We start from the raw sequence: 144179 nt of genomic DNA on the forward strand, positions 1-144179 counted from the left end.
AAGTTATGGTTCTTGCAGGACCACTTCACCCACCATTGAAACAGAGACTCTTCTGATTAACAGCAGAGAGGAGAACAAGATGGACAGATTCATACAATTTGATGACCTCAGCGATTAATTATTTATCGAGCTTTTAATTTTGCATCTATCATTCTAGCTCTGTCTCCCCTGACTTCCCAGAGTAGCTGTCTGGGGAGGTAAAGCATCAACAGATACCTTTAGAGCAGGGAGGTCTGCAGCTTTGTGTCGAAGGCAGGTSAGCTGTGCTGTGTGTTAACCCCTGAAACTCCAGCTGCAGCTCCGCAGAGCTTCTAAGCATCTGCTTTGCCCTTGGGTATTTCAAGTTCTCAGAACCGCTTAGTTTTGAGCCCAAAGATCTAGGTTCCCCCAGGACTGTGAGCTATAGGGCAGATGATGGTGTTAATCCTTCCTGGCCCTGGAGTTAGTACGTGTACAAGTCTCTGTTTTCTCTCCTTCTTCAGGGCTGTGGAGAGAGAAGGATTGCTTAGCAGTCCCGTAACACTTGCAGCTCAGCATGAAAACTCTGCTCTCATTGGACCTGATGCTTCAGGGCTTCCAGCGGATGTCTGCAGGTATCAGGAAGGCAGTTTTTCGAAATGCATAAGCAGCTGCGTATGTTTTGGTTTGGTTTGTCTTTTTTCTCCTTTTTCTTGAAAGGTCAAGGATGGCCAGAACTGTGAGAAGGACACTGAGGTTTAGGATAATGTGGTGCTAGCAAGCATCAGCTCTCATGGAAGTGACTGTTTTCTTCCTTGGCTGTGTCATTTTGCTCATAAATTCGGGATCGCTATATCTGTGATCCAGAAGGAGATGTGCTATGAGGTATTTGGGGGTTTTCTTCTTCCCCTGTAGCCAAGGACATTTATGCTCCTCTGGACTTCTGCACCCTTGATCTTTTCCAGAGCCTCAAGGGTAGGCAGCTTGAGCTCTGGGACTTACACACCAAAAGAGATGCCTGGTCTCCTGAAACACTGTCAYGCTTGCAGTTACTGACTTTTATAGAAGTCACCAGGGAAATATGCAGGAAATGAGAAAAGGTGATCTAGTGCTCCCTTCCAGCCCCCAGCTCCCTGCAGCTACGCAAGAGCCTTCAGCATCGTGCCCAGTGGAGTGCGCAGAGCAGCAATCTGGGACCGAGGAGGCCCAGTCTCTCTTCTTCATCCACTGAACGCACCAGGCACGTCTCTCMCTCCAACTCTGCAATGGTGCCCGGTTGTATAATGGAAGCAAGAACGGTCATTCATCTTTTTAGGGCAAAAAGCCCTAATCATTAAGGATTCTCTCATTAGTCAGTCAGATATTCCCACTAGGTAATTGGGAGGAAAGGTTAGGATTGTTCCTAAAAAGCTCTGTGATGTGAGAAATGAAACGGTGAATAAGGTGCTTTCTGTAGTAAAAAAAAAAAAATAATAATAATAAAAAAAATTCTTTCCTCTGTAGCTGGACAAGAGAAGTGTTGAAATCTGGTTCTTACACACTCCATTCCTGAAGGGATCCTGCATTACATCACGATGCATCCGAGTAGAAAAGTAAGATCCATAAGCTGAACTCTTCCCACAGGTGGCTTCAGGCTGGCTTAGATCAGGCCTGTTTCTGTCCATTCCAGGAACAACACTTTGGGGCCCACCAGCCAGGGAAAAAAAAAAACGTCAAATCAACCAAACTTCTTACCACACGCTTTCTTTTCCCCTTCTCAGAGTTGCAGGTTTTTATTGATGAACTGGGCTCATTTACTCCGAAGATCCACTCTTCTCTTTAGTTCATTTGGTACTGTGGAGAGAACTGATGGGAATCGCCACAATAAAATTTTAATTAAATGCCAAGCAGTAATTTGCAGTGAATAAAATGTGGTACCTGCAGTATGCTGTTGACATCTGTTCACAGACCCGGAGGGCCATTAGTGACTTTCAGAAGCCAGAGAAAAACACAGGTCCACTTACCTTGTTTTTTATTCTTTCAGTCTGTGGCAGAGAGACCTATTATGTTGAATATTTTATAGCGGTGCATTGTTGCCATCCTTCCTGTGAGTCATTTTTCCACAAGAAGCCCATGCTCGCTATGTTATTTAACCCCTTTAGAGTGTTTTAAGGGTGATTGTAAATCTTCGGCAGCCCTGGTCTTTTATACGCTGCGTTCGCGCTGCTGCATTGCTGCACGATTCCAGGAAGCAAAAGCTTCTTCACTATTCAGCCATCTGGGCGCTTGGGGGAAGGTGCGCAGCAGTCCGGAGAGTGGCACTGATGTCCCAATCACCTGTAGGCTCAGGCCCAACTTTTAAGTTGTGAAAAGTTGCTTTCCGTGGAGGTTTCCCCCCGCGCCTGAGTCTATTGGAAGATGAGAAGGTCTGCCTGCGTCCTAAAAAGGAGCATTTCCAACCGGGTAGCATGAGGAGTTTTGCCCAGTCTTGTCAGAGATGTTTCAAAGGGTGGAATGACTCTTGGCGGAGAGTTTTCGTAATGTTTGTTGATCTCTTTCTTCTCATCTGTTTTGCCCCGTTCCATGAAGTTGTATGTGCCTATGTGTGTACCTTTGAACTTTCATTTTTGAAGTTCTTGCAGACGGCTGTGTCCCCTAAAACCATCTTCGGTGGCTCTTTTATATGATATATTTAGCTCTTTTCAGGTTTTAGGGTTTCTTTTAAAAAATGACACGCTTTTTGGAGGAGGGAAATTCCTCACTTTCTCTAGGTTCCTGACATTAAGGAACCTGGAACCAACTCCAATTTTATGTCGTTATACTGATTTTTCAGCAGAGCTCCTGCTGTGCAGCCTCGTAGGTTTGAGGCCAAAAATACATGCAAGTTTCATTTAAATAACTGTAGTGGAAACTTTCTATGGAAAGAAGATACCCAAAAAAAGCCCCTGAAAGAACAAAGTAATTGCCTTACAGAATGACTTCCTTTTGCTGCATTGTTTTCCGTTTGCATCAGCCGTTTGTCTCCTTTGGGCTGTGCAATTGTGGTTCTTTGGTGTGTCATCCAGCAAAAGTACAGCAGAATTTCTGTGCACAGAAGAGAATTGCTACTTTTTCTCTGTTATAAGGCAAAAAAAAAAAAAAACACCCAACTGCACTCTGTACAAATTGGGTCTGTGACATGAATGGAATTTTAAAATTACAATTAGTCCTGAAAGCTTTGCTCAAGGGTTATACTTTTGTGTAGTCCTTCAGAGCCCTTCAGATAAAGAATGTGAGTGTTAGCACAGAAATTGCTAATATGTGGGAGCTTCTTGACCAATGAGATGAAAATATTGTGGCATTTCGGCATCTACAATGCGGAGATGTGTTTTTGTTTCAAATGCCTTTTCTGAACTGTTGACCACGTTGTGGCAAATGCAGCTCATTTTGTTACACGGGTGCTGCATCAAGCTGTTAATGCTTGAAACCCCCAACGAGGTTCTGGTTTCTCTTCTGGACCTCAGCGTGATTGCAGTGACTCTGCCGGTGAACTGCAGAACTTGTGATCTCTCCTGGCATTACTCATGTGGCAGGGAGTTTAACGTTAGCTTTCTTGCATTCGTTCTTAGGTGGAGCCTGGATATTCATACTTTGCAGGCTGGAAAGTGAAACATTCATTTGGGTCTGTTGGGAAGATTAAGCAAAGTTTTTTAGTTTAATGAGCCACCTTACTTTTTACTTGAAAGAGCTACCTATATGATGCTTTCTGCTCCAAAATGGAGTTGTGTTCTGCAGTGAGATTCGGTTTTCTTTTTAACACTGTTTTCTATCACTGGTGATGTCCTGAGCCTCACAAAATGATAGTTCAATCCCAGTTCATAGCCTCACTCCATTCCTTTAGTTCAGCAGAATATTTTTACTCTGCAAAAGTGTCAAAAAGTTAAAATGCCTAAACTTGCCATGCCTGTGACTGTGTTTACTTCCATTTGTCCTTAATTATTTCTGAAGGCAATGGTCATCCTTTGTTATGTCTCGAAAAAATTCTAAAATACCATGCTGAAGTAAAATAAAACCAACAAGCACCAGAAATGTGCCACATGAATAACTGTTGTTGTTGTCGTTGATACGCTGTTGATACGGTTGTGTGAAAGGTGAATGAATAGCTACAGAAAATGCCATAGACACTATGTCATGCTTGACAGCAGAAGATTTCTTCTGAGAACATTGTATTTTAAATGTGTATACAAACCTCGGGAAGCGGGGGGCCTGCTGATTTCCCGAGGGTCTTCAAGTAAAGACATAACCGTGTTTGTGATAACATAGCAAATAGCTGCAGTATCTAGACTGGGAGGGAGTTTTATGGATTTCTGCCAGGCCGGAAAGGCTGGAGCTGTCTGTCGGAGGAGGCACTGCTTGTCCCCTACAGGGAGATGACTAACAGGACTGCATCCCACCCTTTCATACCACCTCTTCATTGGAAACGCTTGATTTGAACTTGCAGTGGCCTGCTGAGCAAATTCCCAGAAGATGACAAAGACAAGACCTTCTGGTCTTCTTGGTCATACAAAAAACTTCCTGCAAGTTTGTAGTTTCGTAGTGAGCATCCTTCTGAGACTATGCAGATGGATTTATATTTGAAGGGGGATGCAGATGAATTTTCTTCTTGGCTATTTATTGCTAATTTCAGGGCTCCATAGTCTGCTGGACTTGTTTTTCCTTTTTATACTTGTTTGTGGCTTGCAATATCTTTTGCTGAAAATGCATCTCCGGCACCTCAGACTGCAGCTTCAGGCTTTTGCATGGCTTCTTGCCTCCCTTTTAGGAACAGGACAAATAAAAGGCGATGATGGATTTATAATAGCTGCATGGAAAACAAAGAACCAACTTGGGGAGATTGTCCGAGTTCCCCAAAGCAAGAGATTTTTGCTAAGTGGCAAACTGGCTTCCCTTGACAGCTCCAAATCCCCATGGGTTAARGGTGTAGGAACAACCTGGCAGTGTGGCCGGTCATTCATTATATGGAGTTTACTTTAATTCCATACAGGATGACAAGAAAGTCTTGGTTTGACATGATCTTAATCTTGATATTGATGTTAATTAATCCTGATTCATTGTTAGACGAGTATGAAGCCAGGCAGGAAATGAGTAAAAAGCATTACTGGGGGGGGCGGGGGGGGGGAATCTCTGATTTCACACTACAGGGTGTGGGGAGGGGAAGCTTTGAAGATGCTCTGTTCTTGCTGCAGTGTAATATATTAACACTTTTGTTTTTGGCTCATGAAGTACTCTTTTCCCCTCACCCGTAGAAGCATCGGATGTAATTAAATTCAGAAGCAATGGTCCTTTCCAGCTCTTTCCTGTCAGCAGGGTGAAATAGCATATAAATGGTGGATTATTTTTTTTTTCCATTTAAATTCTTAGTAGGTGCATAGTCTCTACAGAAAATCAGTTACTTAATGCTACGTTACCTCCTGAGTACCTTGCATTGCTAGCATTTAGTTTCTGCCGCTGAATCGAGACCCTGCATGCTTTCAGTTTCTCATTCAGCTGGCTGCGTCTTGACCCGCAAGTCTGTTTGGGATGCAGCACTGGCAAGGGGGAAGACGGGAAGAAATCCTGTCGACAGCATTGCAGAAATTCACTTTTTTGTCAGAATGCAGAGTTACATGGTATGCTGTCCCCCTTTGCAGAGCCATTGCAAAGGAGACTTGCCAGACATCTCCATGCTAGACTATTTTTTGTGGTTTACAAAGTTGTTTGCATCCCGAAATTGAGATTTTTTTCTTTCATCTAAAGGGTTTTGCAAGCTTTTATTCAGTAAGAAAGGAAAAGAAGCGAGTCTCTTCCGGTTGGTGTACAAAGGCATCTGCCAAGGGGATAGCTGGAGCTGCCTGGCATTTCTGACAGTGCCACYGTCTTCCAGAAATGAGTAGTGAAAAGTTATAAGAGCCCAGACCCTCCTCAGGCTTAGCAAGGACACTTTGGCTGGGATGCGAATTTTTAATTTGCGTTCACACTGCTTTCACAGTATCATTGCCTGGAGATAGAAAGCATGCAGCCTTGTTAGAGAGGGTGATAACAGCTACTTTATCTCAAGTGTCTGGACTGCTGCTATTTCTTTTTTTCCTTTTTTCTTTTTAATCTGATACTCTCTGTTGAAAACCCAGATGGGGCAGATGCCTCCCAGTTAAGATTGATGCAGCTTATCGGTAGAAATCTGTCTGCTGTTTCATAGGATTCTCTCAAACTAAATTGGGATAAAGGCTGGAGCTTCGGCTTGTCTAAGATGGTGTGAAAGGAAATCTGTTTAAATGTTTATGCATCAGCAAGGCCAGCTTTTATTCCGATGGCATTTCAGTGGTTTTGGCGATTAGAGATGTCCTGGAGAAACCTCGGTGGTAGGGGAGTGATGTGACAGCAATGGGGATATGCTCTTCCAAAGCCGACGCAGTTCCCAGCTAGCATCAGGGTGTGTTTCTGAAATGCTCCGTCTCTTTATTTTTAACTTCCCTTTTAAAATGAAAATTCATTTCTGTTGCAAGCATCTGTAATGCCTGTTCTAGCACTGAATTTCCCTTGCTCATCTACAGAGAGGTAGGGCCTAGAGCAAAAAATGGCAGGGAGGGCTTGAGGGGGCTGTAAGGTAGCAGCAGCTGAAACGAGCCCCTTTTGTCTCTTGAAATCAGTTGGTGAAGCTCTTTTGCACAGACCTGAGGCTCGCAGAGGGAGGTTTTGTGGTTTAGTGGGAAGGCTGGACCAAGCTGGTCCCCAGCCACTTGAAGGAAGTTGCAAGACCCTTTGCCAGACTAGGTGAGGTGCCCTGTTAAGCCTCTGCTGAGGCTGTCAACAACATGCCAGCTCGAGAGTGTATTATTATAAATTTATTTTTGTACTCAATGAAAATTTGCTAAAAATATTTGCACTCGCTCATCAGCCATCAAACTTCCCGCATGCTCCGTGACTGCAGAAAAACTTCTGCCGTTCAGCCCCATCGTTATTCAGTGCAGGTTACTTTTAATGAGAAATTAGTGCTCTGATCATTTATGTTGCAATCCTTCACCTGTGAAAGAATATTTTGCATGCCATGGGGGAAGGCAGATTTGTTTAAAAATAAAACTGGTTTGATATCCTGTTATGTACTGCTGCAAGCAGGGCATTCACAAATATTCAAGTGAGACCTCTGTTTTCATATTTCTGTAGGTAGAAAGGTTGTTCTGAGATTGCACCACTGGACAGGACTCCTCTTTTAGTATGTGGCAGATGCTGTGTATGACATGGGCACATGACTTGGTATCTTCAAATCTCTGTTTCTTCTCTGTAATATTAGCATAATACTACTTATCTCCCTTGTCTGGTTTGTGTAGATAGACAGACGTTTGGGAAGACGGGTTGTCTGTGTGAAACACGTTATGGATGAGGCCATGACCTCAACTGAGGCACTATCATAATACAGCTGATTAATAATAGTTGAGATACGTAGGTACTTCTCAAGCTTCTCAAGTTGGTTCAGCTGGGTGGTCGTTGGTAGTGGGCTGGTTTATCCTTTGAAATAAAGAACATAAAGACTTAAGGTAGTCCGAGATCCTCCAAGCCCTTTCCTGATGGGTGGTAGGCTAACTTTTCTGAAGCAAGCAATGCGGAGCCCACAGCTGTCCTTGAATTTCTATTTCAGTTCTTTCCTTACAGTCAGAAAGTTTTTCCTAGTGTCTAACCTATGTCCCCCTTAGTGGAATTTAAGGCCATGGCTACTCAGGCTATTCTTGACAGGCCAAGAAGATGGCTTGTTCCTTTCTGTTTTGGTCCTCTTTGTGTTTGAACACCATTATGATGCCTCCTTTTAGTCTTTACTCCTTTAGACCAGATGAACCTTTATCTTTCAGTCTTTTCTGTGCTTTCTAGATCTCTGATCATTCTTGCTGTTCTTCTGGGGACTTTCTCTACATCTTTATTGAGTACAGCGTCCAATATCAGGACTTTAGCAGTGATACATATGGAGAAAGTTCCATTTCTGAGTCTGATGAGCAACACTCCTCTATATTTATATTGTACTATGATGTTTGGTATTATTGCAGCTACACGACAGTGTTCAACTCCTGTTTGTGATCCACTGTAATCCTGAGAATCTTCTCCTAAAAAAGACCCTATCACCTTGCAAGTTATTTCCCTTGTGACTGTGCAATTGGTTATTCATACGTTAGTACTGTTCACCTGTCATTCCTGAATTGTCTTTGTCTTTTTCTTTTTCCAGACCATTTCTACAATTTATCAAGATCATTTTGAATCCTAATCCTGGCCTCTGAAGTACTTGCCGCCTGTCCCAGCCTGGTATCAGCAGCAATTTTAGTAAGCATACTATGTTCCATCATTCAAATCAATCACGAAAATACTGAAAAGAAATGTGACTCCCTGCGATGATCAGWTTGTGCCGAAAGCCAGAGATTTTATTAGCCTTATTGAAGTTTTGTAATCAGAAATGCAGTTATTTGCCATAGTGTTGTCTAACCAGTCAGTGGAAATACAGATTACGTGCAGGACCTGGAATTTGAAAGAATAGAAGCYATGCAGTGTTAGAAAACCAGCAAGTGGACTTTTCCCTTGTTACAATTTTCTTTTTTCTTCCCTTCCAATAGAAAACCCACCATCCATTAACACCTCGTAGTTGCCCTTTTATTCAGCAGATATTTGATGGTTAAAAAGAACCTCGGTATTTGGGGCTGAGGTCCGGAGGGAAAGAAACCAAACCCAATTTGTTTCATGACTTATAAACTGAAAAGGTGGTTGTGAGTGAGGGTGGGAACATGTTTGACTTGGTGGGGGTTTGCAGCAGTTATGTGTCGAAGTAGAAGGCCTATGTCCTCTGCTTGGATTTTTGCCCTTTGGCTCGGACGGTGTCTTGAAATGTCAGTGGAATATCACATACGTTCATTCTGGTGGAGATGGCGAAGGGGGTAGTATGCCAAGATTTATGTATTTCCGTGGGGTCTGATAAATGAAGCTTTATGGACCAAACTTTTTATAACGCAAAGGGGCAGAGCCAGGTACTGCCCGCAGAGGCCAAAAATATAGTTCACAACCCCTGTTTATGTCCCTATAACTCAGTGTTTAACAAATAAGAAATAAAAACAAAACCGGGGGAGGGATCCCAAAGGTAATCAGTTGCAAATGAGCTCAAACAAGAACTCGTTTCTTGTTTCTCTGTCAAGAAGAGCATAAAGCAGGGTTTTGTTGTTAGCTGCGCCTAAATGTATACGTGTTTGTCAGAATAGCTCTTGGTTTCAAACTTCACCTCTTCCATGACATCGGCTGTTTCTGGAAATTTCATCGTAAGCAGGAAAAATAATTCATACCTGCCTTTCATCAGCCTTTATAGACGTGATGATGAATTAGGATTTCCAGCTCCCTGTGTCATAGGGTCAGTAATACTATTCACGTATTAAAAGGAGGGAAACTGAGGCACAGTGAAGGCCAGCACTTGCAGGTGCTCATAGGGTGAGCCCAGACAAGACRTGCTGGCTGCTACTCCCGTGTCCTGTGATCTCTGTGTCTTTCCCAAAGTTACAAGAACTTGAGGAGCGATGAAGTTCTGTGAACAAAGACATGTAATTTGCTATTTTTCAAGGACTCTAGCTACATAAAACTGATTTACTATGGGAGGAAAAAAGCCTCAACTATCCCTGTAGAGAGTACATAATGTGAATGATTTTGTAGTTATTCGTTGCACTTCACCGAATGGGTGAAATCTCTTCTGGCCATAATTGTTTGGATATAATTGGATGTGCTGTCTAGTATGTTAGTGTTAAAAGCAGGTACACAAAGGGATTTTTCTTCTGGAGGAAGAAAAAGGAGAAAAAAAAGCTTACTTTACCAGTGAATGATTCTCGATGTTGCAATAATCCTAATAAGTCTAATTATGATTAATTCATCTCTCCGGCTTTTGTTTACATGAAATAAAGACAACCTGGCTAAAGCATTTTGTTTAAAACCTTTTAGAGTTTCAGTAATATTTTTGACTTGTTTCACATGGTGTGTTGTATAAACCTATGACTGGTTGGGCTTTTAGGGAGAATCATATGCATCCAGTGTGTAGAGCCAGCCATTAGTTTTCCATCTCTTACACTTTTTTTGCCAGTAGATCCCCCTCTTGTCCCCTTTCCCATGTTGTCCATCTGTAGGTGGTCCAGCTACACCTGTGCAAATGTCTTCAAACATGTTTCTTCTCTTCTTGCAGCTTCTTTCTTGACAGTTGTACACAATCCCTCTTCTGGCAGCAGCATAGTTCTGCTCCTGATCTTCTGGTATGTCCAAAAAAGCCACATCTATGTAGTAACCTTGCCACTTCCCAACCATGACTCCCTGTTCCCTCTGGAGCAATCCTGCTGTAATTTTCCACTCGTGTGTCTCACCAAAAGCCATATCTTTTCTCACTTGCGTATGTCACTTGCTTTTCCTGTCTCTTTTTTACTGCTTCTTTCTTTTGCTGTTTTCCATTTCTGTAAAGCTGTTTAGATTTTTCAAAAAACAAAACTGTGTGGCATTCCATATGCGCTTGCCCATATGTATCTGCTTATAGCGAAGGCTGCAGAACAGCATCCATCAAATGAGGTAACTTTCCATCAGATTCATTCCTTTATTCTCATTTCATATTTATTCACTACTCTTAAGTGAACTTTCTTGGAAAGCTTCAATCAAAATATTAAGATGCTTTTGACTTATATAAGAGCGAAAGACCAGAAGATTTTTTCCTATTAAAACAGCTGTGTTGACAATATGACCAATACTCTGTCTTTTCATCAGTTAACCTGGAAGCTTTGATGTCGCAGAACAACAGGCAGTAATCACGTACACTGGAAAAGGCTTCTCTGCAAAGTCGATTCCTAATCACTTTCAAATGTCTTGTGCCTCCTGTTCTGCCTTTCATTTTAATTCAGTTTATCTTTTCTTACCTGGCTTCACAGCGCTATGAACCTCTGGCATTTCGGAGATATATAGCCTTTGGATTTGATCTTGCTGGGTTTCAACACTGTCTTCATCTATGAATTTACCACTATGCTTTAATGAAAGGCCAAAAAGCATGAGAGTGCCCAAAGTGAATACAGCTTGGCCAAGTATTTGCTCTTGGCAGGGAGATTTTTTGATCAACAACAGTTTTTGATGGACGTCTTGGGAAAAGATGCCCTATCACCTCCTTGTTGGACTTGTCTGGAAACTATTTCAGGAAAAGGGTACTTCCATAGTGATGCCATGCATGCTACTCTCCATGTCTCTTTTTCCTCTTTATTTTCAGTTGCTTTACTGGCACAGCAGGGTATACGTGTGTTGCCAGATCAATATACGTCCTCAAGCCTTTGCTCCAAGACCTGGTTTCACAGTGGCAGAGGGATTTCAAGGGTCCACATTGCATCAGGGTCYGTTTCAGATGCAGGGTTGTCTGTCATAAACCAAATCTCTTTCCACGCAGCTTTTTCTTTTCACTTTTTAGTGGTCAATATACTRTTTGCAAAATCCTCACTGTCTCATCCCTTTACATTCCCTTCTGCAAGCCCTGGCATCTTATTACGTTGGCAGCGAAATGTTAAGACCATTTTCGAACTTCCTCCCCTCCTATATTCAGTGTTGTTGTTTTTTTTTTTTTTTTCCATTTGCTGGTTAGCTTAAATCCTGGTGCAGAAAGCAGAGTGCTTCTCCGCACAGGAGTGTGTGTCACTGCTCTTATGTCATCCCTTACTAAATTAGAGAGGCGATGTTTTTAACAAGGTAACAAACACTCTATTTTAAGCTGCTTCTAAAAATAAATTCCCACACAAGTTGGTGTTGTGGCAACAATGTTTTATATTTTAATTGAGGCTGTTTTCTTAGTATGATTCATAGAAAGAAAATGRGCTTTACTAGTTTTACCCTGGGGTGAAGCAACGCGGGTGAGTTGCTGATCATATATGAAGGTTTACATGGTTGTGAGGACTTTTCCGATTGGCTCTACTGTTGCAGGAATTTCCCCTAAGACTGAAGTGTCGCATTAAACACTGGACAAACTCTTTTTCTCGGAGGTGTCTAGTAGCTAATATAACACGTTCTTTATATGTACGGTGTCCCACAATGCTTTGGAGAGTTAATACCATCATGACATTGAATGAGAAATAATAGCTAAGGGAAGTAATGAGGAAAGAGATGGTGTTTCTTTGCGAAATAAGGCAGAGATTTCAAATTTGTTGCATGTGCCCAGAGCTACAGGGAAGAAGTTATTCCCCCAAGAGCCTGAGTTATTTGGTGAGGTGGAGGAAAGCACTGCAGAAGTATCTAGAGAGAAGAAGACTCTGCCTTCCCTCACTCATCTCAACATCTTGTGGGGAGCAGCTCCCCTGCTGTAGCTCCTGGCATGTGGGACAAGTTCGTTCTCATTTTAACGCCAAGCAGAACAAATCGTCTCACTGCTGAGCTACTTCTGCCCGGCCTCCTTTTGTCCTGCCAACCATGTGAGCGGTTCACAAAGAAAAACTTTTGCCTCTTGCCCRAGGCTAAGATGTGTCATCTCCTGGGGGTAAGAGCTGTTGTCTTYGTTGTGCGTCTCTGTGCTGTACAATGGGGCTCTGACCATTGCTCGGGGGATCTGAGGTGCTGCTGTAGTACCTCACCGGTAAGAGGAATAGTTTAGCGTTGCAACGTACATGTGTGAGAGGATGAGTGGCCAAGAATAGGAAGCTTGACAAGGGTTGGAGGTTCGGGGTACTTGGACTTGATTTGGGGTCAACCGTGAGGTAGGGAGAAAGGGACTAAAGAATTGAAGGACCAGAAATGGCTCAAGTCCCCTGAGTAGACTATTCAAATAACTATCAATAACTGTGATTCTCTTATGTTTGTGAGAATGGCAGCATCTCAAGGTTGATGTCTTGAAGTCAGGTGTCTTTGAAAGGCTAAATACCTTGAGAACTGTGATCTACCAGCTTTGGGACAGCAGTACTGAGCAAATAATCCTCAACCTGAAGGCAATGTCATCATTTGCTCTTCCTGTAAATTTGGAGTAGGGCAGCAGCAGCCTCAGCTGTATGTGCTTGTGGTCTGTGTCAGCAGGTCGCACAGGCAGTAGGTTGTCCAGCGGCCAGGGGATTGGGACCGTGAGCTTAGGGGCTTTAGGGAATAAAAGAGAAAATATTGCTTATTCACACGCATGTGTACGCACACACACACACACTACGGTCATCTCTGATTGTGGAAGGTGTAAGATTGCCATAACTCCACCTAGAAAACTTGCTCTTGCGCTGCCAGTGTTGCATCCAGCACCAATGAAACATCTCTTTCTGGGCCCCATGATTGAAGCCAGGTGCTACTTGTCTTCTTTCTCTTGCAAGGGCAGGCCAGTGCCTTCGGTCCTCTTCCTGGGACGCCCTGGCAAAGGGAGACGCAACCTGAAGAAGGTCTGTTTGCAGGGACAACTGAGAAGCCCAGTTGAGGTTCACGGTCACGTTATATCAGACTCAGTGTACACAACAGAAGAGCTTGCCCCACAGAAATTACATACCTGGTCAAGCAGTGTTAGTCCTGAAAACTTTTATCTTCTGTAGGAGGACTTTTCTGCTCTTCCTGAGCTCTACTGCAGTGCAGCTGTATTACAGAAAGTTAATACCTGACAAGAAGAAACGGAGTTGTTACTTAAACAGATGACTGTACTGGTTTCCCTCTACGCCATGTAGGGTCTAAAAGCCCTGGCCGATGTCTCACCACTAAACAACAGAAAAGCGGGTCAAAAAACCCGAAAGTTTATGGTTCAGGTACATAAATCCATGTTCTGATCCTGCTCTCCCTGAGGTCAAAGCCCCTCCTGGTGTCGGAGTGAGTGGGATTGGGTGCTAGTGTGTGATCTTCCAGCTCCTCTCTCAGCCTTTCAGGTCTTGACAGTACCTTTTAGACCTCTTTTTCTGCTAGAGTTCATGTGCTGGAATTAATCTGCAGCATGTTGCACTGAAGTAGATGGTGATCCTCTTGCCTTCCTGGAAAAGGTAACGAAGCTTCGCCACACAATTCCAGGGAAAGATCACAGCATGGGAAGTGGGAGGAAAATATCATTGCTTATTTACAGTGTGGTTCTTAGAATAGAAAAAAGAGAAGCTTATCGTGATAAAAGAAGGCAAAACAGAAGGTTTGGGCTCAGCTCTGATAGCAGCTTGTCATGTGAGACATCTTCAGGATTCTGTGTTTTCAGCTGTAATATGGGAATAATACATCTCTATTTCTGGGAGGTTGTCGAGGATTCATTAGTGTTTGCAGACTGCCTTGGGATCCTGGGATGAGAGATGTTGCTCCGTAAATTTGTGAAATCCTGCACTGGTAGTTGGGATAGGAGCAGAGGGTCTAATTAGGCCTAATTCTGATCTTACTTACTGTCTACTTCAGGAAAGGCTGCCTTAAAGATAGCAGTCATCCCGGTGTAAAAACAGTTAAAGGAGATCAGAATTGTTATCAAGGCGTAAGTGTGCAAAGCAGGATATTTGCTGAGGCTGAGTGGAGGCGTATTGTTTTTACTTACAAGGATAGAGGCTTTTTAACCTGGTGTTTCCTTCATTTGTCTTCATTTAAAAAAAAAAGACAATGGGAGTGAAAACAAGATACCCCAGCAAAAAAAAAAACAAAAACCTTCAACTTTTGATTAAATCTGCCCAGCGCCTCGTGCGGTCCTTTCAGATGCATTTGCTCCATGCGTTGTCTCGCAGTGAACGGAACGAGATCATCTGCAGAGCGTCAGGGAGACGGCAAAGCTGGTGAGCAGGCGTGATAATAAAATTAGCGAAGAAGAAGAAGAAGAAGAAGAAGGAGCTCGGGTCTCACCTGGGCGCGCTGAAACTAAGAGTTTTGACTAGCTCCCTGGCATGCTGGGGACATAAACAGCAATATTGCTGCAGCTAGGTGGGGGGCTTCGGAGGTGCTGAGGCTGGGGGAAGTCCTGCTCCTGCTGCCAAAGAGTTAATCGCAGCATAATCGTCTCATTCTCTTTGGGAGAGGAGTTTCTCGGTGGCAGCCTGCAGGGCCATTGGGTGAGACGCGTGATTGTGTGTTCTGGCAACCACGTTGCAATGTGAAATAAACACCCTTTCGCATAATAGCGTTCATTGAGCATTGTGCCTGGGAACGCATCATGACACATGTCAGCCTAGGGCCGGGTAAGTTCCCTCCTTTTGCAGCTCAGCAAAATATTGATACAGCGTCTTCTAGCAAAGCGGGTCCTCCTTGCCGCGGGGTGGACCAGCTCCGGAGCTGGTCTTAGGGCCRACCCTGCTCTGAGTAACTCTTAAAATAGCGAGCGCAACTCGGCTCCGTTCAATCTGTCAGCCAGATGGAGCAGCTACCAAATTTGCTTCCCTGTTAGGTTTAGGTTTTAAATTGCTGTAATAGCCCTGCAGATTTATTGTTGCTTTAAGTAACTGGAACACAGCTTTAAAAACAACAGCCCGGATACCGGTCCTCAAGCTGTGCATTAGGGAGCTAACAGGGAAACTGCAAAGGCTGGTGGTTACAGTGCATTGAACTTTTAGTCCCAGGTACTCTGCACTCTGGTTATTAAGCCCTGCAGTTGCTAAGAAAAAATCTTTTTTCTTGATTGCACTATTTAAGAACAGCGTTTTTAAAATCTCAGTGCTACAGAAAAAAAAAAAATACAAATTTTGCCTTTGCTGGAAAGACAGAYGTTCTGTAATGTCACCTGGTTTGCAAAGAATAGAAATCTCTCTTTTTTTTTCCCTTTGACCTTCAACATGTATGGCCTCAGTGACCAGAGAAAATTATTATGGTTTCTGGCTCCTGAGCGTTGCTGCTCATGAGATGCTGTTCCACAGTGTCACAGTCAGCCTCTGCAGACCGCAAAACCAGTTGCAGCTAGAAAGTTTGTGTTAAATGTAAAGAAGGCTGATTGAAAAGAAAGTATGTTTCCAAGAATTCTCTCTGTTCTGGTTTGCATTATTTCTAAAATTTAAAATGTGTTTCTCTTACCCCAAATAGTTTTCAAATAGTAATTGTAAGTGGGGAATTACAACATATATGAGTGGTTTTAAGGAGGACTCTCAAAGGTTGGTTCTTGGTCTTGTGACAGTCAGTGGATTTCTTGATGAACAGCACAACCAAAAAAAGTTTCTGCTAATTAAATACACAGCTAGATGTGTATTTATGTGTAGATGTGTAGAAGATAAAGCTAGAAATAAGGAGCAGAATCTTAGCAGAGAGGTAATCAGTCATTGGAACATCTTAAGTGGGAACTGGTTCATCTCCTGTCATTTATAGCCTTTAAATCAAGACTGTTTTTTCTTTTCATAAGAGATGTGGAAGCTCAAGGACAAGTTATAAGCTTGCTGCAGAGAAATCTGAGAAGTTCTGCAACCTGTGTTAAGCAGGAGGTTAGACTAAATGTTTATCATGTTGTCTTCTGGTCTTAAAATCAGAGGCTCTCTGAAGACTACATGAGATTATGATATCAAATTCTGAAAAACCTTTTAATCTCCCTTGAAATGCTTGTTCCAAAAAAGCAAGGGCCTCAACTATGCTACATTCTTTTTCTTGAAATTCTCCGTCAGTAATGCTTCATAAATGTGAGCATGAATGTTGTTTGCTGTTTAGTCTAGGACTAAGAATAGGAATTTCCAAGGCAAAGGCTGGACTTACTGCACACCACTTCATTGCTCTTAAGACCTGGCATCACAAAATAGCTGATGGAGCTTCCGCAAGTCTTAGTATTTGGTTTGTGAGCTGTGCAGAACCTCACTGTGAAAACAAACAAACTCTTGTGCAATTATCATGCACTTCATGTATTTTTAATTTAACACTTTTGCATCCAGGTGCAAACTCCCCCCTTTCTTGGAATATTTTTATTTTTTTCTGGGACCCTCCTCTTAAACCTCAGGTTTGGTTCTAAGAATGCCACTTACTTTTGATGTAGGAAAGAACAATATCTTCCAAACTGACTTTAGGGAAAAACAACAACAACAAAAAAAAMCAAAACAACCGGAAAACAAACACATTTCTCTATTTTGGCTGTCTAGTTAGATTGCTACTTGTTTGCCCGAGCATCCTCTCTGTAACCCGAGCAGGGCCATATTTACGGCTCTCCTCCCCCTTGGTTCTGCTGCTCATGAGTGAATACAGAAGACTCAAAGAGGAAAATTCTATAATGCAGTGAAACACTTTTTTTCCATTTCCCAGAAAACCAAGGTCATAATTTCAGATTCCTCAGAAGAGGGTTCCTAGCCAGATGACTAGTTAATTGCTTGATTTTTCTTCAGCTTTGGACCCTGTAGGTTTTGGGTGAGCAGCTCTGGTAGGTGGCGGGGCTTTGTGAAGTCTGGCAGATGATTCAGCACCTTTCCAAGTTAGCTCGGGTCAGTCCAGCTGCGTCTACACTGTTCTTGCAGCACCACCTTCTGGCCTGCTCCACCACGCTTTGGACAAGTGGCAGTCATTGAAGACAGTGATGCAGCCCGTGCATTTGGAGATGTGCGTAAAGGTGCTCCTTAGTAGTTGCAGCATGGAAGCTGAGGGTTGAAACATCCTGATGGCTTGTGGCCATCTGCTGAGGTAATGGATGAGTTAAGTGAAATCTCTGCAGCCTTCACGCCCTGTTGCTCTGCAGGGTTTCCAAGCCTTTGGGGTACTGCACTGCGTTCGGGGTGCTGCACGTTGCATGCTGGTAAGTCAGTGTGCGCACAAGCTGTAGGACCACATCCTGTCTCCTGCTGCGGGACACACCCCAAACACCCAACAGCCGGTGATTACAACCGAAAGGAAGCTCGCTGATAGAATTACTGATCTCGCGCCACGACCTGCAGAGCAAGGGGCAAGCAGCAGAGAAAGCAGCTGACCAAAGTACAAGCTCTAGCAGTGACCTGCCCATTTATACCACGTTGGGGGCACTTCTTTCCTGCTGTACCTCATTTTCTCACCCCGGTCAGCAAGAGTTGCTCGTTTCTTTTAATGACTTATTCTTTGCAAAAGTTTTAGCAGGATTAACCTGCAAAAGAGCTGGTGTGTCCTAAAGCTTGTCTGGTTGTTTCCAGCTGTATCAACTGGTCTATTTAAAGATATGATCTCTTCCTACAGCCCTGGAGTTGCTGTTTTGCATTAACGAGAAGATCCCTAAGTTCTCCTCCTTGACAAGATGTGACTGTAGCCGTCTGTTCAGGGGCACAGAGAAACCTCTTCCAGCACCTTTTCTGAACCTGTCCCCCACTGCTTTATACTTGTACTGACATAACTGTCCTGTTYGGCTGCTGAGCAGACAAAAGACAGCCTCTGCTATCTGCTGCCTAGAGCCAGTTTGTAGTGTCTGTAGAGACAGCAGCCATAAAACAGACCTACACCAGTAAATGAAGGTCTGCTTCATTCCTGTCAAGGCCTGCAGCTATTCTTTTTTGCCTGCTAATGCTCAGGCATAAAGCAGGAATGCTGGCCCCTTAATAGGCCTTTTTTTTTTTYCCCCCCCAACCTTTCCTAAAGAAGCTGGAGGCAATTTCAGACTTGCCTCCTCTACAAACATTGTTTTGCACGTTGAGGGGAAGGTAGAGACAGAAGTCTTATTATACCATTTGGTGCTTCTGTACAGGATAGTTTTAATAGGCAGTCGTCTGTTCATGGAACCGGCAAAAATAGATTGCTATGAATAATTGAAGTGCTTTTTACGTGAAGGTGGAGGTAGTTGTGGATAAGTCTTCAGTGGCCGTCTGAAGAGTTGCTGATTAGGGGTTTAGTGCTGTGCTCTGCAGATGGTATTTTGTAAGAAATTGTTGGTACCCTTGAAAATGTCGCTAGAGCCTATTGTGAATCCAAATGGGAGGATTACTAGATCTAAACATGGGGTTTCAGCCCTGTGATTGACTTCTCGTGTTGTTTCTTACATTGATACGGCGTGGTCAGGAAGAGAGATGAACGCTGGGTGAAGATCCCTTTTGCCAACAGACATGGACTTACTCTTTTTAAGGATTTTTTTAAGCAGCTGCTTGATTGAAAGTTTAGGTGTGTGGCTGGTAGYGATCTTTGACCAGAGAATTTCCTTCTTACATTAAAATAGTGAGAGTTTTTCTGATCTGTTAGCAGCTTAATCAGGAGGAGTTTTCATCTTAAGTAAGGTTTTTGCAGATATTCTTCTTTCTGGGCTTTACAAAGCAGGAGGCTTTTTGGATTAGCAGGTGAGGCACACTGGTAATTCCTGGATCTAGATTCTCTGCAGGTTTAAGATCTGTTATTTTAATTTCCTAGAAAAAGGCAACCTGTTTAAAAAAAAAAGGCGGTGGCGGGGGAAGAAAAGGACTGACAGCCAACCAACCAGGTTAGAAGTGTTATTGAAAATCTCTGTCCATTTTTCTTGCCAAAGACATTTTAATTCTTTTAAAAATATCACCAAATAAACATGTTGAAGCCTTAGTGGTTTCTGTTGAGCCCTGTGCTAAGCAGCGGGAGTATGATCTCAGATTTCCTGGATGTCCGTACACACAGATATATCCACCTTCTTTGTTAGAGATGCAGGACCAGATTTTGAAAAATATTTAGGTGCCTTGAAATCTTTAGTATTTGACCTGCATATCGTTTCTTCAATGTCATTCCAAATCGGATCCCTGATGAGCTCACTTGTGGAGCTCTCAGAGATATTTTAAAGGTGTCTGGTCACCAGTGTGAGTTCATTTCTAATTAAACAGAAGCCTACACTTTATTTCATTAGAAGCATAATAATAAATCTACAGATAATTGGCTGATTCTTAATTCAGTAGCTATTAGAAGCAAATTCCATAAAGTCTGTTAGAATTAGAAAGTGGAGCTTTGTGTCACTGAAGTAATCAGGTTCTCCTGATCTACATTAARATGTCATTTTGCTTATGGCTCTGATGTGTTAAAATAATTTATCCAGTCTATGTATATGATAGCAGCATAGTACCTCTACTGCAACGTTGCCAGAAGATTAGGCAATRCCTAACATCCATTTCACTTTGATTTGGGGTAGGTTCTCTAACCTCCCAGCTGATTTTGATGCAAATATAATGATATGGGCACTCTCAATTCATCTGTTCCATCTGCAGGTACCTTCACCAGAGGTATTTAAGTGGCCAATTAAGTACTCATAAAAGTCACAAAAATTGCRTTCCCTCTCATGCGTATCTGGCCATCTCCTCAGGAAAGGTGCACCTCCATTTATAAGGAACTGCCTTACAGAAAGGAGCTGGTGGATGTAGCAAACACAGATGTCACGCATTAGCCTTTCCTGTGACATGGTCAGGTGGCCTGAAATGAAAGTCACAAAAGCTATTCCTCATTGTTTTGAAAGAAGATGTCTGATTTTTGTGTGCGTGTGTCTCATTAGAGTGCTCTTTCACTTGACTGCTGTTTTGCAGCCAAGCTAGCCTCTGACTGGCAGAAACATGCTGTTAAATTCAAGTGTTTTTGCACATTTAGTTGGCAGCGGGGTGAGGCTGCAAGTCTTGTAAAGCAGAGTCTTCTGTGGTGGAACAGGGTGGATTCTCCTGCTCTTCTGGTTCTCCAGATTCGCGTGTGATATACAGTGGTCAGACTAGATGTTCTGGTGGACTCCTATGCCTTTGAGCTCCAAGTCTGCATCCTGAAGTGTGTTGCCGTTTGGAGCTCTCACACCTTTACAGAGATAAGGGAAATGAAAGTGTAAGCAAGCACCATTGCCTGAAGTAGCCTAGAGTTCAGAGCAAGGAAAAGAACAAAGTAGCACCAGGGTTCTTGGTTGATTTTCTAAAACTACAGTCAACATCCCAAAATCCTGGGCACAATTTCTCCTTGAAAATTGACTTTTAATGCTAAGCATGCCTATTATATCTATGGAATAGGCACAGGCCTCTGGGTCTTCATTTTGCTAAATGAATTGTTCTTTGTCCTGCCAGATTGTTATACGCTCGATCTGTTTGGCCTGCAGAGGTGGAGAGCAGCTTCCCCATCCGCATGCACCTCAGCTCTCTGATAGAGCTGTAATGGCCTGTTGGAAGCAATGGATGCAGAGTGAATATATTCAGTCTAACTGCATCCCRGTCTAGGAGTTGGGGTATGTGATGGGGAATTTTTGGTTGATATTTAATCCAATCTAGTTCTAAAAGAATGGAAACTCTGCAGTGTAGAGGTGATTCTGTCTTGGGTGGTGAAGACAGGGAAAATTCTGCTCTGTGTTTTCTCTCGTTCCCCCAGTGAGTGCTGGTGCTGTAGGTTCTTGGAGGAATGGGTTTGTTAGGACAAAAACAGGAATTGGTGGACACACTTCTGAGGGGGTCCCTACATAAATATTTGCATTCATGTACAAGAAGTACCTGTTAATAAGAGACCAATCACCTGGAAATTAACCAAAACACATTCTGTTTCTCATTAAACGCTGCTTCATTTCACTTGCATAAGGTGTATTTTTGTATGTGCATACAGGGGAGTTTTGTAGAACTTGTGATGACAAGGAAGAAAACACTGTCCAGACTTGATTCTTTTCTTCCTACAAAGTTAATAACATTCCCTCCAAATTCAGTCATGTTTTTTTTCTTTCTTTCCTGTTAAACAAACGTATATCTTGATTTAAAATTATTTCTCCTTTTTGTGACTTGGCTTGGCCTTGACTGTCAGTGTGAGAACACTAAAACGTGACAATTCCCTCCTGAACCTCCATCCCAAGTGCTGTTGTTCTGAAGAACACCAGAGTCTTCCAACAGTGACGTGTCTCCACATACCCACACCCCCACACTTGCTGCTATCTGCAAATATCCAAACAGCCTTTAATTTGGAATCACTACTGTGCATGTATTTTTTGTGTGTTCGTGTATGTCTGTAGTATATATATTATCCTTCCAAAGTGAGGTTTGATGCCTTTTGCTGGGGAGTAGAAATTGTATGAGAAGGACCATCTATTGCTGCTTGTTCTGCATTCATCTGGTGGGTAGACCTGCTTCGATCTTCAGAGCTGTCAATCCATGACATTTCAGCAGCTCCAAATTGGCTTAGGAAATATTTATCTTGCAAAAAGTTTGGTTAATTAAACTGACTCTTCTACTGATTCCCCTGCTGAGTAACGAAAACACAGTGAAGTCTTTATCGAGGAAGCTTTTCAAGGCAAGGGTGGCATTGGGGACGGGCAGGCACTTGCTCTCTGTATGTAACACTGATTTTTATTCCCCGTTTCTGTTATGTGACAAAATATAGATAAATTTCAGTGTGTGCTCCTAACGAGTCAGGACTGTTTCTGTAAATAGAAGGTTGCCGGCTTGGTGATAGGATCAGAATCTCTGTTTTTGCCTGAAGGGAATAAAAGGACCATTTTCTTCTCTTTTTGGCTTTCTTTTCATTCAGGACAGGAAAAACCCCATTGTCTTTAGTACTGAATCAGTGGGGGAAGTTTCCTTGCTGAATTATTTCCACTGAGATTCCAGGCTTTCTTCACTGACACTTAAACAAAAATCTTTCAGCATCTCCTCTTTGTGTTTGGTTAAATAAGATACAGGCTGGCACAATGCGGTGTTGTGTATTGATGCTATCTCCAGAAAGTAACATGCTACTTTGGAAGAGCTCTCTACAGAATATTTTTTCTTGTCAGCGGCTGTGCAAAGATGCGGTAATTCTCTCATCTACATCCTGCCTTTTCATCATCCTTATACAGAGAATTAATAATGTATTTCTATACCATATTCACTCCTTACTGGAAATTAAAGCACTTACTTAGGAACTTGCTTAACACATGGTAAAGTGCATAGCACATCACTTTCCAATGCTGAAATGCTGTGAACTGAGAGATGGCAGCTGTGTGAGAGCGTGCAGCAACCTTGCACCATGGTCCAGGGCAGAAAGGAAAGAAAAACCTTCTGTCCAACAGCCTGCAGGAACCTCAGGCTGTGGTTGCCCAAGAAAGGGCTTATGGGATCTTTAATGACCGGCCTTTTGATTTCAATCAAAAGATTTCAATCAAAAACTTCCATCAATCTGACAACCTAGGGGCATGGGTTTAGCTCATCCTCGTAGGTAGGGCAACTCTCTGCTGGATGGGCTCCGCCTGGATTTCCCTGCAGGTCTCCTGGCAAAACTCGACTTCCGATACCGGTGTAGCCAGGGAGGTCTAATGAGGCCATGATTAGAGCAATGCATACGATTCACGGCAGCAGGGGTTATCCGCCTCCTAGGATCTGGGGAAGTGAGGCAAAAATATGAGCTGAATTTCTCCTGGGTGAAGAAGACAGTTGTTGCAGTTATGCACATCGAATAACTCACTCTGGGTAGCGTGGAAGTAACAGGACTTCTGGGTGGCATGAGAAGTTGGCCTGCTCCAGTTAAACACTGGGATCTCCTACCAGAGTTACAGAAGTGATAACAAGCTACTGCAACATAAAAATCAAATCCTTTGGCTCTGCTCTGGTATTTGTGTTCATAGGGTTGTAACTCTATGCCTTTGCTGGAAGGCAGTAGCACGCAACCTTTCCTGAAGCCTTTTATTGTACCGTAAGCGTCCAAGGAAGGTTGCTGTCTGCTTCCCATCGCAAGGGACATTTTGCATGTCTCTCCAGAAGCACGGGCTCTGCGCAGCATCCTGCGCATGCTGGCACGGCAGGAGAGGGACCAAGCCCCCTCCAAACCATTTCTTCTGCGTGTCTGAATTTCCCTGGGGAACAGAGGCTACTGGCCAGTTTTCCTGCCTAGGAAGCAGTACCTGGCTCCCCGGCTGCTGGTTGAGTACTCAGGTGGTAGGACATTTGGTACATTTGCTCTATTTTGCTGAGGGATTTGCCCTATTTTACTGACTTTTTTTTTATTATTTAGGTTTTGTTTGTTTGTTTATTTGTTTGTTTGATTTGAATTAAGAAATGAAAGGTCCCTTCCCAGATGCCTTGACCTGGCAGTTTACTGGGTAGAAGTAACTGCTTTCTGCTCTCTTGATGCATGATCACTGCCTGGAAATTTTCAGGACTTTCCCTCCACACCCCACCCCTGTGCTTTCCTCCTCTCTCCTCCCCTCTGCACTCTTAGCCCCTCAAAGTGCCGCTCTCTGGATGGTGGCTTAGCAAGGGAGGCCTGTGGGATTCAAGGATGATCAACCCAGTCTCGGTCCCATCTCAGCATGATGTTTTCCAACAGCAGTACCTTCACAGCTGGAGTTGAACGTGGAAGTTTGTGGCACCTACCAGATCCTCCTCCTCTTCGCTCAAGGGGAAAAGTACTCAGCAAGCTCGGAGGGGGGGAAGCTTTCCATGTTGTCCGTGGAAACTTTCCGCTGAGCGTGCGTTAGATTTGCTGAAGCTGTGGGGGAATGCTGTGGTGAGCAGCCCAGTCAGTCGTCTCTGCAAGGAGCTCTAGAGATTGCGGCCTGCATGCTTTTGGCTTACTTCGATATTGTACATGTCTAATGTGATACTCTAGATTTTCCTGGCTGCCTTTCAAACGCCTCTCACCTTTAGCAGTGACTGGCATTTAAACTCTGGAAGGATGCAGCCTTTTCTGCATTCCAAGAGTTTGCTAAAACCCTGTAAATTTACTCTTTTTTTTTTTTTTCAGAGAGGGGAATGAGAAAAAAACATCAATATTTAGCAATTTTTGTGATTGAGTATGGGCTAGTCGAAACAAAGAATGATCATTAGAATTGGGCAGTTAGTAATATATTGCAGAAAGAAACCTGCCACCCATTGGTGAATTATATTACAGGTCCCCCTCTATACCATCCAAACAGGATGCGAGCTGTTACATCTGCCAGCTGCAGAGCTTTGGCTCTAGCAGTAGCTGCTCCCACTTCCAGCTCTGGTGGTTTCTGATTTAATTTCTCGTGTGTTGGCCAAAAGCGGTTGTCATAGTACCTTCATATTCTAATAGCAGTAGATTGCAGAAAAGAATGCAAACATGTCCTTCTGATGCAGCAAAAAATGAGAATGGGCAGAATTGGTTGGATCACTAGGCAGATCATCATGTTGCCTTCAGAATTTAGATCAGAATGTAAATTTGCCACTTCTGAACTGTTTTCCTCGTAGGCCGGAAGGAGAATGCCCGGTCTTGCAGACCTAATACGTATCTGAAGGGCGGTAGACTGAAACGCCTATGCAATCTTGCGCGACACTGACTTCACCAGGAAAAAGTGTTTAGGTCACTGGAGAAAAGAGCATGCGTTTGCATGTATGCACGTGACTGCATCGAAAAGACGGTAAAGCAAAACCAGTGCAACATTCGCAGTTGCAGTTCAGTCGGTTAAAGCAATAAGCGTCATGTCGTGCGTTGTTGCACAGTTTCAGATATATCTAGATACACACAGAGGCGCAAATGCATTCAGGAGTGGATGCTTCATTTCCCCATTTTGCTTAGTCAGACATACCTGTATGAAGTGAGGGTGCCTTGCTGTGAGCTTGGAATACTGTAATTTTGCACTGGAATAAATGATAATGCAATTCGTAGCCATTGGAGACCTCCCAATGAATGATGCTGTTTGTATAGAGACTTTTTTGGTAGCACTTCTTCCTTTCATTTCTATGTTCAGAGAAAACTGGAAGCATTTTGTAATGTCAGCTTGAAAGATCGCTTTATCATTTTAGTGAGGTTATACAATAATCTTGGAGGCTGTTTTAATTTTATTTTGCTTAAGTTTTATTGCATTTTACTTAATTGCTTCTGCTTTATTGTTAATGAGACAAAAAGCAGTTTGTTTAATAGCTTGCAGACTAAAATTATCAAGGAGCAGAGATGGAATTTGAATTTTAAATCTTTCTTTTTATTGTTTTCATTGTCTTCAAAATCCTCATTTGTTTGCATTCAGTCCTACAAACCTTCTGTGTCCTGGAGGAAACCTCACTGACCCTTCTGTGTCCTGCAGGTACATGCTTAGAGCAAACTCATCTGCATGCTAGCTGCAGAAGGATGAAGTCTCCGAAGGGCAGGATGGTACATTGCCCATACTCTCACTTGGTCAAACCAGTGCCATGTTGTTTGAACACCCCTGAATTCCTTTATTTCTGATCGCCTCTGCAGTCAGCCACCAGCAGCCTTCTCTTTTTGTATTTATGATGTATGCCAAGATTCCTCATTTTCCATTTTGTGGAATGGCTTAAACTCCTGCAGTAACTGACTGTCAGAAAATCAAAGGCTGAGTAAAACAATACAGCTAACAAGCCCGTGACACTTGTTGCCTTTTTTTTTTTTTTARTTTATTTGCTCTTTAATGAAGCCTGAGGAGAATGCTGCTCCCAGGAAGCCTGTGAAATGCAGAATAAACTGAGAAGGAAATTAGCTATATGAATTCAGCTGGTGAACATCATGCAAGAAGCTAGGACATGCAGGCTTGTGTCTGGTGTTAGTTCTGCTGCTGAGAGCTGTGGAAGACTAAACCAGATATTGCTGTCTTTGATCTGAAAACAGCACGTTTGCAACCCTTTCACAGAGCTTCCTCTATATCCTTATGAAGCAAACCCATATAGGACTTACATTGTCTGGCATGGATTCTAAGTCACGTGTGACAAAATTGGTGTGTACAAACCACTGGAGAATATTCTGCAAGGAATCCAAATTTATCTCATTATTACACTCAGTCATAATTTCCTTGCTGCTGCTGCTGGCTCTCTTCTGTCATTCAGTTCTGTACTGCTCTGTTTTTATAGTGATTAACCGACCATCTAATTCACTAGCCTCAGGCTTGCCTGTCTTATGCTGGGTAGTCCCTTACTCCATTAGTTGTCCTGAAATCAATAAGAGAAAGAGGTGCAGAATCTTAGTGCCTTATGGACCGCATTGTCCAGATGTATGAGCAGGAGCCAGGACCACTGAAAATTACGGTGCAGTGTTGCATGGTAAAAACAAAAACTTGGGGAAGAACTTGTTTACATTTTTGTTGTTGATTTGATGTCCATGTTTTGCATTTTCTACTCAAATCAGTGCTGTGTTAGTGAGATATTAATTTCAGCTCTCAAATGCAGATGATATACTCTGCCTGCAGCATGGTCAGGTTCTGGGTATGGTATCTATTTGCATGGGACTTAATGAGACCTGTGCAGTGAGACCAGACTCCTACGCATGCAAAACAGCAACTTCTGGACATGTGCAGAAAGTTGGCTGCATCTTGCTGCAGGTCTCCAGATCAACCAGGCTGCAAGCATGCAATGGGTCTGGTTTGGACCCTCTCTGTCCTAGGAGCTACCTATAGGTCTTTTCAAACTGGAGCCCTGTGCCATAAGACAGCTTTGAACGCTGATGTTTGAAAGTTGGCCTGTTATCTGTTTCTTAACCTTTTGGCAGCTTGACCGCCATTAGGGTTCATCTGTCTTTATTCAACTTCCCATAATGTACTTTCTTCTGTTCCTTCCCACCTCCTTGAATTTATCAGGCAGTGCAAGAAATCAGTTCTTCCAGGCGGGAGAATCAGCATAATGACCAGTTGTAGATAGAAACATTCACCCTCCAACTCTGGAGCAATTGAGGCTACATTTATACTGGCAAATAAAAGGAGCCAGGAATTTCAACTGTCTCACCCTAATGCCAGTGGGGTGGAAGGACCTTCCCCCACATAGGTGTTTAGGTTTTGTGGGGGCTCAGCAGAGAGGTGAGCATCACCTTAAAGCAGGATTCTGCTCCTTACGCAGTGAAACTCTCTGGGACACTTACCAGATCTGCCTGGGGTTTGTCTATCATCTCCATTATGCACTGGTTGGTTGGGTTCTGTGCAAGGCAAATTGGAGAAGTGAGCAACCAGGGAGCAGTGACTTGCTCGGGGGAGACACTCAGCAAGACTATTCAAATATGAATATGTGCATCCACAGAAGAAAGGCGAGGTTCATCAATAAGTCAGGGGAGGGTCAAGGGAAACCATTTTCAGCTGATCTGTACAAAGCTTACTGGCCATGAGACCAGGGACTGTGGTATTGACTAAAACCTCATTCCCCACTGATTCACCCTGCAATTATGAGATTGAGAAGAATCATAAACTCCATCTGAACTGTAGTTGTCCTCTTTTTTTCCACTCCTGTGGTTTGAAACTATGTAGAAACGTTTTGGAAGGTTTCTCAATACATGAGTTTAACCATAAGTCTCAGCAGGGGGAACGTATTATTGGGGAAAGGCAATTACTGCTTTAGCTGTATGCAAGACACATTACCTTGGAAAGAATCACCATCTTGCCAATAGCTGGCTTCCCACTCTTGGTTTGGCAGGTCTGGAGTGTTCAATTCAGATGAATTGTGAAAGAATCATTAGGCAGCAGTAGTTTCAAAATATTAGTTTACTAATGACTTTTTGCACCAATGAGTGCATGAGAAGTGAAAGCAGCAGAGATTTTTACAATCCTCTGGAGGAGACGCTACAGCGGTGCGAATAATCCCACTTCACAGTCACAAGCATTGAATGGTTCTTGAGGGTCGTCTTAAAAATTGTGAGAGAACTTGGTTTTCTTGAGTTTTGTTTGTGAGAAAGCAAGATTAGTTTCATTATGAATGTAAAAAATCCCTTCTGGAGTATAAGAGTGGTATATTGGCCTGCCCTTACTGTCTGCAGGAGTCTGACTTCAAATCCCAGTCGAGCTTAATGATGGAAATGACATTACTAAAATCTCCTGCTCCCAAGCGTGTGTTTGTCTACAGTCAAACGGAGCAGCCTCGAGCTGGTTCAGGCAGCGTGCATGAGGCTCTGGGAGAGCGTGTGGAAGTGCTAGGTCTGCCTTAAAACTACAGATCAGATTTGAATTGGATGGGGCAGAGCTGTGTATCGGTCTTTAAGACAGGAGAAAACTGCCATATCCTACATTGTATGAGTGTGACCAGGAGAAAGGGAACTCTGAGCCGGTGCTTTCCATATCTGTGTTTGCGGAGAAGAGCCTCCCTCCAGGGCCAGTTTTCTGGTGGTGATGCTCACCAGGCTGCAAAGGGCTTGTTGCTTTTTTTTCTTCTAATTTCAGTCGTTACGTTTCTTGGAATATTTAGCTCTAAAAATAGGCAGATTTTGCAATAATTGCTCCGTTTCAACTCAAACACTTCTCTGGAAAAACTGTTTTGGGTTATGAAAATAGATTAACCATTTGCGCGTGCCTTGCTGGCGAAATGCAAAGTTACTTTCGTTTGTCCGCTTTCCTCGTGGTGCAGATGCTGGTGCCCTTTGCTGCCTGGAAAAGTGAGAAGGGAAGTTACTGAAACCATGTGGAATATAAGCAAGAATGAATAAATATAGCAACAAATCCTAGACTTTTTAATGAGCAGAGAAAGCTTCCTGGATATCTTTCCTTCTGTTCCTAGTTATATGGATCCCTGTTTATCTCTGTAGGTCGTTCCCTCCCCGTAGTATCCGAGGGCCTCACAGACATTAATGGATGACTCACAACACATCTGTGAAATAAGGAAGTATCCCCATTTTAGAAACGGGGACTAATGCAGACCGTAGATGATATGACTTGCCCGGTTTCACACAGGAAATGTGTAACTGAGGCGGGAATTGAACCCAAGTCACTTGAGTTCAGTGCTGGATTGCATCCTCCCCTTTGTAAGTCCAAAGCAACTCGGCAGATGTTGCGCGTGCGAAATTGATTTAAGAATCGGACATATGAATCATGGTTGCAGACGTCTGAGTCGCTTTAAAACACATAAGGCTACAGCTTTTTTTTCTTTTCTTTTTTTTTTTAATTCTTAAGAAAGAAGACCATAAATGTCCCTTTTTTATTTTCTAACAATCAGCCATCATTGAGAAAGAATAAAACTCGCAGTGTGCAGCTGCCCCTGGATAAAAGGGAGATTTGGAAAGAACGTTTCAGCAAGGCAGCAATTTGAATGCAAAGAGCAGGTCAGGCAGCGGTGAAGTTCAGATGCGTCGAGCGAGCCGACTTCCCCCGAGTAACATGTCGAGAAGCCGCCTGCTGTGCTGAGCTTCCTGCTTGCGTGCGYTGTCGCGGGTGCTTCCCTGGGATAACGATCCCTGTACCTTTGTAATCGTRCACTCCATCTTCACGCGCCCGCTCTGACAGAGCCCCGTGCAGCTCTTGCATGTCTGGAGCCTCTTCCCACACAGCTCCCATCCCTTCTCCTCCCTGCTCCGTCTTCCCGTGCTGCAGCCTCTCCTTCCTTTGGCAGAGGACCACGCGGCATGTGGCCGTGGTAAGTACGACATGGGAAGCCCGTGAATTAGCTGGAAGCACGGTTAGAGGGGTGGGGGCCTGAGGATGGAGACGAACAGCCTTAGCTATCTTCTCGCTTCATATGGATGCACTCGTTTTCTCCACTAGTCAGAGGAGCACAGAGTGATCTTTTGCTTCTCCAAGTGTTGCTGTGAGCAAAGCAGGACATATTCTTTGTCTGTTGCTACTTTTTCCGTCAACTGCATTTGTTCAGGGTAGCAGCATCTCCCGTAGAGCTTGGGGTGAGGCGAGTTGGTAGCTGGCATGAAGGGCCCCATCCCCTCCGGCTGGAAAGGGTGCACTGCTTGCTCCACGTTCGCTGTGCTTGCTTGCTCAGGAGGACTTAGGTTTCCATCTGGCAGCGAGTGCTGGAGAGCAGAGAGTCCTTCCTTCTCCAGCAAAAGCAGATGCTGGAAAGAGGAGGGAAGCGTTGCCTGTTCGTGTCCCTTTGGGAAAGAGTGGAGGAGGATTAAAAACCCCACAGCTTCTTACCGCATTCAGCCTGGAAACCTGCTCTCTCGTAATCCTCATGATGTCATTTCTGGCAGTGGTTTGGGAAATTTCTTCCCCGGTTAGACATCAGAAGAACAGGGGGCGGCCTGAGGACTCTCTGTCCACAGCAGGCACTGTGAACATGAGGAAGTCGTATGGCCTAAAGATGGGCAGGGGATGTTAGGAGCTTCTGCAGAGTTTGTCAGCATTAACTCATGCTGTTCATACCTTTCTCTCTGCAGCCTTGCCCACGGGCCCTCAACAAGTTTGTAAGCTGCTCATCACAGGCCTTTGTCTTCTGTGATGTGTGGCACTGAGCACATTGGTGGGACTCGCAGATAAATATATTGTGGCTTGGGGATATGGCTGATTCTGAATCCAAACAGTTCATTGATACCAGGTACAAGCACAAAATGCCTGTGTAACTTTGTGGTCTCTTGGTATGTGGAGTTCAGCGATGAGTCTGTCCAACTAATGGATCTTAAACTGCAGAGGACAACTCTGAGTGCTGGGCTGAAAGTGGGAGCAGGACTCAGGGTTTACTCCTCTCTCCACCATCACACAGAGCTGCAGAGTGAAGGTCTCATTTGTTTCTTCTCTGTCTTTGACTCGTGTCTCTCAAGTTCCTGGCTGTAGAATGGTTCAGTCCAAGCCACGAAGAAGAAATATGCCACACTGATGAAAGGCCTGGGACACTGAGATGTGGGCTCCAGCTCCCTTAAGGGCAAGAGACTCAAATCTTCCATTTCATCATGTGGCTAAGTGCTACACTGTTGTGCAGTGCGGTGGGCACCTCTTCCATCATGGATGTTGTATTCATAACACAGGGTGGAGGCACCAGTTGATATTAGGTAACAACGAGACTTAAGCTGGTCTGAATTATTGTCTGAGACCTGGCTGGATTTTAAGAGATCAAGCCCTGAGGGAGGTGGAATTTCAGCCCTCTCCCAGTCAAACAAGTCCTCGTTGTGCCAAGGTTTGTGGTGGCTGCAAAATGGAGTTTGACGCTTTGCCAAGCTTATTTCCACTTTGGGCCTAGGATTTGGGAAGGGCCAGGGATGCTTTCCAGCACTGCAGTGCCATCCACCCCCCGCTCTGCTCTTCCCAAGCTTACAGCTTCTGAGARTCTGGATATCAAAACTAGAATGCAAAGCTCGGGGTGGAAAAACAGCCTTTTTCCCATGGCTATAATTGGGCACACTCCTCTGGTGAGAGGCTGTCACTTGCCTAAATCTTTAGTTTCCAAAATAATTCTCATTTAGATGTTTGTACGTCCCCATCTGCCTGGACAGAATTGGTGTTCGTGTGCAGATGCGTGCATGTCCCTTGGGACGGCCTGGCGCACGTCCAAGGGTTTCTGTGGTCTAAAGAAGCAGGCTTCATGGAGCCAGCGTTGCCATGAGGGGGTGGCACTGGGGCTGGGGTGTGAACACAGCTGCACTGCATTTTCAGGGGGAGGAAGAGGATGGGGAGGTGGAGATCTGAATAGCATGGTCAGGTCTGTTGTGGCAGGGGGTCAGGGGAATAAGTAAGGAGCAATCCACAGAGATGGATGCAGTGGGTCAAAAAAACAAGGAGACAACAAGCTTGGGCTGAAGGCAGGGAGGAGGAAGAGGTGACAGGAGTGCAGCTCATTTAAAACTTTGGAAACATCTGGTCTAGGGCAACACAAGCCCTAAAGGCAGAGAGTGTCTTGCAGCCACCAGTTGTGGAAGGAGTTGCTGTCTCTGAACACCAGGCCCCTTGAAGTTTTTGCAAATTTGGCTCTAATCCTGAGAGACCTGAAACCACTTTTGAAATTATTGACTAGGGTTTCTATGACATTGAAATTGTGTACTGGAGGTGGCTTCACTAAGCAAAATGTGTTAATATCTTCTTTCAGTTGTCCAGAAACACTGTGACCATGTAGGAGAGGGAGAGGTGTGTTTAGTTCTGTTTCTGCCTCCGTTATTATTCTGTAAGATGAGTGCTGCTGGCAGGTTTGAACTCTATTGCACAGAGTGGGTTGCACTGCCACCGCTGAACGGAGAATTTGGTGGTGAGGATGTAGACTTAGAGGAACTCTACATTTTCCCATGAAATCTCAATGCTTGTATGTGTGAAGGGAATGTTTTTTTCTTTGCATGTAAAGTATACTCAGAACTTGCATGGTCCATACTCAGGGTCATTTTTCGGAGTAGATCTTCGCTTGGGACCTTGCTTTCCTTTGTCTAAGCCTGAGCCACGGAACAGTACATGTGCAGATCAATGCATTTCTGTCAGTGGCTTTGTAAAAGATGAGTATGGAGGAACTGAACAGTAGAAAACTGATTCACTTTACTTAGAGCTAAAGATGGTCTGAAAGCAAAACTTAGGACTAAATACCAGCTTTGAAGGGAGAGCTGTAGCTGCTGTGTGCTGATCTGAATAGTCAATATCTGAGCAGAGCTGAAATCCTATCTGAGTGCGGAGCTGTCGGCTCATCTTGTGTTGCATCTGCCCAGTGCTCAGCGAGGCCGTGATTTCCCCTGCAGCCTCCTACAGGGAGGAGGAATACCCCACGGTGATGCATTTTCTATGAGCGTGCATGTCGCCATCAGACAAACTTGCTGAAGGAGGTTAATGCAGTCACCGAGGGCTTCTCCAGCTGTTGGGACTGAGTTTGTGTACTGTTTCGGTTACTAAGCAATCCACTCCATCAGGGCACCTGATGCAAGTCCGGTGTGTTCACTGCTGAGGTGGCATTTTAATATATACGCGTTATGATCCCAATGTGCTGTTTCTTTTACAGACTGAACTAAATCCTGGGCARACAAAAGAGACACACCATCAAAATCACAGGATATCAAGTCCACTGTAAGTACTCTCTGTTTTCCCTTAGTGAGTTATCCTGGATGTGTGCGCTGCCCTTTGCAATGGACTGGACCTGGGAACAGGACTTGCTTTTCTGTTTGTTTGGTTACTTTGTTTTTTCTTAGCTATATTTGAGAAATGTTTCCCTGACAAGTCCTACCAACGCTGCAGCAGCAGCATTTTATATTACTGAGTCTCGTTACAGGAGGTAATGACAGGAGATCTCCTAGTGCTGCTCGCTCTTTGCACAGTAAATCCCCGTGTCATAAATCACTTTTAAAGCCTAAGGTAGTATCTGCCCTGTCATTCAAAACTATGGTCAGTATCTAGTTGTGAAGAACGTGACATTCAGGTAGCAGAATGCCCTGTCATCCTACCTCCGTGTGCTTTGCTCATAACCTCTTTGCTTTTATAAGACGTTACCTTGCAGAGTTTCCTAAGAACCAAGGAACTTCGTGAGCAGCTGAATAAAGGGAGTCTGGTTCCCTATAGATTGGTTCATCTGTAGTCTAAAGGGGTAAATGCTAAATGTAGATTTTTTTCTGTGAACAGAACATTGGTAGGGGCTGTCCCTCACATGGCTGCCAATAAGGGGGGGGGACCTGTACTTTTCCTTCAGTAGAGCAGAAATAGGAACTTGTGCTTTGCCTGGTTCACTCATTTTCACAAGACTTGTAGAATTCTAAAGATATTTAACATATCTCGCCATTGGTCAAATTTGGCTGAAACTGGCCAAATGGCTTAAGAGCTATCATGGGGAACAAACAGGTGGATTTTGCATGTAGCACACCAGACGTTCCCACATAAACCTGGCATCCTTAAAAAGCAGGGTAAAATTCAGTGTATAGAAGAAAATGCTGCCTGTTATGGTTGGAATAGCATAGAAAAAGGAGAGTTTCTGTTGGAATAGCTTCACACTAATCACACTGGATCTTGATCTAGCTGAAACAGGACCTAACAGAAGAGAAAATCCTTCCATCTGTTTGAGCATTGCTAACAGCAGAGTTTTGCCACCAAGAGGGTTTTAAGGAACCACTGTAATTAGATGTTTCAGTGTACTGCAAACAAAAGGCAAGCAATATAATGCCAAGCATTGCAGTTTTCCACATGTCACTTAAAAGGAATGAATTCTGGAGGCCAACCATAACTTAGACAAAAGCCCAATTCCTTTAAATGTCCTTTCARTGAAGTTCCCACCTGGAGCTGAGGGGCAGATGTGCGGTGCAGTCTGCAGCATTTCTCTTCTTGCTTATGGGGGGGGGTCTCAATTCCAAATCAATTGACAAACAGCTTGTTTGGGTGCATGGCTATGTATATGTGGTGGTAGTCCCAGCCATGGAGGGGCCAACCTGAGGCTTGACACTGGTCAGAACTGCCTTAAACCTTTTTGGAAAACTTTGGTGAGGTTTAGGAGTTGGAGAGGCTGTGCGCCCAGGCCTCTTCACAGGAATTGGTTTCGACCAGAACAAGGTAATTCAAAATCATCAACAAAACTATCTAAAAGAACATTTCTAAGCATTTTATTTTAGGCTTTAGGGTACAATTCTAGTTGCATTAAAATCAGAGAGAACTTTGCCATTGATTTCATTCACCAGGGTGGCAGTCTTTGTTTCTGTCATTGCAAATGAAGCAGAAATTTTCAATTCATGTTTGTTGCATTGCATTTCAAGTAAAACCCTAAGACATGATGTCTGAATAGAAATAATAGCTGGAATTCCTGGGTTTAGTGCCTATATTTTGGATTTGGTCACAGACAATGTTAGCGGCTGGAATCCATATGCCATAAAATCCTTTTTTTTTTTTTTTTAAGATCTGCTGAATCTGTGCCAATGCCATGCACTGTCTGGCTGTGGTGCTGTGCAGTAGCTACTGTTGTGTGTATCATTGTAGAGAACGCAGTGCAGAATACATGCTAAATAAAAGTTTGCATTGATAAGCAAAAACAGTAGAGGCATAACACAGATGACAGAGAGGGAACTGCTCAGGGCAGGAAGAGACAGAGATGAAAGTAAAAGTGAAAGACATTCCTTTTCTAAGAAGAAGTAGGAGAATTAGGAAAGTTGGATGAAAATAAAAAGGCTAAAGTCTGGAGACAGAGTTTGACTGGGGGGAACAGAATAAAAACTGGAAAGCAAATGAGGAAGAAAGAAATCAGAGTAGATTTTGCCATCCACTTTGGTCCCGTCACATTTTGCAGAAGGAGCCAGCAGGAAGGTGTCTTCAGCTAAAGGAGCTCTGTGAATGGTTTACCTATACCAGCCCTGTCTTCTCTGCTCACTGGAGGGACACGTCAGGCAAAAAAAGAGCAGCAGGGAAGAAAGCCTCTTCTCATCCGGTAGGGCAGCTCCCAAGCTACTCGAAGTTATATTGGAGCTGGGCAGAGTGGAGTTAGGGATCTACAACCAGTTCTTTGGAAGCTCTTGTTCCCTGGCTTTACTCATGTCTGCAAGTTCACAGGGGAGAAAGCCTCCTACAATTTTTAGCTGAAGGGACTTGTTTTTTTCTACTTCTTTATTTTGCACTGTTGAATCTTCCTTGGAGACCTATAAATCTGAAGTAATGGTTTTGGGCTAGGAGAATTATTTTTTGCCATTACCGTTCCAGGGGCCCTTTCCAGTAATGAAAGAAACACGTAGAAAGTAGCCTGAATTGTCCTGGAATGGCCGTGTTCACTGCTGTAGGCAGCAGGTGCGATTGTTTGTTGATCAGTTCTTTAAATGTTAACTTTTGTGCAGAGTTCCTACCAAAATCAGCTGGGGCCCATGTGTTYGTCAGAGGAGGATGATGATAGTCTGAACATTTGGAATGATACTGAATCATTTCAAAAAGCTTCCTCACAACCCTAATTATTATACACTTAGGAGTGGATATGGAGACTATAGGAGAAAGCAGAGTATTAACATATTTTTCAGGCATTCTTTAGTTGGCAGTTCTTAAATGTGAGGGTTTGAGCTTGTGGGAGGCAGTGTTCACTTTGCAATAGCTGAAAAAGTCTCTGCTTAAATCAACTTCTACCAAGCTAATGTGCTCTGTGCATCATAAGAGGGGCAAAGAACACCATCTTAGGCAAAAGTCAACATAATAGATCAGCTCCACAACTGTGTTTAATCTTTAGTAGCTTTTGACATAGAGATGATATAGAGTATTATCCAAAACCGAGCCCTCGCTCTCACACTGATTCAGTTCACTGGGACCTGGATGGTCTGTAACAACTTGCGTTCCCCTTTCACTCCTGTCCATGCATGACAAATGTGAATGTGATGAGAGGTTACTCAATGGAATGAAAGAACGTTCTGGTTTTCACAACCTTTTGCCATGAAAACACTGCTGAGGGGCAGTGGTGCCAGAGCACACTGCTCTAAGTCTAGATCAGACCAAACTTGGTGTTAGTCAGCCTTCAGGAGCCAACACGCTCTAAAAAGGGGTTTCAAAATGTGACTAATTGCTCCTCAAAGCAATAAGCCCATAAACATGAGACACCTTTCTTAGCAAGTCTGTGCAAGTGCAGGTGCTCTGTAGGCCCTGCGAAGATGCGAAGCTCRTGCTGGGGTGGAGCAAAACTCATATTTGGGGAAAAGAAAAGGAAAATGTTAGGGTAGGACTGCTCTTCTGTGCATTTACCTATGATGTGGGTGTCACAGCTGTCCAAGTAAGCCATTATTCTAATCAATAAAAGGTGGTATCTCAGGGCAATTGATCCCACTGAGCTGAGACCTTAATATGGGATGTATTGGCCCTAAGTGAGACCTGCCTTTCTCAGTGATTATATGTGAAGTTGTGCATATATACTTTAACCCTGACTTTTGAATGTCTAAGGTTAGGTAAAATGAATCCTATCCCAAGAATAGACAGTTTTTAACCCCTTTTGTAAATTCTGCCTGGTCATGATGTATCCCTAAGGTGGTAYCGTGTGTTTACACTCTGCTAAAATAAACTAAATTACCTTGCACTCCAYGTGTTCTTTGTTTCTTGTTGAATGGGGAGCACCCACAGGGTTGTAGGAATGAGTGAAGAATGGGTGATCCTAGGAGGACTTCATACTGAACACAACTGGCCTCTTCTGCTGGTTCTTTGCTGTTATTCCTTGGGATGAATTTGGGCTGTTGGGCAGCTGAGATCTGAGAAGCATGGGGTGAAGTCTGCTGTGCTTCCCTGTTTTGCCTGGTTTGCACTTCGGCCCSATCCACGTGTCCTACTCCTGAACTGGGCAGGATCAAAGCAGTAGGGCTAAGTTCCCATAGCAGAGCCAATGCAATTCTGTTATAGCAATGTGCTTCATCCTAAAGCAGGTAATAGCTTCACAAGGGAGGAAGATACTTCTTTCTACCTCACTATAAATTATACATATCAATTTACTTTACTTAAAAAGCACTGTCCTTATTTTTCTTCAAAATTCTCCATCCATTTTCTATTCCAACTCTTGGTGATGCTTTCATTTTTCAGAGTATACCTCCCCAAGTGTCTCATTAATAGCTTTATCTCCTGACAAGTATGGGTTTAGTAGAGCTTCCTARTCAAATTCATTGTAAAAAGGGTTCCCCTTTATAGAGAGTCGATTTTGACATTCCACCTATAGTGCATGCTATAGAGGTTAGACTTGCATCATTGTTCATTAGCAAAAGGCAGGAAATTAAAGAGGCAAAGTTTCAGTAAAAGAGTTTGTATGCTTTTTCTTTACCTGCTATTGTTGAAAATGACACAAAAGATTGTTGCAAGCTCAAGAAAAGATTTTACATAGAAAAGATTTGTTCTTTATTTGTCAGTGAAAGTGTGTGTTGTATTAAGCAGTGCTTTGCATATAGTAGTCTGTTTGGAAGGGAAATATAGTTATAAAAATTGTAAAACCATAAATGTTTACAGAATATTAGAAGGAATTCAAGTTTGAAACCATTTTAATACATTTTTCAAAACTGATTGTGTTTCAACTTACTGTCTTTGGGTACCATTAGAATGCCAGGTATGTGTGCATTAAACCCAGTGTAAGTCCCTGAGTTTTGACTTAGTACAATTTATGTTTGCATTACAATTAAAAATAATGTCTCATAATTGGTAGACATTTGATCAATTATTCAGAATTTCTTTTGTGCAAAATGTTATGTTCCTCTATAAAAGTAGCAGTGTTTAATTACTTAAATACAAATGCTGAAGTAATTTTTTTTTGTGTGTTTGTTTTGTCTTGGTTGATGTAATTGCAGAAATGTGGGAAATACTTTTCCAAGGCCTTTGAACTCAAAAGTGGAACAGAAGGAAGACACAGGGGGACATACACCGTTCAGTGTTATTTTCCTTGCACAGGAAAAAAAAGATCGTTATGAGATGAGCACTAAAGTTTCAAGCTTTCAAAGGTTTGCATAACAAACAAGAGACACATTGTGGGTTGCATCTTGACTTTGAAGGCTTGCCACTGTCAACTGAAATAAAATGGCAAGGTTTAAAGCCTTAACCAAGTTCACAAGGAAAATATTTGGACTAAAAGTTTTGGAAAGTTTTCTCTCTTTGAAGTAGTTTGTCATGTGTTACCAATGTGAACTTTATTGACCTTGAAACATTTTTTTTTTTTGAATCAAATAGCAACTAGTGACACTTTAGTAAAATCTTAAATCAACAACCATCCCCTGGCGGCTCCGGCTTCGTAGCAAATGCAGGCAGAACAGGGAATCTACAGAAGAGACCTTTATTATTCGTAAATGAAGCCTGCCAAAACCTTCCCAAAATAGCATTCAAAGACCCCTTTAAGGTCATGGATCCTGAACAAAGCCAGAAGAGCACAAAAAAGGCTGAGGAAAGTCCAAGAAAGAGACTTCCCAAAGGAGAGGCTTTCCAAGCCAGTATTTCATCTGCAGCTACGTATCAGGGCAGCTCTGCTTCTTCACAAGGACCCCCTCTCCGAGATATCATATCGCAGCAGCACTTTTCTGGCTCTTTGCCGATTCCAAGAGAGGAATCTCAGGAGAAGACTGGACATCAGAAGCAACCTAAGCCTTCCTCTTTTGAACATCCACCCCACGTTTCACAGCTTCAGCAACACGCACTGTCACCAGCATTTATGTCTCCTGGGAAACCAGAGCATGTCCTTGAAGGGCCCACATGGCAGCTAGTTGATCCAGTAAGACCAGGTCCCTCTGGCTCCTTTTCATCACCTGGGCTTCATTCTCATCACAGCCAGCTCTTACCTTCCCATTCACCAATCATTCCTGGAGAGGACATGCCGTCCATTCAAAAGGTCTATATCCCTCGCCCTTCGCAGGTTTCCTTAAAGCAAGCTGAGGAAGTGCACAAGAAGGAAAAGAAACCTCAGAAGCCGGGCAAATATATTTGCCAGTACTGCAGCAGGCCTTGTGCAAAGCCAAGTGTGCTCCAAAAACATATCAGGTCACACACAGGTGAGAGGCCATACCCTTGCATTCCATGTGGCTTTTCTTTTAAGACTAAGAGCAATTTGTATAAGCATAGGAAATCTCATGCTCATAGAATAAAAGCTGGGCTGGCCTCAGGAATTGGAGCGGAGATGTATCCGTCTAGCTTGGAAATGGAAAGGATCGGAGGGGAGGACTTTGAAGAGCCAACAGAAGGAGAAAGCACAGATTCAGAGGAGGAAACAAGTGCAATGTCAGGCCATTCAGTAGAGCTCTCACCCAGGCAAAAGCACAGCCTGTTATCCAGTAGTTTGAGTGCAGGAAGCCAAGGCTCCAGCCACGACCGCTGTTCATTGTCTCATTCCAGTATGTCTCAGTCTCTTGAGGACAGCACCCAGTTTGTGGAGCCATCATCAGACCATGCTTTGAGCCATAAATCTGAAGATACTCATACTATAAAACAGAAGCTTGCACTCCGCTTAAGTGAACGCAAGAAGGTCATAGATGAACAAGCTTTCCTGAGCCCTGGGAGCAAAGGGAGTACCGAATCAGGCTACTTCTCAAGATCAGAAAGTGCAGAGCAGCAGATCAGCCCACCAAATACTAATGCAAAATCTTATGCAGAAATTATTTTTGGGAAATGTGGTAGAATTGGGCAAAGGACTGCAATGTTAGGTACAAACACAACCCAGGGGGTTCCGCACCTGTCTACTGAAGAGAAACCTAGTATAGTACCGTTATCTGTGCCTAGAACACAGGTTATTGAACACATCACTAAGCTAATTACAATTAATGAAGCTGTTGTAGATACCAGTGAAATAGATAGTGTTAAGCCTAGAAGAAGCTCTTTATCTAGACGTAGCAGCATCGAATCTCCAAAGTCTGGTGTATATAGAGAACCGTTTCAGTTTGACATCAAGTCTGGTTCCAGTAGCCAGTTGGATGCGTCAAAAGTGTTGACATCACATGGTGAAAAAATTAAGCCCGAACAATCATTGTTGTCACTTCAGCAATCCCACAGTGCCACAGAGACAGTGCCTCTCCTAAGAAGCCACTCAATGCCTTCTGCTGCATGCACTATAAGCTCCCCACATACCTTTAGAGGTAGCTATTCATTTGATGATCACATCATGGAGCCTGAAGTCTTAAGCCGCAGTCAAGTGTTTTCTTCCCATCCTCGAATGCTAAAACGACAACCAGCTATTGAGCTACCTTTGGGAGTAGAATATGTCTCAGAGGAGGTTAGCTCTGTGAACAAAGAAACTGTTTCCAAACCTCCCGAGGAGCCTGAAACCAAGGAAAGCGATCTTACCAAAAAGTCTCGGAAGGGTCCGAAAGTTAAAGGGTTCATGTATGAGTGTAACATATGTGGTGCTCGGTATAAGAAAAGGGATAATTATGAAGCCCATAAGAAATATTACTGTTCAGAACTGCAGCTCTCAAAGCCTCGTTCTTCCAGTTCCCATACCTCCTCAGAGACTGAGAAAAGTGTTGCGGAGCCTGACACGTGGCCCCAGATGATGCATTACAAGCTAGGGAGCAGTTTGGAGCTTACCCCCTTACGCAAAAGGCGAAAAGAAAAGAGTCTTGGTGATGATGAAGACCCTCCGGCTTTTGAATTGTCTGACACTCCCTCCTCCAGTACTGGGCCAGGGACTCAGTTTGCAAACCCAGCATCATCTGATGTTGCTTTAAACTTAACCTGTGAATCCATTAAGTCACCAGCAGATCCAGGTAAATCCGCACCTTCTGATGTTAGTGCCAGCTTTCATTCCAGGAATACCAAACCGACTTCAAGTACAGAGAGCAAAGAGAGAAGAACAACTTCAAAGGAGATCTCTGTCATCCAGCATACGAGTTCCTTTGAGAAGTCTGACTCTATAGAACAGGTGAGCAGCTTAGAGGGAGAAGAGAAACCCCTGTCACAGTACTCATCTCAGCCAAAAACACAGCAAAGCCGGCCACCTCATTCCCTGCAGCCCAAACTGGTACGCCAACCCAACATCCAGGTCCCAGAGATTCTGGTCACTGAAGAGCCTGACAGACCAGAAACAGAGCCGGAGCCTCCTCCGAAAGAGCCAGAAAAAACGGAGGAATTTCAGTGGCCACAGAGAAGCCAAACCCTTTCTCAGCTCCCTGCAGAGAAACTCCCACCAAAAAAGAAGAGGCTGCGGCTAGCAGAAATGGCTCAGTCCTCTGGAGAGTCCAGTTTTGAATCAGTCTCTCTCACTAGAAGCCCAAGTCAGGAAAGCAGCATATCCCATGGCTCCAGCCATTCTGTGTCATTTGATCGTGAAGAACACAGTAAGTCAGAGTCAACCAGTCAGCCCTCTGAATCCCACACAAAGCCTCTTGGTGTTGGCTCACATATGTTGATGGTACCAAGCCACCACCATCATTCCAGGGAAATGCGAAGATCTGCTTCTGAGCAGACACCAAATGTGTCCCATTCTTCCCAGATGTCAGAGACCCGCAGTAAGTCATTTGACTATGGGAGCTTGTCATCTACTCCTGCCTCAACACCTGGTCCATCAACCTCCTCAGCTCCACAGGAGAGAAGAAAATGCTTTCTAGTTAGGCAAGCATCTCTCACTAGACATCCAGAGCATGAGCCAGACTTGGCCCCAAAAGGTCGTCAAGAGACAGAAGATCCAATTCCTTCTTCTTCAAGTAAATCTCCTGCTACAAGTTTGCCCCATCAGCCAACATCTTCATCCTCTTTGCCCTCTCACAGTACTTACCCAGCTGATAAGAGTCAGCCCAAAGACAGCCCTCAGCCAGCATATACGCAGCCGTACACAGAAGCTCTGCAAGTCTTTCATCATCCTGTACCACAACTAACACTGCATGAAAAGCAGTACATGTCCCCACAAGTTTCTATCTTTCCCTACCCGCATCTCCTGCCGCAGCCAGGGCAGTCTGCCGAGCTTTTTGCTGCACACACTATGTCTGACATCCTCTCTGCTCAATTCACCATGCCTCAGATTCCTCCCTCTATATTTCAGACCCCACCACTTCCTCTCCAACAAACGCTCATCCACCCAGGTCAGCTTCATGTTACTACTCCATTAATGTCTCACCCTGCCGATGTGCCATTCAGGCAGCATCCTTCATTCTTACCGGTGCATTACCCTGGCTCCTCACCAATCCCTTCTGCCTTTTTTCTGCCTCTTCAGTCTCAGTTTGCTCTCCAGTTGCCAGGTGAAGCTGGTGGACATTTACCACAGATCAAATCCAGTTTATTCCCAGCAGCAGGAACCTCCAGTCTTTCCCCATGCACAGAATATGGCTCAGACAGTAGGTTGCATCCTCTGACCTGCACAGCAAGCCCTTCAGTGTCCGTATCCACATCTCAGCTGGTTGTTCCTACACGGTCAGAACCAGTGGTGTCGCTTGTTGTCCCTGTTCGCATACAGACGAATATGCCATCCTATGGGAGTGCAATGTACACAACACTTTCCCAGATTCTGGTCACTCAATCCCAGTGCAGTTCCTCTTCTATTGTTCTCCCGAAATTTGATGATCACCAGTCCAAGGGTACTCTGGTCTGTAGTGCTGATGTTCATGGACTAGGTTTTGATCTGGCACAGATGATCACAGAAGATCAAAGAAGTATTTTCCAGAGCCCCTATCTGAGAGTGCCCTTACCCTTACCAGAACGAAAAGGCTATATGCCACTCACTTCCCCATCAGACAGCGTCCTCGGATTGGAAGGAGGCCCATCAACAGTTGGTGGAAGCAAACGGATGCTCTCTCCAGCTGGTAGTTTGGAGCTGACAATGGAAACACAACAGCAGAAAAGAGTGAAAGAGGAGGAAGTGTCTGAAGCAGAAGAGAAGTTGGAAGTGGTGAAGCCACCCAGTGCAATAGAGGAAGGGAAAAAGCAGGATAAATCTCACTTTCTTGCAGAAAGCCAAGGCAGGGTTGAAGTTGAAACACCACCTAGTTTGTCCTTAGACCAGACAGAGCCAAAGGAAATCCCAAGTACTTTGCAGCAAGCTGTGTCCCATTCAGGTTCTTCAAGTTTTGAGACACTGGAAGAGTATAAGCAGCCAGCTGGCAAGCAGTTCCTCAGCAAGGCACCTTTGCAAACCGTGAAGAAAGAAGACCCCAAAGAGCTGGTGGAGCCCTCTCCACCAAAGCCTCCAAGCCCTGCACCTCAGTCTGAGGTTACTCACAGTGCAATGAAGTCTCGAGAAGGTACAGATATGAAGAAGGTACTTCAATTCCCCAGTCTCCACACAACCACTAATGTCAGTTGGTGCTATTTAAACTACATAAAGCCAAATCACATCCAGCAAGCCGATCAACGGTCCTCAGTGTATGCCAGCTGGTGTATTAGCTTGTATAATCCTAACCTTCCCGGTATATCCACTAAGGCAGCCCTATCCCTCCTGAGGTCCAAGCAGAAGGTGAGCAAGGAAACCTACACCATGGCTACAGCTCCGCGTCCAGATGCAGGCAGGCTTGTCCCGTCCAGCTCCCGGAAGCCGAAAATGACAGAGGTAATGCAGTCATATACTTTTCTCCTTATCTGTTTGGATACTTGGGAATTGGGGGATGAGGGAAGGGGAATTACAATTGTTCATTTAAAAGGAGTTTATTCATCCCTTTCTTAGTTTGGTAAACACTTGTTCTCAATGAAACTTTTAGAATGAAGAAGCTAAACTGCACTATAATCCAAAAGAAAGGCAAGCCTGCTCTGAGGCAGTATGCCGTATTTCTGTTCTCCAGCTTCTGCTTGCCTTGTAATCCAAAGGGCATGTAGGAATCACCACTACACTGTGAAATACCACTTTCTGAGAACAAAGGATTAGACTTGATTTGCATTTGTGTCTTGATATTTCAAATAGCTTTGCAACTTTTTTATAAAGGCTCTCATAACTCCCTACATTTTGCATGTTATAAATGAAAAAGGATTGCCTTGGGGAAATTGGGGATTCTGTGTGGTTGTGCATCTACTGATTTCACATTAATGAACATGAAAAAGCATACTTTAAAGTATTTAAAAATATTAAAGGGAGATTTACCAGTGTATTTAGGCCCCCAAGAAGTGTATGGGCATGCAGTGACATTTATAAAAGTGCCTCAGTCGGTTAGGCATGGAGTGTTGCTGAAACACCCATGTTGTTTAGTCCATTTGGTTAATGTCCTTAGGCATCTACCTGCCTTTCTAGATATCTAAGAATATTTTATTCCTGGTACTTAGAGTTAAGAGGAGCAAGGCAAACAGCTTCCCACAGCCAGAGCTCTCCAAAGTCATCGGCCACAAGGGCATAGAAGTCTGTAAGGCACTGGTGGTAACAGCCTAGTGTTTTTCACCTCCTTTTGAGTCCAGATTTTTCCCCTCTCGGTTAATGCTAAACCATACAGATCCCTTTAATCCACAGATCCCTTTAATCCACGTCATGTTCATGTAGATTAGCAAACAGAATTGCTCTAAAGATTTTGCAACTTGATATTCATCTCAAGTCAATTTATATTGATGGATTATTCATTTTATTTCTGAATCATGAAATGAACTCTGAATATTAAATTTATCATAATCGCTGCTGCAGCTGCTGCTTRTACATAAGTCTTAAAATACACATTAGAGTCACCATTATTCAATAAGTCTTTATTTCTATTCAGCATTTCCATCATTCTCCCGCAGAAATCCCAAAGACAGACTTTCTAGGGATCTGGGGACAGATAATTACCTGTGCAGTGCAATAACCACACTAATGCTTGATATTTATGCACTCTTTTTCAAAGGATTTTATCTGTAAGGTGTTGTACCATCCTTGGTCTCTTTCTCTAATGGAAGTGCCTGTGCTCCTCTGAACTTCGCTCTGTGGCATGGCACTGAAAGGCATAAAAAGCAGTGCATTTCAGAAATGTGGGAGAATGAACCGTTAAGGCTGATTTAAAATATTTAGTAACCCTGAAGTCAAAGGTTAAGCTTTAGACAGGAATGGTTTAGCCCTTAGATATGCTTCACAGCATGCATTAACTTAAAAGACTCAAAAACCTTTTAGACAAAACCCTACAAAGTGACTGATGGTGAAAATTAAGGTTTTTATGGTACAGTTTGCAAAAGTAAGAGTTTGTCCTGATATACCTGCAAAATTCACCTAGGCAATGGTGTAGCCTAATTTTAATATTAATACCTGCTGCCTAAAGGAGTGGGTTTTGCAGAAATTATGTTAATTTCAAAGGAGATAAATTGACCTCATGCCAAGTAGAGAAATAATTTTTAATTAGATGATCAGTGGGAGTGAAATTCTCAGTTTAGTCTTTAAAATACATGACTGGCAAAGAATAGGAAGTTGTGTTACTGGTTACTCAGGAAGATGTGATTAACAGGAGCTGCATAGCAGTAGCATCAATCAGAGGGTTGAAAGTTCAACCTTCAGTTAACTCCGTTCTAGTTGTTTTCCTTAAATATTTTCTTCTTTATGTAACTCTAAGCTGTCAGTAAACACGACAGAAAATGTAAAACAGCTCTAATATTTCATGCAATTATGCATGCAGCAAGCTACCAGCAAGCGGTACCAAGTATATGCTGTCTGAGTACTTGACTTGATTTTTAAATTATTAGTGAGATTTACTGAGCAGATCAATTCTGAAGTGACTGTAGGCTGCAGTGTGCCTACAGAGATGGTTAATTACACTGTATTGGGCTTGCACTGTTTGTAAATTATAGGAGATTGTAGGGGGTAATAGTGACTGTATGATTTTGGCCCTCTCCAGTGCCTTTCATCTGTATGTGTTTTGTGCTTTCAGAAGCGGCAATAAAATAAACCTAGTGCTACATCTAGAAAGTCATTGTTTTGTACTCTTCAGTAAATAAGGAACTGAAATGGGAACGTTATCACTAGCATTTTTATGAATGTATAGATAACATCGGAAGGTGAAGTCAAAATGCCTAAGGTTTAATTTTCAGAGGCGCTCAGCGTGTCTCCTGCCACTGATTTCCTCCAAGCACAGAATCCTCTGTGCCCAAAGACACCGGCACGAGACTGTCTGCTGTTAAATTGTTATAATGGTCCCTGGCATAATTCTGGCCTGGGGTGATTATCCCTCTCCCAAACAATTCCTGGGCATGCTTAGGGAGGTAATACAGGCTAGGGGCCACCCCAGCAGACTGTTTGGCAGGGTGTAAGGAGCTGATAGTGTGGATGTGGAATAATCTGTGCAAGTCGGCCCCAAGGGTAGGGAAAAGTCCCAGGCACGTATAAYGTCCTAGCAGAAGTGCTCTAAGCTGAGCTCCTGACGTTACTGGTCTCAGTGCCACAAAGCTGCTTTTCAGTGGGTCCATCCTTCCTTTTGCTGCAAATCTCATGGCAGTTTCAGCACTGTGCTGTTGTGGAGGCTGGGTTACATCCCACTGAATTTCATGTCTGAGTTTGAGCTAGTCTCTCCTGGCTTCCTTTATAGCCACAGGAGACACCTCTCTGGTGATTCATCCCACCTTAAGATAAGTGTCTAAGGTAGGGCAGATGAATCATCCTCGAGAGCTGCCACTCTCTTTCCAGTGACTGTAAAGAGTCAAGGGTGACTAGCTCTGATTTAGACTTCTACCAGTTAGATGGCTACATTCAGGTTGAAATCCCTCTCATAACCCTGTTCTCACAACGACCCTCAAACTTCTTCCACAAATTATCTATGAAATGCGGATATGGGTGATTCATTTGAACTTCAAAGGCACATGTCTTGTTTGCTCCTGCACTTATGTAAAAAGTAACCTGGGTGAAAGGCAATTTACTTTTGTCTTTCAAAGCTTTGGAGATTCCTGTTATTTGCACTGTTAGGTYGTAGCAGGGCAATGTCCCAAGATTTCATTCTAGGTGTGCGGAGCTTCCCTTGCACCACACAGAGRTAAAGAGGCAATTCTAATGTTTAGGTCCATATGCTGTAAAAATAACATTAGGCATGCTAGATGGCATGTCAGTRCATGATTTAAGCCTGAGTCTAAATGAAGTGCAGCAGCTTTAACAAAGGGAAAAGCAAATTTCACCCTTGGAACATTTGGGGAGGTGGRGGACTATTTTCTCTCATTGGCTTTGTGGTTTTCTACGTACTGCACCCGTGGCAGCATAGTTTTGGTGAAAGGAAAGCACCCGGGAGCTTAGACTGTCAAGTGATTTATATCAAGTTTAAATAGCTGAAATCCAAATTTCTGTGTGGGCATGTGTGTGTGGGGAAATCCACAAGTTGAAGTTAAATATATGAATTCTAGAGATGTCTCTTCTCCAGAATTTTGTAGATGCATATATTAAAGAGACAACAGGGAATTTGGGAACAGAGACCCTTGGCTCTGCCACATATTCAGAGTGACCCCAGCCAAGATATTTCTCTCTATGCCTCAGTTTTTCAGTTGGCAAGGGATGGATAAGATTTAGCCACTGTACTGCAGGAGGTGATTTAAACACATTCCCTACTTGTAAGCAGTCACTCAAAATATGACATAACCAACAGGGCTTAAAATCCTGAAGTGGAGGCCCTATTTGTTAAGAGAACGTCCTAATTACTGTGCTTAGAGCCTGTTATCAGGAGCAGCAAGCGTGGTAGGTTGCTGGCTCTTTCTGAGGCTGCCGGCAGTGTTTGGTCTATGTCTTTCGTAGAGTGATTTTGTATGTAATCAATGACTGTTTTGCTCTTTTGGGGAGATAGGTTCATTTGCCTTCGCTCCTTTCTAATGAAGGTCGAAAAGATATAACTAGAGCTGAGAAGGAAGAGGATAAAAGAGGAAAATCAGAAGAAGAGGCTCTTGTAACCAAAAGAGGGGAGCCAGTCAGGATCAAGATCTTTGAAGGAGGGTAAGTGTCTTGTTTTATTTCTCTTTTTGTATCACAGCCAGTTGTATGGGAGTTATTGATAACAATGATGGCAAGTCAGTGAAGGTGTCATGTGGAGGTGAGCAGGAGAAGGCCAGATATAGTTGGATTTCAGCTTACTTTCTGCCTCTACCTTAAATAAACCTGACCCTCAAGATCAGTATATGCTCCAGAACTGCATTCAGTTCCTTTTCTGAGTTGTCTTCAAGTTAGCAAGCGCCGGTATCTTCTCTCAGCAAGTGGTTGAGGGAAGACGGCTGAAGAGCAAAAATACTTCCTGCAGCTGTCTCTGATGTAACAGGAGCGTACTCCACGTCTTCTAAATCTTTCCAGAGCCTTCTCCTGAAAATGAAGTTCCTAATGTTTGTTACCATTCTGATGGAGGAATTGGGAAGATCTTTTCTGATACTGGGGCTTTAGGTGGGGGAGAAAGGATGGCTTGCATTTATATGATTTTAATCCCACCCAACCAAAGTGGGTCAAACCAGAATGGATGCAAGATATAAATTTGTGGTGTATCATAGTCTTAGATCCAGGTAATTCAGCGTGCTCTTCTGTAATTCAGCACTGATCTAATATTACTGTTTTATCTTTTCAAAAATTAAGAATCAGTTAACAAGCAGCATGTTTATGAGATACAATTAAGGTTCATACTTCAAGATCATCCTTCCCATGTATTGCAGAGGGGCATAAAGAGACTTGAGAGATTCCTAGCAGGATTCATCAGTTCTGCTCCTTGTCATTGGGTAGTCTTGTTTTTTGTGTGTTAGAAAAAGGCTTTAATTAGTCAGTGGTTGTGGTTTTCCTCCCTGCTGTTACCTTTTGAAGATTGCATTTATTTTAAAATATTTCATTAACAGAGGATCAAACTATCTAACCAAAAGAGTAAAATAGTGCTTTATGAAAGGAAACCTGCTTGTTTGTTCAGAACAGCTCACCTCTCACCTAGACGTATGCATCCTTGTGTGCAGCTCAGATTTAGACACATGTCAGCAGTGAGTGGTGAATGCAAAGAGAAGAAAGCTAGACCAATAAACRAAGAACCTTTCCCCGTCACATTCTCATCAGTGGCAACCTATAATGGTTAGGACCTAACGTGATTTAGGGAGCAAGCTAGGGCATGGCAAGACAGCAACAGACTGAAAAATGTGATGGGTTAGAAACATTGTCATCATTCTCCTGTAGCAGCTAAGGCCCACATGACTGAGCGTTGGATTTTATTGCCTTAAAATCTCACAAGAAGCCTCTGTTTCCCTGGGTTGGGTTCTCCCACAACTGCGAACATTTCGGAGAGACTCCTGGACTCCTTCCTAGATGTGATTGAGCAGGTTCACAATTAATGTGAATGAAAATCCCCCTGCCCCTCTCAGAGCCGCTCTGCCGAGGTTCTTTGGAGAGGGATGCGGAGGTGCTCGGTGCTGGCTGCTCCCTGGCTGCCCTCCGCTGGGGCTTGTTTCTGAAGAGCCGTGTCTCTGCGCCCTTGCGCTTGCAGGGGGAGGCTGTCTGCAGTCTCCAGGCTGAGCAAAACAGATTCAGAGCCACATTTTCTAAACTACAGACACAAAATAAAGCAACTTTTCCAATATGTTCTGTGTAACCCAGCATCAGGGAACATATTAGTCATCCTGAACGTATGCTATGTTTTATTTTAAAGTTCCTGTAGCGCTGACTTAAGACAGTCGTCCTTCTGGATGTGAGACAGAATATAGTAGCTGTTTAATGCCAAGCATAGACACTAATGTAACACACCAGATCATAAAATAAAATTTTATATCTAAATTACGTGGCATACACACTGCTAAGAGGTCAGACAGGGCAGGATGCTCTTCAGAGGTGCTCTGTGAGTACCTGGTTGTTAGTGCCTAATGCCCGTGGAGTTTCTGGCGTTGAATCATTTAGCCTCAGCAGCCTGTGTCTTCGAAGATATTTTCTTGCAATGAAGGAGCAAGCCTGCAGATGAATCCACAGGGTGCCCAGTGCTTTACCAAGGATACTATATGGATCAGACCCCTTTTGTGGCTGTCTCCTGAAACTATTTTACAAAAATGTACATCCATTCTCAAGATGTTATTTCACTGGTTTTTGTTTTTTTTTCTCCATTAAGATTCTCTCCTTGTCTCATTCCTTCCCTTATTCATTGGTTTCATACAGTCTGCTGCTGGCTGGACCCATCCTTCCGGTGGGATCCAGTTGCTTTCAGATCTTTTGGAGCCATCTCATGATTTGATGCCTCAGCCAAGGAGAGTGATTATAAAGAAATTCATGGTGCTTCTGCAAAAGCTGGACTTGCTGCACCTCTTTTAGCTCCATCTTCCTCTCAGGTTTTATTTCTTTAGAGCTCTTCTCTTTCTCACTGTCACTTTCAGTGTTTGGTTTTCCCTCTATACAACTGCATCTTCTGGCTCCCTTGGTCCCTTTTCTGCCATTCCTCCATGATCATGTTGCTTATAGCACTGCCAGAGCAGCTCTGCGTATTTTCCCTGCTACTGTCCAGCCTGCCGGCTAGAATCATATTACTTGGCTTTCAAGGAAGATTAGAAAAGCCAGATTTCATGCTTTTATCATACCCACTATCCATTTTTAAGGAACAAGGTGATGAGCCTGCCAGAGGCTCTAGGAACCATGCTGGACAACTTGGCTTCCCTTGCAGTGTCACTCTTGTTTTTAAAACATCTCCTCCCCAGCTCTGAAACTGGATATCTGCTTTGTTTATGTTTACCCACAGGGAAGTGTTTTGAAAACAGGAATTTGCAGAGTCCATGAGCCAGGGTAAAGCTGGGATTCAGCTCCCACTTTCTGTTGGTCTTTTGGAGTGCCCTTTACTCCTTTTGAAGGCTACATTCATGACTTCAGGGTTCAGGATCAAGGCTCAGTAATGCCATGCATGGGGTATGCTTGGGCTCAGTTTCTTCCCTCATCACCTCTTCCAAGAAGGACGTCAGCTGGGCACCTTGGTGCCATCTCGGGATGGGGAATAGTTACCACTGGCACTGTCATGGGGAACTGTGGAGTGGAGGTGTTCAGCTCCCATTGAATTCCCTAGTGATTTCAGCTCCTACTTTTCGTGGCTTCCTGTGAAGGAAAGTCTCTGTAGTTCCTTTTTGTCACGGTTCAGGTTTCATGAGGACCGCAGGAGGAACTTCTGTGGTTCTGCCTTGACTTCTCCACAGTTAAATGTAAACTTGATCCCCAGAGTTTTCTGTTGGGGTCTTGCTAAAGAACAATTTCTGCTTAAAGAGGTTATTTCATGTGTAATTTTAGCACTGTTTTTCTACACGTAGTCATGAAATCTCACAAGACTGGATATAATTCCACTTAGTCAGCATTTGTCCTGCGCATACAAGCGTACCCCATGCACTTGACTTTAGAGGAAATGGGAGTTGTTTAGCATCCCACACACAGAGACCGAAAGCTGCACTGTCTCTTTAGGATGTGTCTGGGAGAATCATACCATTAAGCAGCCAGGTCAGAGTTTGTACTCCTTAAGGACCTAATAAAAATATCCATTGGCCTTTTCCTGAGGGATATTGTGGTGATTCCGAACAGTGAAAATGATCTTTGAAGGTCAAACTAGCCAGCACTTCTTCAGGAGAAGTGCTGTGATGCCTCAGTGGCTCTGTGTCACCTTTGTCAATATGCTTTGGTACTTTGGAGGCGCTGGGCCCATTCTGAAATCTTACATCATGCAACTGTAGAATGGTATCGACCTGATTTGAAAGTGAGGTCTGTGATGGTATCATGATCTTGTCAGGGAAATGTTGCCTGTTTACTGTGCATTAGCGTTTCCATGATGAAATCTGATATTAGTAGGGGTATCTATAGTCAATATATGTTCTTCTGTTTCATGGCCAAACTCTCAGTGCTTTTATGGGGCTTATCAGTTGGCTTATTGCACTGGTTCATTGCAGCTAGTAGGGAAAGCAGTACCAAGATGTGGCAGGTTAAAGACCGCTAACATTAATTGACATCTTTCTGCAGAAGTGTCACATAAAATGAATTGTTAGTAAGAGGGAAGGCAAAGGTGCTCTCAATGGAAAACTGTTCCACTTTTTTTCCCTCTTTAGGGAAAAACCTAATGGCTGCAACCTTATGGTTGCAGACCCAAGTCTCCTTCCATTCACACTTTTAGAAGTATCTCCCCTTCACAGCATCACATCATCCACACACTGGGCTGAAGAAGAACCCACCTTGCTCTAGTGTGGTGTATCTTTTATTGTTAAGGAAGATGCTCATAGCGCTCTTGTGGACAAGGCTGTTCCAGGCATGAATTTGGCCTGACTCARTCAAGGATCCAGGTCCTTCAGTCATTGTCCTCACCAATAAGAAACAGATGGTTGCAGGTTCTCTAGCCACAGGGTCTTCTAAGCCAGGSTCATGAATCCCCACGTTAAATCACTGCTTCCTTGAGCAGGGCAGTCCCACTGGGTGAATTCCTAGCTTGCAGTCCCTTCTGTCTAGTACAGTATAAATAACTGGGGATTGTATGGGATTTGGCTTTTRTGTTCCCTAGAAAGCCCCAGGGTTGGAGGGAGAGAGGCTATCATGTAGCACTGCCCTCTGCCTCCWTGCTATGGGATTGTTTATGGGATTACCGCAAGGCAGGAAGACAGTGGAGTCATACATCTGCTTCACTTAACCTGTATGGTGAGAGCCTTTCCCTCATGTTGAAGGAAAACAGAGAAGCCTTGGGCCTCTTTTGTCAGACTCTAACATGACTGCTAATTAGCAGTCATGCTAAATTAGCAATTTGGGGGATCCAGTAGCTCTATCCAAATGTCCTTCCCCCAGCTCTCCTCCCAGTTCTGACTGCTGTGGACTCACTGGGATCTGTGGTCAGCTTCTGCTGGGTGATCTCACTCCATTTCTATGACCGGCCACAGCAACTGTAGCTCCCACCACTAGCTGACACACACCTAATGGAAAATCCCTGGCACAACAATGCGAGAGTTTTATTACCCTAGAGAAAGCCTCTCTGTTAAATAAGCAAAGTTTCTCAGCATGCAACTCCAAAGCTCTGTACTGAGCCCGCTTCATTCAGGGGATTTCCTTTGCTGCTTAGATGAGTTCTAAGAATTCACCATGTTTATTTTGAAAGTAGTAATTTATCCCAAAGACACTAGCTTGAACACACATCAGCAGTAAAGGAGGAATCTGAGCAACTGATGTCCGTGACATACCCAACCGCCATGTGAGCAAACTGCTGGCGCTCATTCATTTGCTTGTAAGTCTTAGAAGCAATCTCACTTCAYAGCCCTGGGACAGTGCCTCAAATGGGTACACATCTCTGTGAAGTAAGGCTGATGTTAAATGGTAATGTTTTATACAGCCAATATTTATATATTATGTGTACATATATATATATATTTATATATTTTTATATATATACTTTATATATATTTTTTATAGCCAGACTGATCACTCCCCATTAATTTGAGGACCTTCTGGGTATGTGTATATATATATATWTTTTTATATGTTTATATATATACTTTATATGTATTTTGTATATTTTGATCACTCGCCCTTAATTTGAGGATCTTGTGGGCTTTGGTTGCTGCATTTTCCCAGTCTTCAGATGTGTTGAAAGCATTGCTGTGCTCCATTTAGGCAGCACCATGTCTGCACAGCACTTCTGAAAATCTGGTCCTACATCTGTCAAGCTGCTATGCAAAACATGCTTTTAAAGTGCCAAACATCAGCTTGTGTGCAGATATTTATCGCGCTTCTGTGAAAGATGTGCACAAGCTGATGTTTGGGATTTTTTAATCTGTTTTTCAGATAGGACTTTACAAGAAGTATGGAAAGAAGAGGTTTCATGTCACTGCCTTTGAGACTAGAAGGGACCTCTCTATTGCCTAGGCAGGTTTAAAAACGCTTAACCAACTTGTGTTGGGAGGGGATGAGAAAAGGGTAGGGAAAAGTCATGTCAGGTAAAATGCTGGCAGCAGTTTGGGGATCCTCACGGAAGTAGCTGGCCTCCTTTTCCCTTTAAGAAGCTGGCTTTCCGTGAGTCTATATCCATGTGGTTTGGGTATAGCCCAAAGGGTCATGATGGTAACGCTCCCCAGGATCCGGCCTCGTGGGAAATTGGGGCTGCACCCGACAGCACGTGCCGTATGGGGGGAGGGATAAGCCTTACTTCTCATGCCCGCTAAAAGAACATAAGGTCTCTGTTAAGCACCATACGTTTACACTCCTCTTTTTTTTTTCATAGCACAAGCAAAGCACATTTTCTGCTTAAAAAGCTAACGGTCCAAAGAAGACGAGACACAGGGTGGCAATTTTAAGGACGGATTTGTGAATTATACCAGTGCTGACAAGTTGAAAGGAGAGATTGTTTGAAGAGATGGGGGTGCAGGCAGTGGGAAAGGCTGCTTGAAAGATTATATTCAGGAATAGCAGCACAGAAAAATAGTGACTAGATAAAAAGTATTTTGAAAACGAAAAAAACTGCATGCCTTTTGCTTTGAAAATCCTTGCTTTTTTACTTTAAAATATCTTTAAAAGCTAAAATGGAAACAGTGATTGAAGAAAAGGTTCCATCTGACCTGAAACAAATGCTTTTATTCCACAATATGTCTTCACGAAAATTTGGATTTTTTTCTTCCTTTTTAATTTTGGGTTTACTTAAAAAAAAAAAAAAACAACACATTTCTCCCTGATAACTCTAGGAGTTGCCAAGAAAGTGAAAAATCAGTTGTTTAATCAGTTGTTTGTAGAAGTCTGTTCAGGAAATCTTTTCTTGGATCAGGAGCAGCAAGGTAGACGGCAGGAAACAGAATGAAAGAGGAGGAAAGTGAGAAGTTTGGACGAGCAGACAGAGGAGGTGCGGAGAGAAACAAAGCAAAGATGTAACTTGTTCGACTCGAGCTCCGGACATCTCGGTGTATGTGTCTGCTCGATGTATGCAGCTGACTAGATGCGTTAGATAAGAGTCGGTGCGTCTGGGAGAGCTCACAGATTCCCTTTCGGAGCGAAAGTGTGGGATGGCTCTGTAACAGCGCCAATTACTGAACCTGCCACTCAGCAGATGGTGCCGCATGCCAAGAGCTCTTGTATAAGTAACCTTGTATAATATAGAAGTAACCTCAGGTTATTAACTTTAAAGCAGGTTATTAATTTCTGTCGAGAGCAGCTTCTGGTTGTATAACCAATACTGAAGCTTCGTGCGAGAGGCAACTGTTGTAACTTGCTGCCAGAGCTCAGAGCTTGACCCCTGGATTTTCGTGATGGTCCTTGCACCCCGGGATTGGATAGCCCGCGAATACTTCTCATGGGCCAGCGGAATCGGCATCCTTTACGTTTGATCTGCTCTTCACTACCTCCCTCGTTTTCCCCTTTTGGATGTGAGTGCACAAAGCAGCACTAAATCCTGCATATATTTTGGTCAGCTAAAAATGGACCCGCTCTCAGTCATCTCCCTTGCCCTGATACCGCTGGATGATAAATTTAGGGGAGCGCACAGACCCCCGTACTGTTCGCGCGTCGGGTTCCCGGCGCCACCTCCACCTTGGCGTCGAAATGCAGAATGTCCCCGTGTGCCTACAGCTCGGAGCGCTAAAGACGGCTTTCCTTTAATACCAGCTGTGTTTTTGCTGAGCAGTTCCTGAACATACTGTTCCCTGGCCTCCTAAACGTATTCTAGAGACAGAGGATGGTAGCGGTTAGAGCAGATAACTGTGACTCGGGAATCGCGGATTGCATACCCATCCTCTACCCATGACTCACCGCGATCTTGGATAAATCATTCTTCTTTCTGTGCTTCGATTTCCTTGTTTGTGAGAGGGGACTCACAAGCTCACCTGCTGCAGAGCTTGATTCGATTATGTCTTTAAAATGTCTTCATATTCTTGTTAATGTTTTACCCCGTTTCCTGCCCTGAATATCTCGTCACTTCACTTGATAGATTGGATGCATTCTGTGTTTTAGTCCTGCTTTCCCAGGAAATTAGACAAACACAGAAGGATTTGGCCGAGGTTATTGTGGTTTTCTTTATTATTTTTTTCCTAAATTATTTGTGTCTGTACAGCCAGCCCACTTTCTTGACACATCCTTCTGGCAGGCGCTCATAATGCAGCTTGCTGTTAATTTTCTCCAGCCAATTATTAAAAAAATGTTTTCTGCAGTTTTCTGTCTGACCTTGTGTGGGATGCTCACCTTTCTGCAGGGATTTCTCTCATCCTGAGTAAAGATCACTATAAGCATCCTTGCGGGCCTGCCCGTAGGGTTCCCCAGTGTGATGAGTTACAGTGGGGCAGAGGCTGAATGTGCTCCTTATCTGGAAGAAGACAGTGCTCTTCCTAAAGAGACCATTCCCTAAAGAGTTTTGCCAGCCTCTCATTCAGTTGTTCATGACATTTTGTCTTCTCTGTGTTACACAGAGACACAGCTTTCCTTGCATAGGTGCCTGGGGTACCTGGAAAGGGCAAGCCTGCCTTGCTGACGTTGTGCTGTACCTTAGTTGGGGAACGGCAAATGCTCCAGCTTCCAGAGCTCTCAGTCTCTTATTGAAGCACTAAATGAGTTAAAAGTCTACTAATAAAACAATTGCATATGTTCTAGCAATTACTTGGCTTATAGCACCTTGAACATTCAAGGTTCAGTCTGGCCAGATGAGGATGAGCAGCCCTTACTGTGTCAGGTTCAGCGAGACTGGCAACCAAATGGGTTCCTAGGCTGGGATGTAGCACAATTTTCCTTCTTTCCTTCCTTCCTTCTTCAGTGGTAAGATCAGTTGAGCTCACTGCAAGCAAAAAGGCAGAAAGAAAGCGCTGTCATGTTCGGGGCATCACTTCCCTGTCCTGCTAGAGACTTGTGTGACCTTGGAGAGTCATCTTGCTTCTGTTTCTCGGTTCCTCCCTTTGCAAAATGGGGACAAAGGCRAGGATGGTAGTAGTGGGTGTTTCTCTGTTAGACCTGATGGCTCTCCATGGGGCTGGTTAAACCCTTGCACGTGCCTGAAATGTTGCCTCTTTCTCAGACCTATGTGTAACTTCACCTCATTTCTGGGCCTGGGATTTGCCTGGGAAACACTGCGCGCTCTGCTCTAGAGTCGTTCTCCATAGTGAGGACACAAAGTGCACGGCATCTGAGCGATGGAGAAGCTAAACAAGGGGAAGAAGACCCTGTAGTCCCAGGTGGGGAGAGTGTGAGGTTGTAACCGGTGCATTGGTATGCATTTTGTACTGAAGAGCTACTAAGCAAAATGGATAAACAGCATTAAGGACAGAGGGTGCCAGAGAGTTTTTTCAAGTCTAGGGCTATTGACAGAGCAGCACGATGCATGGGAGATCAGAGAAATCATGACATCCCAGAGCAGGGAAAGGGACACACAAAGGCATTTCACAGTGCCTTGATCATACAGGTAAGGGAAAGCCAGGGGAAAGGAAGAGTGTGATTTGATCACACAGATAATTTCGGCAGCTAGACTGGAATGAGGTAGAAATTGGTTAGAAGGCAAGAGATTGTAATTATCCAAGCAGGAGAGGGCCAGGCTGAGAGATCTGAGCTCTCACAACAAAGAGGAAGGGTGAGATACTTGTGTGGGATGAAAGGAAAAATGGTAAAAGTTGGTGCCAGCAAAGAAGCAAAGAGAAAAAGAGAGGTTCGAAGGTGGTCTCAGGATAGGGAAAATAATGTAGGAATGGACCCATGCAGGTACCAAATTAATAGGACTCATGTGCATGTGTGTTTCCAAGGTTGTATATGCTCTCAGTTTCATAAGAATCAGCATTTTTTGCAGTTCAACAAAAGGCAAGACGAACACTTTCTTTAGTCAGAGCTTTGAAAAATGGTAATRTGAAAGAATCTGTGTGAAATACTAAAGTAAGTCCGTGATCACCTAGGCTGTTTTTCTGCATCTCAGATTCACAGGCATGATGCATAATGTCTTGTTCTGAGCCGCTGTTTGATATGGGCCAAATGTCTGGAATAATAAGGTCTGCACTTCAGCAGACTACTTACAGGCTTGTGGCAAACCAAGATTATAGGGCTTTCACTTTATTGATTCAGTGACACAATCTCTGCAATTAATTCAGTGGAAAATTTGAGAAGGTAAACGTTTTTACCAGGTTTACTTAGGATTAGCCAGCTCTTAACATCTGCACATCTAGGCAGCCTGTCCTATACAGAAATGTAATTTATAGGAGCCCTTTAATAGATTCCAAGTACTGTGCAATCAATTAGAAACCTGATGTCCAAATAGACAGACCCAGACCTGACTGCCTATTACTCAATCCATATTCCACTAGGTAAATGGCAGGAAGATGACTGAGAATATAATTCTGAACTGACTTTTTGGGACTTCCTTTTTCTTCTCTTTGTAATGATGAAAACATTATTTTTGAGGAGACCGATCTCTTCTCAAGGCAGATGTTAATCTGATCCCTGGGTTTTTTTTAATCTTTTTTTTTTTAATCTTACAAAATGTAGTAGTTGATTTTCAATTCACTTTAATATTAAGTACTGTGAGAGAAACCTGGTGAGGACAGATGGGATGTGAAACTGTAGGGAACACTCAGCATGCTGGAAATAGTAGAGGCTTGAGAGTAAAATGTGCCTAAATCCTGTTTTCAAAAAATAACACATTATGCATTTAGGAGCATAAATTCCATGAAAGTCACTGACTAGGGATTTCACCTAGAGATGGAGCATGTGCCTGAGACTGGGAATTAAGAACCCACCAAAGATTTGGATTCCAAAGTATTTTTGGAAAGTGTTACTTTTTTACTTAATTTCAAAGGTGTACTCATACCCTACAGCTGGAGAAGAGGGAAGCGAGCACACTGGTTGTACTGATGGTATGACTGCCTGTAAGTAGTTGAGTAAAGCCCCTTAACCTTCTGAAGGAGTGGGAATCGTGAGAGCCAGACGCTGTATTTAGAAAAGGCCTTTCAGTTCTTCCTGGTTTGGTACTGGAAGGAGAGCAGCTTAGCCCATGTGCTTTGTCACGATACAACCTGTGATATAACTGGATCTTCGATGGCTACAAATATCATGACAAAGGGCTTAAATTGTCAGTGGCACTGAATGGGAGTCAGCAGAGAAACTGAAGGCAATGTCCTGGTGCTCTTGCAGGTGAGGAGCTAGACTGTGTTGAAGATCTGCAATAGTTTTAACATCATTATACCAGTGTTCTCAAACTGACACAACCCTCCAGAAGGGACTGAAGGAAAACAGAGATGGAGGCTACTTGTTTCATTTATCTGTTCCCAATTTTATATATACATATATATATATACCTATATATATATAAACACATATATTCCTCTAAACAACTGAGTCAGGTGGAACACCTTGGAAGGAAGGTGGGTTCATTCCTTCTCTTGGGAAGCCACCTGGCTTGCTTGAGGGGGGAGGGCTGCGAGGGATATGGCAGGGAGCAGATGGAGAGAAGAGCAGCTGGACCAGGGGGAATGAGCAGAGTCTGCTGCTGCTCAGAAAGCCAGCGAGTTGCTGGAGGCAAAGCTCCAACTGCAAGGATGTGGTGGGCAGAGCTGCATGTAAACTTTTTTTTTCTTAATATTTGGTTTTCCCAATTACTTTGAATTTTCACTGTTTAAAAGCTATGCTTTTAGTTTTTATTAYGATAAAGCCTTCTTGCTTGCATTTTAGTTTTAGCTTTTCAGTCTTTTTTGGAGAGGAGTTCACTAGGGAAGTGGTCCAGGCAGATGCACCTCAAGCTTGATCCCTTGATCCCTGGATCATAAAGTGCTATAAGGAGGCTATCAGCCCAGCTCAGTTTCTTCAGGATTAAGGAGTGGGARAAAGCTGTAATTACTCACTGCAAGTCATTCTCCTGTCCTGAACAACAGAGGTCTACCATCAATTAAAGGTAGTTATCAGTTCTCTAGGTAGCATAAATGGTTGCAGTCAGTAATTACAGTCAGTTCTAACTTTTCTGTTCTGGAAGAAATGAACTGCTGCCAGTCACACAGTTACACAAAACCGATTGAGCAAAAAAGGAGGGTGGGGTGGCCTGTCACAATTTAAAAACATGTGAGAAATTCTAGCCTCTGTGTTGAAAAATATGAACCTAGACTGGCTGTAACTGGATGCATCTTCATGTGTAGAACTTCAGGCAAAAGGTAATGTGTCCTAAAAAGATATTTTTGCAACTCTGCTTTGCTGTTTGTTTAGGTCTTGAGATAAGACTGAAGAAAAGAACTGAAATCATTTTCATGTTTTGGAAGCAGGGGGACTCCAATAGGAGATTACAGTCAGGGTCTTGGCTGATTCTCCTGATGATATTCACATGGGATCTTCTGTGCATGACAGTTGGTTTTTTGGAAGTTCATGCATTTCTGCATAGCTTAGCTTAACTCCTCACCTCTCTAAATGTTATTCAAGATGTGGTATGACAAACATGGGGGAATAATCAGATGTATATAGCCCAGTTTCTGTAAACCTTTCTGTTTGGTGCTTTGGCTTCTTGTAGACACTGGACATGATTGAACTGGTTTGTGTAACTCTCAGTTGTATTAGCAACACAGTAGCGGCGCTTTCAAAGAGCAAATATTTCTTGCAGATGTTTTAGATCAGTAGTTAAACCAGTGGTTTTCAATGTTTGCAAATTTCTTGCCATTCTTATTTAAACAAACTGTTTATTGGCAGAATTATGTGGTTTTCAAGGTTGCGAGAAACTGAGCACTTACGCCTCTCTTCTGAGATTCAACTGCGTCGTTTCCAGTCCCCTTTGAAGACCAAAGAGTGCTTCCAAGCCTTGGGTTATCTGTGAAGCATTTTTCTCAAGTGCCAGAGCAGCCCTGTGCCCGCAAGCTGCTTTAGATAAAATAATAACCTTCCCCAGATGTGAACTGAGTGAAGACCTTCAGTACTAAAAATACAGTCCTCTACTTGAGTGGTAGGAAAGCTCCTGTGGGGTGAAGAATTAGGAGGCCATAGGTAATTGGAATCGGTCACTGGGGAGAGACACCGTTACCTGCACAAGGTCCCTGTGTTGGTGTCACAGGGACATTAGAAATAGTGTTGCTGGGGAAATGCAGTATATAAACAAGAGGCTTGGAGAGTTTAGGCTAACGAAGATTTATCAGATTTTCACCAGAACTGATAAAAGCTAAGTAACGTTGGGTATGTGCTTACTTAGGCGGTGTACATCGTGGCTTYGACAAGAGAACAGAGAGGAGTGATATTTTGCATAGCTCTGGAATTGTCTTGGTTTGTGGCTATTTTCCTTCCTTTCCATTGGGGATTAATGCTGAGAACTGCCGTGAGACCTCTTATGTATGCGTTATGTGTGAATGTGGGATCACAGGACAACTAAAGGATAATTAGTCTGTTTACCCACGTGGTCAATGACTTTGAGTTTTAAAGATGAAACATGTTAGTTTTGCTGCAAAGTATCATTAATAATAATTATTTATTATGAATTCAGCTCTTTTTATGTTGAATATTGAGTTAAACTGGTTAAACTGAAAGCTGAGATCATCACACAAAGTAGGGCTTAATCTTCAGAGGTGCTGAGTAATGGGCAGAACTCACTGCAGTCAGTAAGAACTGTGAGTATTTGTGTCTTTGCAGATTGTACCTTTATGTGGATGTCACTATATAGGTTTACTAAGCTCGCTGGCAGCATCCAAGAAGGAGAATTGTGGCCTTACTGYATGCTTGCACCGTTAAAACTGATGGTAAATAAACAAAGTGCTAATACACCATACAGGATACTTTCGGGTGGCAGCAGCCAGAGGAGAGCTCTGACAGATGTCAGTCCTATACTGTGTTCTAGATATTGGTCCTATGAACTTTTACAATTTGCAGCTTCACTTTACTAGCAGAGACAGTCCCAGTGATTCCTTGTACTGCACCTCTGGTTCCCTGATGCATTTTGTGCAGCATAGCAACTCTCAAGAGCACCTCTGCATAAAAACACGCTCAGGGTCTCCCTGCTGAAGTTTGGGGGATTCTTTTATTTCTTGCACTGAAGAGCAGTGAGTTAAAATAGTTTCTAACTCTGCCGCCCTCCTTCAAAGGGGGGCTTCACAGTCCTCCTTTTTCTGCACAGCCCAGAAATGCTGGAGAGCAGAGGACGTGTCAGCAGTAACGGCAGCCAGTTATTTTTGTACAGACATTCTCTGTGGCCTTCCTGCCGTCTCTTACAAAGTGTGAGTCGTGTCACCAGAACCGCTGAAGTCTCCAACAGCCAAGGTCACATCTGGAGCAGTGGGTTCGTGAACTGTGCCTGGAATCAGATGGCTTCAATCTCCTCTGCAGATGGCCCTGTCAAGGGAACTCCCAGCTGGATGGTGATCCCACGAGTGCTGGTGGTTGTTGGCAGCTTCCTACCACTCGGTGTTTATCTAAGGGAGAGGAAGACGAGTGGTTTTGAGGAGGAGTTGCCTCAGATTCTTGTGGGGTTTAGTGTCGCCTGATCTTCAGACAGCAGCACATCTTCCAGCAAAGTCTTAGCTGGAAGGAAGCCCACGTGTCCCATATGAAGACATGTACATGAGAGACCCCCAGAAGTCTGTGTATCCCTCCTCAGCTTGGGAAAAGTGCCACAGTCGTAGAATAAACCAGGATGGTTGCTTTTGTAGCTTTCTGGAGAGAAACGGGAATATATTCTGGTCTCAGCAAAACTTTTCACGATATACTGGTACTTTTGACAGACTTTTTTGTCCTTGTGCAAAATTTGGAGAAAAAGAATTCCAGGCAAGGATTTATTTTCAATGATATATTTTAAGGGGAATATCCTATCCTGAAGTGTCAATGCAAAAAAAGGTCTCCTGAAATATTTGAAAATGGTCCTTACTTCCCCGGGTATAACACATTCTGAGTAGGTTGGGACTTGTCTGGAATGAACTGTGTGCTGCTATCATCTAGATCTATTTGCAGGCAGCAGTTCATCTCAAAGCAGGAAAAAGGAGATCTCTTCCCAGAACCAGGACCCCTGTTCCTCAGGTGTTATTCTAGCTCCCTGGGCCATCTCCTTTCTGTCGATGGGCCACAACTCCAGTGGCAGGAGAGGGCTGCAAGCCACTGCCCCTTGTTGTCACAAAACTGAATCTTCTGCAGAAAATCAGCATTGCTGATGAAGCCTGGTTTTCTTCTTCTCCCTGAGGAGCGTGCACCAAATCAGCTGCTATAAGTGGGAAGTTGCCACCAGAGTATTCTTATCCATAGACAGTGCTACATGACTAACTTGGCCTGGGTAGTCACCTTGGAGATGACTGAGGTGAGATGAGGGGAGTCCTGTCCTAACCATCAGCTCAAGTTCAACGTGGAGAAAATATGTCATGCTTCAAGTTTTCCATCCTCGGCACCTTTGCTTGATTGCACTTGACAACACCACCTTCCTGCCATTATTTGTGGGACCTGTCTTTGCATGGAGCCTTTCCCTGGTGCATTCAGGCTGTGTGTGCATCTTACCAGCTCTTCATGTGCAACAGCTCTGAAATGCAACCTTTCCTGTTCACATAGAGAAATAAAATCAGATGCTCATCAGACTCCTGAGTCCCAAGCTGCAATATCCTATTCTGTGTGCTAACARTAGCAGTCTGGTTCTGTCTCTGTCCATTTGGTAAATTGGAGGAAAAAAGTAATTTTCCTGGTGCTTTATTCACATTGAGCCCTCTTTGCATCCTCTCGCACTGCTTGCCCACTCCATATCCTATCAGACATAAGCTTGTGTCACTAACAAGGCTCTCCACAGCTCAGCACCACCCTGCCTGTTGTCTGTTTTTGATTACAAAAATGTCAGCTCCTGCCTCTGAATGGTGATAACAGCCTCTACTGCCCATGTATTACATTTTCAAACCTTTCCTCCCTGCTGGAAAGAGCTCTCTGAAAACATCTGCCAACTTTCTTTTTCCTCCTTCAACTCACCTCTACTCTGTCTGCAAAAATGATGACAACATGTAGGCTGCTGTGCCGTGAGATTCCAGCACATCACAGCATCTGATACTGTCCTGTTGTTTTCCCTTACTGTCCACAGCTGTCCATCTGCTACTTCTTGATATGTACTTGAAGTAGGAACTCTTTAGGGTACAAAACAGCTTTTTATTCCATTTCTTTGCAGTGCCTGCACAGTGGACTTGTTGGCACTGTGTTAACACAAGTAGTAGTGTTTTTATCTGTAAATTTGCTCTTTTATTTGTGCAAAGTACTGGATCGGCAGGGCTGGGGAGGACTCATTTTTGTGTCCCATTAAGGGAAGCTAATGAGAGCAGCAAGCCTGCAATGCAGGTACTTGATCCATAGGAGCTCATCTGGAATTACTGACTTCTTTCTCTTATGAGCAACCAGACAGCTTTCAGCCACTCTTGGTTGGAGCTGAATTTTGAACTGGAGACTCAAAGTGAAAGCCCTTGAATGTCATCATCGGAGAGCTCTCAGGGGGCCTTCCCCTCCCTCTTCCCCCGGTTAAACACTATCCGCCTCCCCCAAACCTTATGATCTTCCGCCATTTGCACATACAAACATTGGCACGTTTCTCTCTGTGTTATCTCTGCGAGGTTTCTGTGGGAAACTTTCCAAGGAGGGATATTTCACAGTCCCTTTCAACCCACAGGGGAGGTGGCCGGACCCAGAGCATTTTCCATCAGTGACTTGGGAGCCGGTCTCCTCCTCCCGCCCACTCAGCATTCTTTGGAGACAAATTCATGCTGCCGGTGTGTCTCAGTGCCGGGGTTCGAGGRACTGCATCCCTGCCTTACTAATTTCCCAGCTGCTTTGCTTCTTTTGTCTCTGATCTCACCCACGAGTGTGGCATAACGTCTGGGAACAGACAGATCGACTCAGTCCCGCGGCCCTAGCAGGAATGCACTGGGGAGCGCATTGCATCCTTGAGAAGTGGGGGCTCGCTGCTGAAGCAGTGAGACCTGCATCGGCTATTTGTGTTAAATGATAGTCCCGTGAGAACTGCTGTGTTACTGGGGTTTAGAAAAACATTGCATGTCGTAGAACTGTTATCTGAAGTTATAAAACAGTATCTGTAGAAATGGTTTCTAAAATTAGCAGGCTGTAAGTTAGACTGTCCATGGCTGAAGAATATTTAGGGACATCTGAAAGAAATTTCTTAGGGCATGCACAGATATTGCTGATGCAACAGAAGTGTGTACTCCTGACATGCTTGCATTTTTTATTATTATAATAATAATCATTATATATTTAAACTTCTCTACAGCAATCATCCAATGCACCAGCTAAAAACAGATGCCTAAGAGAGAGGAGGGTTTTTTTTTTTTTTTCCTATTCTTAAGTTCAGTTGCAGAAAAATGACTGGGAAAATAGAATTATGGGTTTTCCAGATTTTTTCCTCAATAATTGTGGTATCTAATGTGCTGTGGTTCCAAGTTAAAAGACGAAGGTTTTGAACTGTAGGCCCTGCAAGCACAACCTTGGCTCTGCTCACCTCCTCACACATCATCATGCATAATGAAGGCTCTACCCCTACTTACCCTTGCACTGCCCTGTTTCCTTCAATTGCTTTGCATGGGTGATTGGAACTGCCTAAATCATTGTGTTGATTATGTGCAAGAGAGAACAGGATCCAGCTCCCTCTCTCTCGGCTGCCTTCRTTTTGCAGGGATAACAAGAGAAGAAGGAAATAGCAACCTTTTAAAGTCACCGAAGTCAGAAATTCCGACTCTGAATATGCCCAGGGGAAGAGCTGCTAGATAGGAAGGGGTACTTTCAGAGCCGCTCCTCAGCCTGAAGTGTGCTGTCCTGGAAAGCACTGGGGGTATTGAAAATGGTTGCTGAAGACTGCATGGCTGATGGAGGATGGTCCTCAGGGATGCTTCGTTTTCGGCAGACGCGGGAGTGGTAATCGTCAGCCTCCTTTCAGAGCGCCTGGGCTGGAGGCGCTAGCTGCCTAGCTGGCCAGAATTCGGCTGACTTGGTAAACAATTTATGACRTGCTGGGCCCAGTTCGTGCCCTCTGAAGTAAGCCTCCGTTTGACCCTGTCGTCAGTCTGCGTTCAGGCCCTTGCATCGGCTTGAGGACAGGTTGGACTGGAGCCCATATTTTGTCTGCAGAAACACTAAAACAACAACTTTGCAACAGCGGGCACCCTGGCATTCATAAATTTAGTGTGACTGATGACTTAYTCACTGCTTCTTGCTGGGTGTTTCACAACATGCTCAGGTCGTCCCTACAGGAGAGTGGTCCCTTGTTATTATTAGAACCTCTAATAAAATCTGAAAATCTGCAATCTGTTAGAAATCTCTGAAATCTGGTAGAGCAGAACTTTCCTATGCAGTTCCTGGTGTTTCTGCAGTCCAGTTGGACTAATGGCATCTCAAGCCTCCTTTGGATTAGTCCTCATTTCCCTTCTTGGCCTTGTCAGGAGACAGGAAGGACAGGAAATGAGAAATAATTAGGTCAGTTTTTAAACACTAGTTTGTTTCAGATCCAGTTCGACGGATGGACAAAGGGTTGGGACAAGTCTGAGACTCCTGTTTCCTTTAAGCATTTATCTATCAGACTACTGTACAGAATTTAATTAACAATAGTAACCCCTAGGTCTTTATATGGTGGAGCAAAGGCTGACATGATGGTCTAATTGTACATGATAAACTAAGCCCAGTCCATTAGATCCTCCAGGGTATCAAGATGTCCTAATAACATAAGTGGCCTTGGGTATTTTGTCAATGKTATTTATGTCTGGAGAGGAGTGGAAATTCATCAGCTATCAATATCCAGTGGTGATAAGGGCAAGAACAGACTAGAACRTTATACTCACTGTATACTTTTGTCATGGGGTTATAGTAGTTCTCAGATTGTCTTTACTGTGGTTTTGTATACTGCTTTGTTACCTTCGGGAAAGAAGGGACCAAACAGTTGGACTTGCTTTTATTTACTATGTTTCAATATAGCCAGAGGCTTTTTGGCTTCAGTGCTCCAGAAATAAATGTAGTCTATTATTATTATTTAATATTATTACTTATTAAGAGCTTTCACTGGGGAGTTGGACCTCACTTAGGGAAATGTCAGACTCGGTGGAACCAGTATATTCCACTCCATCTTCCAGCAGCCAGCGGTCGGCAGAGCCAAGGTGTATAATTCAGAACAGTCAGCTGGCAGGAACCCCCCAGGATCCTGTTAGCGAGGAGAGGTTTTCTGACATCTCGAGGTCAGCAGCAGGTTAGCCCAGGGAAACRCGCATTGCGCTAAACCATTTCAAAGTGTAAGAAAGCTTGAAGGATTCAGCTGATGATTCCAGTTCCATTCATAGCTCCTTCTCTCCCATGTCTTTCTGAAGGACTTGCGACTGCAAAGGGGACTGTTTATCCTATCAAAACACCGTGCTGTTTCCAACCAGCTCCCTGGCTTCTGCTGAAGCTTCGCATGGGATTGGCAGTAGGGTTGTCTGGGCTCTCATGTGAAGACATTTGGAAATCAAGCGTTTGTCTTGAAGAAGTTATTCCATAATGTGCAGCATATCAGGTTCACTTCCAAGATTCTTTGAAATCAAGGCACTTCCTGTTTTTTCAAAGTSTAACCAGGCCGCTGTTTGAATGGGGTTTGCATTATTGTTAATGGCATGCAATCTTAGACATTCAGTTTTTATTTTGCCAACAGTTTATGGATGGGTATTCATGTCACTGGTGAAGAAGTGAATGAAATTCAATATTCCCTGTAGGGCCCTTACTGAAGCTGATGAAAACCTTCTGCACTTGGAGAGAAAGTGTTTGGGTTTCTCTTGCTAAGTAAAGTAAAGATGAGGATGAAAACATTTCCCGAACAGCACCCTCCTCCCAAGCCCCCATACACCTACATCGACAGCTGAGCTGTGTAGCCTCTTTATACAAGCTAGAGAGGGAGACTGAGTTCCCCAAGGAGATTTTCTCCAGTGTGTAACAATCACAGGGCGGAAGGGGAGAAACTTAAAAGGAAGTTTTCTTTTTTCACCATTCCTGTTGTTCTTATGGATTCCTCCTGTGATGTTCCCAAAGTCTATCGCTGACCAAACTGCAGGAAAGAAGATGCAGGAGGTCACTGGAAACTGCATCCTTGCTCTAAAAGTCTTTTAGAAATAAGCTTATGTGTAAGGGAGATGGACCAAAGCCCCACAAGACAAGAAGAGGAAAGCAGACATGACAAAGCAGACCTCCATCAGTGAATTGTGTCTATTCTGACCCATTTTTGTGGTTCATTTGTGTAGCAGAATCAGTYCTTCTTGTTCTGTCTGTGGATATCTTAATTATAACAAGATCAGTTGGCCAATACTAAAGGGAACTGGAAGTAACCAGTGGTGCCTGCATTACATTGCAACCTTCACTGAAATAAATGTGTAACATCTCCACCATTTGCAGGGAGCTTTTGAAATTTCCTCAAGTGAATCAGCTTCATCAGAAAATTCCTTTTCTTTGTCTTATGAAATACCTTACAAGTTTTTCTGAAATAAGAATGGCTGAAAATTTCCTTTCTTTTGCTTGGAGTACTCAGGGTATTTTAGTAGATGGCCTGGACAAACAGTAAGTGAACATGAACATCCTATAAGACAGGACATCCATTTCAATCAGAACCAAGGAAGCTAACAATGAACAGGGGCTCATGGCCAGTGGAAGTATCTTCAAATTGATAATACTGTTAAAATACCAAGTTCTGTAGCTCTGAATGTGGTTCCTGTCTCATCCACTATAATGCATGCTAAAAGGCTCTTCCTTGTTTATTTGAGCAATTAGAGCTGTTCATAATAAAATGCATTTATTGCTGTTAAAAAAAAAAAAATTGGAAATGGCATATCACATCTCTTCCAAAGCTTGTCAACATTAAAAAGAAAATAAACCCTAAAAGGTTGTCATCGAAGTTGCAGTCAAGCATGCAAGACTTCCAGTTCAGTGGGCAAACCTCTGTGTAGTATTTCCTAATTTCTGATTGTTTGACTTTGCAGTTTAAAGTGCTTGTAGCTGGATTTTTTTGTTTGTTTGTTTGTAACATATATATATATATATGTATATATATATATATACACTGAAATTGAAAATAATGCATAAAGTATGGAATTGAGACACCTCAGTCCTGATGCCTTATTGGTGTGTGGACTTGATCATAGCAGTTAACATCTCCAAGACATGTCTAAGGCATGAAATTAAACCCAGTACAGAAGTGCCTAAAGTCCCGAGTGATTAAATCCATGCAATTCAGGGTGGTGCTGTTGAACTTACYGGCCTTTGTCTGGAAGCAACAAAGCATTAACCTGGTGCTGCATCTGAGCAGATAAATAATTGCATTCAGCAGTAAAAATTTCTTACCTTGGTCACAGTGCCAGGGCATCATGGCTACTTGGTGCCTGGATCTGAGCTAGCTCATTACCTTAAATGTCTTTGAATTGCACTAAGCTGCAGTAGTTTGGGCAAGGACAGTCCTGGCCGGTCCAAAGCACCAGTGTGCAAATGCTCTGCATTGGGTTGGGTTCACATTACAGATCAGGATAAACTGATAACTTGCATAGTTTTGGTAAAAGGTTTGCACTTAGGGCTGAAAAGCTATTGATGCCAAGGTTTGATATGTTCAATTCTTTTAAATTCCAATTGTGGGTTCCTTGTTATTACTGAGATCATCTTTGCCATTTGTTTGGTTTGTTCACRTTGCAGCCACTTGCTATCCAGTAATGTTGGCAAGCGGATTATTTCTAGTAAGTGAAATAAGCTGAAGAACTGTGAATTAACAGGGGATGTTGCTGATCTGAGCCTCAGTTTCCTTGCTGCTTCTTGTCCCACTTACTGACGCGTAAGGTGGTTTTCACATGCACCGTTCAGCTCTGGTTGAGCTGTGTGCCCCCTTCGTACTCCCACTGCGGAGCAGTAAATAATCGCACAAGGAATGGGACACAGGGGAGTTGGGCTCTGAGTGCCTCACTCCAGAGCAGCAGCAGAACAATGCAGTTAAATTTCCCTTGTGTGGTGTTTGTCTTAATTACTGTTTTTTCTTATGTGCAGAAATTTGGCTTTTTAGCACAATAGTGTTTTAGCTTAAAAATGTGCGGCATGCCTTAGACTTTTATGGGTTTTTTTACAAAAAAACCCARCCAACTTCTTCAATAGATATCAACTGTATGAGTCTCCCCACAAAAACAATTGGCATTCAGGCTGAGCATAAAATGTATTTTTTTATGTTAAAGACCTTACAGAATTAGCTTCCAGACTGTAGATTTATTGTAAAAGCAAGGAGATGGCTTTTTTTTTTTTCTCTGCTTGCCTACTGGTGACCATGGATGGGACAGTTCCAAATAATGGTCAGTGATCTCTAAAAACAAAGCATTTACTTTCAGAAGTTAAAACAAAAATTGGATGATGTAAATACAATTTCAGACAAAATGCCAGGAAAAACCCCCAATCCAACCTGCTGTTAATTGTTGATTTGTTTCTTGAGAGAAATGATGAAATTCCACTTTTTAATAATTTAAAACTGAGCTACATAAAGCAATGGAGAATATACAGAGGCAGCAGTGATTTTTTTTTTCTATGTACCTGTCCCCAAGACCCATCAGCGTGTTCCATTGAGGTGTAAGTTGTAAATGGGATATTTATTCGTTTCTAATAGGCTGGAGAACAAGAAGGCTTGTATCAGATGTGGTGACAGAAGAGAAAATGCATTTCTGTAACATAGTCACTGGAGTCAATGGTTACTCACCTTGTCGCATGACAAGAATATTAAGCTTTTCTCACCTTGACTCGTGTTAGGTAACCGGGGCCAGTCTGATAACAGCACTCCCCTGTGCTGCATCTTAATGACATGGTGTCCGGCAAAAACTAAACCTGGGTCAAAACCGGAGCAAGCAGAGCAACGTGAACCCCTCAGAATGGATGGGAACTGCGCAGAGTGCTAGAGGAGGAGGTAACAGCGTCCTGGAGCCAGGCGGCTTTCAGGAGAAAAACTCAAGAATGAGCTCTTCCAGACCTGCTCACACATCAGGCCCAGAAGTGCTGAGCATCCTCTGTACGTTCCAGTCAGAGCCAGAAGGGGATTGAAATCCAGAGAARAAGTCATCCACGAATGGGATAAGCTTTGAGTCATACTAGACTGTCACTCAGGAAGGCAATTTTTTTGCAAGAAAATGGCTGCCAAGAGACTCCAATGACTGTTACATCACAGATCTTAATCCTGTAGCACGTGAATTTCAGCAGTTAATAAATGGACTAATTACAGACTGAAGTATTGGTAGTACTTACCCATGTAAGTAAAAATCAGCCCAAAGCGTGGTTACTGTAAGGAACGGACTTGACTTTGAAAAGAACTGAATTTCTACTGGGCTACAGAAAATGCTGTTTCTCAAGTGGAAAAAGTCAGAAAATGTGAGAAATGCTAATTAATGGCATCAAACTTTCAGTAAATGGTGTRGGAAAAAATCTGCTTGAAATAAATGTGGAGGGTAACTACAATGTGATGATATCCAACCTGAACGACGAGGTGTCATGTTTACCCTGAAAGCATGCTTTTGTTGAAAGTGGGTGGTTCTTTGCTCAAGTATACAGAAATACACAATCAAAATGCATTTGTGGTTATGCGTCTCAGAGGCCACATTCTCATAATGATAAAGAAGTCTATTTCTTTGAATGTTTGTAACTATGTTAAGCTAAGCTCCAGCATATATTGCTAGCAGCTGTGAAATAAAGTCAGGGGGCTGGAGCTAAAGACCATACAGCATATGCAAGAAGAGCAGTGGGCAGAATATATTAATATAAGCTCTTGTTTCTTATATTGGAGATACAAGTTCAACGTAGTACAGGTTGAAATATTGTGAGTTGTAACTGATCTCGATGCAAAACCGTTTTGTAAAGACTTTGATGAGCTGTTTAGCATCAGCAAATATTACAGACCCTAACATRCCTTCAAGAATGCAAGTACCGCAGGGAGTGCAGGCAGTACTGAAAAATAAACTATTGGAATAAGGCCACCAAACACAGTTCCTCCTTCTTGACTTGAAATGCAGCAGAAGGACAAGAAGACAGCCTATAATTAAAACACTGATGGCATCCAGGATCCATCACAGCGCTTAGAATTATGGCTGCAGAAAGAACTGTTTTGAGAACAAGAAGTATCTGTGACGGAAAAGAATCATTTAGAGTCAGAGGGAGTCATTAATGTCAGATTCTTGGGAAATTGTTTAATCAATTCTGGTGGGGGTGGAGGAGGAAGAAATGGGCTTGAGGCAGGTCATCTATGGGGATTTCCACACTAGACTTTCTCTATGAATGTTTTATGAATCAGCTATATGAGTTTGCGGCGGTTGTTTCTTATCTAGTATTTCATTCTATTTGTGTTTGATCTTCAAAAGGGAAAGGCGGTGTTGGAGTAGCGCCCTGGGAGTTGTGTGCGTGCTTACCTGTGTGGACTTTTGTATCATGACCTACCTTGTCTGACTGGTGCTGGGAAAAAAAAGCTCCAGCTTTTTGATTTATTCTAATAACATATAGGGAAAATTTAGAAATGGGCACGTGGAGGTGGAAGCCAGCAGTGGTGTTTTGTGTCGCTGCCGTTATGTCTTTGTTGTTACAAAACACTGCAGCAACTAATTACTTAATTTTCTCGTTGCTGTTTCCATCACTGTGATAGTGGGTTGAGATGTTTAGATTGCATGTGCTCTGCAATAATTGTTCGAGTTTTGTGCGGCATCTACTGAGCATAGGGACACATGGCCCAATTACTAAATGAGAAGTGTGAGGCTGAGGAAGTTTTTGCAGTACCTCCCTGCTCTTGCAACTGCACGAAATGGAGAGAAAGCCCAGAAGGGACTATTTAGCCTGTGCACACAATCAATATTATTCCACAGTTCTTCATGCTTAGATGGCTAAAACCGGCCACCTTGCAGGGAGTATGCACTTGCCTTGCAGTGAAATACTTTCACCTTGCAGTGAATGTATTTTCATTTTTCTAAGTCTCATTTGATCTGTAAGTGCATTTTAGTAATCAAAGGCCAGATTGTCAGCTTATATAAAGCAGTGTAGAACTATTTAAACTGATTTTCTCTGAAATAGATGTGTTTTTAGAGCAGCTTGCAATGACAATTAAATGATTAAAGCATAGAGAAGATGAAGCAGATAGAAGCATAATGAGTGTAACTGTAATTTTACTTTTAATAGAGTGGAAGAGGTCTGATGCCACAACCCAAAATTGAATCAAGCTTTCACTCAGGCGTAAAATTCTGTGGAGTAATATAAAACTGCACCATTTTTGCAGAATACATCCATATAGAATGTTTGCTCGTATTATGCTAGCTCTGTGTTGGTTTAATTTAATTGAAGGAAATCTCATGGTCTGTCTTGGACAGACCACACCACTCTTGGACAAGCTCCACGTTAGGAAAGATCAGATGATACGGCTCTGTTGGTGGAGCTGTCATAGCAATTCCTCCCGGTGCGGACCAGCTTACACGATCACAAATTTCTCTTGTCCCGGTAGCCCACAACACTTCTTCAAACAAAGCAGCTCTACTGGCAAAAGGATTTAATGTATGTGTAACTACCTCTTTGCTTGGGCTTCTGCTGATGGAGGAATGCCTTTAAAAGTCTTTCTCTGGCGTGCAATTTTATGCTAGTGAAAGATTCTTGTGTGGATTTGGCATGTTTATGCATATTTTTTGTATTGCTTTCACTCTATTTGTCTATTTCTGGAAACAGATGTGTATTATGCAGGTGTCAGAATTACTGTCAGTTCTTCCAGTGAATTTACAGCAACCTACTTGAAGAGACTGCCCACGTTTCCTCGTATTTAGCTTATATTTTCCATTTCTTAGTTTTACCCCATAGTTTGTAGGATAACCTTAAATAATAAAGAAATGTCTCTCCATCCTACCCATAGTGTACCTCTTTCCAGATGACTAGCCTGTCCCGAGACCTTTTCCTGTCTATTGTTTAGTATGATGTTTGGATCATTCAGGTTTGTGTGTTTTCCTCCCAAATTCATCTTTGCATCCATCCCCTTCACCAGAGATGTTGTTTTCCTCTTTTTTTTTTTTTTTTGTCTTTGCTGGCGTCATACTAATTTTGAAATGCAACACCCAGACATAGTGTCCCAAATGTGATCAGATCGAGAAAGATTTCCTTGACTTGATGTTTCTACAGCAGCATCCCCAAATCCTGGTGGTCTGACTGTCCTGTCACAGTGCAGCACTAAAGGAAGCAACTCATGTGGCTTTTTGAATGATACATGGACTCTGCCAGTGTTCATTTTTGCAGGCTGGTCAGACAATCACCGATCTGCTTTTGGAAGTGCCTTGACCACCCATGGTGCTAGCATCACTTCTGAAGCAGCTGGCGTGTCCCACTCAGCCCCAGTGCCACCGAGGTCATGCTGGCAGAGCTGTGATCACAAGGAGTACAGTGTGGGGTACACCCACTTTATTGTTTCCCATTTGAAGAAATGTGGAAAATTGCCTTAGGTAAAATCTGAGCTATGAGGACCCACCCAGGAATATTACAAAAAGCAGGCAGGGTAACTTAGGCATGAGCTGCCCTGTGCAGTGATTTTTTTTTTTTTTTTCAGTGCCATAAAATTCCTACCCCTTCTATCCATGCTTAAATTCCTGTGGAGAGGAAATGAGCAGCATGCATTTATTTCTGAAGTTGCCTTTAGAGTTTCTTGTTGAAGCGATCTGCATGTTGCAATCGTGGCAGAGAGCATTGCTGGGAAGACTACGGAGCGTTCTGCTCTGTAGGAAACCAGCATTGTCAAGGAATGCCGGTTTCCATGTGAGCGGATATGCTGTTCTGTGCTTTGCTTTTGCCTGTCATTCAGTCAGTGGCTAACCTCATGACACAGAACACAGAGAGGTCTTACATGCAAGAAACTTGTTCATTTTTTGATCATCACCTCTTTTTTCCCCAAAAGATTGTATGATCATAAGCAATAGCTTCCCCTTTGGAGGTGCTACGTTTTGGTGGGGCGAAGGACACTTCTGTGCAAAATGCTTTAAAGAGTTTCTTTGTAAAAGTTTGATCTGCTTCTGATATAACTTAATACAGAAAGAACAATATTTGATGCTCATATAACTTTGCCAGTTCAGTTCTCTGAGCAAATGCAGATTGATCACTACTAGTAGATTTAAAAACCAGCAATAAGATGTCCTTGACCGGTAGCTCTCCTGATGTAGGCAAATGGGATCTCCATCTGTAAATACCGTGTTTTTCTTCAATGCTTTCCAACTATTTCATAAAGATACTTCTTGATAAGTGACAAATAGTTGGTGTGCTACTCTGTACATAGCTTCCCCCATCATAGGCGGGAAATGAATATGAAATGTCAGCAATGAATGGCAAAACACAGAAGAAGATCACAAAGTCATGTTTGTGAAGAAGTTCCCGCATTGCATAGTGAAATTAAAACTGCAAAAATTACTGTTACTGACTGTCCTGTGTATTTCTACAAGTATTACTTGCTTGATTATGAGATGTTTTTTGGAGCCGAGGGCCTGGAAAGAAGTATTGGGATTGGAACAAAAGTTCTTCTACTGAGCTTGGCATGATATCCTCATGAATGGTTCGTGGTTAGAGGTGGTCCTCATAGTCAGCTCTATGGGTAAAAAATGCAAGAGAGTTTAAATGCACTGCACAGCATGGTCAGGAGTTAACAGGGACAGAATGTGATCCTGGTTGCTGTACGTGGAGATGTAATGGTCCATTTCAATGGGAAGCATGTGAGACAGCTTGGCAAGACCTACTTCTTGGTGCTGATGCTAGGCTGGCAGAACATTTGCAAAAATGGAAGCTTGCTTCCTCGCTCCTTCCCTGCCAAAATGTCCTACACTTTTCGCCAGGTTGCCAAAGTCCCATTGAAGTCCTCTCACAGTGTAACAAGGCTGGGGAGGATGGACAGGGAAGTGTCAGTCAGAGAAACATGTGGCAGCTAAGTACATTGCCCCACAATGGATGGGAGTTTGTTAATTTTTATTCAAAAATGATTCTGTTTTTCTGCTTTCTCTTGTTGCTGTCCTGCTCTTTAAACCACCTGGCAGGAGGATAAAGAGTCTAAAGTGAGGGGTTTTCCAGCAACTTAAACAGTGGTTGGAGTCATCCTGCAAAGACCACTGTAGCTAAAGGCCACAACCTTGTTTCTTCACACCATGCTGCACAGATCAGCTCATAGTCTCACCAGGGTGATGCTCAGAGCCCAGGGGACAGTTCTGCAGTTGTTAGTCCCAAGTGAAAGGGGTCCATGAAGGGAAAGCAGTAAACCCTGGCATTAGTTTGCTTGAGCTGGCAGTACTTCCTCTGCAAAAGACCAGAATTACAGCTGGGACTTGATCCTGAAATTCTGAGCAATGCTTTTAGTTATATTTATCTAGTTAATGGGATTGGTTTGTTGATAGCATGGGTAATTCTGTATGTTGTCTGTCTTTAATGTTAGTATCCAGTAACAGTTTAAATGTCTGCTGGGAGGGAAAGGAAGTTCATCCCAAAATATGGTCAGACCAAAGAAATGTGTAGCTGAGTACCGGCTGTGTTTCCTTTCCTAAACTTGTAGTGGTTAGAGATGGAGATGACTGTTAGCTAGTCCAGCTACCCTGTTCAGCATTTAAAGGTATCTCATTTTACTCCTGTCTCCTCCTTTTTGGTCCATTGCTTTATCTGCCATTCCATACTGTCTCTGGCCAAACCTTACTATTGATAAACCAATCGCATTATTCACATCTTACTGTATTTTTAATGAATAAACACAAACTCTAGGAGTCATCAAATGTCACCTTTTCTGAAGTGAGCCTGCAGTTGTTTAGACTTTGCTTCTGTCCTTCATTCGTTTGAACAAACTTGGAAGGGCCATAGAAATCTGGGATGAGATGTGGGTTTTTTTCCATGTTTTTCTGGTTGCCATTTATGCAGAAGAGACGTAATCAAAGCTGCAGGTTTTCAAATCAGACGCTGAAGTGTCTGTGGTCTGTGAGTTTGTCTCGGTGTCTCTCTGCCTTGCCCCTCCATCCTGCAGCCGTAAGCAGCCATGGGACTGAAATGCGTAAGGGAGCTAACCACAGCAGCACTCCTGAGAGGGGGCTGTGTTTGTAATATTTTAATCTGCTGTCCACTGTCAGCCATAAAAGGGAGAACTCTTGACAGAGCACATTCTTCCACCTCCTGTGCATGTGCCAAGAGCTGTGTGCACTGGAGTCGTTGCAGTGTGTTGTGACGGGGAGCAGTGACCCGGGAATCAGTGACTCTCCCATCCGCTCTTCCCATGCTAGCGGCACGCGTCTGTGTGCATATGGACCAGCTCTGCACAGTCTCCAGGGCCACCTGCTCCATCAGCGTGTATGATGCAGGTTAAGGGAAGATTTGGTACCCCTCAGTCCCTGAGGGATTCCCCCTGCCATGTGTCCAAGCCAACTATTTGTCTTTGAAACATCAGTACTGGTTTGTTGTCTGAATTAGGGTCCAGCCAAAATGAGGGTCCCATTGTTTTAGGCAGAGTTATACATGTGACAGAAGATAGTCCCTGCCCGATGCGTTACTGAGTAGGAGCCCTAGCTTTGTTGCCTGTGAGCTGCTCATCCTGGGTGGTGCAGTTCTTTCAGTGTTGAAATTTTATTTGACCAACCAATATTCAACTGAAGAACAGGAGGATGTTTGTAATAATGCCTTCATACTACGCTTCCTTATGTATGTCCAGTTTAGGTGACGTGGTCTCGTTCAGCTTGATGCTTGTCTTCTGCTGTTTCACTGGAGCTGAGCCAATGCCTTTTGCAAAAGATCCATTATTTATACAGTGAAGAGGAGATTTCTCCACCAGGTCCTCCTGATTCCCGGTTCTTTCTCTGTCTTCCTGTATAATTCTTTGGAAGTTCTTTTGTTTGTCTTGGTGCAGCATCCCCATCTGTTAAATTAGGGCACTAGAAGGTTTATATGATGCTTTTAGAAACCTGGAAATGACATTGTCTTGTCTGGGTTTTGTAAAGAAATACTTTTACTTGTTATGCGGTAGCTTGGCTTGAGTTATGGGAGATTTCGTAGTAACTGTCTGACTTTCAGGGCAAACCTGTGTGTGTTGATCCTTAACGTAGGGTACAGTCTTGTAGAGACTGCCACCCTGTATTTCTCTAGGATATACCAAGGGTACGAATAAGTACTTCTGCTGGAATGCACATGCAGTTTCGGAGCTGGTAATGCAGGGGGTCACTGTGGAAGAACTTGTCCGATTGTCTGGTGGTGGTGGTGGGGGGCTGTACTAAAGGCTGTACCTTCCTAATAATTAATAACATTGTAATAGTTAAGCATTTATCAGAGATCTGGCAAATTTTGCAGGTGGCACAAAACGTAAATTAGATTAGTTAATACCAGGGCAGACTGTCAGGAACTTCCAAAGGGATTAAGCCGAGCCAGATGAGTGGGCAGCATGATGACAGACAAAATGGACCATCAATAAAACCGGAATACTTACACTGAAGGCAGCAACTGGAGCTACTCAATTCACTTGACTGTAAACTAATTGTAGCAGCTCAGGAAGGGGATCAGATATCCGATTTCTGTTAGTTTGTACCAAAAAAGCAAAAAGCAAGCAAGTGAATGTAACAAATGTCAAAACCAGTCAAGGAAATATTTGTTCACTCACTGCAAAATTAACCAGGGACATTTTTTACCATAATACATTATTAAACTTACAAATTTTGGATATTTGCAAGAGCAGGATGGCTATGTGTGACTTGCAAGTAGTTTAAGTGCAGCTGCTGTGCTGAGGCTTTATCTCGTGACAAGCAAAGCTGCACCAGCAAACGCTTTGCAGGGCAATATGAATTGCTGGCTGCTTGTAGGAAGCAGGAGAGTAGGGGTGATCAGCCCAGTGGTGTCTTGCAGTGGAGCAATGAGACCCCAAGAAAGCCGCTCTCCCTTCCCGCTGGGAGACTACCAGCAGAACTACCTTCCACCTCTGCTCTCCCAGGCTTTATCCTGCGGTTTTCAGCCACATGAAGATTTTGGGTGTGGCTGACAGCACTGAGAAAAAAAGAAGTGTCTGTGGCTTAGAAAAATGGCCAGATATTTGTAACAGCAAATATTCAAAACTAAGCCTCCTAAAACCTGCAAAGGAATAAATGCTTCATGGATTTAGGTTTCCACTAAATTTAAGGGAAAGGGTTAAGAGAAAATTTTCTCCAGGTTCATGTTATCCCATTGTCAGGTTTCTTGTAACTTTTGACAGTGATGGCCCATTTTGGCATTGACATCTCTGAATCTGGTACTGCTTGCTGCTGCCAGCAGATACTGCCACGGCTGTGCCAATTCCTCTTGCTCTGAAAAGTATTTGTAGTGGTAGCGCGAAATTCAACAAATGTGCATTTGCTAGCAGAGCACATCAAATAACCCTTTGAAAATGCATCGAATAACCAATTTTTTATCTTTTCATGTATTTGTTTGAAAGAACTATTTCCAAAATTAGTCTCTGAGCTCCTAATGGCCAGTTTGCCTTCTGGGTTTCAAATCATCTTAGTATTAGATTGGAGCCATGACACCGTAGGAGATTTACGTTGCTAACTACAGGATTGTGAGTTCTACAGTGCTCTGCAGAAGAAGCACAGACTTGCTGACACGATCTCAGACTGTGGATATTAGAGGAATCTGGTTACAGCGAATGCTACAGAGCAGGAAGATCCCTTGTCCAGGGTAAATCTTTAAGTGAAGTGGGCTGTCATTGATTTGTCTTTCTGATGCAAATCATATGAGCATATTAGATCCACAGAGAAACCAGACGCATACTGAAGTAATTATCTCCATAAACATATTACTGCCTTTGAGGTAGACAGATGGCATTTGCAGCAGCCTTCTCCTATTTTGTGGCCAAATTGCCCACCTTCCTTTCTTGTTGTTGTTTGGTTTGGTATTTCTTTAGGTTACTTCTCTTTTTCTGTTTCTCTGCTCTCCCTATGTGTTATACACATGGTCGCAGTGAGCTGTTGAAAAATGTCTGTCATGAAGGATGGCTTAGTCACTCTGAGTGTCAAACTGTAATGTCTAATTTCAGATTATATCACATGTCACTTTATCCAGGAAAAGCCAGCCCTGATAGCTTTAATAAGGCTGATGGGGGGACTGCTGGACACAAAGGACTTGCTTAGAGATTTCCATGTGAGAGTGTAATTAAGGGTAGTGCAAGTACAAGGCTGATAAAGGAGCAATTTCATTTTTTAAATGGCAAGGTGATTACCAGCATAATGACAGAAAAAAGTGAAATAAGGATTTGAACAGGAAACAGGAACAGGGTTTTCTGGGCTGCTTTCACTGCGGTAGCGTTGAATCACTGCATGAATGAAGAAGGGACATAGGGCATCCTTAGACATTAATTATGGATACCTTAGTATATGTATGGCAGGCATCCTGTGGTGGAGGCTTGAAGTCAGTGTGTGCTCCTCAGATGCCAGCTCAGTCCCCTCTGGCCAAATAATGAAAACCTTGTGATTAAGTTTTTTGGTGTTTTTTTTTTTTTTGCGGGTAGATGGCATTTCTGTGGCTTCACTTACAGGAGATGGAGTATGTGGGAGTATCTGGGCTACCAGATGACCCTGCTTGTGTCTGGAGAAGTTCTGCTGACACTAAAGGACAAAAATATGAGCTGTTCCCCTTTGTGTAGCTGTTAGGTACCAAGAACTGATTATGCTGGCACTGCTCCTGGCATTTTAGGCTGGACTGGGGCTAACTAGACACCCATTTTTTCTCTCTCTTCCCCAGTCTGTGTCTGAACCTACCTAGGAGACTTCTGCAACCTTATCACCTTAAAGTGTGATCAACTCAACATCTTTTAAGCATCTCCTCACATCTCACCTCTGAAGTAGCGAAGCGGTTCTGCCCCCATTTTACAGATAAGAACTTGAGGAAGAGAGCCCAGAATTTGGCAGGAGATGAACGATTTAGCTCATATCTCATGTCTACCAGGGGGCACCTAAGAAAATTATTCTGAATTTCATGTGAAGTAAGTCCCCTGAAGACCCACGTGAAATTGAAATTATCAGTTCACTTCCAAATGAAGTGAACAAAATTGAATCAAGGCCGCATGCATTCTGAGTGAGTAGAAGATTCAAAGGTTCATGCAATGTAACTTGCCGACTTTGATATCCACAGCTGTGGGAAACATGGATACATTTTCCTGGATGCTCCTGTGTAGACCGGGCCACTGTCATTATATCAGTTCAGTGCTGGATTCATGTATTTTTGCTTAAATTTAAATGACGTTGTTATTTTGCGTTATATTTTTTTTTATGATTGACTATATTTTCCCTTATTTAAGCAACCTAGCTATCCCTAATGCTTTGTGCTGCTATTTCTATTCAGTTTCTGCTTAGAGTGGCTGATAGTTTTTCCCCATTCTTGTTTGGAGTAGGCATATCAGGAAGATACTAAGAGGTGACCGGTGATGTTGTGTGTGTCTTTGGATTCCCCTATTAAGATGTTCTAGAGGGTCTGATTTTCAAGTGTGGATGTTCAGAGCTTTCTGAAGACCAGACATGTTTCATGCTGTACAGAAAAACACTGAGTTACAAGAAGTTCCACTCTTTAAAAACTCAGGCTCTTAAAAATCTGAGGGGACCAATTTCATGTTACCTTATTCTTCTTGTGCTGCAAGTACAGGAAATTACAGACTCCATTTGCTAAACTGCAGGAGGCTAAATGATTTGTCTGACTCTCACAAATATTTTTCAAACCCACATCACTGTAGCCTTCCCTACGTGCTAATGCGTGGACAGAAAACAAATGAATATATAATGTGAAGGAAGGATGACCAATCTCATTCTCTCGGGTAAACCTAAGTCCTGATATTGTGCCAATGATAAAAGAGCCCGGAGTCTGGAGTCATAACATTTGGTGTTAATACAGCATGTTAAAGAAATGGATATTTTCTTGTTTTGTGTCCATTCTGGATGTCTCTCATACTGGCAGGAGTCTGTGCAGGGACCACAAGTTTCAGTGCGGCATTATGGTCTTTTCAGGTGGCTTTTACTGTTGTCCCAAGGGGCGGAAAGGTTATATCACAAGAGATTTATCTGGGATATATTTTTTCAGTACTTTGCACTATATTTTAGAATATAGTGCAGGCTGAGAGAGAGCTGATTCAGGCAGCTAAGCTGGACTGTGACATATGTAATTCAGGCTATTATGAGTGTATTGGTTTGTGATTGAAGATGGGGAAAATTAGGATGTTTGGGTGACCCTGTGACTTGATCTCAGACTTCGGGGTATTTGTCCAGAGAGGCAGATGCAGGGCATAAAAACACATTCCAGGAGAGGAGGCAAGCATTTGGGCAAAAGGGCTTCAAGATATTTTGAGTTTAGCCTAATTAATCAGGGCTAGCAAATGGTAAATGAGACCTGTGGTGTCAATAACATGCTGAATTAATCTAGGAAAGTTGTGACTACTTTTGAGGTGGGAATCTTCTTTTTTTTTTTTTTATCATGACACCTGTTGCTCATAGGTACAAATCAAACGAAGAGTATGTGTATGTGCGAGGCCGTGGAAGAGGGAAGTATGTATGTGAGGAGTGTGGAATTCGCTGCAAGAAACCCAGCATGCTGAAGAAACACATTCGCACGCACACAGACGTCAGGCCATATGTCTGCAAGTACTGTAACTTTGCTTTTAAAACCAAAGGTAAGAGACAGTCAGCTCCTAGCTCCTCTGCTTAGTATATTGACTTACAAGCCTTCTTGGGGGCACTTATGAAGGGGAAGGAAAAACCTTCCCAGGGTCTGGAAACCCCCAGGAGTTGGAGGGAGGGGGATGAGGGAGTCTTAAATTGGCTGAAATTTTCAGAAGAGAACCAGCACTGTGTTAAGCTCACGTGTGTCCTACCGAGTCACTGCGGAGGGCATCGTTGCTGGCCTGCAGCAGAGCATCTGCGCCGTCCTCTTTGTGTTTCTTAAAGGAAATGATCCTGAAATGCAGCTTCACTGGCAGGGTTTTAAAAAGAAAAACCACCCCAGAATCAGAATCAAGAGCTTCTGGCTACAAGCAAACATCCCTGACTGGGAACCTGTAGATAGTCTTTGGGTGGCTTTTTGTGCTAGTGCTCTATATTTGCGCTGAACATTTTCATCCTTTGCAGTTGCATGTAGCTTAAGCATTTTATATATCACATCAATAGACTTTTCTTGAAAGACCTCCATTCCAAGATGTCTAGTCATTAATGATCCATAACCTCATTACCACCAGATTTTCTTCATGAGCAACCCCCATCACTGCCTCAGTCCAAAGGTCAACTTCAGTATAGTCAACTTGTATCTCAGGTGCTTGGAAAAATGGAYGGTGCAAGTAGACTATCAGAAACATGCAAAACCACATGCAAAAATGCCTGTCTCTTGCAAGAAACTGTGGGTAAAATTGTCAAAAGCACCCAACTGCCAAAGGTGCCAGGTTCCTTTGACTTCTCATGTGAGTCTGCCACCTTGTTAGCCGTGAGTTTTAAAGCTCTGTCCTCCATCTTTGGTTCCTTCAAGTCACACAGTAAAGAGATTGAGTTTGTTTTCTTGATTATAAACATAAATGTCCATTGCAAACTATAGCTGCATCATAGGAAATCCCAGAAAATAACACTGCTGGGAGAGATAATCACCTGAGAAGAGCATCAGTCTCAAACAGCCACCGTTACCAGAGAAAGCAGCACYGTGTGGACATGGGGAGGAGGGCACTGGGTGCTATGTGAACGGTGGCGTGCATTCTGTACCCAGAAGTGCCAGTGAAGGGCACGTTCCCCAGTACGTCCCTGCCTGCACCTTGGCGCTAGACAAGTGCCTTGAACTCCAGATGTTTCAGGGGGCTTAGTGGGCAGTGCCCAGAGCTGATGGTTTTGTTGGTAAAGCTGGTGGGTGATTTCTCTGTAAAGTGTTGGCAATCGCCAGTCGTATGGTAGCCTGGGGAAATGATACTGAATTTGAGGCCAAATTCTCTTGTCAGACACATGCAGCAGATCCAAGGGACTGTTCTTTCTCTCCCCCGCAACCTGGAGCACCTAGGTTTCTTTCTGATTCATTTTCTTTCTCTTTCCCTCTTGCTTTTGTTACTTTGTTCTGAGGTTTTCCTTTGAAGGAGCTGAATCCATTCAGTCCCTTTCGTCACTTCACCTTGCTTTCCATCATGCTTCTATTAGGTTTTTATTCAGGATGCCAAGATCAAACCATTCTTTTTACCATCTCTCTGGCTGCTTTGCTCTCCCTCTCTGCTGCCTTGAAGCACAAACTGTCAGCACTGACTGTGCTGATTGCACATTGCAAATAGTCCCTTTGCCTCAAAGGGACTTCCCTTCTTCAGCTTTGCAAGAACCTTGCGCGAGGAAGGTAGCGTGGAAATACTTCCTTCCAAAAAAAAGATGGTTCTGGAATTTGAATGCAAAATTATCCATTTGCCTATGGATGCATGAGGGGTCAGAAGTTCCATGGATCAGCAATTTTAGGACATATAGTTGCATGATGGCATCTTGGAATTGCATGAAAGTGTCTCTTTGCTGGAAGATGGGTGGCAAAGCCCTGGCTGCATCCAGCAAGCAAGTTTGTATTCCACATAACTGTGAAGCATTTGAGTAAAAGCTGTTTGCTTTCCTGGTGCAGACACATGGACGTTTGAAAYGGTTACTGGAGGGTGAGAAAAGTTCTGTGCTGCCTGGTGTGCTGATGAAATCATCAGTTAAAGTCCCACTGCAGAATCTTTGCGGTTGGTGATAGAGTGTGAAGCAGAGGTCCAGCAGGTTTGCAGAACCAGAGGTTTCATGGTTTATTTTGGAGACATCTAGAATAAGTTCATCTGGGCCCTGATTCTCAAGGAACCTCCCTTCTGGTGTACAGTTTTGCAACTGCAGTTAATTGCAGAATAGAGAAGCTGGAGCTCTTGCTCCCGGACTTGCAAAAATATAAGTTGAGTCGAAGCTCTTTTAGAAATCAGTTTTCCAAGGTTAATTTTAGCCTTCAGTGTAAACTCAAGGGGGATATCTATGGAGCTGTCTTCATTTTGGCTGTGGTAGATCTCTCCAGTATGATCTAATGCTCTAAACTCTCAAGTATGCTGGAAGCAGTTTAACTTTTTTTTTTTATTATTATTTTTAATGAGGATCTTTATCTGGTTAAAAATGTTCCCTCCCCCCTTTCCCTCCCTCCCCTCCCCCCCATAAAATCCTTATCTGTGTTCCAAGAGCTGGGAAAACTTCTGCAAAAGAAAGAGCTTTAAATATTTTCTGCTTTTCGCTAATTATGCTCTTTGTCTGCTTTTTGTGCATTTCTTTCGTTGTAAACAAAGCTGTTCTTTTGGGTTACAGAACTGCAGGGAAATGTTTTATTATTATTCTTATTATTATTTCAAAGAAAATCCATGAGATTTTTGCGTGTTCATTTAGTTGGTGGAAACAGTCTTGGAAATTTGGTTTGTAAATGTTTAGTTGGTTTTATATTTCTGGACCAGGTATAAATGTGCCTCTTTAATGAGGTGTCTGTACCTCCAGTGTAGTGGCGCTCTCCTAAGAGGTTTGTTACGGTGGCCTCGAAGAAGTTGTTAAAAGGAAGTTAAGCAGCTTCTTCATTGTTTTCTTACCAGGAAGGAAATGAAGAAGAAGTCGCTATCTAACAATTTTCTCTCTCAGGAAGGTCAGGGAGAGCTTTTGCCTTGACCTGTGTCCCAGAGGGGAACACAGGAACTGCAAGTCTTTCCTTCTGGTCACTTGTATCACGACCCAGTAGGGAAGCGCAGCCCCTTTCTTCGTTCCTCCTCGTGGGGATGTGGATCACTGTTGGCACTTTCATTTCTCCCCTGTGCAGACATAATCCTCCTCCGTAGCTATTTTCTGATGTGATTCAGACTCACATCAGACTCTCAGGTTCTGATTGCTTGCGATTTCTTAGATTTCTGGACAAACCGTATGGAGCAGCTCGCTGTGCCCATGCCACTGCCTTTGCTTAGAGGTCGGAAGGGACGAGAAGCTTTGCATTAATTTAAAAGGTGCTTGCGTAAAGGACATCAGTGCCTGTTGGCTGAAGATACCCATTTGATAGTCTGGTCCACTCACAGTTTCCAGACACCAGACTTCTTCATGTCCTCAGTCATAGTCCCCCTTTAATAAATTAGTTTGCAGTTCCTTAAATCAGCACATGACAGGCACTGAGGTTATTGAACATGTTAATATATTAAATGCATTACCCCCGCAGCCCTTAAAGGCAAGGTTATGGCTGCACAGTTTATTATTATTACTGCTGTAGCCGACTCAGCGCTCTGCTAAGCCTCCTCTGGAAACTCCAGAGCAGGTCCAACTGGCTGAAAGCTCTGAAAGAATTAACTGCTGTTACAACAGGCAGATTGATATATAGATTTGCAAAATGTCCCTGCCCCCTGCGTGTGCTGGGGCCCTTCCTCAACAGTCGGGAAGAGGGAAAGGATCTGAGCGTTCCCGTGGAACCACTTCTGGAACACACCTTTGTCCCCCCTTTCCTCGGGATTTCGCAGGGCTCGGATGTGGTGAGGAGAGAGCTATCCTCAGGAATTTGCTGCATGCTCCCTTACGCAATGTGGCGTGAGACGTGTCACTGGGAACAGAAAACGACCCAGTGGTCCAGACGTGAGAAGAAACACTGTGAGCAAAACGGTTCTTTAATTTACCGGGGAAAGGTAGAAAAGGAATGAGGGCTGGAAGTCAAAGACTGGCAATTCCAAATGAAATATTAGCTGTTATTTTTTTAAACAGTGCAGCTATTAAGCCTTAGAACAAGCCTCAGTGGGAAATGTGCTAATTCTCTGTATTTTGAGATCTGCAAATCCAGGCTGGGTACCTTTCTGGAAGATTAGTTTTGGTCTAACACAAGCTGATGGGCTTAATCCAGAAGATGGTTAATTTTTCATAGCCTGTATCAAGCCAGCCAGGCAGACTAGATGTTCAAAGTCTCTCCTTTAATCTTAAAGTCAATAAGGGTATAAGATAATAGTAAAACTTAAACCAATTTGGAATCTTTTGCCCAATAAATTGTATAAATTAAGGCTTTCCCTCTTACAGATTCTCAAGAGGGGACATTATCTCCATGTAGAGACCTAAATCAAGGCCTGTGCAATATTTAAATCACACACATAAGGCCTATGTCAAGGGTTTGTCTGGGACCAAGAGTATTGGCCTACTGCTGCTCCTCTGTGTATGAGTACGCTTCATTCTCTTAGCAAAATAGAAGTCTGCTAGTTATAGAATCRCTGTTGTTCTCCTTGCGTACTACTTTAAGAGAAGAACATGAAAATAACTAAGTCCAGGAAAGCTGTACAGATTTGTATCGCAATGTCACCTTGGACACGGAGATCATGCAGTTGGTTGTTTGCTGGGGTTTTTGTTGTTGCTGTTGCTAAATTGTTTACCTTTAGTAGGAGAAAGAGCAAATATGGTATATGTCCAGTATGGTCAAGATAATTGTTCCAGGAACCTTAACTTTTTCAATCCCTACTTTTCATTTTAACTCTGCAACCCTGAAATTATGGTAACCAGAGATTCCGAAAAATTAATTTTCCTCTTATAATTTAAATAGGCAACCGCTTCTAGCCCCTATTAAGCTGCTTTAAATGCTTGTGGGACACTAGAGTTTTAGTGCTCTCAAAACAACACAAGTATTTAAGCTGCTTTAAGTCCAGAATAAGACCCCACTACAGCAGAAGAGCATAAGCAGCCGGTAATACATAGCTATGAGCAGGCATAATGAGAGAGAACATCTCTGAGCTGCTACTGCATGTACTGCTCTGATGTGTAGCAATAATTAGGGGGGTGTCACCATTTCCAGTCATTCCTGAATGTATTTACATATAGCCAATTTATTTCAAACCTGGGAACTTTATGGTGAATAATCCTCAGTAAGGACTTAACTTGCCTAAGACTCAGTATAACTGTTATGCTACTTAAATCCAGCCTCCCTGCCTGCTAGTCTCTTCCTCCTTCAAATACATTTTTTCACTGTTTCCAAGGAAGCAATGTTACGGAATTTTTTGTTTGTTTTTTATGCAGAAGCCAGAAGTCTGTAAAGCAACAAGTTCCTCTGAGTCCTTCCTTCCAGGATTCATACTCAGCTTTTGTTTAGGCAAAGTAGTGTTGCTTTCACTGGAAATTTGCTGAAGGACTTGAGCATTTAATCCTGCCAGCATTAATTAAGGGGTCTAAAACCACAAACTGTGAGAAGAACTCTGAGAAGATAAATATCATTGTCCTCCAAATTGCTCCCCAGATGATAACTCAGATCTTCAGTTGGTGTAAATAAGCCTCGAGCGCTTAACTTCCTTGAAATGATGCAAACCTACGTCACACAAGAATCCGGTCCACTGTGTCTCCCATCTCTGCAAGGATAGTGGCATTCCCATTTTTTTGGACTTTATTCTCTGTGAAGTGAGCACGCTTCAGCCCTGTCTGCCTGCAGGGAGCTGGGCATGGATGTACTGCTGTTTTTGTGTGCACYAGTGGGATTTGCACCTATAGCTCTTCAGGTCTATCTTGTTCATCAGTGCGTGTGGATATTACCTTATCTAACCAAACAAGGGTGAAAGATGGAAAGAAAAGGAAAAGAAAGTAGAAGCGGAAAGAAAGTAACACTTACTATGAATTACTTCTCTGATATTTAACATAAACTCACTCATACAGAGATTTTTAGTGTTGCCTGTGCAGTGCCCACCAGCTCATGTCTATCCAGGCAGCCTGGATGGGGAAGGAAAGAAGAAGCCGTGGCATTGCCTTGCTCAAGGACAGCTGCCTCCAGTAAAAAGATAAAATAGAATAAAATAAAAAAGAGATGACACTGATGGCTTCTGACAGAGCCTGTCAAGCCAAACCTTTGCTCAGGGTGGAGCTGAGTCCAAAGCAGAGGTAAAATTAAGYGACAGGCTGAAAGCTGCAGGCTGCTGAAGCAGCCAGCTGGGRCCTCCGTGTCTGCCCTGATCCCACAGTAGTAAAAGGGAAGGAGCCTGTTCACCGCGAACCGCGCCGGAGCTGGGGCAGSACTTCAGCATGGGGCAGTGAAGGACTTTTGTGTTTAACCTTCAGCCTTCAGACAAAGTGGCCAAAGCTGGCCGCTCTGTGTCTCTGAGGACTAGAGTCCTTCCCTCGAGTACGGCGTGGCTGCTGTCTTGCCCAAAACGGATGATTGCATTAAACAGCCCCCCGGCTAATTAACATCATAACTTCTGATTTAGCCAAAGCATGTAGGGAGTTTGTGCGCTTGTGTTTAGGATGGGGTGGCACCAAAATGCTCAGTGGACCTCCCGTCCCCACTCTTCCCACCGTGGGGTTCGCAGGTGGATTCCTGGGGTACCACAGACCATAGTTTAACAAATAAACCCCTGCTCACACGGGGCATTTACTGAGGTTTGTTTGCTGTGTGTATCATCTGTGGTGGGTATCCAGTTAGGGATTTTGGCGTGGTAATTGAGCAAAGATGGGTCATTTTTGTCAGTAAGGTGTGATGTACAGTGACGRACAGTAGCAGCAAGGTTTGATTTTGACAAACTGAGTCAGTTTGTCTTTTTGGTATTTCGGTCCAAAATTAAATGCCAGTTCCATAAGGCTGCAAATTGAATTTGTTGGCTACTTTTTGGTGAAACAGTTTTTCTTTTTAAAAAAACGCTGATTCACTGGAACCAAAGCAGCCCATATGAGGACACGCTTTTGTCGGACTGCCTTACCTTGGGTTCACAACAGAATTCCTCATCAAAGATGGTTAAAGAGAGGTCTGACTTGGAACAAGGACCTGAGCCAAGCTGGCCCCATCCTCCTGTTCGAGTGCCCTAACCACTAGGCTAAGGGTATTTAGGCATGAAGTTTAAAAATAATAAATCTCTCCTATTGGAGCTGTTATGCTGGCTAAAAATTATTAAATATCCGTTGGAGCAAGGACTTGAATCCACATCTGCCACATCCTAGATGGGTGCCAGATACACAAGGATATATAGTCTACCTTTGTCTCTCTTTCTTGGTCTTTCCTGTTGGAGCTATTCCATTTTGTATAAAATGGGCTAAATAAATAATTCATGGGCTAAAGAGAGACTAACTTGGTAGCTAGATGGTTATGGCACTCTTCTGAGCTGTGCGGGCATCACGGGTAATTCTCTGCTCCAGTGAATAGTTGCTTATTTATTTATACTAACTGAAGCAGCAGCGGGAGAGATTGATAGAGGCCCTCTATACTCCCACCCAGCTCAGGGACCGGGGGACTCTCTGGATTGCAGGAGATCTGCTGAGGGATCTCAGTCCTCAGCTGAAGGTTGTAATAAAGTGTGAAAATCCATTTTCCTCAAATTTTTGTGAGGAAAAACAAGCCTCATGTTCAGTGCTGCTTGCAAGCGTTAGCTAACAGGAAGGCTGATGCCACATCATATTGCTGCAGTGAATTTGGGGTGCTCAGCTAGCTCCTGGGTTATGCTGCGAGAGTAAGCAGCYGCTGGAAGGAGTTTTAGCAACTCCTTTAGCAAGTTTAGTTTCTTAGATTTCTTCTTATTAACAATCAGCTCATCCCATAGAGAGGTGTGGGAGAGGAAAGGGAAAAATGAGGAAAAAAAGGGACTTTTTTTCCTTTATTTCTCCTACACTTTCTTTTTTCTCTCCTTATCACCTATCTGTACTCCTCCCACCCTGAAGCTTCCCCCTTGTTCTGAGCTTCCCTCTTCTATAAGTAGGGTTAATAACTGCCTAATTAACCTACCCATAATTTGGGAGTTAGAAGAATTAAAGAGATCAGAGCCAGCTAGTCCTTTTGAGGCCGACAAGCCCACAGGTTATCACATCGCACTGTCTCCATGCAATAATGAATGTCCCAATGTCCCGGACTGCAACCGCTCCCCCTTGCAGGGGCCGCTCTTTCCATCCCGACCCCAAGGACTCATTAGCGTTCAGCACGTTTTCTTAGTGCTGCCAGACCCTGGTGCACAGGACTTCGGAGAGTATCTGTAACTCCTGCTCCGGGGAGCTGAGTCCTTTTGCCTGGCTCTTCAGTGCACGCCGGAGCATCCGAGCTACCCTGCCAGCTAAAGCAGCTGGGGGGTGCTGCAGGGGTGCCCATCTACATGGTTTCAGCCCCACATTCCCATATGCTTGAGTCAATACTAGCATTGGTTAAAAAATTTCCGAGAAGGAGCGTTTTTCCACCAAAAGAAATGCTGATTTTTCAAGAATGCCCCGATTCTCTCAAAGCTGTCAACATAACCAGGTGCGCAGCAGGCTGGGCTGCCTGGTCCCCTGCCAGCTCCCGGGGCTGCCCAGCTGCCCCCCGGCAGACTGCCGGCCTCCCTGGGGTTCCCCGCTCCCCAGCGTTCCCGCTCGATACRTTATTCAGGCTGGAAATTGCATTTCCCAGCCAGCCCTGCTAATTACTTTTATCTACAGTTGTATCCAGCTGTTCAGGCAGAGGCGGCCAAGGCCCACTTCAGCTCAGGCTGTTTTCTTCCCCCTGCTGCTGTCAGCTCAAACATTTGTTTTGGTATTACCGGTCTGCCCTCAGTCCCTCGTGCTAAGGAGCTCCTCATGTCCAGGCAGGTGACCAYGTGTGCTGGGTCTAGTTGAGTGGTATGGCCAGACTGAGTTGTGTTGAGGAGCTTGCCTCGCTTCCCTGGTTTCCTACTCTTTCTCTGCTGCACCACTACAGTCAATGCAATCCAGGACTTTTCTTCCCCCCGACCTGAAATGTGTACCCCAGCTGCTTTTTCTGCTTGCATGACAGCCCTTTTACCCTGCCGGTACCTCCTCTCTTCCACRCCATTCCTGCAGCAAAGGAACTAAAAGGAGGATTTAGCCTCAAGTCGTGGGTTATCTGACGGCGGTGGATGATGGCTTTGGGAGAGTCAGATAACCTCCTTTGTCCTGTTCTGAGCCAAATTGTTAGCTTGTTGCTGCCATGCTTGCAAAATGGAAAAAGAAAAAAAAAAAGCCATGTTAACCAAAATGTATGTTGTGTTTCCTTGCAGGGAATCTGACTAAACATATGAAGTCAAAGGCCCACAGCAAAAAATGTCAGGAGATGGGCGTGTTGGTATCTTCACTGGTGGATCTGGAAGCCGAAGAAGGTAAAATTTAACATTCTGGACCCTCCTATTTCTGCTGGGAGAGGGCAATATCAGTTCAGCCAGGGGACGTGCTCCGCAGAATGCCCTGCCGAATACATGCAGTGGTTTTGTTCACCCCAGGCTCCTTCCAGCACTGAAGGGGGGATATTTACTTGCATTGATTCATTTACAGCACCATTCCGGGAGGCTACTTCCATGGGATACAGTATTTGAGCCCATGCCTCCCTGCCGTGGGGATTTGTGCATGTTTGTCGAAAGTACTTTTGCCGGCTATAGACAGAGATAAGAGTAAATAGACTGATAGGGTGCATCCCGTGTTTGTCCCGGCTCTCTGCATGTGGGCTACATACATAATAATAAATAGTGGGTCTGTGCCATGAGAAGGTGCTTCTTGGTATTTCGGGTCTCTCTAGAAGGTGGTTTAGAACAGAAGTTGGACCGCCGTGCTCTGGAAGAGCTTGTTTCTCTCCTGACTGTAAAGACTCTCAGACACCAGAAAACCGAGACCCCCCCGAGATACTTCACATGAGGCTGTGAAGCCCCTTTGCTGCCACGAGTGCAATCTTTTGGGGGAAGGAGAAAAGATCAGTCCTGGCCCCTGGCTGATTAGGATCTGACAGCATATTTTACTGGAGCTGAAGTGTTGGGTGTGAGCGAGTGCATGTGCTGCTCGCCCTGATTCTCTGCACTGTTCCCTCTAGGCATAGTGTGCGTTGCGCAGAGGAGCCCTGCCGTCCTCCAGGACAGCCTCAGCCAGCCCTGTGGGCACAGGGGAGGTGTGTGGCCCGTGGAGGCTTGGGGTGATGTTCTTGTGGAGGAGGTGCACTCCTGCAATACAGGAGTTTTAATGATTCAGGTGATCTCTCCCTTCTGAAAGGGACTCCAAAGAAGGATGTTCCCACGAGGATCATCTTCTAGGGACCTGCTGACATTACTGCATTTGGCTTCTCYAGGGAGATGCTAAATTACCAATGCAAACTAGGGCTGTCTCTGGAGGGACTGGTGCRTGCATGAGCTGCTCCTGTCTCTGCAGATGGGTCTAGCCTGGACCCTGCACCGCTGATGGAGACCTCAGCAAAGCCAGGACGGGGGTGTGGGTGGCTGGGGGCAGCGCCTCCCCTCACCCCTCGGTCTCCCAGGTATGCATGTAGAAGATCTTTTCTGTGTATAAGATGAAGGTGAACCACCCAGTTCAGTAATGACCTGGAAGATTTCTCAGTAGGGTAGGAGCCATCAGAACCAAAATGACATGATGCTTTGACATTTAATGGCATTATTCTGAATGCTTTACAAGAAAATATATTTACCTAGACTCATCTGCTTATTTCTTTCATCTACATATGCACAAACACATAGAGTCTGTCAAAGGCTCCACAAATTCAGGAGTCTGTTTTGGGGGAAGTACAAATGACTCTCTGGTTCAATAATTTCTGCCCTGGTTTCTAGTATCTGTAGCTGAATTTCACTGTAGTCATCCCAAGAAGCAGATCTCTTCCTGTGAGGCTGGGTAGCAGCTGGCAGGAATGTGGTGACCATGAAAACTTCTGCCTCTTGTCTCAGTCATAAATGTTGAGGGAAAGATGAGGAAGATCTCCAAGCTGAGAGCTGAAGGAACATGGGGAGGTCTAATGCATACTTAGCTGTTTGAGCTAGAAAAAGATATTTTACCCAAATTATTGGAGCCTGCACTCCAACAGCTGTGAAGGGTTAGGTTATGAGTCTCTTGGGAACAGTTAGATGTTTTTATGATTGTTATTCTGTTTCTTTTAGCAAGGCCCTGGGTATTCTGGGTTGGAGCCTCAGTGCAGGAATGACTGGGAAGAAGCCTTAGGGGTAGCAGAGCTCAAGTTGTCATGAAATTTTGGGTCATTTGCATTCGCGTTCAGGAGGTCATTTGCATTTATAGAAAATATTGTACATACCAGCTATARAGGGAAGAGAGGCTCTAAGAGTACAGGCCTGTCTCTGTTACAGTATGTTTATTCCTGGATAAAATACTTAGTGCCACAGAGCGCTGTGGTGTTCTCTGTTTGCAGTGCCCTACAGTCTGGGCATGACACTGTTGACCCATCCTGGCTGCCACCCCAGAAATCCCTGTATGAAAGCAGCTCCTGTGGCTGCATTTAGTGTTGTTCTTTCCCATTTCCTGTTCCATTCCCCTGTCTCACCCTAAACAATTTTGATTCCCCAGTCCCTGGGATTCATTTTGCCACAGCCCACAAGGGTTTGTTGACAATGGGTTAACATGAACTTCATAAAACACATGGCGCCACAGTTATTTTTATAAAGTGAACATCAGCTGAGCAAGTTCTGGAGACGTTGCTGTGAGCCAGGGAATGTTAACTCGGCAGGAACAACAAACAGCGCTTATCACCCCTGGTCCCCTGCTGAGGTCAAGTCCATCAGAGGCTTTATTGGGAAAGAGGCAGGTTCCTGGGACATGGACATGCTTCCTRCTTCATAGGTAATTAAAAATCACTAAGTTTGTTTCCTTATGAGCCCGCCGTGGAAAGGGGATTCACTCTCTGTTACAGCCTGTAGCCTTCCCTGCTTCAGGGAAGGCAGGTCTTGGTGCATAATGCAGGTGGTTCACAGGGCTGGAAAGGCTGCATTTGTGTGAATTATGCCTCCCCTGGACCTGTGCACTCACAGGTTGCTTAGGAAGCAGCGAGTAGCTGTGCAGCCTGGCTGCTGGGACCCTCCAAGGTGCTTTAAGGCTCAGCTTTTGGATATGTAAACTCAGAACAGCTGCACTGTGCAGCCTGTCCTTGCTTTCCTCTTCTGCTCCCCCAGTGTGCTGTGTCCTCAGGCTGTATCGACACCAGTTAATTAAGCAGTGCTGGGGAACATTTGCAGGCACYGCATGCCATAGTCTCAAGTGTTAAACTGTAGGAAAGGTCCCCAATACACCTCTGGTCCAGGCCAAGTACCACTCTGTCAAAAATCCGCTAGGCACAGTTTGGGAATCAGCATGGGCCAGGGACCATTCCCAAAAGGGGCGCTGATTGCGGTCACCCTGTTTTGGAGGCAAAGAGGTGCAGATGTGGGCTCTTCTGTGCCAGTTGGCTGCAGAGCCCGTGTCACTCTTGTGGGATAAACGTGTCTTGGAGGGCTGATAAGACTGTTCTTGACCTTAACAGAGCATTGCTCAACTTGACAGCAGTGAACCTGTAGAAGACATCTGGGAAGGCCCACTGGTCAATGAGTCCCAAACCCCAGTGATCTCCCATTGCAGCCCTACCCTGTTTTTCCGTGTGTGATGCTGCAGGCTTACGTTCAGGTTTGGGCCAGGCATAGCCACCTGGGCAGAGAACAAGAAAGTGGGAGAAAGAAACAGAGCCCTACAGCACTTCCACTGCCATTGTAAGAAACCCATGCCCACTTTCCTGGTGCCTTTCCTGAGATGTCTCACTCCTTTTCACTGAGTTACTTTCCTAAAACCATCTCAGTTCATGGAGGCACTGTCCTGTTCTCGCATGGACCCAATGGCGTTATCAGATTTTTGTGTTAGRGAAACTTCTGCATGGCAGAGGCTTAGGGCAGAAAACATCTTGGTCTGCATGTCACAACACGTAACGTGTGTCTCTGTGCACATGCTAATGAAATGCGCTTTACAGCAGCTTGGAAGAGGGATGGACAGAGGACTGTCCAAGGCCATGCAGAATAGACAGCTGCAGCCAGGGTTAAGGATATCCAACCTGGCTGCCCATGTGCTACTCTGCCTAAAGGGGTGRTTTTCTTCCTTTTAAATCTGATTGTGCTCTTGACTTTTGTTCTGCTCTTCAAAGCAGCCTTTTGACTAGGCAGAGACATTCTGTGTTTGGCAGCGGCCTTGCCAAAGTTTATTGTGTGGGGAGGAAGGCATGGACAAAAGAAAATCTAGTCGAGGATTTTGTCGCAACCACCACAAGGGAAAAGTGTTAGTGTGGTGCGAGGCAATGGAAGGCTGCTCCCGTGTCAGATTGCTGGAGGACTCCTTCAGCCTGTGAACTCACTTAGAATAATTGATTAGCTGATGGCCTCTGAAAAATCTCTCCCTGCTGTTATACTACCTGTAGGTGATTCTTCTGTGGATCAAAGCTAGATAGGGGAACAGGAAAGYGGCTACTGAAATGCTGGCTGCATGACTCTGAAAAGAACAACTATTATCTTAAACCTTTCCATTACAATCAGTTAGAATTAATGAATCACATTAATTGAGTGTCACTTCTGAAAACGTGCAGATCAGAAATCCTGTTTATGTTACACGTAATTGCAGGCTTCTGAGGACAGAACTGCAAGGGCTCGCTTCGCAAGTCCAGGGGAATGCTTTCATTAATTATTTTGTGCAGTCATTCATTCCCAGGCTCGTACGGGGTTAATAGTAGTGCATTGTGAGCAGCATATTGTGCGAGCTGTTTGAAATCCATTCACGGCTGTAAGCTGACAGGAGCATTCTGCTTACGAAAACGGAGGACTAGCAGGTGAGAAGGCCGAGCTGGTCTCAGCCTTTGGTCTCATTAAAAGAATAGGCCTAAAACAAAAGCCCTACGGAAGGTCTGCCTTGCAGCCCTGGGTCAGCTGAGAAAGTGCTCAGCAGAAAGGGTGGGACTGTCAGCTGGGAGACCTTTCGTTTCGCCATCATTAAATCATTGGTCCCTGACTAATTGTGAATGAACACATGGTTCTTGGACACCTGCTAAGCCCAGCAAGGAAAGGACCTACCTAGACTCTAGAGGGGCAGGATCCCATTAGCTTTCGGGAAGGAATCCTCTCTTTTTGTTGTTGTTGGCTGCACAGCTGCTTGCTGGAATGTGTTTAGCTGTCTGGACTTCATTGCATTATGCAAGCAATCCGTGTAATTTTAGAATTACAAAAAATATACAGTCCCCATTTCCTCCCATTGATGAAGACCATTTGTGTTTGTATAAAGGGGACAGTCTGCCAGGAAGGAATGCAGAAAGGTGAAAATAGGAAAGCTTGGTGTCAGAGTAATGTTTCCTTTCTTTCTATCCATCTTCTGTTTTACCTGGTTAAAGCTAACACTGGRCTTTTGCTGAAATTTCAGTTATTTTGCTTCGTGAGTAAGGAGGCCCATTGCTCATAAATGCCAAGTAAATACTAAACAAAGCAGCCMCAAACAGGGTTAGAAAATCATACTCTGTACTGTAGTGGATGGATGAGAAAAGAATGTAGAAATGGCAGAAAGGTGCATGAGAAATTAGAGATCACAGCTGCATCACACCTCCCCTGCTCTCAGGGTAGTGAATTGGAAAGAGCATTCCCCTGTGTAATAGAGAAGAGGATCAGAACAGAACCCATCAAGGACTATTTTAACTGAAAAATGACCATTTCCATGTGAAACAAACTACTGCAGAAAGTCTTGTGCTTTCTTTTGGAGGCCTAGGGCAAATGGGGAGGGAAAAGTAGTTCCTAAAACTCCCTGGATTATTTTAAACTGGAGCTATATTTCAAATGATTGGGTTTTTTATTTCTATTTAAGGGGCAGGTGAAAGAAAGGGCATTATTTTAAAGGAGATTTGAGCATAATTCTTCACTCTTGCGCTGGTTTTCCTTGGTGCAATTGCACCAGTTTGGTGGAATAACATTAGAATAAAACGAGGGTAATGAAATGGAGCATAGAGCCCTCACATAATGTCATTGACCAGGCACATTTTCACTCGTTCCTTCCTCCCTTCCTTCCTCCATTTCTCGCTCCCGCTCTCTCTTCTCCTTACTTGCCCTTTCTCTCCCCATTAGCTCAGCAAAATGTATTTCTGTTGCAAGAGGCCAGGGCTCATGGTTCAGGTCTGAGCTTTCTTTCTGTCTACTCGGAGCATGCCAGGAGGCCAAAGCAAACTCCATTTGGGTTGTCCCAGGACTCACTGAGCTATTTTCCTGTGTGGCAAATCCAAACAACTTCCCTATGTGGAACTGGCTTCACGTTTCCCTTACTGTGTACTTCTGACCTTGCTGTCTGTCGTGCCAGGGCCTGTCTGTTGTGCGATCGGTGCCCAGAAAGCAGACCACACAGGACAAGGCTCTTGGGGCCTGAAACTAAGAAGCAGAGGCTGAGGCCATAGCTGTCTCTCTGTCCTTAAGCCCAAAGATATCAAAACCAAAAACCAGAGACAGTGACTAGCTCATAGATCTGGTAGTGAAAATCATTCCCTTTCCAGGCAAGAAATATGCAGGGTTTGTCCCGGAGCTGGGAGAACCAGTCGTTTGGAATAATATTTGTTCTGAACTCAGTTCCTTTGGGAGTTTGCAAATAACCCGTCACTGGATCCTGGGTCCAGTAAACACCATCATTATACAATCATTTCACAATGCAAGTCAGCCTCTTGGTAGAAGGCTGCTGACTTCAACTAGACACTGTATGATTTCTGTGGTAGGTCTAATCTTGCTTCATTTACCAGTTAACAGATATTTTCTAAACAGGGGGAGCAAACGAGATGCATTTCAGTCTGACTCTTGGKTGAATAATCATCCATGCTTAAAATACGCGTCTTGTTTCACTGGTATCTAAGTTGCCAAATACTTCATGGACATTTAATAGTAAGGCCCCATTATTCAAAGTAAACTGAATTAGGCTTTTTATCCATAGATCACAGTGACTTCTCACTGTGTGGCCAAGTCCTGTTCTGAAAAACCACCCTGCCTGCTGCAGGCAGGTGTGGTCCAGCCTCAACTTTAACTCTGTTTAGTTTCCCTTCCGGCTTGTCCTGCTGATGGATGGCAGCCCTAAATGGAAAACTGTTTCAGTGAATGATGTGTTCATCATATAAGAAAGTGTCCTAGGCTGAACTGACTAGGAAAAGAGACCAGCAGTGCTGCAATTAGTTATCCTGCTTCAYGCAGGTGTCGAACCAGCATCCAGCACTCCCTGCCCAAAGCTGGGGAGCAAGCACATCCCGGCAATACTGCACAGATCATCTTGGTGCTTGACACAAACAGAGTTTGAGAAACTGATATKTTATTAGCCCCTCCTGAACAGTGGGAACTTGAAGAAAATCCTCCTGACACTGCARTTCTGTTGAGCTACAGTGACATCCAGTGGCTGTTCCCGATGGACCTCTTTAGACTGAGCTTACATTTCTGTCTATATCACTGCACATCTGGCACRGGAAGATGCAGATTTTCTCAGCAGAGAGTAGAGCAGAGGGTTAGCCAGCATGGAACTGCTTGGGAGCTTGGTACTGATCTCAGAAAGCTTCTGCTGGCTCTTAAASTAGGAGAGAGATGCTGTATTTTTACCTGCAGATTGTGGTATTTCAAATCCTTTAGAATTTACTTTCTGTGTACTCCACAAGTATGCGAGTCATATGCAAGCTCTTATTAACAATGATTTTGGTATGGCAAAAGCATYGCTGTGCGAGGCATTCCACAGATGCACAGGAAAAGCCTCTGCCCCAAAGAACTGTCCTCGGCATAGCTAGAACTGATCAAAATGACGGACGGGGAAAATCCACAGAGGTTCTTTCAACCCTATTGTTTGTTTTTTAGTAAGTCCTGTGTTGCTCTGTTCAAATGTCACGTAATCTAGGCAGGACAAGGCTCAACATGTAGAAAATGGGAGCAGTTACCCCAGCAACCTTCCCATACGTTGGCAGATACAGATGTGTCATAGGCACCCTTGCAATGAAGAGTCATAAAAAAGCACGTCAAAGGATGATAGTGCTGCTATTCTGGTAATCTAATAAGTAAGCTTTTTTGCATTCCTAGAGAAAGGCAGGCATGCTGTGTGAAGGTGTACATGAGAAACAGGGACCAATGGCTGAGTGCATTGACAGAGCAATGGCTGGAATCAAAATTAGGTTGGAATATTTGGTCCCAGTGGTGGGACCCACTGAGGTCAAGGCAATGAATCAGAACTAGAATCATCAGGAGCAGAGCTTGAACAGAAGATGAGATTGCAGGATTCAAAGCAGGAGATGGTCACATCTAGGCAATAGCTGTGTCCTCTTGCCCCTTGTCCCCTTAGAACTCTTGAGCAGTTGTGATTTAGCACAAAATTGGTCTCTGTATGTGTGTTTCATTCTCCCTGTTTTCTATGTCCTCATTCCTTCAGGAACCAGTGAAGACCTATTCCAGGACTCTGAGGGGCGGGAGGGATCTGAGCCAATTGAGGAACACCAGTTTTCAGACCTAGAGGAATCTGACGATGATGATGACAATGAAGATGATGAAGATGAGGAGGAAGAGGAGAGCCAAGATGAGCCACCTTTAAAGTTGCCAGAAGTCACACATACCGCCCTCCCAATGCACTCTTCAGGTGGCTCTCTGTCTTCTCAAGAGGAAAGCACCGAAACAGCATTGTCCTTAGCCCAAGAAACTGTTTCCAGCAGCCAACAAGTAGGTGAAGGCCACCAGGCCTCCTCCTCAGGGCTTGAAACAAAGTGGTCAGCAGACAGCAGTGACATTGCTGTGTGCCACAGCTTCTTGAGTCTCCGCAGACCAGCTTTGACCTCCACGGAACAATTGGCTTCTGCTGAAAGAGAGTCTGTCACAAGGCCACAGATGTCCTTAGCTATGGACCTGTCAACCTCAAAAGACACCTCCCCAAGAAAAAGGTGGTCTCCGAGCCAGGACTCTGGCAGAGGTGGTGGCAGCAGCAGACCAATGCTAGCGAGAAAGCACCTATTAACCAAAAATGAAACTTCGCCGAAACGGTTTTCGCCAACTGGAGAACTGTCTTCTCTAAGGTGCCTGTCTCCAGGGAGAGGGTTGTCTCCTTGCCAGCGTGTCTCTCCCAGGAGGGAGGCATCTCCACTGAGATGCGTGTCACCAAGACTTGAGCTGTCACCCAGCAGGCATCTTTCCCCAAGAAGAGAGTTGTCCCCAAGAACATACCTTCCACCAGAAGGAGAAGTCTCCCCTGTGAGGCATTCATCTCCGAGCAGAGAGATGTCATCAGTCAGATATATATCTCTGAAGAAAATGTTGTCTCCAGGCTGTTCAGAGTCACCTAGGTATCCATCCCCTGGGAAAGAGGACTTGCCTGGTACTAGCAAATCAGCAGCAGATGACAAAGTTCAAAGCTCATATAAAGCCCAGCATGGAATATTATCTTCAATGCCTCTACCTCACAGGTTCTTTGGCAAAAACATACAGCTCTATGAGTCCAAGCTGGTAAGTTCCAGCCCCTCTTGCCCTCTAGTCATTGTAGTACATTCTCTGATTTTTTTTTAATGAATGTTGCAATGCAAAAGCTATCATCATGATATAACTGTGCCTGACGCTGCAGTTGACCCAGAGGAAAGTGACAGCAAACAGCAAGAGGTTTTACACTTGCTGTTCCTGCCCATCTCAGCTGAGGAGAAGTAAAGTTRTCCCTTCTCTGAGGGATTGTTTACTCTCCCTGACCAAATCAGTTCTTGGTCTYCCTGCTGAGACAAGCAGTAAGGATGACCACTTAATAATGACTGTAGTTGTGATAAACAGGCTTTTCCCTGCAAATTTCTGAGTCATTTCTGAGAGTTCACTAGCTGGCATGGAACTGTAACCACGTTCAGTGATCACTGACCTGAACCAGATTTGAACTAGTCAAGGCGAAAGGTCTTATACCCTCTTGCTACCCCTGGGCTACCTACGCATGCAGCCAACTCTGTTGGATTAACTGCTGCAAAATGTTTGTTTGGACATCTCTGATTTCATCTCACTTCTCTCTTCAGCACAGAGAGATGTTTCCCACTGGGTCCAGGAAATTATTTAATCTCTCTGCTGGACATATCAAATCCTATGGGTAAAGGAAAATTTCATGTTCCTCCCACAGCTACAGGCAAATTAGACATCGAGTTTTGTGGAACATTAAGAGATTTCCCACTTCCATTTCTACTGATGTACCTGACTCCTGTAATTTACGCCGATATCATTCAGAAATAACAAGATGCAATTCAGTTGCTGGAGTTGCTCTGCTATGAAACTGGTGTGAGGAGAGACTCGAGTCGTTAGGTACTGCACTGGGAAGAGAGAGGCCTTTATGCAACCTCTGGAGAACCTATAACGGCAGATGCTGAGCCAGGTCTTCCCCAGAAAAGCCACGTTGCCCAGCGTGTGTTTCTTCCATGTCTATGATAATGTACCTCCTTTTGGTGCTGCCTTCCTTCTGCTTTGCCATATGCCTGGTAGTCTTACCTTTTCAGAGACCATCAGTTATCGTAGGTCAACACTTCTGCCTACTTTAGTGCTATTTCCCTTTTCTGTGAATTCATTTCCTGTGATGAATCTCAGGGCTGTGGAAAGTACAGAATCAGGTTGATAATCCTGGTCCTTCAGCTCCAAAACATATTCTGTCAGGAAAATTGTCCAGTCCTACTACTTGTACCAAATCCCCTAAATTCCCTAAACCACACTAGGAGACATATTTTCCACCCCTGCTTATCTGCCCATCCACATGCTTATACTTACACTTTCACACATATACCTTTTTGCTCCATTTTTCTGCTCTTTTTACATGGTCAAAGGCACCTCTGTTGCTTTTCTAATGTGCTTCCAAAGCAACAATAAAGATCTGAACTGGAAACTTTCCATTCAGCAGCAAGATGGACCTCTGGAGTTTCATTGCAAAATTACGTTATTGATGAGGATAGAAGAAGACGACTGGGATTTATCAGATCCCCACATGGAGCTCTGTGGTCATGTCTGGTGCCCTATACGTTATTTAGACACTTAAATGCAATCCTAGCTTAGCTGCAGTATAAGGCCTTCTGCTAGGTCTGTGCACCAGGCTTCACCCTCACCGTCTCTCCTTTCCCCAGCTCCTGCAGTAGGTRATCTCTCTTTCTGTTGTCTATTGCACAGTTGAGAAGATCTGTACATGGTTTTCTAGCATCCTTGTGGTGATTTTGCAAGAGTTCCTGTGGATGAGTGAGATAAGTGTTTGGGCTTGCAACTGCTCCCCAATTAAATATTGTCTTCAGTGGCTCTGCTGCTTTCTCTCTCTGCGTTTCTCTTTTGCTGTCTTCCTCTGCCACCTCTCCATAGAGACCCAGCTGCCAGTGTCAGCCGGTTGTCCATTGTCCCACACAGAAATATGCTCCCCAGTAAATCCTCAAATAGTATAGTGAACCCCATCTTAATGGAAAGTTTATTTCAGTTCCTGTTGCTTCCTCTTCTTGGAGTCCTGCTTAGATGTTTAGATATAACCTCCTCACTAATTAATCCATTTCTGTTTAGCCACACATCTCTCCATGACGTACATTAGGAAACTATGAAACACCAAGAGAGAAAGAGGAAAAGGTAAAATGATAGGGTCTTTAACCCTTGATTTCTACAGACCACACCGTGAGGGTGGTGGTGGGTACTACACCGATGAGTGTGCTTGGTGGAAAATGAGAGTTGATATTATCCATCACTGGGACCACAGACTCAGTTCAAAACATCTTTGCAATTAGCAGCTGTAAGGATGTAATGCTGCTTTAAGAAAATACAGTAAAACTAAATAACATTGTTCTAGGCTCTAAGAAAACCAATATACTGAAAGGGATCTGAAGTGGTTCTGATCACRGGAGATACTGGCATTCTGTGCAGGAGGTTCAGAGGCAACTCTGATAATGAGCCGAGCCTGAATCAAAGCCCTGGACCTCTTTCCCAACAGATCTTGTGCCTATTTGTACCCAGAAGCCAAATTCTGTGGGTAGTGTTACTCCTTACCCTAAAGGGTTGGGGATCCAAATCTTCCTTGGTTGATTGGTCTCCCTTCAAATTAGAGTAAAGTACCAACAAAACGAGTCAGCAGTTCCTCATAATGTGCATTAATGATATTAGTGCTGTAACTCATGCATTGCACTGACTTAGCTGTTTCTTTTTCCCTGTCCGATGCAGAAGATAGAACCCAGAAGCCCAACATGCTCACCTGGCGTCACGCAGCCCGTCTGCTCCAGACCCTTGCAGGCACCTCATGAGTTACACATCCATGCTCCCAGCCGAGGGGAGGAGAATGTCTTCAGCCATCTCCCATTGCATTCACAGCAGCTAACGAGGACCCCATATCCTATGATTCCCATTGGGGGCATCCAGATGGTTCAGGCAAGGCCAAGTACCCATYCCAGTTTGATGCCCAGTTCAGTTGTGTCCCTGCAAGCAGGATATTTTGCATCTGGCGGCAGCAGCTTCGCGGAGTTCAGCCAGACTCACGAAGGGGACGAGGAACCGCAGGTCCCGCGAGAATCTTCATCGGCATCAGTCTCCCCAGTTGCAAAGGTTTCTAAATACACATTGTCCCCAGAGCTTACAAGCAGTGGTTACTTAGAAGAGAAAATGAGGACTAGTGAGCTTCAGCAAAAGACAGACCAGGAGGAATACAGGGTAAAAATGTTCGCTGAGCCTAGCCACTCGGAGCAGGCAGGCTGCTCGGCTCCCCCAGACAGCCCCAGCACAAATTACGAGCACTCTCCAAAGCCTTCAACAAGCGGGGAAGAACCCTTGAAAAAAACGGGCAAGAAGCAATGTGGCAGCTCAAGCACTTCTTTCGAATCATCCTGCACTTTCATCTCAGATCTCCCCTCCCAGCCGTTGGACAGAAGCAGCAGCACCGGCTGCCTCTCCGAGCCCTCGTTGAGCCATTCGCACTCCCACCAGTTCTCCGTCAGGAGGAGAAACCTCTCCGGAGAGCCCAGTCACCAAGGGGGAACCTACAGGAAGAGCAGTCCACACTTAGAGCACGCAGATTTAGGTCAAACTCAAAGACAGGTGGATGAAAATACAGGAAGTACTTAAACCTCCACCATCAGTTCCACCTTTAGGCTTCCTATGTAAAATCAACAGACATGTTCAACACTATTTCCTTTAGTATAATCATCGCTATAAGAAGCACTCTAGTGAATGACCAAACCCATGGAAGATTCCTGGTTTTCTTTGTCCCAGTCTGGTATTATCTCCACATGTATGCAGTTACTTGTGCCTTTTTCTATACCTTTTGTTGCTTGAAATGTACAAAAATGTTTGAGGCTGTGAATATTTTTTTAGAGTTTTTTGGAAAGGGGTTTGTTAGACCTTGTCTTTTTTGCCATTTAGGTGTGCGTTATTATGGGCCTGAGAGATGCAGAAAGGAAAGGGTTAAGCATTTTAAGAGGAAGAAGATGCACTGAAAACAAAAACAGAAAAAACTTTTTTATATTGATTAAATGATTAAAAAAAAAAAAAACCAAACCCTTGCTCCTGTGTACAGAAGTTTATGATTCATATTTATTACATGCTTTATTTAATTCTCGCAAAGTGCTTGTTTTTTTTTTTCTCGCATCCCTCTGATTGCCTATCGTTGTGCTTTAAACAGTTGAGACTGCTTTACATTTGAAAAAAAACGTGTTTACCCTGAATTTGTAAATGAAACTAGCACTTCCTTTAGGAGGGGAGGTTCGTTCGCAGCGAGAGAAATTGTAACGTGCAAAAATGAATCCTGAGCATCCCTCCCTCCTGCAGAACCCATCACAGCACTTTTTTTTTTTTTGGAGGAAAAAAAAAAAAAAAAAAGAAGGGACAAAAACGGTTCTTCTTCAAAGATTTAACCRCAAGAACGTAGGAATGTATCGAATGTAGACCCAGCGCTAGGAGCGGCGTCTCGCTAGAGGAGCCGTCCTCGTGCTTGCTTTAACGCCGACGGTCCACGCCTGCTCCCCGGGCGCACGGCGCGCCGCGACGCCCGCGCGTCGCCCCTGCGAAGTCACGCCTGTGCCTGAGAGCCCCTCTCCTCTGGGGTTTGGCAGCCCTCTGTAAACACCCTCCCTCGGGGTGAGAGTGGAAGTAAACTCCCAGCCTTGCAACCGGTTTTCTCCGTTGTTTTTTTTTTTTTTTTTTAAAGTTTCGGACAAGCTCCCCCCAGCGCATCCCTGCTTGGTCCTGGCTGTTGGTTTCGCTAAGCCGTAGGGATGCCGGGGTAGCGTGTGCTCTGCTCATTTGCACGCCTGCGGCTCCGTGACTCACGAGTGACTCGGTGTCTTATTTTATTTGTATTTATTTATTTAAAACGGAACGTCGCAAACGCAGTCCTTATTGTGCAGGTGGGCCCTTTTTGGTGTTCTGGGTGAAAAAAGTTACGACGTGGAGTGGTTAGTGTTTGAAATCAGCCTGTTATGCACGCACGGTAACTTTTTCCAGAGCAAATTTTTAAGTATGACCATCCTTAGCGGAGCAATGGCCTCTACTGCCAATAGATACGATACCAAATACAGAGAGACACAGTGGAGCCATTCCTCTCTGTCACATTAACACACTTTTTAAAATAAAAATGTTCGATACGTGTTTGCCCTAATAGACAGCAGGCTCTTTACTACTTCAGAGGGTTTTCTGGTCTATGGAATCTGTACAAATACTTTTTTATTTTAACAAAAAAAAAAAAAGATATAAATATTTAACCAGTGGACCAGTTCTTTCTTCTTTCAGAGCTGTTCCAGTTTATCGGGTACGTAATACACTTTTTAAAAAAAAATAAAAATTAAAAAAAAATAAATAAAAGAAATCAAATAAAATCCTGAATGAGAACATATTTCCTTGCCAGACTTGATGAGCTATGAACTGTTCCCGTTTCACGGGCAAATAATATAGATTTTTTTAATAAACTTCTGTGATTTTTTTTTTTTTCTTGTAAAGGGAATTAAGTACAAAAGAAGATATCATGGAAATAACATTAAGGTTGTGACACTGACCAAAACAATATCCAGAACCTGTTTATACCTTAATTAGCACTTTTATCAAGTTTCCCCTTTTCCCATTTCCCCCTCTTTGGCCCCAAGCCTGCAAGCAGGTCCTGCTTTCAAAGCCAGCCAGATCCCATGGCGGGAGCAGGGTCTGTGGGTTCAATTCAGCATAGAAGCTCCATTCAGTAAAACTCGTAAGTGCTAGCTTAAATCCTACTTGTTTGAACAGGATTTAAGCGCATGCTTAACTATTGTGACGACTAGGGGTGGACTGTTCAACCAGGGTCTGCGTGAGCATCCCCGGAAACCATCCACCTCTCCAAATCTAGCGACAGTTGTGAATTTCCAGGCTTCTGCCACTCTTCTGCCCCGTGTCCTTGTCACACTCTTAACATTATTCCAAGGTAGCTTTTGTATTTAATTTATATATATATATATATATAAATATATATATATATATATATATTTTATATATATATATATATATATGACCTGTACATAAAGAAAAAAGATGCAGCAGTTGTTGTGCACGCAGCATCCTGGTTTTGTTAGGTGCGTTTGACATTAGCTTTGGGCTAGATCAAATTTGCTCAACTTCCTTTCGTAACTGTATTTTAATCCTTGACCTGTCGATACTTGGCACGGTTGTGTTTCCCCCTACGCAAACACCCTGTCTGGGGGGGTTTCTTTTCCTTTTTTCTCCCAGAAGCTCGAGCTGAGTCGAGGTTTCTGCAGCCACCACGAGGTCCCTTGGCGCGGGGGGGCCGGGCAGCGGGAGAGGACAGGGCAGGGCCGTGCAGCAGCAAGGTGYTCCCCAGCTCATGCCCTGCTCGCATCCCGTCCTCATCGCCTTGCAGCCGCGGCGGCTGACAACTCTGGAGAAGGGCCAAAAAAAAAATAAAAATAAAAATAAAGTGCCGAGTTTCGACCCGGTTTGGGTTCTCAGCGGAGCGGCTGCCGGCACGGCTGGGAGAAGCTCTGGCTGGGGTGAAATGGTGCTTCACGCTATACCTATGGGGCAATACGGCCTATCGACTAGGCAAAAAGAGAATCACACACACACACAAAAAAAAAGTGATACCTAAGGGCTAACTATCACACCGGCAGTTCGGAGCTCCCGAGGACAGGCGTCCTCCCGCAGGCACCGGCACCTCTCCCGCTGCGCGCCGGGCGGGAGGCACCGTCGCGGCCCCGCTGCCGAGCCGCGGCGTCGCCTCGAGCAAAGCACATCCACCCCCTGCGCCGCGTGCAGCTAGGGAGTAACGCCGCTCTCCTTCGAACACGGCTGCACCTACTTACGGCGGGGCTTAAGACCCGGCTGTTACCGGTGGCTGCGTTTTCTGTGCTGAGCACCCGCTGCAGGAGCGAGCGCCACGCTTGGTGAGAGCTGCTTGCAGGTCACGGCTTTTAATATCGCTCCGGCTGTCTGTTCAGTCTGGAAAATAGGGATGCTAAAGCCTAATTTACCTTCCACAGGTGCCGCAGGGGTGGATAAGTTCGTTCTTGTCCAGACACCTTGCAGAGGCAGCGAGCAGTGTTATTTTGCARCAGAATGTATTGATAATGCAAGCAGGCAAATTAAAAACCAAAGCTCAGTCCTTCCTTTGCGTCAGCAGGTGAAAATAAGCTCTGCTTTTCTTATGGCAGAGGTTCTTAATTTATAGTCCGTGAAGGCACATGGCCTCCAGAGACTGGCTGCTCCTTTTTTGTTACCTAGCTGGTTAATCAGCCCAAACCTTCTTCTGATATTCCCGTCCCTGGGAAGCTGTTTGTGTAGCTCCCCGTGAATGCAGGTACCCAATGGCGAACGGATGCCCTGGCGTCCAAGAAACCATCCTGCAAGGAGGACTCGGCCCACGCTGTTAAATAACTCTGTGAAGCCGTCACGTTAAGTACCAAGCCTTATATCCAGAGCTAATAAAGCACTTATATGTGGGTTTAAGCGTTTCAGGAGTTTCAGTAACTTCTTTGTGCTTAAAGCTAAGCATGAATTTAGCATCTTTTATCAAGGTTACAGAGCTCAGTGTTTTGCAGGACTGAACAGACCCTGGGAGGAGGAGGAGAGGGAGCAGCTGGCTCCCAAGCACGACCCAGTGCCTTGAAGTAGACCTCCGTCAACTCTGATTATTCACAGGTTGTTGGCTAGATACCCAAGAATTGCAAGAGGAAACTCTTAAAAGTAAGGATGAAGTAGCTGTGACTTTACAGCTTAGGACTGGGAAATGTATTTCACCACCTGCTCCTAGAGGTGACGTTTTCCAGCCGGGTGTCTATAAAGTTCTCCTCCTCCATTGGTGCTTGGGGCCTTGCTGATAAAAGCGATGGGCTGGTCAAAAATGCTGCTCGAGTCCTGTCGGAGCCGACAGGGCCCGCGAGCTCTCCGCGGCCCTAGGGATGGATGCGGCAGGTCACCGCAGGCAGGGTTAGGTGCCCGGGTCCTACTTGCAGTCAAGCAGAGTAAAGCATCTCAGCGCTCTTCATACCTTCAAACRTCAGCTCCATCAGAGTCTAACGTTAGACACGACTGGACCGCGTCCCCATCGTTTTGAAATAAATCTCCACCAAAAAAAAAAAAAAAATCCGCAAAAGAGTTGGTTATACCTTAAGCCATCTTTCACTTATACCCATTTTTTTCTTTTAAATCCGCAAAAGTAGGATCTGAAAAAGCAATATACTTGGTCACATGGAATTCATTAAGATTATTCCGATTTTTATGCAAAATCCTAAACAGTTTGATCTAGCCCTTTTCTGGTGTTCTTGCAATAGCTTTTTTCTTTTGCTGACTTGGTTTCATCATGTGCTTTCCTTTTTTTAATATCTCCATCTATTGCACAGTATTTACAAATAAAAGCATATTGTAAATTATTTACAAAAAAATAATAAAAGATAATAAAAAAAATCAGTCCTGATGGCATAAAACCAATCTGTTTTCATTACTGAGATATGATGGCACTTACGATCACTTTAGTAAATGTAATGTAAAGAAAAATAATAATAATAATGTGTACGCAAATTTAATATACATGGTCTCATGTAAGATAAATATTTGCCTTTTTTTCTAAAAGGTGTATGTATTCTGTAAGTGGAATAGTCTGTAGAAAGTTTCTATATGTTCTTAAAATGGCAATACATTCCAAAAAAGGTACTGTAAATATGTACAGCGTACAATGTAATTTGGTAGTTTTGCCTGTAATTTTATTTTAACTCCAGTTTCTACACTTGCATCTTGCAATGTCTGTATGGTTATATCAGTGCAAAAAAAAAATGCAGGTAAAAAGCACAGTCCGATGTAAAAAACAAAAAAAAACACAAAAAAACACAAAAAAACACAAAAAGAAGAAGAAAAAAATACTCAGTATTTGATGTTTGTGACCCTTATTGTAAATGACATCTGTACTGTGAATGAGAAGTTTTTACAAGTATAATATTGCCTTTACTACAGCTCAGCCTGTCTGCTCAGTCTGAGCATATTTTTAAAAAAATAGCATGTTGGAATAAATTTTAAAGTCCCAACATATTACTACTTGCATGACTGGCAGTCTTTAATTTTTATTTATTTGTTTGTTTGTTTGTTTRTTTATTTATTTATTTTCGGTACAGACAGAGCCCTGGCTTCTCAAGCGATGGAGGTAAATTTAAAGAGCTGCAAACATATTTTTATTAGCACCGCTAATGTATTTTGGGGGGGTTTTCCTCCTTGCAGCGCAGCGGTAGGGAAGCCTCGGGGCACGGTGGGTGCTCGGGCCACCCCGCCGGCTCCGCCGAGTCCCGACCCGACTCGGTGCGTGAATGGGAGAACGTCCGTCCGCCGGCGGCGTCTCCGGCCGCGGATTTTGAGCCGTGTCCTTAGGTCGCGCGAGGAGCTCCGCGGGGCCTGGGGCRTTTCGGTCGCTCCTCGGAGGGCTGGTGCCCCCCGTTGGGGCGTGCTCGTCCCGCTCCTGTCCTTCCCCCTCCGGGGCACGTCTGTCTGTCTGCAGGCGGTTCCCCCCCTCCCCGCCGCCCCCCGCCACGGCCCAGCCGAGTCGAACACGCCGAGGGCCTGATCCATTTTGCCGAAGGCGGGGAATCGGCTCCCCTCCTCTTCCTCCTCTTCCTCCTCTTCCTCCGTGGCCGTGCCGCAGCTCTGCACCCATCGTCCCTTTCCGGCCCTGCTCCCGGGACGACGTCAGCCTGGATGCCGTGAGCCAGGGAAGCGGGGCCTCCCGCCTGCCCGAGGCTGGGCCGCCGCCAGCGCCGGTCCCGCAGTGAGCACCCCCATGAAAAACTAATTAAACCACAAAAAAAAAAAGCCCGTAATTTCCCCCTGCTAATTGCCCTTCCCGCAAAGCAAGCGGCCGTCAGCCCGTCCGCTCCCTCCGGGCTTTCGCAAACCCTTCCGGGCGGCTTCCCGCCCGCTCCTCTCGGCCCCATCGCTTCCAGCGGTCCGCCCAGCCTTCATGCGACCCGACGGACATCTGCAAAACAGGTCAAGGAAGTCARTCGCTCTCTGATTTCTATCTGCGACCGCGCAGCTGGGGCCGCGCCGGCCAGCAGAACCAGCTGCTCCGCGTCGCGGCATCCGAGCCTGCAGCCGGAACAGTCGGCTCCTCCAGCCCTGATTGCTGACCGCGGTGGCTGCGCCGCACGAGAAAGACGAGGGAAGGGGTGGGCAAGCTCATCTGGTCCTCGTTTAGCCTCGCAAGAGCARCGCTTCCGCGGGAGCAGGAGRGAGAGGTGTCGGTGGCGGGGTCTCGAACCTCCGYGCTCCTCCTCTTAGAGAGCTGCCCGGCTTGGCAGCAATTACTGCTCTTTCGCTTATTCGTCRCTCGCTTTGCGGCGCGGAGTCGCRGAGGATAAAAGCAGAGTACGCGGARCAAGGAGGGGGACTGGTCAGGGATGAAAGGYGGGTGCCTGTTCCCGGCACCCTCGGCTGCGTGAGCAGGTCCTTGCTCCGTGCCTCAGTTTCCCCAACTGCAGATAGCGATACCGGCCCCCTCAAGAGGCGATGAGAAAACTACAGTGGTAAAAGCCTATGCAACAAGGAGGCCTAAAGGTGCACAGCTTGGTGCACCGTCTCCCCGCGGGGGCTCTGCCGTGCCTGGAAAGGCTTGCAAGGCTTTGGCTGGTGGGTGCTGTGCTCCTCAGGCCTGTGTGCGCCTCAGCTCCGGGCGATTCCCACTCCTCCTGCTCTCCCCAGCTCCCCGCACTGCAGCTCTGGAGTCAGTGCCGTGCTAGGTGCAATAGAGGTGGATCCAGCGCTTTGGTCCGTGCATCCAGAGAGACTCCGTGGGCCTAGGGAAACGTGTGAATTACTCTAAGAAGACCTTTTATTTTCCTTTATAGTAGTTGAAGGCAATGAGTATTGGCTGGAGGCCACGGGATGGTGACGTTTGTTCCAGATACACTGCCAGCCCCTCCAGTGTGTGCTTTAGCCACTGAACGGAGGAATAATTTTTCCCTTTAAAAAAAAAAATAGTTTCACCAATGCTTAAAAACAGAGACACTTTAAAGGCAGCCAGAGCTGTCTGGAGAATGCTGCAGCTAAACCCTGCTAATCTCCAAAACCTGGAACCAATTTGGTTTACACGAATCTCCAGAGTGGCTCCAATTAATCAGGTGTCCCAAAAAATACCTTCCCCCTAAAGAGCCTTTGTTTTCTAGACACAGAGATGAGACATTTCCTCCCCTGTGAAGCCAAATGTATCATCAAAATATTAAGAATCCTTGGACTGATATTACAGTCCGGTTCCTCCTGGGAAATGCAGTTACCAGTTGCCGTGCGAAGGAAGGAAGGCTGCGGCAACTCTGTAGGAAGTTCCAAACCTGTATCGCTCCCTGAGAGTCTAAAGTTTCCTCGGTTCTTTTAAAATACTCAAGTCCTGTGGTGAAATGGTCTTTTCTTCTCCACTGACTCAGTTTCTGTCTCCGAGTGGCTTGGGCCCAAGAAGAGGCCCCAGTATCATCATCTCTGAATCCACAGATCTGTCTATAGATAAACATTCTCAGCAAAAGTTAGGTATAAGTGATGCCTTTAAGTAGGAATGGCCTCTAACTAGGCTGTCCTCCTGTTCGGAAGAGTTAAGGAAATACAATACTCAGGTTTCATTACTGCTTCTCATCAGGCATTTTCTGAAAGCATGTCTCAGGTCAGTTTTAGGAACCTGAAAATACACGACTTCAGAGCCTAAAAAGATTTATTCCTAACCAATAGGCCTTTAGGTGCATCACAGGCAGAAAAGCACCCTAAGAAATCTGGTCCATTCCTTCCAGGATGCCCTGTATAACTCTGGGCTGAAGAAGTAGCCAGAATAACGTGTGGATGGCTTGGATTTTAGCAGCACCGTGTTTAAAGATGTGGTTCGGTTGTGACTACTGGGAAGAGCTGATGAGAGAGAATGCGTAGAGAATGAACTGGCTTTAACAAAAATGTCACTGGCAACGGCAGTTTACCTGCTTTAAATCACTCCGCATTCTTGCACAGAGTTACACCAAAGGGAGCTGTTGGCATGGGAGAACTAACATACCAGAGAAGAACTGGGGGCAGAGAGAGAAGCAGTGGCTCCAGGGAGACACGGCAGGACTGCAGCTGGGACAGGGTGGTGCTGACCACAGGCAAAGGTTCATGCCAACATCCAACCATGCCAGCAAGTTTTTGGATGGTTTCTGGTTTTGTTTTTTCACACGAGCATCAATGCAATGAGTTGGGAATGCTCCCTGGAGGGGGAGATGGGTGAACCTGGCAGACTTCACTGGAAAAGACAAGCTGATAAAGAGAGGCGGAGAGCCACCAACAAGAGTGTTGGTCTTTGGTCCTGGCATAGAGGGTCTGGGCTGAATGGAGCTCACACAAAGTTTGAATAAAGGCTAGGAAAACCTCAGGTCTCTGTTGTTTTATCTTGACTCTCTGTATCCTGCATACCTCTGGGCGTCGAAGCATCACCTTGGTTTGAACAGGCTGGTCTTCAGTTGCTTTAATTGGTTGCTGGCTGCCAGAAAGAAAAATGTCTTTGAGGTCCCAAAGGCAGCTGGCTGCCAGCTTGTAGGGTAGGTAAGCACAGGGGCTGCAGGGCAGGGACAGTCGCTGAAGGGTGACAGGGCTGTGCTGTTCCCCCAGGGACAGCTGAAGCTAGCGCAGCCTCTCAGCACAGTGCAATGCGAAGCATTTCTAAGGAAGGCAACAGCAGCAGGACTAAGAACCAGTTGTACTGGCCATTGCATTAGTGGAGAGCACCAAGGAGGCAGGCTTACCGGACCACCCTTGCACCCAGGCAGGACCACTAGCATCGCGCAAACCCGAGGCAGCCCTGGCTCTGTGCCTTAGACCCCAGGAGCTGCATTGCTGCATGCTGATAGCCTCCATCCAGCTGCTCACGTGTAAGACAAGGTCTCCTAAAAAACACTGCAGCAGCAGCAGGACATGCCATTTTCTACTTGAAACCATGGGGTTACCAAGGAGAGTCAGGATTCGAAGCCTGGCCTTTGGACTCACTGGTTTTCCTGAACTTTTTCCTGATGGGTGCTCTGTGCCTCATTTGGCTTGAGGGCTCAGCTCTGACTAGGTCTGTGGTCCTGGTCTCCATCAGAATGGTGTTTATCAAGCTGCAGGGAGCCTATGGGACTGATCTGGCCTCTCCTTACACACGCCAACAAGCGCTGGCCTGTGAATAAATATTTTACCTTGCCTTTTCTATTCTAGTTATCTAATAAAGCAGCAAGTCCCCAGAGTGCTAATGAATGGGGTTGTCATCTGGCAGGTCCTCTTTGCCAGCCACTTCCTACACCAAGAAGCCGCAGCTTGCTTTCACCGACAGCAGGAAAAGGGCTTACACGCGGAAACAAGATGTTGTCCTTGTATAATAGGCACCTTCTGCTGATGCCATGCCCTTCGCGAAGCCCCACAGCTCTCTTAACCAAGCCCTTCTCCCCCGCTGTGTGTCGGGAGCCTTGTGTAATCCTGCCCATGCCTGTGCCTTGGGGCGCTGCACGATGGGGTTGTCTCGCAGGGAGAAGAGCCTGAGGGCTGCCAGCCCTGAGAGGGGATGGAGGACCTGGCTCTGGTGGTCCCCAAGGGTCTCTGGGGCTCAGGCGAGCTGGCAGGGAGGAGGGATGCCTGGGGCAGCGGCTGTGCCTGTGTGGGCGCCCTCCTCCAGGCAGGTTTGGCTGACGTGCGGGTGTAAATGCACGCTCTGCCTTGCAGCTGGGTGCCAGGCAGGGACACAGATCTTTCTGCAGCTCCGTCACGTCACCCCCCCTGCACCACCACCACCACCACCACCACCACCACCTTGCTGTGGCTGGGACAGAAAGAGGAAGGATACAGGCAGGGTAGAGGGAATGGGGCTGGTAAAAGCAAATGAATGCATGAGCTGGGGCGCTGCTGCAGAGACCGGCCCCGGGGACAGCTCATTACACGTGTGTGTTTGGGACCGAGTGCATAATTGGAGGCAAAACGTAGGTTGGAGGCAAAACGTAGGCAGCCACCCCCTTYCTCTCCCCCAGGGTGAACTCAGCCTCCTCCCCTCTGCAGCCAGATGGTTCAGGGCACAGAGCGGTGTTTTCTCCCGAGAGGAGGTGTTTTTGACGGGAAGGGCTGGCATGGCTGGCCACGGGCTGCTGCTTGTTGTTATRACAACAGGAGGAGGCTGCTGTGTGCAGCGCGGAAAAGGGGAGGAAGGGAAGGAAAACCAAAGGAGGTGGCGAAGGGCTTAGCCATCCCGGGGTCGGGCAGAGGCATGGGATTAGCATGCATGGTGCAGGAAGGAGGACTCCCCAGAGCTCTCCACAGGGGACGKGGCCATCAGGAAGGGGCATCAACAGTGGTTAGGCTTTGCTGACATGATGGACCTTCTCCCACGGCTAGCGACACTGCCGTGCAGGAAAGGGGCCTGTGCTTGCTTGCGATGCTGCATACTGGGAGTCAAAACCCACTGGTGTCGCACACATACCTAGCGAGACCTGCGTGGTGGGCACGAACTGCCAGCGACAACTGGGAAAGTCATGCACGTTATATCAGACCGGCAGCTCTGCTGATAATTACGGCAAGACCACTTGTGAGGAGCACTGGCAGGCAAAGTATGACTTCATTCTCCCTGCAGATACTTCTTGGACTGTTAGAAGGCAAATTAAAAAAACACCTAATAACAAAGTTTGTGTCCAGCTGGAGTCACCAGTGCCTGCTCACAGTCTCTCATGCCTAAAATGGGGTCGACAAAATCAAGGGATGCAGGAAGCTGTAAGGTTAATTCCACAATGTCAGCTTTTGCTTTTCATTTTAATCAGGTGTTTCATAATATGCATTTCTTTGTAAAGTCACAGCTCCTGGACTCAGATGATTAAGTGAAAACCTTGGCTTTCATCTTTAGAAAAGATGCAAACAACTCTATCCTCTGAGTTATAGGGGAAGATTTGGAACTGTGGCCCCCCTGTGCTTGCCGAGAGGGATTAATACATGGGTTAAATTCATGATTCTGCCCCTGCCTTCCTGTGAGACCTGGGGTATGTCCCACAGTAGTGTTGCCCTGACTTCTCTAAATGGAGCATACTCAAGGTTTTCAAGACCAAGCTGGATAAAGCCTTCAGTAACCTGGGCTGACCTCATAGCTGACCCTGCTCTGAACTAGAGACCTCCTGAGGTCCCTTCCAACCCGAATTATCCTGTGATCCCATGATTCTCAATGTGTACATTAATGCATGAGGACTGGGTTAAGGACTTTCAGGTACACAGAAACTATGGTGAAGGCAAGCACCTGCCAGACATTGCATCTGGGACCCTGTATTCAAGAGCATGGGGGCCTGTGAGTCAATCAGATCCTACTGTCATTGCTCTCTCCAAGCCACGGCATTAAAAGGCCCCTAGTAACTTGCACTTATGTTGCACCTTGAACCAGATAACCAACAACCACTTTAAACCTCAAAAAAAAAAAAAAAAAAAAAAAAGTCCTGTGAGATGAGTCAGCTTTATTCTTCTTCAAGTGGACTATAGAAGAGAAATGGTTTCAGCCAAAGGTGGCAGTGAATGAGAGCATATTCTATGTATTATTTATCTCAGAAGGTTTTCCCCCAATTTCAACAGTAGCTTGAAAGTCASCTTAGGTCACAACCATGACCAGTTGCTTCAGTCTTAAAGAAATGCGATGTCCCAGCTGAAATATCTGGGTTAGGAAGTGAAACACTAAACACTCAGAGAGAGCAGGGCTGGACTCGTGGTAAGCACATTTAGCTAAATCTTTGGTCCTATAAACATGTGAGCCCTGGGAAGTCCCAGGTACATCTGTACCATTGCTAGTTCTTTATTATTTAGTCTTGCAGCACGTATCGTATGGCAGCTTAGCTCCTGGAATCATGTTATTAACTGAGCATCCAAATTTTCACTTTGATAAAGATTTCTAATTTTYGCAGCTATGAAAGAAGCTGGAAATCATGACCTTCTATTTTCTAATATAAGGTAAATATGAAGAATGCAATATGTATTATCTTTCTAACCTCATGACTTTGGAAACTTCACTCATGGCTTTTGAATACACAGTGCCAACAATACCATGTCTGAACACAGCTCCAGTGAAGCAGATCTCCAGTTTTAAGAGCTCTGTGGTACATTATGACATGAATTTATTAAAGGAGTCAGGTTAGATAAAAATCAGGCATTCTTTTGCACTACGTATTATGCTAAAGGAAGGTCTTTCAATGTTTTTTCATGAGCTCTGTATGAATGCCTTTATGGTTTGGGTGCCACATATCACCCAGCTGGTGGCTGAACAATGACGGCATGTGAGCATCCAGGCTGCTGGCCAGTCAGTCAGACAGTATTACAAAATCACAGAATCACAGAATCACAGAATAGTTGGGGTTGGCAGGGACCTATGGAGAGAATCTGCTCCAATCCACCTGCTCAGGAAGGGTCACCTACGGCTGGTTGCCCAGGACCATGTCCAATTGGGTTTTGAATATCTCCAAAGATGGAGACTCCACAACCTCTCTGGGCCACCTGTTCCAATGTTCAACCATCCTTCACAGTAAAGAAGTGCTTTCTTAGGTTCAAGCTGAATTTCCTGTGTTTTGATTTGTGCCCATTGCATCTCGTCCCGTCACTGAGCACCAATGAGAAGAGTCTGGCCCCATCCTCTTGACACCCTTGCATCAGATACTTATATTGCCTGGCAGGAGATGAGCATGGAAAAAAGAGGAGATAAGTGGCACAGGTAAGGTGTGTAGGGATGCCCAAGGAAGAGGGCAGTTGTGATAGATGGATGGGTGGATCCTGCGGCAGGGGAGCCTGCTAAGTGTGGGCCCACGTTGCAGAGAGGCAAGGGCTCCACTGACATCTTTGAGGTATACATAGCAGGAAGGTTTTAGGTAGAGGCTGATTTTCTCTTGGAACAGACAGATAGACCAGAAAGCCTCTGGAGATCCTCACATGTTATTTTCTATTCCTGCACAACTCTTTGTGAGTGTAGTTATCTGTTTTTATCACATTTTCCCTTGACAGAATGGATTTATTGAGGTCCATGGTACAACAGTGAAGCRCCACAGAGTAGATGATTTTGTGCTATCCTTGAACCAAGGCATTTATTAGATAAGGGAACAGTATAATCTGTCTAGCCAGACTTGAATGTTTGATGAGCACCTTCTCTAGCCCTCTCGTACCTAGTTTCCATAGTCATTTAACAGACACAGTTCCCATATCCTCATGCACTGAGCATTTTCAAGGCCTGAGAAAAATGCCCRTGCCTGAAGCACATTGCAGTGCACTGTTGCATCCCAACCCATCCAAACTGGCAGTCAGGTTTGCAAAATCGTGACACTGCTTTAGAAAGCGATAATACATTGTTGACGGTTCTTTGTGTTTGTCATCTGGTCTTGAAACACCTGAGGGGCTCATTTTCCTGCTATCCTCCACCACAATAAGGTCTAGAAACTGCTTCTCTAGAACCAAACCCCGCAATTCTTAAATTCTCACATGGCACCAGGAGCTGGTGCTTTAAACTTCTCCTCTCACAACCCAACAAACAGCATGAAGCTCACAGGCTGCTCACAGCAGAAAAAGTAATGGCTACTGCTAACAGCAAACCTATCTGSCTGGTGCTTTTATATATCTGACTGGAGACCTAATAAGCACTGAATTGGTGTGTGATTTAATGAGTAGAGCTTCAAAGGTGCTGTTTCAACACCTAATTCACTCATCTGGACTAATAATCTAAATGGGTGGTATTTTTTATTTCCTTCCCACAATTTATTATTTACCCAGTTGTGTTACAGCTCGTAATTTAATAAGTGCAATAACCCAGAGGTACTGCTTCAGGAAGGAGGATAAACTGAGAAATCCTACAGTCTCTCCTATAAACTGCTTCGATGGACACTGGAGGTACCATTATAACATTTAGCCCTTTTGGGCCATTGGCCAGGAACAGATTTGGAGTACTGTGCCTTTTCAGACAGCCTCCATTTTCGAAACATGCCAGCAAGCTACTGAAATGGAAAAATGGTAGTGCTGATTCTTCTCTTATGGCTTGTATCAAGCAGTCTGGATAGAGGTCAGTCTCGAATGGCCGGGCAGTGGGGAGGTGCTGCTCCCCCGGACAGGGCCAAAGGACACTTGGCGAGAGCAAAGCTCGCCCGCTCAGGGCAGCGTGGCTCCCTTCTGGGCTCTCCTCTCTCTGCCTTCCCTTCCAAGGATGTGCAAGAGAGAGCAACTGCCTTGTCATAGCTCAGTTTCTTCCTGGGGGTTAAAACTATGGCCACAAAACCCACTTTCCTTTCCATCAAGGTTTAGGGGTAAATTCCAGAGAGTGACTTTTAGAGGTGTAGAAGATTTTTTGGTAGGGGATGATCAAGGCCAGAAGTTTCCAAGATCCTTCCAGGGACATGCAGACAGCTCCGGATGGGAGGGAGAGAACGGTCCAAAGCACATTTTGATTCTTAACCTCCCCTCTGCCCAGCATGCAGGAATAAATGAGATATTTTTCTGTCCTCACATTGCACCAACAGCTTCTGCACTGTTGGATCACCCAGAATTGCCTGTTTACTTTTTCGCTGGCTTTATCCCACCTGAAGCATCCTTTAAGTCATGCAGCTCATTGGGTCTCCTTGCGTATCCTCAGCTACATCAGTCAGGAGAAATCTTAGCTGAGCTGTTTCATGGAGATATTCTTCACGTCTCAGGCATGATTACACTGAGCTGTTGCATTCAGATACGCTTGAAGCACAATCTGCTGCATCCGTAATAACAGTCGTCCTTCCCCTCACACATTCCTCATCCCTGGGTTTCAAAGCACTTTTGCAGACATTAAAGGGCTGTTACCCAGAACCCCAGAGGCTGCAGCTAAACTGAGCTCGCTCCGAAATGTTCCCGCTGTTGCTGTGATACCAGTGAGAGCTCACACCAGCTACTAGCCTTTTTATTACAGCCTAAACTAGCTCAGAGGTTAGGTCATTTTACAGATAAAGATTCAAGCCAAAGATATGTAACTGTGCTAGGATCTTACTGTTAGCCACTGGCAGAAAAAGGGATATTGCCTGGGATTCATCATCTCTTTYGGCAAACCCACTTCCCCCCTTTCTGCGCTTATACCCCCTTGGGCTTATTCATCTTTTGGGCACTGGCCGTGCTGTTTCCAAATGTGCCGTGTTGAAAGTATTACAGGGTTTTGTAGTCTGCCCRTTAATCAGGCGGTTCCACAGGAGGGGAAAATCCTAATAAACCTGCAGCATGCTCCCCTGTTGCTAATTAACATTTGATCTATTTTCCTCTGTTTTTAAGTGGGAAAATAGAAGTGATCCTAGCTTGTGCTCCAAAGAGCCACATTCCTGGCCCATGAGCTATTCCCAAAAGGCAGCCCTGAGAGCATCCAAGGCAAAAACTGTGCTCAGTTTTCCTGACTGCAGAGCAGGGGCTGCATTTCCCATTTTGGACTGCTGATAATTGAAGCCAGCAAAAATCACAGCCAGACCTGATTTTAGAGGTGGGCAGGCAGGGACCTGTCTGGGCTCCAGGCCATGGGGCTGGGCTAAGTTAGGTAGCAGTGCGAGCCRTCTCTGGTCCTGGGGAGCACGGAGAGGCCCAGATTTGGGGCTGCAGAAGCAAATACCAGCTTCAATCACAGCCCCCGCTCCTGCACGAAGATGAAGAAGGGGGGCTTTGATGGTCCTGCAGAGAGGTCTGCATTGGCATGGAGGAGACTTCAGGGCTGAACTGCCAGAATTGCGTCTGCACAGGGAAAGACATTACAGTCAGGGCCTGGCTCAACAGCCCCGTGCTCTGGCGTGTGGCACACTCCGCAAGCCTGGTTGCGATCTCACCGCACCAGTCTTGAGCTGTGCTTGAGCCGGTAAGGTCTGAAACGAATAAGTGCAGTCTGGAAGTCCTGAGCGTGTTGGCAGGGTGACGCACCGTGGTGTTGTAAGGCCRCGTGCCCCGCTGAGGATTGTAGGCACAACAACAACATCAGTGTCCATAGGCAGCGCATCTCTCAGCTTTGTAAATCCAGGCAGGACGTCCCAAGAAAGACCCTCCCACCCCCCGGCCCACAGCTAGAAACGGCACAGGGCTGATTCCTTTYTTGATCCCCTGCTTTTCACATGTAACAAACTCTGTGCTTTGCTCTATGCATTTCACCATGGAGCAACCTGTAAAAACCCACAGCTGAATACCTCCTGCTCTGTGTGTGCCTCTGGCAGTGCAGGCATGCACGAGGCTGGGGCTGGAGGGGAAGAAGCTAATGGACTCCCTTTTCTTACTGGCATGGATGCCCATCTTCTGCCACCGGGCAGTGGGGTGCTGATGAGCATTAACTGCAGGGTACGTGTGTGTGACTGTGTGGAGGGTGCACATCCCGCCAGGGTTGTGGAGGTGTGTGTCTGGCTGCAGAGGTCCAGGCTGAAGTGTGGCTGCAGGGAGGTACGTGTGACGGCTCTGTGTGCATACACAGGTACGATCATGTCTGGTTTAGCTCTGTGTTGTGGTACACATGCATTTGTCAGCTGCGTCCCTGAAAAGCCAGCAGTGCCAGCACCCAGCCTTGCTCGAGTGGCCTGCACCAACTGCTGACTCTCCCAGCTCGTGAGGGACATTGTCGCCGTCTGTCCACGCTGGAGCCATCGCGCTCTGAGGGCAGGCCTCAAGCCTCCCCTGAGAGCCTGGCCTGGGACAGGAGCAAGGGGGGCTGCAGGGCACACGAGCTTGGCAGCCACATGGCTAATGGGGCACATCATAGCTCTGCGATAACAGGCCAGGGCAGAGCTAGGGGAGCAAGCCACAGGAGCAGCAAAGGGATGGTTTAAGCTCATTGAAACAAGATCCTGGAGATATTTAAGACATTAGTGGCTATTTAATTAAGCCTGGGCAGACTTTGTAGGGGAGAGCACCCATGGGCTGATTGGGAATACATCCATGRCTCTATCCAGGGACCCGTGGCTCTCTCTTGGGCTTTGCGGTTTGGGCAGCTGCTCCCATAGTCGGTCCGTTTGCTTTYGTTTGGCCCTTGGCTACTGCTGTGTCTGCCTGCAGGACTGCCAAACCGTGATAACTGCGGTGGTGGTTTTGGTGGCATAGGCTCCAGCCCTTTGAAACCAGGCTGAAAGTCCCAGCTGATTCCCCACAAACCATCTGGCCAGCAGCTGCCAGTCCTTGCTGGCTAGATTTGAGCTACACCAGACCCAGAGGATGGCTTCCCAGGGTGACATACTGTGTCCCCAGTCTGCTGTGCCACTCAGACTTTGGGTTCCCAGCCTTGAACGCATCCAGATCCGGGTCTGTGTCACAGGTTTCCTTACTTCTCTTCATTCTCCTCTTTGCTTGCTAAAGACAGTCACAGCCCTGCCCAAGTCACCCTCCCTGGCCCCCTGGCCCCTAAGACCCAAATCCTCCAAGGTACCTGGCTCACTAGCTTCCATGCTCTCACCTTCAGCCGACACTTGAGCACTGCCACTTAGCAGTAAACATCATTATCTCATGCGTGCTGCATACAGAATAGCTAAAATCAAGCCAGATGTAACCATCCCCAGCTCCRCCAGTGTCCCATCCACCCCTTGCTATCCTGGACATATTTGTTCATTTGTCCTTGCTTCCGTGGAACTGGGGTGATGGTGTTGGAGCCATTATCATTTCAAAGGCCAGCATCTCCTTAGGCCAGTTCCTGCTGTCCCAGGCACAACGATTCCTCGATAGCTCAGCAGGGTTTGCAGCATGTGCGAAGGTGGCTGCATGTGCCCTCCGGCCCCGTCATCGCTGCCTGTCTAATAGCTGGATGGTATAACAGTACTGATAAGAGGGGATCGGATTGCTGACAGATGGTATTAAAATGAGCTTGCAGGAATGAAACATGAAAAGATTGTATTAGCGCGTGTGTGGGTGCCCATGCCAATTACTGCTGGAGCGCAGCCCCGCTCCCCACAACCCAGCGTCAGGCAGGTGTGCTCAGCAAAGATTTTGCTTTAAGAGAAATTAATGATTTTTCTCGAGCACTCTTGTCTCTCTAATTAAATTGCCTCGGGATGCTGTCAGTCAAGCAGTGGAAGTAACATTCATGCTGCCAAACAGCCATTCGGTCAAATGAGCGTTTTGTACTCGTGAAGGAGTCAGAATCATTGTTATCACCTACGGGGTGAAGCCGTGGCCCAGAGAGGGGGCTGAACAGGGCTAACCAGAGGACTCGCTATGCCTCTGTAGCGGGGCTGGGAGCAGGACCCAGGCATCCAGGCAGGAGCACACCCCAGCAGGGCTGGGCCAGGGTCTCGCTGTCCCCCTACACAGTAAAGAGCTTCGCCTCTGAGAAAAAAGGACCCTCCTGGGCCCAGCTTCTCCCACAGGCCTCCCTGAGCCCGGCACGTGCAGAAGTGAGTGGTTTGAGGCCAAATGGAAGGAAGGACTGGGTTTCAGGTTTGGTTAGATTCTCCTCTAGCCCAAGCCACATCTTCTAAGCATGCAGAAGGCTTCCCTGGCAGGGTCTGGTTCTCCCATCTGCCCTCACTCACAGCCCCACCACAGTGGTACTGAGTTGGGCAGCCCCCAAAACCCTCTCCTCACTGATATCTATGTTCCTTACAAGCAGACCAGGACCTTTTCCAGATCCCCTGGCCCAGCTGTGACCCCATGCTGTGCTCAGCCTGGTCCTACTCTGAACAGCCACACAATGTAAGTCACCTCAGTTGGACAGGTARGCTAGGAGCTCATGGGCAAGGAGGGCAAGAGAAGGAAAATGCAGAGCAAGACAAGTTAGGAGGGGACAGATAGGACAGGTTTCCTTAAGAAAGTATCACTTTCTTTTCTCTCCATCCTACAGCCACATATAACCTCTGGGATACAGCAGCTCCCTGGAGTGAGCTACCCATTAAAGGGTCAAAGCAGGGTTTCTATTGCCCTAATACAAGACTGTTTGATGTTGTTTAAACTATAAGGGAGACCATTAGGGTGTCATCCTTCCTATGGGTCCAGTGTGGCTGGCTGAAGCCCTGTAATTAAAGTAAGGGAGCAGGAGTCCAGAYTTCAGAGTTTTTGTTCCCTGCATGTTTCACTCCTTTGCTTCAACAAATCACTTCTTTTCCTTGGGTCTCAGTTTCCCATGTAGGAAATACAAACCATACCACCTTTGGTTCCATAAAAGGGAGCAAATGCCCCAAAGGATCGACACAAAGACAAGCATATCATGACATCACGTGGAACACAGTAGCACAACTTCAGCGCAGGGCACCGACGCTTGGTGGCACACTCCTGGGCGTGTGGCATCACCAGCTCCTTGCCATTAGATCAGCCACCCCAGACCCTCTCAGTTTTGCGTCAAGTCTTGCAAACAGCTTGGATTTGGCAGTGCAATCTGCGTGTTTTGGGAGGTGAATTATGCATGTCCACAGAGTGCCATCTAGTGGGATTTTGTTTTATCATCCATATTTAATTTAAAAAGCAGTGTCTTAAAAAAAAATACAGCTTTGAGAATAGGCTCAATGTGTGAGTGTGTAAGCGTGCCTCAGAGTGAGAGAACAAACTAATTAATGCAAATTTTCTGTATCGTGCGCACTCCTAACAGCTCCTTTCCAACTGTTTTTTTGCATATCTCTTCCATGCATAATGTCTGCATTTTTCTGGCACATTATCGATCTTGATTTAGAGTGGAAGCTCCACAGGGAAAATATCTCATGTTTTCAGTTGTATTTAAAGRACCATATAAGTCAGTGTCACTACAGGGAGAATAAGTAATGTAAGATGTAGATACTTTTGTGAGAGGTCCTACGGAAACAGCTATACAGTCTCTAAACCTAGCAGTGCATATATATATATATATATGCATCTCTGTGCATCTGAGTACATGTGACAGAGGGAGAAAGAGAGAATGGGAGTGTGTGTGCAAGTGTTTGTGTGTGTGTCTATGTGTGTGAGAGCAATTTCTTAAGTGCATGTTTGCATTTGTTTGAAAACACTAATATGTGTGTCACTACAAACACATGTATGTGTGGGTGTCTGTCCAAGGGACATGCATGTGTTTCCCTCTTTTGGCGGCACTCCAGGTCCAACAACAGGGAAAATTTTGCTCCCTGCAGCATAACTGTGCTCTGCTCTGCCTGTCCCTCCTTCAAGCCCATGCACCAAAGCAAGCCTGATCCTTGTGCTCATGGTTATTCCACACTGGAGTCAGTGGGGTCACTGTGAAAACCTGTCAAGTGCTGTTAGGGCCTAATCATGTTCTCGGCACTCCCCAGGAGTGAGGGGAGAATCTGGGCTGCACTGAGAGGACCTGTTCAGAAAGGGCAAGTTTGCAATATTTTTAGGGGAGGACAACTATAAAGGACTTGGGGGTGGGAAGGGCCAGCACTGTGCTGAGGGACAGGTTTAAAGTTGCAGGAGAATTGGCCCTTTGGACTCTTTTTCTTAGAAGTATGGAGGCCCCATAGACAATGTTCAGGGTTTCACTGGATTTCTCTGTCTCTCCCTTCAGCATATGCAGCCTTCCAGCCTTTCTCACACATGGGCAACCCTTTCTCAGCTAGGAGGTGGTCTCTCACCAATGCCTACATTTGCTGATGGGAGTCTGTTTTTCTCTGCCGGCTGGTATGGAGAACCTGGAGGATGTTCCTTCGAAGAAATGCTGGAGAGGTGGTGATATGTGAGAGCACCCTCCTGCAATGACATCAGAGTCAGAGTTGAACTAGCACCCACCATGGGAATTGGCCCAAGACGAGCAGATCTCCAACTGCTGTCTGAAGCAGACCTGTGAGGCATCGGGAAGAGAACAACTCATCCGATATTTTCCAGCCTGAGGGGTATTTGCAAGCAGCCTGACAACTTGCTGCTGGTATTGCAGAGTTGGTCATTTCAGCTGCGTGATAGTGCTTCTGCTGCTTGCAGTGGGAGGTAGCCCATGTGTGAGGGATGCACTCCCCTGGGGCCACAGCCAGACAGGTGGTCATGATGCTCTCTGCATCTAACTGACCACCTAACCAGATGACGCTGATCAAGCAGTAAGCTGCTGACAAGGACGTTGTGGACAACAGGAGGTCTGGTTTGAGGGATTCTGAACCTTGATTTCCAAGCTGTTCTTAACACCGCACATTGCAGTGATGCGACACAGTGTGCAAAGATATTGTTTGGCCCTTTTCTGTTTCCACCACTACATGGGCTTTAGTATCAGGGTGACCTATGTTAGGAATATAATGCAACATTTTCTTAAAACAAAGTGTCACAGAGCAGTGGGGGGGGGCTTTATTTGGTGAAAAACATTTCGATTTGAAAAATATTTCTTTTTGTGATAGAGTAAGGAGGGGATGCCATTGCAGCTGCAGTATGTTTATGTGTTAGGTAGCAGCCTGTTCATGAAAGCAAGACATTGTGGCCTAAGCATTTAATATAAATATTTAAAATACATATATATGTATGCATTTGTACATATCACACACACAAATATGTATACTATATACAGTATATATGCATTATATATGTATATATAGAGATACATAGCATATATACACATTGTATATATACACGTATAATGTATATATGTATAACATTTAGATATACTATATATACACATAGTATACATGTACTATGTATATATACACATAGTGTGTGTATATATATATAATATATATAGAGAGAGTATACCTATAGTTTCTGATATATTAAAAATATATATGTCAGAAAAACTGCTCTRTTGAATTATTCTGCCTATTCTAGAAGTGTGGTGGTTTATTCATACATCTTGGCTGTTGAGGTGTTTTCAGGGAGGCAAGTGATGACAAAAAGGTACTTCCCCCTTCACCCCCTCTTTGCGCTCATGTTTTGGCTGGCCAAAGTCTTAAAAAACAAACAAACTAATCAAGCTACCAAAAGCCAGTGTCATTAATTGACCCTAAAATCACATTTTCTTAAAAAAAGAAAAAAAAAAGATACAGAGACCATCAGGATGCTCTAATGTCTGATACCTCTTACCAGCCCAGTGATTCTGTCTGTCAGGATGTCAGTCCTAGTAGCATTAATTATATTTTATTAATTCCTTATGCATACCACCACCCACAAAAGATAAGCAGAGTTTTATCTGAGAAAGAGCTGAGTAAAGCCCCGAGGAGCTGACAACGCAAAATGGCAGATACCTAGCAATTTTCCTCGCCTTATTTGCACACTCATCACCAGGATATCTGTAAAGGACTACACCTGCATCATCAGTACACCCAGGAATGCCTGCAGCATCAGAACCAAGGAATGGCTGTGTGGCAACATGGGTTGCCCAGAATTTAGCTTGGTAAAGCTTTGGAGGATCAATCTAGGTCAATATGAGTAGTCTCCTCTATGGCATTTCATTGTTTTGACTTCTACCCAGGACAGCCCCATGCAAGAAAGACAGAAAAGCTTCATTGAATCTCAAACCCAGTTGGAGGTTTGAGTCCCCAGATGGGATCACTGAGCTTGGAAACATTTAGCTTGCTTCTGGTTTTTGTCTCCATACTTTTGGCTGCTAATGTTCTGTCTTATTTGCTGTAATTCATCCTCAGATAGTCCTGGTGCCTGGAGGAGCCTTGCTGTGAAAAGGCTCCATGTTTATTCACTGGATCAGCTTGTCACTCCACTCAGGCAAATCTTGCTCATGTTTCTTGTAGAGGAAGAAAAGAGCAGTTGTTTAATTTATTCCAAGTGATTTCCCCTTCTCAATGAGGCTGATAATAACTATACCATGGACCGGTGCAGATAGGGAGACACAGTCACATACTGCAGGAGTGAGTCACCACCAGCCTATCACAGCCACCACTTCTAGACTTGCCAAAAGTGTCTTAAAAGGTCATCACCTGAAATTATTCTGCCTTCTTTTAAAATTACACCCAGGAGCAATTGGACAGCATGATGTCACGATCAAAGGGAAAATATCCTGGTTGCTGAGTTTTGTTTAGGGATTAAGAATGGCTTCATGGTGTACTCCCTCCCTGGTGGGCCCACAGCCATCTGAATGGCCCACCGTCGTCTCTCCAGGAGAGGTAGGCTTGTGGGTGCGGTTTGCATTTGGCTGGCTTAGGCTATTGGGCACATGCCATAACGTGACACACTGTTTATCTAAAACATATTCCAACTTGGACCAGTCTGTTCTCAAGAGACCCTGTCCACAGCCAACATGGAAGCAGCAGAGAGGCCCCTTTGGGAATTTGGCCCAAACAAAGTCAAAGCTGCTGGTGGTGATCCAAGAAATTTAATCAATTCTGCCAACACACACACACCCTCAGCACTCAAAGGTGCTCAGTGTCRTCCTGCGTGCTCAAAATCATGCCCCGGGGCCCTGCTAATGTTGCGCTCTGTTGGCATGCAGAGTACCCAACACCAAGGCTGAGCTTGGGACCATGGCGGAGGAGTTCTGCTTGACTGGAGCTGCCAGCATCTGTTTTCATGGAGAGGTGGTGCATGACACAGTAAAGCATCGAGACGGGATGCAGAGAGTTATCAGAGTAAAGACACTGTTGGCTTTGCCTTTGTAGAGAGTGGAGTTATACAACGTTCCCTCACCAACAACCTTTTTGGGGAAACCGACAACCTGTTAGGGAAAGCTGCTCCCAGACCTACCTGAGACAGATAGTGAAATCATCTGAGATGGCTGTTTAATGTACTTGGCCCTTTAACACCAGCATCCTCAGGACCGTGTTGTTTCATTGGTGTTTTATGCCTGCTCACAGCATGTGCAACAGGAACCTGGATATTCTGAACTCAGCAAAGGAGTGTTTTGTAGCCATTTTGCATTGGCATGGACAACATAGAGAAGGATCAGCCCCTAGGATGCCTGCTATTCTCTCCTAATTAAGGCAGGGATGAGGGAGCGGGGAACTGGGCCCAGATTTGTTAACTCTAATTAACTTCCTTGACTCATCCCTGCTCACGGTACATTGGTGTCAAGCTCCAGYTACTGCTGCACTTGCTGACCCTCAAAAAGCACAAGAAAGAATGAAGGGAAAATATCCTGATCTGAGGGCTGCTTGGTTGAGGGAATGAAGCAGTTCAGAGGGGAAATAGTTATTGCTAATCTGTATGAAGTGTGCATGTTTATACTGGGTTAGTATAAGCAGGCTCATTGCACAGGATATTTTTCTCCAGTCTCCCCTGAGAGAGCTGAGATCCGGTGGGCTCGATGGTGCTATTTGAACAGCCTTTCTCATGTTGCTTCTGGTCCCAGGCCAGAAATCAGAGAAATGGAAAAGAACAGGAAAATTAACCAAAATTGTGGAAGCCTCATAGTAAGCAGGCTTTGCTTGACAGGGGGCACAGGCAAATGTTTCACTGCTTTCCTCCAGTGCATTTTTTGCCAGTCTCCTGATGCTTCTGTTCTTGCACATGAACTACTGCTAGGCCAAACCAATGGGCCTGTTGGAAGAGTGAGCTCAGTAACTGCCCGGTTTTCCGTGGAAGTTTAGCTGGGAGCTGTGCTCTCTGTCCTGAGGCTGCAATACCCTAGTGTGCAAATGATTCAGGCTACCTCCTTACTGGAGAGTAGAGCCTGGAGCTCCAGCACGTTGAAGTCGCATGGCATCGCTGCCTCCTTCTAGCCTGCCTTACATCACTGTGATAGAGCAAGCAAACAAAATGCATGTAATCGAGAAAGGTGAACGTGACAGGAGCGATAACTCACATGCCACTGTGCTTGCTCACCCAGAGTAAGTAAGGCAGAAGCTATATATAGAAGTAAGATTGCTAATAACTGGCACGGGAAAGCCTTCAGCGTCTCCATTCAGTTCATTTACACCTCCCACAAAGAAGACAAAGAAAGCCTCTTTGAAGGGCTGCCAACCTGTTGCCATCTGAGTCAGTCACACTCAGCCACAGCTTCTAGTGCAGCCTCTAATACCAGATGTCACGCACGTTGAGGGCCAGATGCACAGCTCAGTTACCTCCAGGTGAACTGCTGAACCAAGGTCATGCTAGTGTTGCTACAGTCAACATCTGGGCTCTTTGTCCCTCTGCATGCTATCGATAGCCCCAAATCCTCAGGGTAAGCCAGAAGGTGGCATGGGAGAAGATCATTTAGCTTTGATTTCAGGGCTCCCTTTGCGGATCGGACTTTCAGGCACACTGGTAAAGCTGACCAACATTGAGCTAACCCAAGTAATACACTGCACATTAACTAAATGCTAAAAGTTTTGCTGTTGTCAAAGATGGGAACATACTTTAAGCATCTGACCATCTTTTCATTGCTGTACCAGAGTAAATTTTGTATGTCATAGTTTTATGCAGTTGCTTGGTAGCAAAATGTAAATGAATGTTTGAGACATAAGAATGGATAGTTGCACCTGAGTTTTACCTTTGCACTCTCCTCCACGGGATCTCTGGAAATGTCAGTAAAAGAGGCTCAGGCTGGGTAATATGTGAGGCATAACACAGGTTTGGCACCTTTCTGCCCAATTGTTTTTGTCAGGATCTTTCTCTGTCATGGCTTAGATTGGTGCAGGAGAGCTCTGCAGAAGATGTATGACCAGCCTGCAACAGCCACAATGTGCTCTGCAAAGGTGACAGTCATCCAATCTGAGATACACTGATTACGGAGCACCAGTCAGATGAGAATAACTATTAGTCCTTAAGAACATGGCTGGAATTACACCTGGTGACATAAAAGTCAATCCTGATAGCCCTGCTGCAGCCACTCTCTTACAAGGCAATAAGGAGGCAAATGTGAGATATTTCCTGATCCGGAACCAAAAAACAAGGTTATTAATATGGGAGCTGTGATGAGTGCAAGCCACAAGTTCCCTGGTGATATTGGACAAGTGACACAGAAAAAGACACAGTTATTTTGGTGCTTGGGGCAGTATCCAGTCTACCTAACTTAGGTGTCTAATTCAGGCACTGCCTCTCAGAAACTTTATGTACCTTGCCTCAGGTAGGGAAAGGAGGACAGCTGGCCTAAAGCAACCATGTCAGTCAAGAGAGAGGCAGTTGTCTTTGAGGACCTACATAAAATGAGACAAGCAGCCTAATTTTGGTACTTGTCTCTCTGTGGATAGTGCATTGCCTAAGTGATTCCAGAGTGTCTACCTCCCCACTAAGAATATAAAGATGCTACCAGAAATGGTAGTTGTCTTCACCAGCTGGAAGCCAGTCTTGCTCATGTTTGAAGATGGTGGGCATGAGGGTAGGTGCCGGACACTTTTATATGAGCATGTCTCCAGTTACGCAGTAGGAGGGGAGCAGATCTGTTGTTGCCGTCCTTCTGTCTGCTCTTTTTTCTTTTGCAGTAGACAAAAAATAAATAAACAAATTCCCTGGAGCTGGGCTTAGATACGGTTCTGCCCCCCCCATGCAGAAGAATGCCCTAACCACTAGGCAGCCAGATGCCTCTCTGTCTGCCCCAGTCCTGTTCCTTGTGTTCCCAGCAGCCTGTCAGCACGGGTGTGAGTGGAAAGTACTCTCAGCTAGGAAACCAGGACCTGCTGAGCAAGATAAGGTCCCTTCCTGGGGAAGAGCTCTTGCTACAGGGCTGTTACACTCTCAGATGACAGCCAGGCAGACTGGCTCCTCGGTGAAAGGAGATACCCACTCTTCCCCACTGTACTGTCAGTGGAGAGGCAGACACCTACCTCAAAGAACTGGTCACTGCCTGGATGCGGGCAAGGTTCAGGACATGGGGTGTCCTGGTTTCTATCCTGAGCTGCCTGTTGGTTTCAGTCGGAAACTAGGTGCTTCAATAGGTGTTTGGTGAATATTTCTGTGGATTTGGGTGGCTGCTTCTCATGCCTTTGCTCCTCAACTGCGAAAAAAATGGTGCTGGGCCTGCCCTCCTTCACAGTGATGTGAGGATTAATCTACCACTGTCTCTGAGAGACACAGATACTACAGGAAGGTCAAAGGAGTAATCTAGGCAGGTCAGCTATGATTTTCCCTATGTTAAATCTTGTAAGCATTTGTCATGTGGCTTTCATTTTGTGCATAAATGTCAGGTGTATCAGAGAGCTGTGCTTGCTATGCTGGGCATATGGCAGACACTGTTAAGATCTTATTGAGTCTATGATGGTTAACCTACTCCAAGTAGAGCTTTTCTCCCAACTCCTACGTGGAAGGAGAACAAGACAAGTTGACACAGTCTAACCGCAAGGTGGGTCATGGTTTAACCTCCTGAAAGGCAGCTGCCCAGGCTAGCTGGAATCAAGGACACGAGTGCAGTGTGCTGTGTGTGTAGGTGGCAAAAGGCTGTTCTACCCTATTGTTTCCCACAGTGATTCCTGCAAAAAGCCCAATGGCCCATGGTTGTGCTACAGCATATTGCTCCAAAGCAGACACTCAGGCTTCATTTGAGGATGCCAGGTGATCAAGGCAACCATTCCCTTCCAGTGATAAACTGCACTCCCTCTAAAAGTCTCTACCTTGTTTATGGACATGGTTGTAACTTTTCTGAGGTGCTGATTTAGGAATGGTTGAAATGCCAGACCATGCACAGGTGAGAGGAGACGCCAACGGTGATCAATTGAGACGATGAGGGCAATGCTGGAGAGAAGGAAGTGTTGACAGAGACAAAACTGAAATCTGTCCAGAGTCTAACAAAGGTGTAAGGCTGGAGCCTCTCCAAGGAGTCATGGGAGAGGCCACTGGATTGAATGTTGTTTTCTCTGACCCTTTGCCAATACATTTCCCAGATCGCAGCAGATAATTTGGGTTTTTAGCTGCAGCAGGCACTTTTCCCTCCTGCTTGGTCCCTCACACTTCCACACCTGACTGACCAGACCAAGGAGTGCATAGTGCTGATCAGTATCTAGATAAGGCGGCTCGCTTGAGGAACAAAGTGTGACCACATTCCATAGCATGGAGACTGCCCCAACAGCGGACTGCAAATAGGAGTAAAGAAAACATTGGACATGCACATATGAGACTCCTAGCGGGCTTCTGCCTCCTTCAGGTATCCCCTGGGGACCGATATTTATCTTCCTGAGATTCCTTCAGCTGTAGTTGCTGTTCTTAGCTTCTCATGACCCCAGGCATTAATGAGGCTTTGACTCAAGCGGCTTCCATTTATCAGCCTCCAAAGAATTCCCCCCTACTCTAATTCAATGAGCTGAAGAAAAGCGGTATAACAAGACAGCACAGCTGATTCATACCCCACAGTTGCATTCCAGCAGCCAGGAAAGCCCCCACACGGTGCCCACAGGAGACATGAATTCCTGCGGGAAAATAGCTTTCATCTTGGGATGATTTTTGGATAGAGGTAATCTGCCATGCTCAGAGACCTTGCTTATGTTGTGGCAGGAGCACAAACACAGAACTGTTCACCTCCCCAGCCTGGAGAGTTATCAGGTATGGAATTTCTCTGCCTGAGCATCTGATTTTTGAAAATTAATTGCCAGAGGGTGATATAGAGGACTATATAGGGACTCACCAGATGTAGTGGTCTGATCTCATGCTAAAGGGGATAAAGGCCAACCTAACTGATCTTCATATTTTGATGCATTAACGATGATAACTGCTGCTAGACTGAAAGCACAGGAGGGCACAAGAATTCAGGGCCTTGGCACCTGGTCGCAGAGGTAGAACTGACACAGCAAAGGGAAACAGTGAAAATATCTTCTGCATCTGGCATCATCTACATTTAAAACAAGGAGAAGCTGCTGAATGAGAGTAGGAATCAGGCTGATATTCCCTGATCTATGTTAGGCAAAAGCTGGGCAGTGATTATTAAAATAGTCCCCTCAGACATCAATGCCTAGGAGTGGAGACAGTCATTCACTCCCCCTCTGCCCCACCTCTGCTAAGCTTTTGTTGTGCATCAGCATTAAAACTTTATCACTGGTTGTGTTGGTTTTGTGCTGCAGACTTTCATCTCCCAGGACTTGGTGTAAAACTCATGCACACATTTTCACATAAATGAGCCATCTGCTAAGGAGCTGAAGCTGCAACCAAAGGCAGAGATCGTTCATTGCTGTTCACGTAGGAGAATATGCACTGGGAGGAGGTGGCTTTGGCTGCTTGAGGCTGTCTGAAACCAAGTGGGTTTACAGACAGTTTCCAAGGGGGCAAGCTGAGATGCAAGCGTCCTAATGTCCCTGTTGATGCTCAGACCAGTAACAACAAATAATTATCAAAACTCAGTGTGAACAGTAGATAAAACCCCATCAGCACATGCAGCCCAGCTGCCATCCCTGATTCACTTACATTTCCATTTCACATCCTCACCACTCTCTTCCTTGTGCCGTGCGGGAAAGAGCAGTGCTACTATCCCCTCTTTGCAGGTAGGGAACTGAGATACCCAGTGACCCTGTGGCAGACCCAGAACTTTCCTCTCCTGGGCAATCTTTACTGATGTCGGCAGTGCCCAGGTCTGTAAATTCCCAGACCTGGAAGCTCATTTTAGAGGGGTTGCAGAGGGCAGACTTGTGGAGGTGCAGCCATAACTGATTAATATCCTTTTAGAAAACAAACCTGGTCTATTACTCACTCTATGTGAGAACAGCAAACAAAGTCAGGATGATAACAATGGTGTCCTTCCTTCCAGCCTCCCTGGCGCTCATTTCTRTAGGGACATGATTCTTCATGTCCTTGTATGCTGCCCACTGCACTGCAGCAGAGGAAAATCATTCACTCGCTCACAGTTCTGTGTCTTCTGCAATTCACTGAGATCTACCTGACCCTTTGAGCAAGTATTGCTTCTGGCAGTGCGTTCACTTTCCGTGTGAAGTATTTAGGCTGAAATCATTTCCATAGAACTGCTAATCTTTACATTCTCTAAGGCCTGGGCTGGGAGGCTCCCTGTGCAGTGCATCTGCACACTGAAGGTGTGTCTGAAGCAAGCAGAGGGTTTTGCCCGTTGTTACACTCTGGCATGATAAGGAACTGGACTGGGAGGTCACAGCCCAGACCCTGCTATTTTCCCATGTTCAGTAGACCTCTAGTGAGTGATGCACAGGATTTCACATCCTAGCTCAGTGTGTAGGTAGAAGCTTTGCTCATGTATCAGTCATTCATCTGGTCATAAAAAGGAGCATTGTGTCAGATAACACGGATGTTTTTGCCTGCATAAGTGGAACCAAAGTCATCTGCAAGTTCCTTTCCGTGTCCCATTTGACAGCTCCATGCTTTAATCTGGCATCCCACTGTGCGCAGTAGGTTCAGCTCTATTTCCGTCTATCTCTTTGCCAATCTGCAGGGCTTTGGCATAGGCAGCTTTGTGATGGGATTTAGGCTCTGTTACCTCTGACTGCTGTAACCTCCAGCATTTAGGAACTTGGCTCCTGCCATGGAGCTAAGGAGTTGAGTACTGCTTAGAGACAACCAGTAGGGAAATAAAGAGGATATCTCAACTCCTGCTGCTCACTGGCCACAGGAATGCAGGACTACAGGGAAATGCCTTCTCCAAAAGGCACAGGTTGTAGCTCTGTCCTGAAAGTAGTCACGTACACCATCTATTTCAAGTTTAGAACAAGAACCACTTTTGGACAGGACTTTCTGAAGAGCTATTTTCCATCTTTATGAAGTAACTGAGAGTTCTGAACACTCACTTAAGCTGTTGGTGACCAGAAGGGGAATTCTCATCTCTTCCTTCCTTAACATCAGACTCTAATCTGTGTTAAAAATAGCATGGGAATAGGATACAGCATACCCCACTCCTCCTGCACACCTCACCTCCCTGCAGATTTTGCATCTCTCCACCTATTTGCAAATGCCCACCTTCTCAGCTAGCCTTCCTCCTCCTGCCAGAATGACAGAGGTGCTCAGGAGCCCGGCTGAGCGCTTTGCAGGCCTTGCCTTATTGCCGGGCCCCAGCGAGCCATGTTTAGTCAGCATGCTGGGGAGTCCATGCTGCTACAGGTGAGTGCAACACTCTGTGGGTAATCAATTATCTCAGTCGCACATTGTTTTCATTCTTCGCCTATGCGCATTTCCCAGAGAGCTGATTATGTCACTCATTAACCTTCCAGACCTCTTTATTTTCTTTATGCAAAGAGCCGGCTTTTGTCAGGCCAGCACGTTCATATTTCGGCTGAGCTTCAAGAACAAAGAGTCCCTACTAATTCCTTTCTGCTTAGTCATACCCGAGTCACGTAGAAAGCTATTACCAAAATTGGTACAGAAAGGTTGCCAACCGCAAAGCACCAGCCCAGCTGCATGTGGTGAGATTTGCATATCAGCAAGCTGGGGAGAAGGCTCAGTGCAAGCAGCACTTACTGCAAAAGATGTTTTTGTTCATTTCTGTGAGTGAATGTTTGTAAAGTCAGAGCCTTTCCCAAAACAATGGAGATAATCCTCCCAACGGGCCTGTCCTCCCAGGAGCTTTTATCCTCTCTCAGCACTTCTGTCAAGGCCAAATGAAGCTGGCACCTCAGTGGATTAAAATCCAGTTTTTTTGGACTGACCACATGGAGGTATTTGTTCCTTGACAGCTGAGGAACGTGGCACAGTGAAAGCATCCCATGTCCTTTCTCACCCCTACGTGCTGCAAACACCGTAGTGGAATGATGCTACTTTGCAGCCATCCATTCCAGATCTGTTGCATGACTGCCTGATTCTAGCCAGGATTAAGCCAGATAGCACGTATTACAGCAGTATGCCAACGGGGCTGGGAAGGAGATGGAGGTGTCCAGGATCCTGGGCTACTCCTGGGTGTTGTCTCCTTATGAGGGAAGCTGCAGATACAAGACACCTGAACTTGCTGGTGATTCCTTACTTTTCTTGGAGGGAGTCACTGTCTCCCATCAGCAGGCCTTGCCCCAAGCAAGGATGTGCCATTAAAAGCATAGAATATAGGGTCATATAAGCAATCAACCTGAATTATATGATACTCACATCTCACAGATCATGAACCACCCCTGTTTCATAAGATACAGGGTGAGTTTTATGCAGAGGCAATTCCTAGATAGCATCTCTGCACCAGTCATAGGTGCTCCTCCAGATGAAAGTCAGGCAATTGCCTTCCACAGGCTGTATTCCCAGCCCTTTTTCCTCCAAAATCATGTAGGAAAGTTCCCCACATAATTAGGCTCTTTTGAGTCAGGACTTATGCTTCCAGTTTTATGTTACAACTACACAGACTAAGAAACAATCTTTCAAACAATTCAAGCTGAGATTCTCACAGYGTCACATGAATTTAGAGCCTGAGGTTTTAAGGAAGATTTTCATGAAATTTGCAATCATACTTCAAGTGCTGGTGCTTATGTATTCCTGAGGCAAGCCAGCATCCCACAAACAGTGATGTCCTAGTACCTCAGCCTGAGATCTTGTTCTTGCACAGGTTAGCAGGTTTGAGGAGCTAAAGGGCCCCTGGTAACACATGATGCTGATGATTAGCTCCAGAAGATGCTGGTCTATTCTGGGATTCTGCTGCCTGAAGCCTCCTGAAACTTATTTCCCTAACAAAGGCACTGTGTCTTAATGGCATAGCCACATAGGGTATCAGAGGAACATCTCCACAACGGCAGAAATCATGACCCTATGAATAGAGTCATCTCACAGACAGAGCCATTCTCTACCTTTGGTGTGGGTGTGGGTGCCACCTTTATGCTTCCCTATAATTTATTGTATTCTTTGTCACCTAGGCTTACCTTGCCATGATTTGGCCACGGAAGATGTACCTCCAAAAGGTACTTCCAAAAGGTACAGGCGCATTGTAGCTGTGGCCTCTTGTTGCAATCACCTTTGGAACACCCCAGGACACAAAGCATGATAAAGAACCAAATGGCTGGGTGCAACATGCCCTTGTCAGGCAAGCCCTTGCACCTGTGTAAGTTTGTGCCTTAGGGTTGCTTTGCAGAGCTGGGTGGAGTACGCTCCTGGTTGCCGTTTCTCTGTCTGCAGGAATGTGTGCTCTCCATGAATTGTCATCTGCATAGTTATTGTTAAAGGTGCCTAATGTTAACTAAGGTTTATTTTATATTATCTGTCTGTCTGTCTGTAACATATGTACCCCTTCCTTAGGTGGCATCTGTCATCAGGTATCTTGTCACTATATAGACAAATAAGATGCCTCCCAGGACTGCCACAACTCATAATTTTCACACCTCTCTCATTATGCCATTAACCTAGGGCAGATCATCCTCCTAGTATTTCTGGACCTGCTCATCCCTCTGACATAGCTAGACCAAGGCTTTGCTATATCATGTCCAGACAAACATAGCACAATGAGGCATTTGCTGCTGCATGMAATTAGCTGTGCAAAGCAGCCTGTCTTGCTGGCACTGAATTAAGAAGGTCTGAGCATAAAAAACACGGTGATTTGAACAATTGCAGAAGCAGGGCAGAGGATGAATGAGCCAGAGCTGTGTCTCCAAGGCACTTAACAGCCTCTCTTTGCTCATAACTTATCAGGGCAAATGTTAATGGCAGGCCCAAAAGCTGTTCATGATGGACTCCTTTTCCTCTTGCTATACAGAGTCAATACCATTAGGACCTGCTGAGAGTGAGGTGAGAGCACCCAGAACTGTGCTAGAAATTGCAGTGATATCAGTGAAAGCTGATCTTTTACACTTTTCATGCTGAGTCAGATTAAAGCTGAGCTTGGGAAGACTTTTCTCAAACTTTAATTTATTTGAGAAATGGACAGACATTCCAAAAGCAATAGATAATTTTAAATTCCTTGATTCTTGGATGTCCCATGATTTAGAAGGGTGTTTTGGTTTTAGAGTGCAATGACAGACCCCCTCTGAAGTGCAGACTCTTTAATTTGCCACCTCTTGGCTCTCAAACCAGTGTCAACCAGACTTTTCAATCACTTTAATGCCGTGGATAGTCTCTTGCGTAGGGTCATCTTGTCCAGACTCTTGGACCTTTGACTTGGACCCTTGAAAATGTCTTGAGTTCTGAAGAGCAGTGAGTACTAACACCCATGACTCTTCTCTGTACTCAAATTTTCCCCTTCCTTTCTCAGAGGATAAAGCTCTAGCTGACCGCAGGAACAAGGTGTCCTGCACATGCCATTCCAGTGGAGGGCTTTGGCTTTGAATTTCAACAGTCTCACCCTGTGGTGGGACTWCAAAGAGGAAGGTATTCCTATCTTTCCTTTAGATATCAGCTGTAAGTGGTAACACCCTATTACCTTCAATTTGCTGTCCAGCTGTGCATGGCCTTCTTACACACACCTTCTTCCTACACATTTGCCTGTGATAGAAACTGTGTTTTCTCATACTTCCCTCACAAGACTGACCTCTCCTTACCTTCGCTGTCCTTGTGGGGTCCTGTTTGTCCCCACAACCAACCAACCTTACAGCACACTTGCAAACACTAGCCTTCCACTCTTTCAGCTAAAGATTTTCTTATGGGATCTGCAAGCAAATGAGTGCTGTTGTGTATGGAGCTCTGTATGTATTATGACCATTAATGTCTACAGCAAAGTTAGATTTCAAAAGACTACTATTTAGAGACACAGGCAGCCAATTTATGTTCACTTCATTACAGATCATTACAGAGGGAGCACACGCACGCTCTCACACACACACACACTTCTCATGAAAACTACTTTTGTTCTTTCTTGTTTTGTTCTCTTGCACAATAAAAAATCCTTCTGGCTCCAAGTACCTTTGCTCACCATGTACAGAGAAACACACATTTTGCCAACAACTCTCCTGAAGAGACACCCTGCAGGGATATCCTGTCTACACTTTTCCTATCATTAAGCAGAGGGTGGAAGTCTGTATTTGGGGATCTATCAAACACCCACTCTGTTTGCCACTTTGCCAGCGTTATCAGTGTTTGTCCCTGTTCTGTTATGTGTCCTTCATTGTACTGCTGAATTCTTTTCCAAAATGTCATAAAACAACGGGGACAACTCTGTTGTTTTAAGAAAGAGGAGAACAGTCTGAGTGCAGTGGAGAATGTTTACACCATGGGGATATGCACGTACCCCGTGTAGGATGTCTGCCATGCAGCAGCAGAAACATGAGTTTTAAAAAGGTCTGGGGTGTAGACAGGTTTGTGTGCGCTCCTTTGGGGGAACGTCAGCACCTAGGAACCTAAAGAACCAACAGTGTTAGGTGGCAGCTGAGGTTTTAGGTTTCTCAAGGATGTCTACATGCTGGGCTTGAGCACTTAATCCTCTCTGGATTTAGCTCTTTGGACATGGTGAGCTGCTTGTGCACAAGCCCTAGAGAGACTCTTAAACTAGGCGTTCCCCACTTTCTGTTTTGTTGGCAAGACCTGATCCATCAGGCATTTGCAGAGCTTGCCAAACCCACACAAAAGACAGCAGAGACGAGCCCTCAGACATGTGTGTGTACTAGTAGACTCAAAGCCCAGTGGTTACAGCACTTTCCTGGGCTGTGGGAGAGGCCAAGTGTGAATAACCACATTACCTGTTTCATACTGGGGCTATTAAACAGAGAGCCTTCTTGGTAGGAGACAGTCAGGTTTTCTGGGATGGGACTTTCTTATTTCTCCTTCTATTTTGTACAGCTAATTAAATACTGATTAGAGTCTTGAAAACAAGCATCTGATCAGTGGGTTACAGTGAGATGGGAGGGAAAGAACTTTTTCTTCCAGGATCCCAACTATGATGAGAAAGGCCTGATCAGTTTTTGTATTGAACTTCTGGAGAGGATTCACAGTTAATAACCCTGACAGCTACCTAACTCCCTTGTTAGTATTTCCCACTAATTTAAGCAGCTCTCTGCTCAATCTGGTTCTTTAAGTCCTGACTCTCCCTTATGCATGGCTGCACTTTCAGGATTTACCGTCTGGGACAAAAGCACTTCTGAAAATGCAATTTTTGTTTTTAAATCACTTTGGCCTTGCCACACTGGCAGAAAAAAAGCCCAGAATTTTAAAATCCATGATTTTGCATTGCCCAGGGACCTGGTAGAAGTTTGCAGCAGAGAATGGGACTGAACTCAGGTTTCCAAAGTAGCAGAGATTTTCAGTACTTTACRGTCATCAATTTGTCAAGTTTAACAATTTATGTGTGAGTCAGATTAGGATTACTGTGGAGAGGGAAATGAAAGGACATGGAAATTTGTGTCTGTAGGAGGGAAGTGAGAAGCACATTTGCCTTATGGCCAAGCCTAGCTAAGTCAGAGCTCACTGGAGAAAACGATGAGAGGGATTAACTCGGYGCCATGAGGAGTCGGGGATGCTTCTCTGACAGGGGAAGGGAAAACAATGATAGGAAGATGTGGCTTGTTGAGACCTGGGGAGTGGACAGCTGCAAAGGGAGCACAGAGGAGTGCAGCCAGGGCTCAGAGGAGAGCTCAGCAGAGGTTGCTGGGGATTATGGAAGGGCTGGATAGAGATGTGGCTTGGGCAAGTTTGCATTCTTTTCATTGTCTGATTTCCAGTGAAAATGTCCAGAGCTCTCCTTAGTAAGAACCTGAGGAAAGGAGGCAGTGACTGCACCAGCAACCACTGAAGTTCCTGATACCTTCTTCTCAGGCTACAGCCCTCTTTGGAGGTGAAGATGACGTTTAAGCAGACTGAGCCCTTTATCCAACACTATAAGCTGCTKTTGGGTTCAAAGTGTCCATCCTGACTGGATGTAAAAGCACCCCTGGTCTATGACCGGTGGGCTGAGACTAGCTCACTCTGTCGCCCCATGGCTAGTCACTGCAGAGCACGTCAATGAGAAATTGTGCCTATGTTTGGGCCTGAGCTTTCCCCTTCAGAAGCGTTGTAGGGCTTTGTCTCAGCTTGGACATAAATAAAGTGGGCAGAGGATGCACTGAGGTGGGTAGCAGGCTTGGACTTGCTCCTGACTGGCAATGTGATGTAGCCTTGGTGGTCGCAGAGAGGGGTTTGCCTGGGAGAGGCTGATAAGGTTTTTGGGCTTCCTTCCGTGTGGGTTACCACAGGCACCGTGAAAACCCTCTCTTCCACCAGCCCATCCAGGGCTGAGCTCCTCCATCAGCTGATGAGACCCCATGACCCACAGGCAATGCCGAGCAGGAGGAAGAAGTGTCTCCTCACRATCCATGCCAAGAAAACCACTCCATAAACACAGAAGAGGCTATTCTGAGGAATCCCTGAGGTATAAATAGCAACTGCTTCGGGGGAGCTGAGTCCTCTCACCTCCTCTGTTAGTCATGTGGCTTGTTTTCTCCCAGACTTTCTATTATCTCCAGTGACATGGGAGATGGTTTGTGGCATCCAACATCCGACATGTCAGACATAACTAACTCTTGGCCTTCAGAGAAAAACCACTCAATGGCAACACAGTGCTGCCTGCTCTGCAGCACCGTTTAGAGAGCTGATCTCTGAGTTGGGGTCAGAGAGGTACACAGACCCATCATAGACAGCCAAGGAGTTTATAGAATAAATAGACAAAACAGCCAGTAGCAAGAAAAAGGACAGGATTTACTCCTTTCTTCTCTTCTGCCCCATTTTCATATTAGGGAACTGAGACAAATCAAGTATTAGAAACACAACCACTTTTGGTGAATTACAAACACAGCTAGTCACAAACAGTTTGGTAAACATTCTTTACAAATACATGGATTATACTGAAACCAACAAATTAGCAGCAAAAGTAACAAAATTAAACATCCTTATTATCTGACAGTGTCTCATTTTGACAGGTTTGGAAATGATTATTATCTATTTTCTTTCAAAATTAGTTTCCAAATGAAACCTTTATTTTATTATATTAAAATCATTTTAAGGGAGAAAACAATCACCGCTGTTTGCTCAGAATAATACATTTCTGAGACCTGAAATTATATTGCTAGTGGGAATTTTTTAATACAAAATTCCAAATAGTTTTACATTGTTTTATGTTGGAATAGAAAATTGAAGAATTTCTGGCAAAGCAGAAAATCTGGTTACAACCTCTCTCAGTTGTGATCCCTCTGGCCTTGCAGGCAGATACCAAGAGTTATAGAATAAACCAACTTCTAGGAATTGAAGCTTCATGGCAAGCAGGTTAACCAGTAACTGAAATTATGGTTACATCTGTCCAAGGGCAGAGACATACAGCAAAGAGCCACTGCTAGCATAGATAGCTCCCTTGCCAAGCTTGTGTTGTGATTCCTCAGTACCTTGTTACTGCTCCTTTAATTAAAATTTCTTGTAAAACTCTGTTGCTTCCTTTCCAAACTTATCTGCTTCTGCAGATTGGAGTCTCTCATCTCCTACTAAAACTGAAAATACAGGAGGATGGAAATTATGACCTTTTGGTTTGTTGGAAATTTTATTTTTTTCAACCAAATATTTCTGATTTCTTTTAAAAACAAAGTGTTAAAAAGTTGCAATGCTGATTAAACATTTTGACAGTGCTTTGAAAGGAGAAAAGCATTTTGACGGAAGAAATTTTTTTTCATTACAGTTTTCAGCTTTCAGATAAAGAGAATGAAATCAAGCAACGTTTTGAAACAAATTGTAAGCCTAAGAGATGAAATAATTTTGCTGAATATGACAAACCGACTGTTTCAAAAATTGTGGACTTCATTTCTTACTGTACTCRAAACTTTGGGGGAAGAATGAGATATGCTCAAAGGCTTCAGTGTTCCTGCATCTGCAGTTCTTGAAAATTTTTGTAAACTCTTTGGCTAAAGACTGGCTGTCAAGGATTGATACATTGTTCAGAACAATGGGATCTGTCCTCCAGGTGGCACAAATCAATACATCAATATATCAATAAACCATATCAATAATTAATAATTAACCACATGTATGAGTGCTGAAGTTTAAAGGGCATACACCTGTGTTTTCTCTCTGTTTTCTTTGATTTTATTCAAGCTATATTTAATTTGCCTCATTCTCAGTATAAGTTTCCGTCCCTGACAAATCTTTGCAGCCCCATGAACAGAAATTCTTACCTCAAATATCCCCAC

The 144179-nt window shown here is 44.7% G+C and overlaps 1 protein-coding gene across 1 annotated transcript; it reads left to right on the forward strand.

Moving 5' to 3' along the window:
• The first annotated feature begins 39050 nt into the window (after positions 1-39050).
• On the forward strand, positions 39051-105484 carry HIVEP3 (human immunodeficiency virus type I enhancer binding protein 3). Its single transcript, XM_026076416.1, has 6 exons — positions 39051-44171; positions 48322-48467; positions 82835-83010; positions 92308-92406; positions 100457-101517; positions 104212-105484. Exons 1-6 carry the CDS (start codon positions 39051-39053, stop codon positions 105103-105105), a joined length of 7497 nt encoding a protein of 2498 aa, XP_025932201.1. The 3' UTR covers positions 105106-105484.
• The last annotated feature ends 38695 nt before the right edge of the window (positions 105485-144179 follow it).

This window comes from Apteryx rowi, unplaced genomic scaffold (genome assembly GCF_003343035.1).
Source record: "Apteryx rowi isolate R43461 unplaced genomic scaffold, aptRow1 scaffold_43, whole genome shotgun sequence".
In the NCBI taxonomy this organism is placed as follows: domain Eukaryota; kingdom Metazoa; phylum Chordata; class Aves; order Apterygiformes; family Apterygidae; genus Apteryx; species Apteryx rowi.